This window comes from Mustela lutreola, chromosome 9 (genome assembly GCF_030435805.1).
Source record: "Mustela lutreola isolate mMusLut2 chromosome 9, mMusLut2.pri, whole genome shotgun sequence".
Lineage (NCBI taxonomy): Eukaryota > Metazoa > Chordata > Mammalia > Carnivora > Mustelidae > Mustela > Mustela lutreola.
In genome coordinates this window covers 93,064,819-93,189,217 of record NC_081298.1, presented here as the reverse complement: position 1 = coordinate 93,189,217, position 124,399 = coordinate 93,064,819, and the positions used below count along the sequence as shown (strand labels likewise).

Below are 124,399 nucleotides of genomic sequence, written 5' to 3'. Positions count from 1 at the left end.
CAGCCCCTGAAGAGTTATCCAGTACAGACATAAATTTACTTTTTTATGACCCTAATTAATTCATCAAAAGTTTTCTAGGGACATCTGGGTGGCTCAGTCGGTTAAGCCACTGCCTTCGGCTCAGGTCATAATCCCAGGGTCCTGGGTTCGAGTCCCATGTGGGGCTTCTTTCTCAGTGGGGAGCCTGCTTCTCTTTCTCTGCCTCTGCCTGCCTCTCTGCCTGCTTGTTCTCTCTCTCCCCCTTCTGACAAATAAATAAATAAAATCTTAAAGTTTTTCTAACTGAGGTCTCCCGAAAAAGAAGTGGCTTGCCATACATAAAGATCCATGGCGACCCCACATACCCATGTACATGTGGGCACATGCATGCACACGTATTTTTTGGTTAGCCTTGTGGGAAGGCAGCATTTTCTTTTTTTTTTAAATTTAAATTCAATTAATTAACATATAGTTTATTAGTTTCAGGGGTAGAGTTCAGCGATTCATCAGTTGCATACAACACTCAGTGTTCCTTCCATCCCATGCCCTCCTTCATGCCCATCATCCAGTTATCCCATGCCCCAACCCCCTCCCTTCCAGCAACCCTCAATTGTTTCCTGTAGGAAGGTGCATTTTCTAAGTACAAACAAGAGTTTATTATAATAGCTCTTGTTTCTTTGCCACACTAATAAAGCTGCTAGATACAAGGCTCAGCCTGCCTCTCCAAGTCCACAAAGTAGATGGTTGGCCCTTGCTGTGTCTCACTGTCACTCTGACGAGACCCCTTGGTCCATTCTCCAGCACATCTGCTATAGATAAAACGGCTTGTAGGAACTGGAGCCAAGCATACTGTGATAAGTAAGCTGCATAGTGCAATGTACAGGACAACGGGAGCTGTGGAGTCACAAGTGACGGTTGGTGGTAGGAGGCAGTTTAGAACAGCAGCCAAATGCAGGTTCTAGAGACCAAACATGGGGGTTCAAATGCTGGTTTTAAGCCTTGCTAGTTGTGCATCCTTGAGTGAGCTACTGCATCTCTAATCCTCAGCTTTTCCATCTGTGGAATAGAAATGATAATTGTACCTACCTTGTCCATCAGGAAATTGTGAGGCTTAAATGGAATCCTGTCAGTGAGGTGTCTAGTGCAGTGTTTGGCCTCTCAGTGTTCACTTGGACATATGTTATTCAATCTGCTTGGCTCATCATGGATAATCAATATTGATTGGTGAACAATCAACAATAAGCCACAGGCATCCTAGCTCTGTCTGTGCTCTGAGTTTATCCACTTGGCCCTTAATAATGCTCTATTCTGGTTTGAGGTCTTACAGGCTTCCTTGTGATTGGCTGGCCTTGACTGCCATTTCTTTTTCTTTCTTTCTTTCTTTTTTTTTTTTTTTTTGCATTATTTATAATTTTTAATTTATATCTCTTATTCAAAACATTTTTGTGGTAACAAAATAAAATTTGAAGATATCATTAAACTATAGTATTCAAACCAGAGTAAAAAACAAAACCAAGTTACTAAACAGGATTGTGATTCACATGAATTATACCATAATACCAGAAAAAAAAGGGCTGATTTATTACATAGACCTAAACCAAAATTACTTTTGTCTGATCTTAAGTCAAATATGCATACTATCAAATTTCATACTTCGTTTTAAAAATATTTTCACAATTTTAGGGTCTCACATATAAGGAATCCCTAAATTTACAAACCAAAAATAAATGAGTTTTAAAAATTAGACCGTTTTGGTTTAATAGTTATTTTTTTATTATGTTAGTCACCATACAGTACCTCATTAGTTTTTGATGAAGTGCTCCATGATTCATTGTGTGTGTATAATACCCAGTGCTCCATGCAATCCGTGTCCTTCTTAATAGCCATCACCCATGGCTTCACCCATGGTGAACCCAGGCTCACCCATCCCCACCCCACTCCCTTCTAAAACCCTCAGTTTGTTTCCCAGCGTCCATAGTCTTTCATGGTTTGTTTCCCACACTGATTTCTCCCCCTTCATTTTCCTCTTCTTTTAATTCCTCCATGCTATTCCTTATGTTCCACAAATAAGTGAAACCATATGATAATTGACTTTCTCTCTTTGACTTCTTTCTTTTTAAAAAAATATTTTATTTATTTATCTGACAGACAGAGATCACAAGTAGGCAGAGAAGCAGGCAGAGAGAGAGGGGGAAGCAGGCTCCCTGCTGAGCAGAGAGCCTGATGAGGGGCTCAATCCCAGGACCCTGGGATCATGACCTGAGCCAAAGGCAGAGGCTTTAACCCACTGAGCCAGGTGCCCCTCTTTGACTTATTTCACTCAGCATAATCTCCTCCAGTCCCATGCATGTTGATGCAAAATTTGGGTATTCATCCTTTCTGATGGCTGAGTAATATTCCATTTGGACCACATCTTCTTTATCCATTAATCTGTTGAAGGGCATCTTGGCTCCTTCCACAGTTTGGCTATTGTGGATATTGCTGCTATGAACATTGAGGGTGCATATGGCCCTTCTTTTAACTGCATCTGTATTTTGGGGGCAAATACCCAGTAATACAATTGCTGGGTCAGAGGGTAGCTCTATTTTTAATTTTTTTGAGGAATCTCCAAACTCTTTTCCAAAGTGGCTGCACCAACATGCATTCCCACCAACAGTGTAAGAGGGTTTCTCCTTTCTCCACAGTTTCTCCAATATTTGTTTCTTGTCTTGTTGATTTTTGCCATTCTAACTGGCATAAGGTGGTATCTCATTGTGATTTTGAAATGAAATTCCCTGATGGCTAATGATGATGAACACTTTTTCATGCGTCTGTTAGCCATTTGTGTGTCTTCTTTGGAGAAGTGTCTGCTCATGTCTTCTGCCTATTTTTTGACTTGATTATTTGTTTTTTGGGTGTCGAGTTTGAGAAGTTCTTTATAGATCTTGGATATCAGCCCTTTGTAGTGACATTTGCAAATATCTTTTTCCCATTCTGTGGGTTGCCTCTTTGTTTTGTTGATTTCTGACTTGATTACTCTTTTCTCAGGATTCTACTTCCGTACATGTTCAGTTTTAGATTTTCATATTTTGGCCACTTGACCTATAAGCCAAACTTTCCCTTGCCAGTCAACCCTTAGGCAACAAAATCCCCAAGGCTACTACATGAGCTGACAGGGAATGCCTGAGAACGAGGATGAACGATGAAGATATCACCTGAGCTGACCCTTGAAGGTGCTCTCTGTTAATAATAGTAATGTTAGTTTCAATATGTTCTATGTATTAAGGCAAGACTTTTACTTGCATTTAATTCTCACTGGTTTTTAGCAGGTAGGTATTACCATGTCATTCTCCTGGTGAGCTGCCTGGCTGCACCTTTCTGCCAGTCCTTTTGGGCTTGGTCTGGGACTAGAACCTGAATGGGAAGAGAGTAGGCTTATGCTTGAAATCACCAGCAGCAAGGATATACAGGATGTCCGTGTCTTCTAAGGATTATTGATTCTGGAAATAGGCCATTTATAGTAAGTAGATTTAAAGTTGGGGACTAACATTTTCTAGTAAGACACAAAAAAGTTCTAACTAGAACTTTCTTTTAAAAAAGGGAGGTACATACATTTCAGTCTTTTAGCTAATGCAGTTTAAATTGAAGACTGTGCTAATTCTTAGAATGAACAAAGAATCATGTTTCTGAGATTTTTTGGATATGTATGTACCCTCTGCCAAGTGTGATTTCCCAAGCCTGAAAGTAAAGAGTGCCATTTTTTTGCAGAAATGTTCTAGGATTTCACCAGTTTTGTGAAGAGTTTCTCATTCTTTGACATCTAAATCATTTATTGTTAACATAAAGGCATTTATTCTGAAACAACTTACAGAAGGGTTGCAGGTAGAGAACAAATAACTTTATTCCTGACCCATTTGAGAGTAAGTTGCCAGCTTGATACCCCATCACCCCCAATTAGTGTGCATTTTCTATAAATGGGGACATTCTCTTGTAGACCACAGTGTAGCTGTCAAAATCAGGAAGTCAATGTTGTGATATTACTGCCACAAAATCCTCAGGCTCAATTCATGTTTTCGCCAACAATCTGAAAGTCTTTTCTAGCAGAAGTACCAGCTGAGAATCATGAGTTGCATTTAGCTGTCATATGTTTTTAGCCTCTAGCTGTCTGCAACACTTTATTGGTCTTTCCATGACTTTTGTGACCTTGACACATTTGAAGATTATAGGCCAGTTGTTTTGTAGAATGTTGGATTTGGGTTTGTCTACTTCCTCCTGAGTTAAATTCAGACATGAATCTTTGGCAGAAATATCACAGAAGTGATGCTGTTTTCTACTCATTGCTTCCTATTGGATGGGGTACATTTTGATTTGTTCTATTACTAAGGATATTCACTTCAATCATTTGCTTAATGGGATGACTGCCAGGCCTCTCTACTTTAAAGTTTATCTTTTCTCCTTCGTAATCTGTGTTTTGTGTGAAGGTGTTTTGAAGCTATCTGTATATCCTATTCTTCATCAAACATTCTATATTTGTGAAAATTTTTATTTTGAAATAATTACAGATCTACAGGAAGTTACAAAGATAGTACAGAGAAGTCCCATGCATCCTTAACATGGTCTTCCTTAATATCTATGTCTTCTGTAACTATAGGACAGTATCAAAATAAGAAAATCGGTATTGGTACTATGTGTGTATACTTTCCTGTCATTTTATCACATGTGTAGATTTGCAGAATCACCACTCCTGGGAAGATCTAGTACTATTCCACCCCCGTAAAAGTCTCCTGCCTGCCACCCGCCCACTGCCCTCATATCTCCACTCTTCCTACCCTCCTGTCAACCACTAATCTATTCTCCATCTCTCTATCATTTGGGGAATGTTCTATACTATATGTAATCATGCAATATGTCTTTAGAATATGGCCTTTTTACTTAGCACAGTGCCCTTTAAATCATCCCAGTGGTTGTATTGAAAGTCTACTCTACTCTTCATTGCTGAGTATTAATCCATGGGATGGGTGTGCCACAGTTTAACCATTTATTTACTGTAGAACATTTTTTTTTTTTTAAAGAGAAGGAGAGAGAGGGAAAGAGGGAAAGAAGCAGAGGGAGAGAGAGAACCCCAAGCAGGAGCTAATGCAGGGCTTGACCTCATGGCCCTGAGATCATGATCTGAGACGAAATCAAGAGCTGGATGCTTAACTGGCTGAGCTACCCAGACACCCCCCTCCCTTTTTTTTTTTTTTTTAAATTGTAGAACATTTTGGCTGTTTCTGTATTCATTTATATTTTATGCAGTAGACACATAGTTTTCCATTTAATTCAGTAGATTACCATCATAATATCACAGTATTTCAAGATCTATTTTGTTAATCAAATTGTCCTCATTGTGGCCAGTGAAAGACCCTTCAAATGGGCTGGTTTTCTATTAGACCAGTCACTTTTTTGATCACTTCCTTTCTGGCAGAAGATGTTCTGAGCTTGGACAACATATACTTTCCCACCCTGAGCCTTGGAATGAATCTTTCAACAAGGATACCGCATGTGTAACTCACTTCTCCTCTCTGTGCTGGTCTCCCCTGTGATGACTCTTCTCTTCACCCCTTTTGGGCTTTATCACCTGTATTACCAGGGCTGCCATAACAAAAGACACAGATTAAGTGGTTTAAACAACAGAAATTTATTTCTCATGGTTCTGAGGGTTGGAAAACTAAGACCAGGACATTGGCAAATTTGGTTTCTCCTGAGACCCATCTCCTTGGCTTGCAAATGTCCTTTCCTCTGCATGTGTGTGGCCCCAATTTTATAAGGACACTGGTCATACTAGATTGGTGCCCACCCTTCATTATATATATATTTTTAAATTTAAATTTTAGTTTACATCTAGTGTGATTTCATTTCTGGAAGAGAATTCAGTGATTCTTCACGTTCATACAACACCCAGTACTCATCCCAAGTGGCCTCTTTAATACTCATCACCCATTTAGCCCATCTCCGTCCAACTCCCACACCCTTTGTTTTAACTTAATTACCCCTTTAAAGGCCCTATCTCTAAATACAGTTACATTCTAAGATATGGGGGTTAGGACCTCAACATATGAATTGTGAGGGGACATAATTCAGCCCATAACAGTACCCATGACAAGCTGCCTGGCCATAAGAACCCTCTCCCTGGCTCTGACATTCTACTCAGGCCATCCTTCACTGCATATGTGGACGTCACCTCATTCTGCTGGGACTTGCTCACCATGTGAGGTCACCTACACACATGCCTGACTGCTGGATTTGGCGCGGGTGTCTTCTCCCCATGCTACCCTGCCACTCTGCCTGAGCACCCTTCTTACTTGGCTTGGGTCTGACTCCATGCCAGGTCACCCCTCCAAAGCCCCTCTCCTGCTGGTTGGACTTTGCCACTTTGCACTGGGCCACCCCACTGTGTAGCCACTTCCCTTATCTGCTTGGTCTCTGACATCCTCTGACATGGTCATCTCCATGTGTGGATGCCATCCTCACCCTGCTCAGCCTCCAGAACTTCACTCAGGGCCACCGTGAATCCCCCTACCTCACTGTGAGCTGATAGCAAGTGCTACTGTGTGACTGTCTTTCTGGTTAGTTTTCTCCTTGTTAATAGATTTACTTCTGAGATCCTTATGGGCATGTGGCTTGAGAAAAATTTTTTTTTAAAGATTTTATTTATTTATTTGACAGAGATCACAAGCAGGCAGAGAGGCAGGCAGAGAGAGAGGAAAGGGAAGCAGGCCCCCGCAGAGCAGAGAGCCTGATGTGGGACTCGATCCCAGAACCCTGAGATCATGACCTGAGCCGAAGGCAGAGGCTTTAACCCACTGAGCCACCCAGGCGCCCCTGGCTTGAGCAATTATTCAAAATAACTTTTAATAACTTTATAAAAGCTTGCATTTTACAATCAAGAACCGGGATGGAGTGAGAGGGGCCAGGGAAACAAAGCTCAGCCCAGTCTTTGTTTGCCAAACAATTCTCATAATGGTGCAGTGCAGTTTACCTGAAGAGGTGACAATATAGGGTTTCAGGGTCCTGGCCAGATACCCTAACTGGAAACCTGGATATTGCTGATGTGACTTGTTGGACTGAATTGCTATATACAAAGGAGCTTAGGATCTGGGAGGCAAGCCCCCTCCAGATTCAGTTTTCAGGCATGGCACTCTTCTTCCTGCCCTTGGAGAGGAACTGAGGAGTGGAATCCTAGGGCTGGCAGAGATGGGCATTGTTGGGGATTTGAGGATGGAGTCAGAACAGGCTGTGCAAGATCAACAACATTCCTGAGAGGCAAAATTCCCAAATGAAGTACATAAGAATCTGCTGATGGCAGGCATGGAGATTAACTCTTGGGGCCAGAGCAGGTTCACTTGGGGACTGAATCAGCAAGTAATGTGTGCAAATGGAGAGGGTCATGAGCTGTGTGAAGCCATGGGCATCTGGCATTGGTAGGGATAGGGATCAATGTCCAGGTCCTGACAAGAATCATTCAGAATTGGACTTTTAAGGTGTAGGATTTTGTTGTTTTGGGATTTTGCTGGGTGACAGATGTTCACTATTGTTTATAACATTTGACACCTGTGTTTATGGCTTGGGCATTTCATATCCTACAAGGCTCTGAATTTTGTTCAGAGAAGGCTGTGATCCTATAGAGGTACGTCCCTGGACAAAGACCATCCTCAGTGTTGTGGAGTGAGATACTAATTGTGCTGGGGTCAGAGGGACTTTGGAAAAGAGTATGTGGACAAGCATAAGTGCCTGTTATAGGGCCTGGATGTGCTACCGTCTCATACTTCTAAATTTTGGCCTGTTCTGGAAATATGCCTTGGAAGGGTTTCTGAGAGAAGGAGGCCTCTAGGGGTGGTAGATTTCCACGACCCCATCTGCAGGTTGTGGTAATCTCTGTGTGAAATTAATCACTGGGGACACTTCTTCTACTAACATTTTAAGTTCTGAAGTGAGATGGTCTAGCCAGCTGGGATGAATTCATTAGCACCCTGGGAAGGCCCTGAAGCATCGATCTCCTGCCTTCCAGCTCACATTTCCCCAGATCCTGGCTGTATGCGATAGCAAAATATCCCACCTCAGTGTGGTGGTCTAGAGTTCTCCCTGGGAACAAATCTGTCCATCCCAGTGTTTGCTGATGGTCCGTGGGGCATATTCATGGGCTTAGTGAGCAGAGTATTTTAAAAACTCAGACTTCCCTTTGATGGGGTAGGTGTCCTCTGGTTGTCAGCCCCACCATTCCTTCTTGCATTACCAGTTTAGGCATTAAACTTTGCTGCCCTGCTCCAAGAGTTCTGGGACTCAGCATGAGTCTGCACTAGTGGTTGTGTTGGCTCAGGATGCTACTGTGTCCTCTAAACTTTGGGGGTTTAGGGAGTGGTGCCTTGATGATATGGATGCTGGTTGTCCTCCCTGGAATTTGGGAAAGGTGAGACCTGGAGCATACAAGACAGGATCCATCTAACCTTGGAGCAATGCCATCTCCAATGGAGGGTGCCATGGGCTGCAGCTATTCAGGAAGAGATCTAAGCAGCACCTGAGGCAGACTCTTGAGACCCCCATGTGATCAGCATGAAAAGAAAATATTAGAGGGAAAATGAGTTTCTTTGATGAAAATAAGTGGGGGATTTCCTTCGTTGTAACTCTCAATCTTCTGTCCCCACAGAAAAATTAAATCAATCACAAAAGTGGGTTTAGTGTACGTGTGTGAAGTTCAGTGTGTTTGACAAGATCTCTACCTGGTATGTGCTCCTAACTCTGGCAGTGAGCTGAACATAATTTGAGAAAGCTAATCATTTCTGTCTCTCTGACCTATGATGGGCCTGGTAGTTAAATTAATTGAAGTAAGTCTTAATCAATTCTAGTGGACTTCCAGGGGGAATATTTATATGACTTTTATAAAAGGCCTATCTTGTTGGTCCCACATAGATACAGAGGAGACGGCAAGAGTTGAGTGGAAGGGTCTCTCAAAGATAGAGGCAGGACTTCTCTGATGCCCTACTGACCTCCCTTGAGACAGACTGCTCTTTGGGTTAGCAGAGAGGCATCGAATACTGGGACCACATAAGCTAGCCCCTGAGGGAATTCACTGCGTCCTCCAACCCTCCACCTTCTCTGCTTGTTCTAATCTCCGGGTTATCCCATTGCACTGGATTAGCAATAAAATGGATTCCAAAGACACAGTGTTAAAAGTAGATCTTTCAATGGGAGCGTAGGGTCTATAAATACAACTTGATTATTTTGGGGACCTCTTCTCCTCTTTGGAAGACTTTGGTCCCCAAGAATATATTGTTCTAGCAACACCAGTGTGGAAGATTGGCCTGGGGCACCTGCCTCATTGAGGTGTTCTGAGGTGAGAAGAACCTAAGAGAGTTTTCCTGCATCATACAATTTGGAGCTGGTCCCCAAGGGAAGAGACAGACCATGTGGGACTTGGTGGCCAAAGCCCTGCTCATAATAAAGGAGCTTATTTGCTGGAAGATCATCTGTGCAGCTCTCCCTATAGATGTGAGATGGCAAGGCTATGGTCACAATGTTGGTTCTAATCTCATACTTCAAAACAGGATTGACAATTATGAGCACAATTTAGATGGGAAGAAATGTAACTTTCTCCATTGAATTCTACTTTTGAGAACCCAGTAAGACCCTCTGACACAGATGGTGGCAAGACTGGTTTACCCCATTAAGGGTAAGTACTTCTTTGAGTAAATACTGTATCTGTTTAATGTTCAGAATCCCCATGGGGCTTTTTTGCCTCTTATGCTAGCTCTCCTAGGAGATCCTCTCATCCTCCTTTAGGTACAGCAAAGAGAGTATGTACTATGGAGGCTGGAATGGGAATGCTCATGTGTATCTCCCCAACTAGTCCTTGGGCCCCCGGTCTTGTTGAGCTGATGTCTGCTGTGGATGTCCTTGATCCCATTGTGGCTTCTCTTCTCTTAGGCCAGGCTTGCTGGACTTTTGCCTTTTAGAACCCAGGCATCTTCTGGTCTACCTGACTTCTCCACTCCCAGATGGGCTATGCAGCTGCCCTCAGGTACATACTTGATGATGTCCCTCAGGCATGTGGTCTCTAAACTTCCATGAGAGGCTATACCCCACAAAGTGGGTATGAATCCTTGCTTTCCTCAGATTCTTCTTTACCTTTCTGTCCCCTTAGGTAATTCTTCCCCATCCCTGGGTCAAGGCCTGGGATGGCATGGTGTAGAACCCCTTCCCAAGGATCAAGCAGCTTCTACAAACTATTTCTATCCCCTCTGAGTAACTACTTCCTGCTGTTTCAACTTTCATCTCCATTTTTGGTTGTAGGAATTCTTCCTCACATCATATCTTGCCTCCTCCCTGCTTTGTGACCACCTGAGTTGCCATCTGAGGTCTGGCCCGCCAGAACCCATGTGTTTTTTCTCCCTTTCAACAAAGTCAGCTTCTCTCAAATGAGAGCCTTGCTTTTCAGACTACTATTGCTGGGAACTGAATTCTGAAGCTAAGTAAGTGAGGGCTTCTGGTTGGTATCTATCTACCTCTCTCCCTACCCCCACACCCAAGCCTTGGCTCAGTGGGTGGACAGTAAGGTACATTGGATGATATGTCAAGCCATGCAGCTATACAACCAACAACAGCAGCATGCCCACCTTATCAGAGTGGCTGAGTAGCAAGGTGAGTCTGTTTCTCAGACCACCCTCTTCCTGGACCCTCAACTATTCAGATGAGGCCAACAGGTTTTTTTTTTTTTTTTTTTTTTTAATGAACTGTGAGACTAAAGCAACATCAATAATCTCCAGCAAGTTTTCATTATCTGATTATTCAGTATTACATTTCTGGAATTTTCTGGCAAATACTTAAAACCAAACTAAGACAATAATCTGTAATACACTAGACTCTAGGCTATAGGATCAAATTAACCTTTACCTTCTCGGGTAAACCCAGCAATACCTGAATTTGTCTCTTAGGTTTAACATACTCTGGATATGTGAAAATTTTTTAAAAATGAAACTTTTTTTTTAAAGATTTTATTTATTTGCCAGAGAGAGAGAGAGAGAGAGAGCGAGCACAGGCAGGCAGAGTGGCAGCAGAGGCAGAGGGAGAAGAAGGCTCCCCGCCGAGCAAGGAGCCTGATGTGGGACTCTATCCCAGGATGCTGGGATCATGACCTGAGAGGAAGGCAGCCGCCCAACCAACTAAGCCACCCAGGCGTCCCTAAAAACGAAACTTTTAAAGCTAAACTGGAACTCAGTGTTAGCTTAATCATGTATATGGTGGAAGGACTTGATCAAGATCAGAAAAGTTGTTGATACTTATTTTATGCTGGGCATGTTTCCTGGTGGTGTATATATACTAACGTATTTAATTTGCATGACCATCCTGCGCTGTATAATTATATCCATTTTACCCATCAGGAAACTAGAAAACAGAAGTTAAGGAACTTGCCCAGTATCCACTGGGTCGGTAAAGGATGGAATCAGGGCATGTAGGTAATAGTGTTAAACTCTTTACTGCCTTTCATTCTAACAAAACTCACCCTTGAAATATAGAGGAGACTAGACTAGGAAATAGGTAAATGTGTTTTTATAAACTGAATTAAACACATGACTACAGTGCTTTATTATCCACAGTGATTGATTGGAGTGGCTTTGTTTTTCATCATGTTTTTTTTTTTTCTTCAAATTGAGATTTCAGAATACTAAGACCCAAAATGATCTTACCATCTTAGTAAAACCACTAATGGAAATATACTAAAAGGCTTCTAAATTTATTTCTTATACAACTGAATTAAGAAATTATCACATTTATATACCAGTGTGTGTTCTGTTTCTTCTTATTCTATCATTAACATGTAGTCTTTATTATAAGTTTTAATGGTCCATTAAATGGAATGGTTTTCTAATTTTTGGACACTTAAGTTGTGTTCAGTATTTTGTTTTCATAAACATGGCAAATAGCCTGATGTGTTTACCTATTTCTTCCTTTCCTTTTCCTTTTCTTTTCTCTTTTTTAGGATAGATTCATAGAAGTGGAAGTCCTGAGTCACAGGTAGGTACAATCTATGACTTGATGCATGAGGCCATTTATAATACCACCAGCTTTTAGGGCCAATTTCACTATATCCTTGCTAACAGTGGGATTTATTAATATGATAGAATTTTCATAGGTAAAAACCGATATCTTTCAATTTAAACAGTTTTGGTTACTAATGAAACATTTCTTACATAGTTCTTTTGGTACTGTCTGTTTTTATTGTTTAGCCATTTATAAGGGACTCTCTTCTTTGTTACAGGCTCCCCCAAATATGAAAAGTGAAAAGGCCAGCCCAGGGCTACCTTCTAGAGACAAATAAATGCAGTCTTGAAAGTTGAAGTCTCTTAAAAAAATTGTGATAATTCAAAGTTTAACAATTACCTTTTAAATGCCCTAACTTGTCACATACTTACTCAACTCTTTTTCCTTAATCTCATGCTTTAAAAAAATAGATCTCAGAGTGTTCAGCCTTCATGCTTATCCTTCAGCCCTATGCAGCTTCCATTCTCCTCTTTTTAGGACTTATATCTAATATCTTTCATTCTGTCTGTTTTCATCACTTAAGGAATAAGTGCCTATTACCCTTCCTGGGGAAATTAACCTTTAATAGGAATGTAAACTTAAGCTAGAAGAGTATGGAGTGGTAGGCTTTGGCCACTGGCAGTAACAGTTTTCAAGGCTGTCTAAAAACCCAGCTAAGGCCATAATCCTGAGTATAGAGACAGTCTTCATCTTTATAACATTGCTCACCTAGCACTTAACATATGCTGTATCTGTTCCCATACTTTACATATGTTACCTTGCTCTCATAACAGTCCTATGAGATAGACCTGCTGGTCCCTGTTGTACAGGTAGAGAAACCAAGACACAAAGTGTGTATCTCCTTGGGCTGACATAATATAAATCCTGTACTGGGTGGCTTTAAACAATGGTTTAGCAGTTCTGGAGGCTGAGAAGTCCAAGATCAAGATCAGATGGGTTTTGGTTTCTGGTGAGGTTGTTCTTCCTGGTTTACAGACTTCTCTCTGTGGCTTCACATGGTAGGGTGGGAGTGGGTGGAGAGACTGAGCACTGGTGTGCGTGAGTGAGCAAACTCTTGTCTCCCTTCCTCATAGAAGGACACCAATCCTATTGGATTAAGAACCCTAACCTGGGGCGCCTGGGTGGCTCAGTGGGTTAAGCCGCTGCCTTCGGCTCAGGTCATGATCTCAGGGTCCTGGGATCGAGTCCCACATCGGGCTCTCTGCTCAGCGGGGAGCCTGCTTCCTCCTCTCTCTCTGCCTGCCTCTCTGCCTACTTGTGATCTCTGTCTGTCAAATAAAATAAATAAAATCTTTAGAAGAAAACAAAAACAAAAACAAAAACAAACCCCTAACCTTATGACCTCATTTAACCTTAGCAACCACCCAAAACCCCGATCTCTAAGTACAGTCATATTGGGGGTTAGGCTTCAACATATGAATCTGGTGGGAGGGGAGGAGGGGGGACACAATTCAGTCCATGGCTTTTGGCCCCTGACTCTAAAAGTTCATGCTCTTAACACATGCAAAATACACTCAACAGCCCCAAAAGTCTTAACTGGTTCTAGCATGAGTTCTCAAGTCTGAAGTTCAAAGTCTCATCTAAATATCCTCTAAATCACGTATGGGTGAGAGTTGAGGTATGATTCATTCTGAGGTGAAATTCTCTTCCAGCCATAAGTCTGTGAAACCAGATAAGTATGTGCTTCCAAAATACAGTGGTGAACAGGCATAGGACAGACATTCCCATTCAAAGGGAAGAAATCAGAAAGAAGAAAGTGATGGGTTCCAGGCAATTCCCAAACCTGGCAAGGCAAATTCCATTATATCTTAAGCCTTATACCCTCTTTGGCTCAGTGTCCTACCTTCCAGGCCCACTGAGGTGGAAGCATCACCCTACACAGCTTTGCAGTGGCCCTGACCCCTGAAGCCTGGAGGAAGCCAACCTGACCCATGGGTTTGTGGTTGGAATGGCAGCCCTGGTGATCTCTGAATCATTTTTGGGGTCATTCTTCCCTTTCCTGGAAGAGCAGTGCACATTTGCAATTGAGTAGCTTTGTGGTCTCATCCTGTAAGATCCAAGGAATTCGACAGCCTTCTTTCATTATGTCCTGCTTTAGTTCAATCTAGCACTCTCTCTTTTGGAAAAACCCATCTCTATTCCTAGCCTCTGCTAAGATGACTGATAAAGTCCATGAATTACACTCCATGACCTCTTTATCAAATGGTTATTCAGCCATACCCTTAGTGCTGTCTTCAGAACAAGGTTTTTCACTTTTGGCAACATGGATGGGCTGAGAATTTTTCCAGTCTTCAAGCTCTGATTCCTTTGTGTTTAATGATTCTTCCTTTAATTCATCTCTCCTCTTGTATTTTACTATAAGCAGTAAGAAGGACCCTAGTTGCACTTACACTATTTTGCTTAGAAATCTCTCCTGTAAAATACCTGATTTTATCACTTGTAAGTTCTACCTTCTATAGAACACTAGGACACAATTTAGCCAAGCTCTCTGCCACTTTATAATAGGAATTACCTTTCCTCTGGAGTCTGGGACCTTTCTACCAGCTGTGGGTGCCGCTTTACCACCCTGCCCTATATGGTTCTTCCCTGGGGTTAGGGCTGCTGATTGTCTCATTCTGATCAGTAATAAGACTAAGTACTTACATTTGGTATCCTAATTTGTCTGCATGACAACCCTGGATGGTAGGAGATTTAGTTTTCTAGGGTTGTCCTAACAAATTACTGGGTGACTTGAACCAGAAGTTTACCGAGATCAAGAAGTCAGGGTATCAAGAGAGTTGGTTTTCCTCTCCTTGGCTGTGGGTGGTTGACATCTCCCTGTGCCTTCACATGGTCTTCTGTCTGTGCCAGTCATGTCCACATTTCCTCTTATAAATATACCCATCCTATTGGATTAGGACCTATCCACATCACCTAATTTTTTAATCTTTTAAACATCTCATTGATTTATCTCCGTTATCTCTTTGAAGACCCCATCTCCAATTATAGTCACATTTTGAGGTTCTGGAGGTTAGGTCTTCAACATAGCAATTGGCGACAGGGGTTTGGTAGGGGGAACACCATTCAACCCACAGCAGAGGGCAAGGGCTGTTACCCTTATTATACAGCTAGAAAGTGAAACCTGGGTCAGTTCTTCCTCAGTGCACACAGTCACTAGGAGTGAGGCTGGAGCCCCAGGTCCTGGACTCCCAGTTCATTTTCTTTCCACAGCAGGCCTCAGCCACAGGTTGGCTGTACTTTCGCCTGCTTGGAGAGGGGCATCTTCAGGAAACCTAGACTTGGAATTTATCATTGGTCTTGCTTTGAAAGCACTGTATTTCCTCCCTTCTTAAATTTGATTTCCCTCAAAGTAGGCTATGATTTATAGTTTATTTGGGAGACAAGCCCAGGAACTACCAGTAGGATAGTGGGGAAGTAATATAGGGGAGAAAAGCCAGACTATGAAAGATGCATGACTGGGCAGGTTGCTGCTGTGGGCCACTGGGTCTTAGTCCTGCTGAGGCACTCTGGAAGACTATGTACAACATGCTTCAGAGGTGTCCTTCCAACATTTAGGAATGAGGGAGCCAGGCTGTTCCTCAACTCTTGATGGTCATTGTTTGAGAGCTGATCCTCTGGGGTGTCAATCCCTCCAGCACCTTTGACATGCCCTAGAGAAGGCCATCTATAACTATGCTTGTACCTGGAGAGTGCTAAGGCACTGTATTAGTTATATATTGCTGTGTAACAAATTACTACAAACATAGTAACTTAACACATTCATTATCTCACCATTTCAGTGGATGAGGAGTCACACCTGGGCATGGCTTAGCTGGGTCTTCTGCTTTAAGCTCACTCTCAAGGCAGAAATCAAGATGTTAGTCTGGGCTGGGGTGTCAGCTGAAGGCTTGACTGGGGAAGGGTCTGCTTCCAAGTTCATTCCTCTAGGACTTATGGACTGATGTTTTAGCTGGTGGTTGACCAGGTATCACCTATAGTTCCTTGTTGTATAGCTCTTCTTAGCATTGCTACTTAATCAAAGCATACAAACCAAGAAGGCAATCAAGAAAGTCAGCAAGATGAAGAATCTTATGTAAGGCAATCACAGAAACGATATCCCATCCCCTTTGCTGTATTCTGTTGGTTAGGATCAAATCACAGGTCCTGTGACACCTAAGAGGGAGGGGATTACACAAGGACATGAATACCAGGAGGTGGAGGCACTATAGTCTATTTCATAGCCATCTGCTCACTTGATAAGTTATTGCTGACTGGAAACATTTTTTGTCAAGAGACCTCAGGATTAGAAATAATTTTACTGCAAATCAGTCAGAAAATCTAATTTTAAACTAAAATTTATTAAAATTTATTTGATGTGGTCATTGGGGGCTAGTCAGATGTGATTTTCTGGACTTGACATGGATTCTTCTGTGCTTTCCTGTCCCTAGTTAAGGGCTAGGCATCTTGGGTTTTCTGTGGTAGGGACTCTGAATTCTTATGATCTTCCCAGGATAGCCTGTGGGGTCAGCTGCAGTTCTTGTTCCTTTTGTAAGATTTCAAGGTGAATTTGGAATTGAGTGAGAACTTCGAGAACTTCAACTAAAATTCCATATAGGTTCTTAATATTATAATATAATATTATATTTATAAATATATAAATTTCCTTAATATGGAAATTTATATACTGAAGTCTTGCTTCCTATCTGATATTTGAAGAATTCCTATAGCCACAGGATGGCATTAATCTTTCCAGCACTTGTCACATGCAGACAGCATATAAGAGAAGATGGCGGATTTTTTTTTTTTTTTTTTTTTAACTGTGATGACCAGAAGAGCAGAATCACTTTTTGGGGAAAGGAATATATCAGCCTTATCAACTTTATCAGTGTCTTGTACTAGTTCTGCATTTTTAAAAAAGATTTTATTTGACAGAGAGAGACACAGCAAGAGAGGGAACACAAACGGGGGGAGCAGGAGAGGGAGAAGAAGGCTTCCCACTGAACAAGGAGCCCAATGCGGGGCTTGGTCCCTGGACCCTGGGATCCTGATCCGAACCGAAGGCAGACACCTAATGACTGAGCCACCCAGGAGCCCCCTTGTTCTGCATTTTAAAGTTAATTTTTTTTTTCATCTCCTTCCAGAAGCCATGTGCAGGGTAGTGGTTAGGGCTTATAAGCTGTGGAGCCGTATTGTGTGTGTTTGAATCTTTGCTCAACCACTCACTAGCTGTGTGACCTTTGGTCAGTTACCTCTCTGTGTGTCAATCTCTTCAACTGTAAAATGGGATAATGATAGTACTGTCTTTATGGAGTTCTTGTGAGGATTAAATGAATAAAAATGGATGTAAAGCCTTCAGAACACTGGCAGGAGCCACCAAGAGTTTGCAATTACTAGTTTGAGAAAGCTAAATAATACATCAGGAAGAGAAATTTTTGAGTGATGGAGATGACTAAGGGGATTTATGAAGCCTGCTATTTCTGGACTAAACAAAAATTCTCTATTCCCTTTATGGATTCTATTTCCGAAAAGGGCCCACCATAACTATAATTTCAGGGCTCTGGAGGAGATGTTCTTAACTCCCTAGATATCCTCCCTCAGCACCAATAATGCATAGCCACCTGAAGTGTCTCAATAAACACATGACTTCCTGGTGCTGGCCAGACGGAACTTGGATCTTCGTGACTCAGCTGCTTATAATTCTAGCAGGTTTTGACAGGAGAATGGGGAAAAAGCTTGTGGACTCAGCAATTCTGAAAGTGAAATGGGAGTGAGTGAGAAGCTCTGGGTAAGAAAGGAGGGGATAGAGACTGGGGGATGGAGGGGCTGGAAGAGCTAAAGCATCTGAGATGGAGTATTGGCCAGTTCTTGGGTGGTTGTGGTGGCCATCTTCTCTTTTTCCACACCAGGAGTAGCTCACATAGAGTGGCATTTCTTACATGTCAGAGTACAAAGGAATTACTAGGGATGCTTGTTAAATAAAAAGCTTCCTAGGCCCACCTCCAGAAATTGTTTCTGTGGCAGGCCTGTGATGGAGATTCGTGGGTTTTATGGGAGCATCTAACGGTGGTGGTGGCCTAGAGCTAGAATGAGCAGAGGAGCCATGATCGGGTTGGGGGAAATGACCAGGAGCTTTTCTGGAAGCCATACTTGCCCTGCAATCAACATTAAAACAAAAAAACAAAAACAAAACCATGTGGAGTGAATGCTGATTTGGGGAAGCTGGTGGGGCTGGGTGGGGGGAGTGGTTTCTAAAGTCCTAAGCTACCACATGATATTCCTAGTCTGAGGGCATATTGAGAGAAACTGTCAGAAAGTAGAAGTGGAAGATGCTTTAGGTATGCTGTCATTTTACAGACTGAGACAGTATTGCCCAGAAAGGTTAAGTGATTTCATCAAAGTCACACAGCTAGTTAATGGCAGGTCTGAGACTGTAATCAAGTATTCTGGTTCTCCACCCAGTTCCCTATTCACTAAACACCTGTTCCCTCTGGGATGAGGAGAGGGGTGAGAGGAGAAAAGTAATGAGAATTGGAGGGAGCTGGGCGCACAGTCCCAGACCGCAGGACAACAAAAAATTTTGCTATAGTAGAAGAATTAGAATAGGGATAATTTGGGCTCAGATTCAAATGGTCAACAATTGCTATTAAAACCCCTAATAGTTAATTTTCTAAAGGCAGATTTCCCAGGCAATAAATATTTCAGCTGTAGGACTTTTTTTTTTTTTTTTAAATCCTAGGGAGAATATATCGTTAAATGAAGGTCACGTTTCAGATTTCCTTCCTAGTAACAAAATCCTCATACTAGCTCTTGGCTAAGTTCGTAGTGCCCGAGTGGACGTGGGCAGAGGCCGGGCGGTGGGACTGCGGCAGCGCGGGCGGCGGGCATTGCGGGTGGGGGCACTGCAGCATCGCGGCCCTGGGGCAGCCGGGCAGCGGCCCGCTAGAGGGGGCGCTGTGGGCGCCGCCAGGCGTCCTTTTGTCAGCGCGCACGGCCAAGAGAGCTCTCATTTCCTCCCAGCCTTGTGCGGGAAATGGATTTAATTCTGACCGCAGGGCTGTAAGGGACGAGCGTGAACGACAGCCTTTTGTCAAGAAGTAGCGGCTTCTGTTGTCTGTAATCACCGCTGACGCGGGGAAGCTGTATTGCTGGTGGAATTCCAGGCAGCTCTGACAAGTGTGGGGCTGCAGGATGGGAAGAAAACGTTGCTCTGCAGATTAGCTGGGTGCGTTTATTAAGCAGACACCCACAGGAAAAGACAACAAAGCAAAACAGCAACCCACCGTGGAAGACCAGGGATGGATAAGATGCTGTGCAGGAGGTAAGTCCGGCTTGGGAATGGGCGTCGTGGCTTGCCTTGGTTTTGTTTCTTTTGATGGAATTTGAGACCCCTACGGCAACCGTCCGTCCACCGTGCGCGAGCTGGTTGGTCCCGATTGTCAAGGGTCTGCTAGTGTGTGTGTGTGTGTGTGTGTGTGTGTGTGTGTGTGTGAGTGATGCCGCCCTTCCCCACAGCTGTGCGTTTTGTGTCTAAAGGTTTCTGTGGATGATGTAAAATTGGAGGATCTTCGGAAAGATCCTCCGGGGCTGAGTAGGGCTGGCCTCTGCGTGGGGACGGTGGGACGCACTCGCTCCGAGCGCCACGCCTGACAGGTGGGGCATTCTTCTGGGTCAGGGCTGGCGGGCGGCAAGCGTCGCTTCACGGGGGCTGCCCCTCCCTAACCTTCCTGCTTGGCCGCCGCCCTCCCGGGAAGCGGTGAGGGGTGCTCGGCGGGCTGGGCGCGTCCCCCGGGCGTCGTCAAGGCTCGAGGCGGGGCGCTCTGCCGCAGCTGCGAGGCAGCAGGTGCGGCATCGGCGGCGGCCTGCATTTGGAGCAGGGGAGCTGGCACGTGAGCGGGCCCCAGTGGATCTGGATTTTTATGCCACTCCACCACTTTGGAGGGAAAAAGGGCCACTGTCCCCAAGAGGTCTTGCCAGTCTGCTCCTCCCTTAGCTTTCATCTTCCCTCCCCTCTATTTTCCTGCCTCCTCTCCCCTCCTCTGCCCCCGGTTGGAGACCACCCTTGGTCCGGGAGGCCGGGTGGTGGGGTGGGGGGCGGGCAGCTTCTTCCAATTTTGAAATCACAACCACTGAGCTACCAGGTGATAGGTTTGGGATGGAGTGGGGGCGGGGCAGACTGCTTTAGGATGCCGATCAGGCGCTCGGTCTAGCCTATTGTCTTGCTTTTTCTCCCCCTTCCCTTTCTTCTATAATCTCCACCCCTCGCCAAAGAGAGGGAGAAAGAAAGACCGAGAGAGAAAGCCCCAGGAGAGAGAGGGAGGGAGGGAGGGAGGGGGAGAGAGAGAGAAAAGGGAAGGGGGGAAAAAAAGCCCCAGCCCACACCCTATCAAATTCTTTTAAAAAATTGTCATTTATCTGTGACACATGATTATTACCCATCTGTTTCTTTACACCCACTCTTGCCTCTTGCAGTTTGTTGTCTGAGATTCAACTGACTCAAATGAGCCTTATTAATAATAGAAATCAAATCTCAGTTTGCTAAATGGACATTTTGTGCTTTCTGACTAAGCCCAAAGGAGAGGGTAATCTGACATCCTGGTGGGAGCGAGTGATTGGAGAGGGCAGACCCAACTCCTTTCACATCTAGTGTGTGGGTCTAGTTAAGGTACATGCATGAGATGCATGTTTAACGTGTAGGGGTGGCCTCGTTAAAGGGATTTAAACATTGGGTTTCATTTTAAGAGAGAATTGGTAAACATCTGAAATGAAAATGGTTTAAATGATTAAGAGCAGTTAGCTGAAGTTTCAGACTTGCAAGTCACTCTGGCCACTAGCATATGAATAGTCTATGTTAGATTTTACCGAGGGATTTAGATCATTTAATATTTTTGCTTTATAATGTTCTACCTTCATTCTGTGATCAGACTTTTGTCAGTGGGTAGGGACCAGGATCTTGCCCAGACCTGTCTCTTTCCCCACCCCTGTCCACTTTTCATCTCTCCACCCCTAATAGCAAACCTTTTATTTTTGTAATTTCAATATATTTTGGAGAACCACTAAAATCTTTGATCCCAAATCCATACAGTTTGTAGGAAGCCATATATTCTTTCTTGTCCAATTGCTTAACCTTATTAAAAATCTGTTTGTACATACAAAATACATAGCACTGCCTGAAATGACGCACCACATGTGGTTTCTGGGCTTGAGTTGAGTTGGCTTTAAATGTTAGGATGGCGCTAGAATTAGCACATCACAGCTATTCTCTAAGAGTTTACAGGTGATGACATATGTTTGTTGGGACAGAATTCAGTGTTAAGGTTTCAAAAGTATGTTGGAAAGACTTTGATAAATGTATTTATCTACCTTGTTCTACAAGAAATCTAAGACAGTTTATTGGTCTTCATAAACCATACCAAGGGAGACTAACTTAGAAGTAAATGACAAAGAAAAAAGAAGACTAAGGATAGAGATATAAAATGGTATTAAGAATGAAACTAATACAAAAATACAAGCATAAGACCCCCTGTACTTGTTATGAAAGTAAACAAATCCAACTCTAAACTTTCCAGCATGTCACCGAACAAGAACTGACCAACCCATGACTCATGTGTTTATTTATTTATTGACTCATCCACCCATTTCTTCATTTAACAAACACTCAGTGAGGCCCTACTATGTGCCAGGTTCTGTGAAGGGTGCAGGGCAGACATGGTCTCTGTCTTGACAGCACTTAGCGATGAAGGAGAGGAACTGACATTCATCTGGAAACTCTGTAAATGAATGTATAATCACAGATCATTCTGAGAGCTATGCAGAAAAAGTATGAAACACAGAATGTCACATGTCCAGAACATAAAACACAAAACAAAAATGTAACTGAAGCACAATAGTTCTTGATTCTAAGAGCAGAAAAGAACTCTTCGAAAATATAACAGTGTTTGGAATGGTGGCTTCAGTCATGTTCTTGTCAGATACAAGGAGGGATACATACTGCTGTTGTTTGTTTTTTTTTTAAGATTTTATATATTTATTTGACACAGAGAGAGAGAGATCACAAGTAGGCAGAGCAGCAGGCAGAGAGAGAGGGGGAAGCAGGCTCCCCATTGAGCAGAGAGCTCAAAGCTGGCCTTGATCCCCGGACCCTGAGATCATGACCTGAGCTGAAGACAGAGGCTTAACCCTCTGAGCCACACAGGTGCCCCAAACCATGTTTTTAAAGTGTTCCTCAGTGTGAGTTTATATCACTCATGGGTCTCTCAGACCACTGGGGTTCTGAGATATACACATTTTGAGGGATCTGTGTCTTCTCTAAAATTAGCAGTTTTACTTCAGTGATAATCTTAAATAATTAGTAATAAAATGTGTTCTGTATTATCTTGATGGCAACTCCAAAGCCAATGGTAGGGCCTGTATTTGCCTCTGTGTCTTTTCATGTGAGCCAGGAGCAGGCCTGGTGGCTCAGGTCATGAGGCAGAGAGGAGTTTAACTAGAGGTACATGGAGAGAACGGTGAGTCCCCACAGGGCACAGGCTCGTCAGACTCAGAAGAACAATTCCTGGGGGGCACCTGGGTGGCTCAGTGGATTAAAGCCTCTGCCTTCGGCTCAGGTCATGATCTCAGGGTCTTGGGATCAAGCCTTACATCCGACTCTGCTCAGTGGGGAGCCTGTCTCCCCCCACCTCTCTGCCTGCCTCTCTGCCTACTTGTGATCTCTGTCTGTCAAATAAATAAATAAAATTTAAAAAAAAAAAAAAGAACAATTCCTGGGATCAGCACTATATTGTCAAAGACTGTTGCTCTCATGCTAGTCATAGTCATAGTCATAGTCACTAAGTTGCAGGAACTTATTAGCAGCAGGTGTTGTAGTGAAAACACAATGACAGAGTTCCTGTTGCTAGTTTCAGCAATAATTGGATTAGATCTAAATTTGATGCAGATTTAGTAACCTCCAATAACTACCTTGTGTCCAAAACAATGAGACCGGTAATTTGGTGTAATGATTGAGTGGAGCCAGACTGTCTGACTTCAAATTCATTTTTCTACTTACTAGCTGTGAAACTTGGGCAAGTTACTCAACCTCTGTGATCCTCAGTTTCTTTTGAAACTATGGAGATAAATACATGGTATTGATTTCATAGTGACATTGCAAGGATTAGAGTCACTACATGTGAAAGACTTGGAGCATATAGTAAAGTTCAGTAGATGTTAGTGATGTTAGTTACTATTTTTATTAGTATAAAATGGCACCCATTTAGGTAAGCATCTCAGGATGGTTTTTAGAAGAATTTTAAATTATGATATCTGATTATCTTCAAGGTAGCAAACACATTTTTGAGGTTACTAATATTATTTTGCCTACATGCTTTATTAGTTGCCCCCGTTGGTATAATTGAAGCCAAAATTCAGAGAGTGATAACATGTAGTAACTAGACCCGAGACTATATCTTTCTGTTGATAAACCCAAAATGGAGTTTTAATTCCAACAAAACAATATCATCTGTTGCAAGAAGATAACTTTATGTATTTGACATTTTAAAGTTTTATAGTTGCATTTATTCATAAATTTATTTTGGCATTTTAGTTATATGAAAGCTGTAATGCCTGAGTGTTTTTAACTGGTCTTTATGAGTGTACTTATTTAAGTTACATTTTAATAAATGTGACGTAGGTCAACCTTGGGTCCATAAGAGATTTTTTCCTTCAAAAGAGATTTCTGTAGGGGTGCCTGGGTGGCTCAGTGGGTTAAGCCTCTGCCTGCAGCTCAGGTCATGATCTCAGGGTCCTGAGATCGAGCCCTGCATCAGGCTCTGCTCATCAGGAAGCCTGTTTCCCCCTTTCTATGCCTGCCTGCCTCTCTGCCTACTTGTGATCTCTGTCAAATAAATAAAATCTTAAAAAAAAAAGATTTCTGTATAGTGGAAGCATTTTGGACTGTAGACAAAGACACACCCAAGATGTTTGAAATAGAATTTTGAATCTCTAGAAGAGAGATTGCAGCCCTAATATTTTACTCTGTATACCTTGGCTACCATAGGTTTAACTTGAAAGAATTTTAAGACCATAATACCAAAAACTGCCTCTGCTTACAACAACAACATCAAAGTCCCCCATACTCGTAGAGCACCTATGGAATGGCAAGGTTCCAGCAAAGATTCATCCTGACCTAACTTCCATAGTAAACTACATCTGAGAGGTTTGCCAATGTTGCTAAATGAGGTGAAAAGAGTCTTTTCTCTGTGAACTACAGTGTTCAATTGTATAGTTTAAAATGAGTTTACTGATTATATTGTTCAAATCTGTTTGTAAGTTTTCCTTTTTTTTAAAGATTTTATTTATTTGACAGACAGAGATCACAAGTAGGCAGAGAGGCAGGCAGAGAGAGAGAGGGGGAAGCAGGCTCCCTGCTGAGCAGAGAGCCCGACATGGGGCTTGATCCCAGGACCCTGGGATCATGACCTGAGCCGAAGACAGAGGCTTTCACCCACTGAGCCACCCAGGAGCCCCTGTTCTTAAGTTTTCTTTGTACTTAAGTGATCTGTCAAAGATTACAAAATTATGACAGTCTCCCACTATAATTGTTTTTGATAGCTTTCCTTTTAATATATACCTATCATAAAACTATGCATTTATATTGTATTCTATTACACACAGGTTTTATTTGCTGCTGTGTTACTTAGGGCCCTGGTTGCCAGGGACTGATGGCTTTTTTGGGATGGGGGACATTTCATGCTAAAACCAGGACATGCCAGGCAAAGGAAGACAGATCTATTTTAGTTGCAGAGAAGAGAGAGATAACAAAGGGCCTAGATTCTTCAAGGACTCTCTAGAAGATATGGTAGAGATGGTGCCAACCAAGATCAACCAGCCCATGAGTCAACAGGGGCCCTCCCCAGAGGAAGCAGGGATATTCTTCCAGTTGAGTCCTAGAAAAATACTCAGGCTCAATGCACCAGACCTGGATGTGCTAGGGTGTGGTCAGGGGGAAGATGGGGGTAATAATCAGAGGGCTTTAGGAACTTTATCGGCACCTTCCACCTTGAGTAACTGGACCCCCAATCCTGATGTGTGCTGAGGGACCCCTGAATAATGTGGGGCTTTAAGATAGCAAGCTTCAAACCAGGTCAGTTCTGATCACCCCCAACAGTTAGAGCTGAAAATAAAGTACATAAATAAATGTCACTTGACCCAGCTGTAAATATCTCTAGTGTGCTTGGTCTGACAGAGGACCCCCTAAGCAACCCAGGCAGGACCTGGAGGCTAGGGAATTTAGGATGCGGTTGTCAGAAAGCAAATATCAGTGCTCCATATGATATCTGGAACGGTCTTCCTGGGCCCAGCCTTGAAAGTACTTACCAAGCCAAGGAGAAAATGCCTTTGACTACTGTGAGTGGCAGCTTTAAGGACCATTGACATCCTTCACCCATGCCTTCCCCCCCCTGCAGACAGCTGATTGAATAGGCATAGACCTGTGAGGACTTAGGATCTCAGGGCAGGGTGTCCATATGAGGCCAAACAGGGAGGGGGAGTCAGGGTGAGGAGGTAAAACACAAAAACCAGTTCCCGCCCCCCCCCCAACACCATCCAAAAGAAAATGAACAAACAGAAAAAACAGACATGAGGGCGTTAATAAGTCATTCCCCTGCTCCCCTAGCCAATTTAGAGAAGAAGCCACTTGGTTTTCTTGAGGTGGCCAAGTGATTCTTGTTCTGGTAGCTTCCATGAGGCCCAGCTAGACATTTGGTCTCTGTGTTGATGAGGTTGCCTTTCATCCTGCAGGGGCTAGTTTGCTTGGGCTTGGGTTTCATCAGTCCCTCTTGAATTCCTCTGGATCTTCCCACTTATCTTGCCTACCTTGAACTCAAACTCCTTCCATCAATCTACAGTGATCTTTCTGAAACAGAAATTGAATCTTGACAATCCTCTACTCTTGGAATAAAACCCAAATTCTTTACCTTTACATCTTCCTTCACACTCCACCCACCATCTTCCTGGACATGTCCCCTCTACAAACCTCCCTCACAGTCTCCACACCTTTCTCAAGCTCTTTCCTCCAACCTTACGTGCCCTCCCCCCACTTTTGTCTGGCAAGTTGATTCTTTTAGAAAGCCAACTGAACAGACAAGCTTCTAGCAAGCCTGATTATGATTAAAACAATACTAGAAATGAAAGGTGGGACAAAGCAGAGAAGAGATTTGAAATCATAACAATGCATTATTGTATGCTAACATATGTGAAAATCTTGATGAAATGGACATTTTCACAGGACATGTAAACTACAAGTATTTCAGAAATCCCGAATGTCCTGTTTCTGGATGGGAAGAGTTGATGTAGCAAAGATGTCGGTTCCTCACAGATTCTGCCACGTGGTTGGCAGCCTTCCTGGTAACCAGAAGTGATGCAGATTTGTTCCTATTTTTCTCTTTTTTTGGTCATTTTCTGTGGAATTTCGAAAGGGTTACTTAACTGCATATGCTCTTTTGCAAATCATTGTATCGAGGGAAAGCCAATACATGTGCATTTGCATGTCATTTCTAAATTGTTTTTCTTGAAGAGCGAATGAAGTCATTAAACTTGAAATGCTTGGGGACTTTATGAAGACAGTTTCTTCTAACAATGGACATGATTTTCAGCCCATGTTATTTTATTGAATATGAATTTTATTTTATTTACTTTCTTTACTCAGCAAGGAGCCCATATAAGAATCTCCCGACTTTTGCTTTTAAAAAAATTGATGGCGAAGCGGTGCCTGGGTAGCTCAGTCAGTAGAGCATCCAACTCTTGATTTCAGCTCAGGTCATGATCTCGGGGTCATGAGGTCGAGCCCCGTGTCAGGGCTCTGTGCTCAGCATGGAGTCCGCTTGAGATCTACCGCACCCCCCCCCACCCCCTCCTGCTGACCTTCCCCCCACTCATGCTTGCTCACTCTCTCTCTAACTAAAATCTTTAAAAGAATTGATGGTGAAAAAATAGTCAAAAAGTGAGGGTGTGTTCAGTTCTTTCCTCCTTTACTGTGTCAGATGGCAGAGCGTCCATACTGATTATCTCGACATTCCTTTATTTAGAATTGATTCTTCTTCCCTCTTAGCACCACATTTCTCTTAGATCCTTCCAACACCCTCATTTGTGTCCCAAATTAGCTACATCTGTTACCATAGTTATGCGGTATCCAGCTTAACCCGCTCCAGGCTTGTTCCTGCTGCAGGGTGTTTGAGATTTCCTTTCTTGCATATCCAGAAGAACTGTCACTATTTTTCTTTCTTTTTCTCCTCCCCTCCCCACCCCAGGTTTGTACTGTTTTAAAGGCAATGCGTGTGTATAGTTGATTAATCAAATAGGACTGAAGGGCTTCTAACAGAAAGCAGCAATCCCTGGCCAGTCCAAATCCTTATCCACAGACAGGCAAACTGCTTTTAGCTCTTTGCCGTTCTCCCATAGTTACTTCTGTTATCTCAAAATAATATGCATACACTGCTGCTTCGATCAACTTCATCCTTTGGTGACCTTCTGCCATGACAGTCAAGGATGTAGTTTATTTACATCATGCCTACTGCCTCTCCTTACTCTCTTTGTCTGGTCATCTCTGAGACTCCAGACAGGGCCTTCATAGGGGGTTTGGGAGAAGGGGGTGGGATTATGGACATTGGGGAGGGTTTGTGCTTTGGTGAGTGCTGTGAAGTGTGTAAACCTGGTGATTCACAGACCTGTACCCCTGGGGATAAAAATATATGTTTATAAAAAATAAAAAATTATATTAAAAAAATGAGCTTTCTCATTCTATGGACTGTTAATTGGGTCACTTGACTCTACTCTGTGTAAGGTAAGGCTATTACCACCACCTCTTCTTGCCCTGCTTCCTCCTTCCCTCTAGCTTTCCTTTACTTTTGCTTTATCAAAGTTGATAAAATATTCATTCTGTTCCATGGCCATAGTTAGTTTCTATGATTTGTCTATAATGATGGTAATTCTAAAAGTTGAACAATTTTAAACTGTTCATTATCTGTGTTGATATTGTTCACAAGTAATAATCTAGAATTTCATATCCTTCTCAGGGGCTCCATATCTCAACCCTTGGGCCCCTAGATAGGAAACGTTTCCCAAGATGACCCTGGGGTCAGGAACACCACTACAGCTGCCCTTGTTCACCCCTGCAGGGTGTGCAGTTTCCCTAAGAAGACCCCTCCGCTGATCAAACTGATGAACTGAGAACACCTGCCTACTATTTTGAGATACAGAGGTCACCACAGCTGAGTGCCTGGCTGGGGGGTGGGGTGGGGTCACTGTGTATGGGCACAGGAGAAAAGGTGAGTGAGCTCTGCTCTGCCATAGAGACCCACAATTTGTGCTGCGGTGTCCAGTCTCTTTTTTCTTCCTGCCCTTTATCTTGCCTGCCATATCACCAGCTGGGACACTTCAGGGCTGTGCCACAGATCGTCTGCTTCCTGGGCTCTAGCATCCTTTGCCTAAAATTTGGGCTGAGGCTTCTTTTGCTTCAAACATTAGTCACCAGTTCCCCATCTGCTTTTTGTCCTAAAGAAACTTGATGAAATCTCTCCTCTGATAACAACCTGCTTTTACTTTGTTATTATGGGATTATGCATTTTTATCTCCTTATGGTCAATTTAATGGAATCTAAGGAGAAAGAGAGAGAGAGAGAGAGAGAGAGAAGAACATAGGGCTATGTGGGATTAGGACCGCCATCTTGAATTAGAAGCCAAGGACATTAATTTTCAATCAAGCCATGCATAGTAGTGATAAAATAAGCTGCTGGCATGCCTATGGTTTAAATTAAAACCCAGTGAAGTTTGTTCTTCTTTGTTTTGAAAATGCCTTCAAATATGTATGGTACCTACCAACTCAATTCCAACAACTTCTCTGGTCTAGGATAGTGCAAAAACTCTGAATCATTCTTTCACCCCACTCTAAGATGAATGACTTTTAGCTTATATACAATTCTAACAGATTCAGTTGTTTCTCTTCAGAAAGGTGCAAGTTGCAAATTAGAAGAGTTTGGCTAACAGTCTGAAAAAGCCCAGGATAAGATGAGGGTTAAGAGAAGATAGAAACTTCTTAGGGGAACCTGGGCTGCAGTTATTGGCTAGTTGCTACGGAAAGTCATTTGTCAGAGTAGCCAGTACTCGATTTGGATGCAGAAAGTAAGGAACTAACAGAGAAAGTTAGTGAATAAACACTGTGTGTCCTCATAGAGGGAAGGGCTGCTGGCTTTTTTTTTTTTTTTAACCTTGATAAAAAGGAGGGATTTTGGGGTTCCAAAGGTGCTTTGTTCAGAAAGTAAATGTGGAATTATACATATTAAGAAGTTTCAGTTGCCTCTGTTTCCATTTAATTTGGAGATAATTGCTTCATTTTTCAGCTCTTGCAGTGATCACTGAGACCGAAGACAGTTTTGGGGATCTTGCTTTATAGATCTTAACTGTTGAAGTTACAAGCTATAAAAACTGTTACCAGTTTTGAAGCCTGTCCTTGTTATACTTGGTTCTGAACTGAAAATGTATCAGGTTTAAGGATGTCAAAGAATTAAAACCTGCTTTTCAAAATCTATTATATTTATAGATGAAATGATCAATGTCTATGATTTGTCTCAAAATCTTCTTTTATTGGGTTATAGGTGGGATTGAGGTGAATTGAGATGGACTACAAGTTGATAGTTTTGAGACTGGGCATAATATCTAAACTGACACTTTTCAAAGTAAAAGGAGATGCTATTAATAATTACACTGGGACAAGAGATGTGACCCAGACCCTCTCAGGAAAATTGCAATCTACTCTAAAGTTAGACAATGGGTACTTGGAGTTCATTATATAGTATGCTCTCCAATTTTGCATATTTGTGAATTTTTCCATAATTAAATATGTCTGCTGTTTTATAGTGTTTGCTCTTTTGTTATAATTGGAGACTTTCATCTTAATCATGATGTTAAACATTAGTCAACTTCAAACACAAAAGGAAAATAGCTAGAGAATATTGTTAAAGGACAAATCTATTAATTTATAATAATGGGACAAAAATCCATAGCTCCTACAACTGGGACACCCAGGAAGCAATACTTAATTAAGTCGACAATGTTTTAAAGCAGATCTCTAGCTTTAGTTATGCAAAAGGACCTCATTTTTATTGCTGTGGATTGGGTTCCTTGGGATTTTATGGATAGCTGGGTACATCCCCAGAAAGTTCAAGTCTGCTGGGAAATGAAGAGCCAAGCCAAGAAAGTGGGGCTTCGATTTGCAGAGCAAGTCTACAATGCTGATATGTAATTATCTTAGTGTCTCTCCTATTGAGGTTCTGCATTACTTTTCACCTGCTAAAAGAGTCTTTCAAAGTTAGTCAGAATTTGAGAAAGAAGGTCGCTATTCTTGCTCTATAATTGCCATGGTATGTCATCCCATGGTTACTGAAGTTTTTGCTTCTGCCAGTGTGAGGTGATATGGCTGACGTATGTGGATAAGGCAGCAAGGCTGAGCTCTGTGTTTTAGGATGTCAGTTATTCTGTTTCTACCCATCAGAGGACCAAGTGGTTGTGGATTTGGAGTGAGGTTCTTAGTGCCCGACAGAGGGGCTGAGATGAATGCCCAGCTGCTAGATGGTCCCTTGAAAGGAGCCTGGGAGTACCAGGAAAGGTACTCTGTCGTATGTGAGCTCTTTCCATTCTAATGTGCTGCTTCTGTGCGATCAGGAACCAGTTCTGCAAAAATGATTTTTTCTGATGCTACTTGTGTTACAGGTATAATTTACTATTGTGTCCCATGTGTTATGCAAAAGAACATCACTTTTTAATTTATTGGCTTGTGCTTTTTAAAGTCAAGCTTGCTGAGATATCATAGAGTACAGTTCACCTTTCTTAGGTTTATTGTTCTATGAATTTTGACAAATATGTACATTCATGTAACCAGCACCACAATTAAGGTTCCTTTGTGCCCCTTTGGAGTGAATCTCCCCCATCCACCCACAGCCCCTGACAACCACCCAACTGGTTTTGCCTTTTTCAGGATGTCCTATAAATGGGAGCATACAGTGTAGTCTTGTGTCCAACTTCTTTCACTTTGTATAATATTTTTGAGATTAAACCTTGTTGCTGCAAATATTAATGGTTCATTTCTTTTGATTGCTGAGTAATATTTATTTGGATGGCTGTACCAGTTTGTTTAGTTATCCACCCATTAAAGGACATTTGGGTTGTTTCCAGTTTTTGATGATTATAAATAAAGCCACTGTACATATTGATACACAAATTTTTGTGTATTTTGGTTCTCATAGGTAAATAATATCTAGGAGTGGGGTTGTGTTGTGGTATCCTAAGTGTATTCATAACTTTATAAGAAACTGCCAAATTGTTTCCAAAATGACTCTATCCCATTTTGCATCCCCACCAGCAATTATTAGAGTTCTAGATGCTCTACACTTGGTATTGCTAGTTTTTTTTTTTTTTTAATTTTAGCTCTTATGATAGAGGTGGGGTAGTATCTCATTGTGGTTTTAATTTGCATTTCCTTAATGTCAATGACTTTGAACATCTTTTCATGAGCTTGAATGACACAGTATCTCTTTTTTGGTTGTCTCTTGTCTTTTAAATGTCTGCACGTTTCGGCCATTCTAAGGCAAACAGGAGAAGGGATATTTCCTTAGTCTCAAAGGGGGAGCAGAAGCATAATGGGCCATAGTGAGAGTGTGGGGAGCACTGTAGAGGGATGTAAGGAGAGTTGCCCAAGAGGAAGGTAGTATGGGAGAGGTGGAGGGGGTGAAGTCAGGAGCTAAGCTATCTCATCCTTCCCTCCTACCCCGGCTGCTTCAGGATTTCTTCTCTGGAGGATATTATGGTTTGTATTATGAGGAGCTACTCCCTTAGGAAGTAAGGGAGGGATGGAAGAAGACAGCTGTAATACTGACTCCTTTCTTTTTCTTCTTAATGTGCTTACTTCAAGTTTGGTCTTTACTGGTTATAAAGACCAGTTAATATCTCTTTAAAATAGATGTTTAAAATAGAGAATTTTGAAATAAGTCCAGTTTGCACAGCTGTATGCAAGGGTCAACTACTCAGATGTACACTTGTAGTATTTAACTAAAGGTGGGGCTCTCTGAGGTGAGAATAGTAGAGGAGAGAGGAACAGAGGAGTTAGAGGTACTTTGCAAGGGGATTATTACCTGGCTGGACTAGTTAATATAAGCTAGATAAGAAAGGATGTGAAGAGTGAACTTTGGGGGTACATAGTGAAAAAATGTGTACAAGGTCTCAGAGACATTGGAGAATCAGAGTAGGTAGGCTGGAAGGGGATGGTCCAGGAGGAGGATGTGAAATCCATATGTTGGAGATGGTAATCTTATTGGTAATGGCAAGATCTAGGGTATATAACTATGGGAGTGGGTGGCTGAGGCTGGGGTGGAGAGAGAGATGATTGGCATGAGAGGAAAACGTGAAGGCTGGCTGTTGGTGGATCACCACATGGATGTGAATGTTGAAGTCATCAGGAATGAGAAAGGAGGGGAAGATGGTAAAGTCATCAGTGAGTAAGGGGAATGACCAGGAAATTGGAGGATAGCCACAAGGTGGCTGATGGCAAGTCTGTCTAAATGGGAGTCATGGACTTCCAAGGCAGTGGGTCTGGAAGCAGTGGAAGAAGTAGATGTAAGTGGCTATGGGGCACACAAATGCTATCTACATGGTGCCAAGGCCCCAAGTATATGGGATGTGGCTGTGAGATAACAGTGAGGAGAGTGTGGCTTTAGATTTTTTTATTTTTGGATCACAGAAATGGGCTTTATGTAGCAGATTTAGGGAATCCTGCAAAGAGTTACAGGATTGTTCATGAGATTGGCTTCCAAGCAGGAAGGAGGGTAACCAAGGAGGCGTTATTGACTTTGGGCTTGTTCAAAACTCAATTAAAGGCAATTAACAGTATCTGGTGTTGTTTATGAAAGTACTGGTCTCATGAGAGATCTCCTAGCAGTCCTCATGCATTGTGAGAAGAGAAGAAAAACTTCCTCTCTTGAGGCATCTTTTGTCTTCATGTCATTATTCATGCATTACCCCCAGCCATAAAGCTCATGGAGGAGACAGAAGGCTTCTGTCCTTCCATATCACCATCTTGCTGTGGCTCTGAGATGACTTTTTTGTCTAGACTTGCTCTATTGATGGTGACCTTTAACAAAATAAACTGCGACAAGAAAAATAAGGATTGATGAAGAAGATGAACTTTCTCAGAATTCATACTCATGCATTGGAACAGGACGTATTTTGAGGAATGAGGCATGTTAAAGGGAAGTGTGAGGTTTCTTAAATGCCTGACCAAAAATCTCAGAAAACCACCGTGCCCTATATGGCAATCCTGGGGCATTTACTTTCCCACTCTCCAAAATAAGTATTTCACTCCCTTTTTTTTTTTTTTTAAATCTCCTTTCTTTCTATTCTCACCCACCTTGCTGGGTGCCTCCAATTTCACTGAGAGACAGAAGCAATGAGGAGAGTGGCCCTGCTTTTATCAGGGGCCATTCTTTCTCTGGGATCTGGGCCCTGGTTCCTCTCACCTTCTAAAAACCACACTCCAGCAATTGGCCATTCTATTTTCTGCATCATTGGCTTCTCTCTTTCTCTCTACTGCAACGTTTCCATTGGCATTCAGGCATGTTCTAGTATCTCTTACCTAAGCATCTCAGGTGCTACCCCATTTCTCTCTTTATGTTCTCAGCAAAACTCCTTGCAAGAATTGCCTTGCTCGCTGTCTCACTTTCTCTTCCCCATTGTCTCTACATGGGCTTCTGTTCTCTCTGTGCTACTGAGACTACTCTTGTCAAGGTCATTAATGGCCTTGTTGCTAAATCTAATGGCCTCTTCTCTGTTCCTATCTTACTGATGCATCAGCAGCTTTCAACAACGTGAACCTCTTCTTGCAACATTCTATTCTTTGGCCTTCTGGGACCTTTCACTCTCCTGGTTTTCCTTTGCCTCTCTGGGTGTTCCTCTTCTTCCTCTGTGAGGTTCTATTCACCTCTACGAGACCTCTGAATGTGGGAGAGTCCCATGGCTCTACTCTGGGCCACAAGTCTCCCTTACACACTGCCCCCCCCACACACACACCTAGGAAGCTCATCCAGGCCTTAGCTTTAGACTCTGTGTATATGCTGATGAATCTAGTCTCTTTTTTCCCCACAACTCTATAGCTTAGTGCTACTCAAACTTCATTGTGCATATGGATCACCTGGGGATCTTGTTAAAATGCACGTTCTGATTCCATTGCTCAAAGGTGGTGCATTTCCAACAAGCTCCTTGGTGATGCTGAGTCTGCTGGCCTTGGGATCTTATTTTGAGTAGTGTTGATCAGTGAGGTTGCAGACTTGTATTCCCACCTGCCTCCTTGACACTTCTATGTGATGTCTAACAGATAACTCAGACCAAGCCTAACCTGGCCCTAGGGGAGTCTTGATTTCTTTCCTCAAACCTGCTTTTCTCTGTGTTAGATCATCCTCCCCATTGTTCATTACCAAAAGATCTTGGAATTGTCCATGGTTTCTCTCTTTTTGTCACTTTTCTAACCAATCTATCCAAATTCTATCGGCTTAGTCCTCTAAAACATATCCCAAATATTTCACTTGGCTCCATGAGAAAAGTAGTAGCTGACTTTTACTGAGCACTTTCTGCATATCAGGCTGTGTTAATGATTTGCTATAGACCAGATGTTTATTTCTCCCCAGAATTCATATATTGAAATCTAATCCCTAATTCTATGGTATTTGAAGGTGGGGGACTTTGGAGATGATTAGGTCGTGAGGCTCTGCAATAATGAGATTAATCACCTTATAAAAGAGACCTCAGAGAGTTCCTTTGTCTCTTCTACTATGTGAGGACAGTGAGAAAACAGCTGACTATGAACTAGAAAGCAGGCCCTCACCAGACACCAAATCTACTGGCACCTTGATCTTGGAATTCCCAGCCTCCAGAACTATGAGAAATCAATTTCTGTTCTTTATAATCTACCCAGTCTATAATATTCTGTTATGGCAGCTTGAGCTACGATAATATTGTATATTTGTTTTTATATATATAAAAAATCTGATGATCACAACCACCCTATAAGGAGGATGGTATTATTAATCTCATTATGTAGATGAGGAAAACTTATTTCTAGGTAACAGTATATAAATGAACAGTTTATGACTTAAAAAACCCTATTCATTCCTTTGGTTTGTTCGCCTCCTTTTTTGTACATATGGTAGTCAACAGGGCTATATACTTAGAGAATTAGGGAGGTACTATCTTAAGTTTCTGTGGCCTTGCTTAGTACAAATTACATTGCAAATATCCATAGGCAAATGTCCAAAGGGTGTGCATGCTACAGAATTTATAACCTCTTTAGCTTTCTCAAGCCATTTTTGGCAAGGGCTAAATGCACTTAAAACATTAAAAATATTTATGTCTGATAATTATAATATGATGCACCTTACAAAGACACTGTGTCTTGCAATGTCCTTGTGCAATGCAGGGATTCTTTTATTTTCACTCCTGCATTTCCCATAACCTATAGGATACACTGAGAACACAGCCTTTAAACTTTAAGATGGATTCCTTTGCTAAGCTTCATTTGCATTGATCGGTTTCAAGAGTGTGGTGCTCTGTGTTGGTTATCACACTTATAACCTACGATAGGAAGTGGCTGGGGTTCAGGAACAAACAACCTACATGATCTAGTAGAGGGGAAGAACTTCGTATGAAGAAAAATCTCAAGGATTCAAGGGTTGTTTAGAGAGAATAGGTTGAGCCACTAGTTTGTTATACTGTTCTTTTTAAAGGAAATCTTTAGTAAACTTGTTGGTAAAATAAAGACATAAAGATATCTCTTTTTAAAATAAGATTTATTGGGCGCCTGGGTGGCTCAGTGGGTTAAGCCGCTGCCTTCGGCTCAGGTCATGATCTCAGGGTCCTGGGATCGAGTCCCGCATCGGGCTCTCTGCTCAGCAGGGAGCCTGCTTCCCTTCCTCTCTCTCTACCTGCCTCTCCATCTACTTGTGATTTCTCTCTGTCAAATAAATAAATAAAATCTTTAAAAAAAAATAAAATAAGATTTATTTATCTTATGCAGAGGAGAGGGAGTGGGGAGATGGGCAGAGGGAGAGAATCTTCAAGCAGACTCTCATAGAGCCCGACACACCAGGCTCTATCCCACCATCCCGAGATCATGACCTGAGTCGAAACCAAGAGTCAGATGCTTAACCAACTGAGCCACCCAGGAGCCCTATAAAGACATCAATGTGAGTAATTGGCCTGACTTTAATATGAGTTTCTCTTGTGGGGGAGGGAGACACACATTCACCATTATCCTAGTGATTTTTATTACACCTTTCTCTAAAGAACCACTCCTCTCTTTTAGAACTTCCATATGCCAAGGCAGATATTACACCAAACAACCAAATATAACAGTGCAGTCCTTTCTCCAGCTCAGTTCGTATATCCTTGGAAGTAAGATTCTTACCTATAAATGAACTCAGGAATGCTCTAAAGAAGCCCTCACTATTAGCAAGGGCATTCCATTTTTATGTTTCTGGGGAACATGTGGCAGATCTCCTATATATGAAATGCTCCCTGGAATTCCAGTATGTCAAAGTGGAAGGGGCTATGCAGACCTTGCAGACCTTCCAGTTCACCCCTGGAGTTCTAGAGAGTGGACAGACAAAGCCAAGAGAAAACAAGACACTGACCCAAGGTAAGGCCATAATTACTGGCAAATCCAGAGTTCCTGAAAAGCTGTTCTTCAGGACATTTCTCTTTAAATGTCAATTTCTCCCTTTTTTAATGTCAGAGTTTTCAAGATACTATTTGGTATCTTGACAGGAAGAATCTAAGTTCCTTGTAAGAATCTTAAGTATGGTAGAGGAGACAAATGGGGCTGAGCCAGGCCTCCATCCATGAAGACCCTTAATCCTCATCCTGGACATGGGGAAACTTTACAGTGATTTAAACTTTATTACAGTGTCACAAAGTATATCAGTTTCCTATGGCTGGCTTAACAAAATACTATAAACTGGATAGCTCACGCAGCAGATTTATTTGTACATAGTTCTGGAGGTTGGACTTCTGGAATCAAGGTGTCAGCAGGGCCATGCTCCCCCTGGAAGATCTAAGGGAGGAATCCTTCCTTGCCTGTTCCTGCCTTCTGGTGGTTACCAGCAATGCTGGGTATCCTTGGCTTACAGCCTCATCACTCCAGTCTCTGCCTCCATCATCACACAGGCTTCTCCTCTGTGCTTGTGTATCCTCTGTGTCTCTTTATACCTGAATCACCCCCTCCTTATAAGGATCTCTATCAGTGGATTCAGGGCCCATCCTAATCCACTATGACTTCTTAATTTTCTACAAACACCCTATTTCTAAATAAGGTCACATTCACAGGTTCCAGTTAAACATGAATTTTGGGGACATGCCATTTAATCCAGTATGCAAAGCTGCAGTGATTTTATGTTTTAAATTTTACTAAGAATTTATGTTTGTATGCTCTAGAAAGGCATGGTTTTTTTGTTTTGTTTTGTTTTTCAGTCCAGAGAGAGAGACAGAGAGAGAGAGATGCACCTGAAAAACTGTTTTCCAAAGTGTATCTGGTAGAACACAATTCTCAAGAAATGTAACATGGAATAAAAGTTTCAATGGTCAAGAAACTTCCGGAGACACTGTATCCTGCTCTCCTCTTGAAGCATCATGATGTACCTACGATAAAAAATGTTGAGAAAGGTCCTGTAACCAGGACCTGTGTATACCTTACCAATTCCAAAGTTTATAGGACAGGGAGCACTTTTGTCTGTGTCTCTATATTGATTAAGGGCTGCCTCCACCTCATGAAAAAGAGCCAACCACAGTAGCTTAGTCTAGTAGGGATTTATTTGTCTCATCTAGAACGTTTGGAGATCAGAGTCTGGGATTGACACTGGCTCATTATGGTACCAATAAATCGGACTCCTTCTGTCTCTCTGCTGTGCCATGCTCAGCAAGTGGGTTCTTTCTCTTGAATGTTTGCAAACCAGGTACTCCATTTCTAATCTCCCAACTACCTCCCAGTCAGGAGTAGGAAGTGGTGAGGGAGAAGCAGTAGCATTTCTATCAGGAAACCCGGCTTTCCCAGAAATTCCCAGCAGATTTTTTGCTTGCACATTATTATGAGGACTGTATTATATCGTGCTTCCAGCTTCAGGGAAGGCTGAGAAGTGCAGGGGCTTTTGTTGGATACAGTGTACTTTGGATGAATTTGAGTTTTTGTTAGGAAGGAGGAAGGGACGTGATATTGCCTAGGCAGCTGGTTGGGACAGCCACACACGTAATTTTCCATGGCATTAGTGACCAAGAGATCACTCTTGTTAAAGGTGTGTCCACAGTGTCCCTCACTAGAGAGTGTTTCCTATAGAGTGCTAAGTGTTTCCCACCAGCCTCCAAGTTTAATACTACCAAACATTCTAGTTCAGCTCAACTCAGGAAGTTTGAAGTGCCCATACTTATATGGCTCCATGCTACCCTAAGTGCCTTTTAAATTATTAATGGCTTGATGTGTGCTTGCACTCCTAAGCTAATTTCATTTTCTTTAATGTGCTCTAATGGAATTTGGAGCTTCCCTCTCTATGACCCCAAATCCCTTAAATATATAGCTGCCCTGTTTAATACATTCAGAATGTATTGTAGAAGCATCACCATTTTTTCTGCCCAACATTTAAAGCAGTGAAAAGGGAAACTTCCACCTTCTCTGAGACAAGGATGCTGTCTTGTGACTTAAGAGGCTTTGTCATTGCCAGGGTTTTCAATGATCACTGTTGCCAGCACTCATTCTAAACACTAGGGGCTCCACAGCGCATGCCTCCATTCCCAGATAGGACCTGCAATTGGAAGCCTATTGCAGGAGGAGCCTGCAATAAAACTCTTTTTCATTCCCCCCTTTTACTTTGTGTGGTCAGGGAGAACACACAGGCCAGGAGAAAGAAGGCTAGCTAGTGTAGCATAACATAGCTTAGCCTGAATACAACAGGCTATAATGTCAAAGATACAGAAACATACAGCATATTCTAAAAAAGGTTTCCTTTTTAAAATTTTTTTAAAGATTTTATTTATTTATTTGACATACAGAGATCACAAGTAGGCAGAGAAGCAGGCAGATAGACAGGAGGAAGCAGGCTCCCTGCTGAACAGACCCCAGCACTCTGGGATCATGACCTGAGCCGAAAGCAGAGGCTTTAACTCACTGAGCCACCCAGGCACCCCAAAAGGTTTCCTTTTGATCTTGTTTGAATATGTGGTGTTTCTAATCTTACCTCTGGAGTTAGGTGAGGAGGAGGAAAGGACCCACAGGGTGAGGCAATCAGGTCATTAAACCTGAGAACAGCAATGTTCTTTGCAAGTGAGGGCCTTAGTGGCCTGGGGAAAACAATCATGGAGATGGGGCCGTTTTCCATTCTCTGCTATGTGTACAAGATCTTTCCTTCATTCTTGGTGCAGGTAACCAAACTGGAATGTCAAAACACCTGTTTTTCCTTTCAGCAAAAACACGTCAAGATTTCTTAAAAACCATTTAAGCTTTATGCCATCATACATTTCTAACAAAACACCGGTTATACTGACCTATCCAAAGGCAGCAGCTGAAAGGAACAAATGCCCTTGTACTCTTTTGGTAGTTGACATACTATTCAGAAAAAAAAAAAAATAGAATTTGTAATCCCCCTGAGAGCAAAGGAAATGATTTATTTATCACAGAGTAATGTCTCAGAAAGGTCGCTCTGAAAATTGTAAGTGGTTCCCATAGACACTGTCCCTGGAGTAGAAAATGTGTATAGAAGGTATAAGGAGAAGGGTGATGTAGCAGACGCCAGGGTGAGTTTCTCTTGCCTGAGTGACTGGGTTGGGGTATGGTGGAGGAGCTCGTGCCCTGAGGCTCGGGATTGTATCTCAAGACTTGGCTTCCTTGTCTGAATCCACTGTTGGAGTCTTAGTTCTGGATTTCAGGGATCATTTGCTAAACCTTTTTTTTTTTTTTTTTTGGTAGTTGTCTGGTTTTATTAACACAAATACGATGTGCACATAAGCTGTCTATTCATTTTCTTTCCTGCGCAGCCTGGCATTGGGATTGGCGACTTTGGGGGCCAGCGGGGCTGCTCTTTCTGCAGTAGTCTTATGGTTCTTGGTCAAGACATTGTCAGCAGACCCCGCATACTGAGATTTGTTGCACACCAGCAGTCCTTCAAGCTCCTTCATGCTATGGGCTGGGGACTTCTGGAAGCCATTGGGCAGCCTGTGCTCTGTTTTCTTGTCGCTCCCATAACCAGGGTTGTGCATCAAGATCTGGCTCTTAAATCTTTTGTGCACCCTTTTGTCAGTGCCTCGGGGTTTCTGCCAGTTGAGCTTAATTTTTACATATGGGTCTGACTGGTGCCAGAGGAACATCTTGGTCCTCTTTTTGATAGTCTTGGGCTTTGGCAGAGGTCTGAGGGTGACTGTGATGCCAAGCAGGAGAGGGCTGCCACCTCTGCAAGCAGAGCCTATTTGCTAAACCTTTGCTGTCTCCCAGCATGTCGCCCAAAAGCTGTGAGATGAGTAAGGGCACGGGAAAGAAAGGATGCCCTGGCAAATCCATCTAAAAACATTTGGTTCAGATGCTAACCCAGTAACCACAGGCTGTACTCAGTGGTGGGAGGCCGAGACCCTCAAGGGACAGTTGCTATCCTTGAGGTGAGGATGATGAGACCTGGAACTCTGGGCTTGCAGGGAAATCTCAAGGCCAGGGAGTCCAGTGAGTACCGTAGGATGACACGGCTAGTAAACTACCAGAATAAGACCTTGACCCCAGGTATTTGGATCCTCAGGCCAGCACTTTCCCATCTCCCCGCAGTGTGCAAGGTGGAAGAATGGGATTGCCTGACTTAGAAACCTGATGGTCCTCACTTACTAGCTGTGTGACTGAGGACACATCTTTTCACCTCTGTTGCTGGGTTTACTCCTCTTGGTGGGACCTACTTCACTGCAGTCATTGTGAGGATCAAAGGAATGATTGCACGGGGTTAGTGCCTGGCCCCATGAACTGTTCCCTCATGTTAGCATCTGCCAGCTCTACTGTTAGAGCTTTTCACATTTGCATCTTCTTTAAGGCCCCAGAGTAATAAGAAAGCTGAGTTGTATGCAGGTGCTGAAATAGTAGAGAACGACCAGAGAGACTCCCCATGATAATAATCCCACTACCCGCTGACAAGTGCCGTAAGGACTCGGATGAGAGGCCTGTTAATTCTGCTCAAGAGATCAGAGGAAGCGCCGCAAAAGCGCGGACATTTGAGCTGGGCCTTACAAAGCAAGTTGGAATACTCCAGCTTGATTTGATTCCTTCTTGAAAGACTCCTTTTAAGCACAAAAACTTTATTTATTGGATGCTGTTCTATAAGTGATCATTGCAGTTGCTGGCTCATTATTATTTGTGTTCTGTCAAGGGGATATTTATTACTTACGACTTCTCCCCACCATTTGCATAATCTAAATTCACAATGAATTTAGATTATTAGTCCTTGTTTTGGCCATAATCTGCATGGAGGGATATTTATGCAATAGATACAGTTAATTTGTTTCTCTCACTATTGGCTACAGATGCTAGACTCAATTTATCTCCTCTCTGCAGGGTCCTTTGTTGTCCTTGAATATCCATCTCACATATGTCCCTGAGTATGTGCAACTGATTAATCATAAAAATGATGACATTCTTTGGAATAATTGGACATTATATAAAAAGCATCTGCTGTGCTTTTCGAAGAGGGAGGGGCAGGCAATCTCCCAGTCGGCGGAGCAGCTGCTCTTCCTGGGGGGCAGTGTTCTGAGGCCATGGTCTGGCAGTGGATGGGGACTTGGCCCTCAGCACATGGTGCTTCCCTGCTTTGTGCTGGGATATTAGAAATGCCATGCTACGCTGAGGGCTGTGGCCTGTGCCTCAGGAGCAGACCAGCCCCTGTCATATCTAAAGGCCTCTTCCATACTCAGAAGAACTTCTCCCCACAGCTTGCATTTGCTGTCTCTGGTTCTGTACTTTGTGGCACTGTCTGGAAAAGAGGTATGGGAAGAAGAAGCAAAACAAAGCAAAGCAAAACCCAAACCTATAGCAAGGGTAAGGTGGGGCACTTTAATAGCTCCCCTCGAAAGCTTAGGTTCAGTTCCCTTAGCTGATCCGAAACTTAAGAGGACCAGAGGGCACAACCAGGTCACTACCAAGTCCTGTTTGATTTTTTTCATCCGTCTTCTGAACATTCCCAAATCCATGCACTTTTTCTCATCTCCCCTTTCCCTGAGTCCAAGCCTCATCATGGCCGTCACCCCACCTGGACAACTGCAGTGACCTCTGACTAGCTCCCCATTCCCACTTGTGCCCTGCCCCTGAGCTCTGTGGTTCACACTGTTCTTCTTGCTTCATTGTTTCTCTTACTCTTCTTCACAGTATCAGCTCCGAGGTAATTTCCCCTGGCAAGCTGTCTCAAGCCTGCTTTGCTGTAAGTATAGGTATTCCTGTCATGGTTGGGTCCCTCCTAAAAAGAAGTAATCACAGGTACACATACAATTGTTTCTGCATTACTGGCCAATGCCAATTTCTTATATCAAACTGTAATTTTCATATTTGCTAGGATGCTTCCTGGTTTTGCTTACCAGCGTACCTTCTATACAGCATGTGCCAAATCCTTTTTTCCCTCAACTGAATCACTGACAACATCTAACAACAGTGTTCATTTCTTTTCTCCGAGTGTTCAGTTTGGATGGAGTCAATTGAACAAGCCCCTCTGCCAATTTAAATCATTAGTGTTTAGGGGCGCCTGGGTGGCTCAGTGGTTTAAGCCTCTGCCTTTGATTCAGGTCATGATCTCAGGGTCCTGGGATCGAGCCCCGCATCGGGCTCTCTGCTCAGCAGGGAGCCTGCTTCCTCCTCTCTCTGCCTGCCTCTCTGCCTACTTGTGATCTCTGTCTGTCAAATAAATAAATTTTAAAAATCTTTAAAAAAAGTCATTAGTGTTTGGTAGATAATTCTTCTCAGTGGGCTTTTAATACTACAAATTGTCCAACAATGCTATTAAGTTTTTCTTTAGCTATTCTACCCAGATATTTACTCAGTTTAAAAATAGTCAAATACGGGACGCCTGGGTGGCTCAGTTGGTTAAGCAGCTGCCTTCGGCTCAGGTCATGATCCCAGCGTCCTGGGATCGAGTCCCACATCGGGCTCCTTGCTCAGCAGGGAGCCTGCTTCTCCCTCTGCCTCTGCCTGCCATTCTGTCTGCCTGTGCTCACTCTCTCCCCCTCTCTCTCTCTGATAAATAAATAAAATCTCTTTAAAAAATAAAAAAAAAATAAAAATAGTCAAATACGTGTTCTTTGGAATGTTCAGTTCAAGTGCTTTCATTTTTCAATACTGAATGATGTGTGAACAGATAATATTGTGACCCTAAATTGCCAAATTAGGTTCATTTGATTTATTAAAAATATCAACAGGATATGCAAACTAGGGTATTCTTGTTATGTTTTAGAGGTAGCTAGTAAGATTCTTGTCAGAGAAATAAACCCAGAATAATTTCTTGCATTTAAAAAATATATATAGGGGCACCTGGGTGGCTCAGTGGGTTGGGCCGCTGCCTTCGGCTGGGGTCATGATCCCAGGGTCCTGGGATCGAGCCCGGCATCGAGCTCTCTGCTCAGCAGGGAGCCTGCTTCCTCCTCTCTCTCTGCCTGCCTCTCTGCCTGTTTGTGATCTCTCTGGCAAATAAATCAATAAAATCTTTAAAATAAATAAATAAATAAATAAAATAAAATATATATATACCAGCACCTTGCCTTGAAATAAGCAATAAAAATTGTAATGAAAAGCTAATATTCTGGGATTTGGTCTCCAAAATATTACAAAGAATTCTCGATGAGAGTGTTTAAAGACAATGTCTTAATTTGCTTGTCACATTAAAAGCTTGACTTGAAAGCCGTTGCCTCCTTCTTAATAGCTTGTGCACAAGGATAGCTTTAAATAAGCTACAACCATGCTTTTGGGATATCTCTCCCCCTGGGTTTTTATTTTTATTTTTATTTTTTTTTTTTTAAGATTTTATTTATTTATTTGACAGAGAGAGATCACAAGTAGGCAGAGAGGCAGGCAGAGAGAGAGGAGGAAGCAGGCTCCCTGCTGAGCAGAGAGCCCGATGCGGGACTCGATCCCAGGACCCTGAGATCATGACCTGAGCCGAAGGCAGCGGCTTAACCCACTGAGCCACCCAGGCGCCCCTCCCCCTGGGTTTTTAAAACCAGGTTTAATTAAGGGGTGCCTGGGTAGTGCAGTCAGTTATGCATCAAGCTCTTGGTTTTGGCTCAGGTTGTGACCTCAGGGTTGGGAGATCGAATCCCGTGTAAGCCTCTGCACTGAGCATTGCGGAGTCTGCTTGAAATTGTCTCTTCCCCTCTCTCTGCCCTTCCCACTCATATTCTCTCTTGAGCTCTCTCTCTCTCAAATAAATAATTAAATCTTAAAACCGGGTTTTATGGGCACCTGGGTGGCTCGGTGGGTTAAGCCGCTGCCTTCAGCTCAGGTCATGATCTCAGGGTCCTGGGATCAAGTCCCGCATCGGGCTCTCTGCTCAGCAGGGAGCCTACTTCCTCCTCTCTCTCCGCCTGCCTCTCTGTCTACTTGTGATCTTTGTCTGTCAAATAAATAAATTAAATCTTTAAAAAAGGGGGGTTTTATTTTTATCTTATTTTTTAAAATTTAAATTCAGTTAATTAACATAGAGCATATTATTAGTTTCAGGGGTAGAGTTCAGTGACTCATCAGTTGTATGTAATACCCAGGGCTCACTGTATCACATGTCCTCCTTAATGCCCATCACCCAGTTATCCCATCCCCTCATTCCTGTCCCCTTCAGCAGCCCTCAGTTTGTTTCCTGTGGTTAAGAGTCTCTAACGGTTTGTTTCCCTCTCTGATTATGTCTTGTTTTATTTTTCCCTCTCTTCTTCAGTCCTCCTTTGTTTTGTTTCTTAAATTCCACACATGAGTGAAATCATGGGGTAGTTGTCTTTCTCTGATTGACTTATTTCACTTAGCATAATGCTCTCTAGTTCCATCCATGTCAATGCAAATGACAAGAGTTCAGAAACCAGGTTTATTTAAAAATAAACCTGACAAACCTTTCCAAATTTAACAAATGTATTTGAGATTTTATAAAATATTTTCTTCTCTTCTTGTATTAAGGTTAAGTGTGTCAAAGCATGTATTCTTCCTTAAATTACCTGAGTGATTGTAATATCCAAAAAGCAGCAGAAAGAGAACCACAAGTTCCGACATTTTTCTGTCAAAGAAACTGAACATTTCCTGTAGAGCAGAAGTTCCATATGCTCACATTTATCTCATAGTATTCCAACTCCCAGAAAAAACAGTAAAAAATATGACCAGATTTTATTTTGTATGTATTCTTTTGAGTCAGACGTTACAATGTACATATTACATGCACATTACTGTGTGGGACCATCCGTAGAAAACCATGCTCTATTACCATTGAGATGCTCAAGTATAATTTTGACTTTAACCAATTTTGTCCCTTTTAATGCACTTTGGAACCTAATTCATCACAGATGTGACTTTGTGGTGATAATTTTGACCCACTTAAATCATTAAATGCATAGTCTTGGATTCTTGGGGAGACTGTGCTGACAGCAGTGTTATATTTTTAAAGTAGGCTTTTCACTTAACACATATGTAACAAGGTCCATAGCATAAGATTTAATAAGCTTTTTTTTTTTAAAGATTTTATTTATTTATTTGAGAGAGAGTGAGAGAGAGCATGAGTGAGGAGAAGGTCAGAGAGCGAAGCAGACTCCCCATGGAGCTGGGAGCCTGATGCGGGACTCGATCCCAGGACTCCAGGATCATGACCTGAGCCAAAGGCAGTCGTCCAACCAACTGAGCCACCCAGGCGTCCCAAGATTTAATAAGCTTTTACAAGAGAGCCTGGGGTTTTCCCTCATGGACAATGTTAAACATGCATGGTCAAACTTAAATATTACATAACTTAAAAACACATTAAGATGTTTGTTTTATAGTAAGTGTAGCCAAGAACTTCATTTTTAGGCTCACTAGATATATGTTGTATGGCAGAGACCCTAAGGTTATTTTATCAGAGTTTGCTACAAAGCACAGCAAGAACTTGAATGGATCTTGTTGTCCTGAAAGGTGAGCTCCAAAGACAGATATTAGCTACTGCATTTTCTTATCTTTGAGTTTTTATGGTCTTCCTCCTATTTCATTCACTGCTGTTCTGTAGCCAAAAAGAGTTAAAGGGTCAGTAGGTACTAGTTGAGTCTGTCTTGATGTTTCACCTTGAACTTGATCACTTTGGAAATGGCACCATCGTATTTTCTTTTAAGATTCTCTCTCTAGGAAGCCTGGGTGCCTCAGTCGGTTAAGTATCTGCCTTCGGCTCAGGTCATGATCCCAAGGTCTTGGGATCAGGCCCCACATCAGGCTCTCTGCTCAGTGGGAGGGATGCTTCTCCCTTTCCCGCTCCCCTTGCTTGTGAGCTCTCTCTCTCTCTCTGTTGGTCAAATAAATAAATTAAATCTTTAAAAAATAAAATAAAATTCTCTCTTCAACCAGCAATCCATTTCTCCTTTTAACAGTTTAACTATTTCACTTTCCCTAAATGAAACAGTGTGTATAAATTAAAGATAGATAGGAACACCCAGAACTTAGTTTTGCCCTATCAGGAGCTGCCTCCAAGCACAAGTGGGGTTGAGCTGCTCATGGTGTCTTATTGGGCCCCGGGCACATATTGTGTGGTGATGTACTTGATGGTACATTTTTATATGCGCAGACACGAAAAGGCTTTGCTCACTCAAAAAAAAAAAAAAAAAATCACCAGCTCAGAAACGGAACTTTCCTGTCTTAGGATATGTTTAAGGCAGTTCTCCAATCTGCAGAAGGAAAACAAGTTATGGAAAAGAAGAATTAGCATAAAGTATTGGTACTCCCAGACATATTAGGGATATTAAAGGTATGGCATATTATAGTATTTTAAATAGAACAGATGGAATCAAATGCTTATAGAATGCCTATGCCTTTCTTTAGAAATTGAACATTCTCAGGATAGCTTGAAAATTTATAATACAGACCAGCATCCTCATTTTATTGCTGATTGGAGAGATGTCAAAATGGGATAATTGATTTGCCTACAAGTCCACAGCTGGGTTCGCAAGTGGTGAAGGAGCTGAGATTATGATCCTGGCATCCTGACTCTAGGGTGACCAGACTGGTCTGAAGTGAGAGAAGGGGAAGAGAAAAGGAAAAGAGAGAGAGAAAGCTAGTAAATGCCAAAGGAGGGCAATAAGGGGTGGTTGCCTAGTCAGAGCTGCAAATAATAGGTTTTTGTAATGGAGGTTTTTTTTTTTTTAGAACATTTTTAGGTTCACAACTAAACTGAGCTGAAGGTACAGAGGTTTTCTGCATACTCCCTGACCCCGCATGTGTTTAGCCTCCCCCATTATCAGCATTTCCTACGAGATTGGAACCGACAGGGACACATTATCCCCCAAAGTCCATAGTCTACATTAGGGCTCACCCTTACCAGTCAGGTTTTAAGAAAGGGCTCAAGCTGGAGGAGGGGCTTGACCTCACCCTGAAAGGAGAGGGAAGGCCTTGATCCTTACCATCTACAGAAGTTTAACACTGATCTCTTGTACCGCATCTTGGGGGCAAGTTGTTCCCCTGAAGGACTGTGGCTCCCTCCCCCCTCTCCAATAACTAGTGGTACTTTGTGAACCAGTATGAAGCTGAGGCAACCGTCTGGATCCGGGGAAGTATGGATTTCAATGATGCACCATGACCCAGTCATAAAGACGTTATCTGTTCCTTTCCTCCCAACAAAAGAACAGAATTGGGTTGTTCTCTGTGTTGAGAACTGTGCTTCTTATGGGCTCATTATGCATAGAGCTTGTTGAAAATATGGCTCTTCCTGGAAGTTGCCAAATTAAATGCTAACACTGAGCACAAACAGGCAGCCATTTTCCAAAACAAGTTCATTGCTGAGTAATATCACATATTCCTCCCTTTTCTCAGTATCTCCCCTAGCCCCATTGGCTGGGCTGGCTTTGCACCTGTCCTCATAGATTTTTTCTTTCCTCTCTGTAAACTGATATGTTCCCAATCGCATTCCCAATTTTGTGTATTAGCTATTTCTTTATTGAGTTGCTAAGAATATGTCTTATTTATTTATAACCAGGTCTTGGATTAGTTAATTGTTTCATTAACTTTTATTATCCTAATTTGCTTCTTCTTTCCTTAAACTTACTCTTTCTAACTTTTTTTAAAAAGATTTTATTTATTTGAGAAAGAGAAAGTGAGAGAGAGAGAATGAGTGCATGAGCAGAGGGAGGGGACAGAGGTCAGAAACAGACTCCTTGCTGAGCAGGGAGCCTAATACTAGGCTCGATCCCAGAACCCTGGGGTCATGACCTGAGTCAAAGACACCAGACAATTAACTGACTGAGCCACCCAGGAGCCCCAGTCTCTCTAACTTTTAAAATTGAATGCTTAGATATTTTATTTTCATTCTTGTTAATAAAAATATTAAAGGCTATAAGTTTCTTTCTAAATGCGGCTCTGGCTTCAGTCACCAGCTATTGATATATAGTGTTCTTTTTGTCATTTTCTTTTAATATGCAATTGCAGGTTGATTTCCTTTGTGAACAAATAAATGTTGTTTAGGGGAGAGTTTTAAGATCTTTAAGTGAATTTGTTTGTGGTTAAAAATGTATTACTGGGTACCTGGATGGCTTAGTGGTTTAAAGCCTCTGCCTTTGGCTCAGGTCATGATCCCAGAGTCCTGGGATCAAGCCCCACATTGGGCTCTCTGCTCCACAGGGAGCCTGTTTCCTCCTCTCTCTCTGCCTGCCTCTCCACCTACTTGTAATCTCTTCTGTCAAATAAATAAATAAAATCTTTAAAAAAGGTATTACCTAATTTTAATGTTTTGTGGTCAGAGAATATGTCTTTCTCAATTCTTAGGATTTCTTGGAGATGGTTTTGTATCCCAATTCATAATAAATTTTTTTAAAGATTTTATTTATTTATTTGACAGATAGAGATCACAAGTGTTGTAGGCAGAGAGGCAGGCAGAGAGAGAGGAAGGGAAGCAGGCACCCTGCTGAGTAGAGAGCCCAATGTGGGGCTTGATCCTAGGACCCTGGGATCATGACCTGAGCCGAAGGCAGCGGCTTTAAACCACTGAACCACCCAGGCGCCCCCATAATAAATTTTTATAAATGTTCCATCAATGTGTAATCCAAATGTCTCCAAGATCTCCAGCCCATTTTTTACATATAATTTACCTTTCTTTTAATATGTAATCAAAATGGCTCAAACCTCTATTCCACAAACTGTGGGAAGGTCCATGCTTTTCACAGATTCTGCAAGACATTTTGGGTGGAAGAACTTGCATTTCTTGGTCCACCTCATAGTCTATATTATTTGTGGTTCTGACCATGACCTTAGTCAGACTGTTTGTTATGACAGACCTGTTATGCTGTGGTATCAAGCCCTTCTGTGACCTCAGTGGCTGAACACAACAGAGATTTACTTTCTTGTTCTTGCTGCATGTCTACCTGGGATCATTGATCCCAAGAAGACATCGGCAGTGGTGAGCTAGAAGCGGGTGGGAAATTATCCTCTTCTATCTCTGGAAGTAGAGAGGAAACAGATACTGGTGAACAGGAGTGTCTGTCATACTTGACAGCTTGCCTCCCAGAAGAGCTGCCCTCTTTGTTAATACATTTGCCCCCATTAAACATTGTCCTTTCTCTGTTCTTCTCCCAGAGCACCACTAACACAAGGCTCTTCTGCAGATCAGACTTCTAACCAAAGGATTAGGCACACAGAAGTTTTTTATTTATAGTATAGGGCTGGAAACAACTTTTAAATTCAATTCAGCATCAGTGATTTTTAAAATTTATTGGCCATTCTCCATCAGAGGGGGTTTGTCATTGTCTGTTTCTTTCTGTAGGCCCCTGTTCTTTGCCATGTTCTTGTCCCAGTGCACCTGTTTTTGCATTTCCCATCTTTCCCCATATGGTACTGGTGCACCACTTTGATTTTTTTTTTTAAGACTTTATTCATTTAGTAGAGAGAGAGAGAAAGAGAGCATGCACAAGCAGGGGGAAGGGGCAGAGGGAGAAGCAGACTCCCTGCTGAGCTGGGAGCCCAACGTGGGGCTCAATCCCAGGACCCCCGTATCAGGACCTGAGCCGAAGGCAGACACTTAACCAACGGAGTCAGCAGGTGCCCCCCACCTTCTGATATATTTGTTACTCTTTCTACAAGACAATTTATCCCTTTGTTTTCCCATTTTCTTCCACAGCAAGGCTGATAAGTAAAAGGAAGTTGTTTCCTTTACCCTCATTTCTGACATGAAATGTGTAGTTTTTTTGTTTTGTTTTGTTTTGTTTTTTGTTTTTTTTTTTAAATACTGACCAATTCCATAATACAGAATAATTCAGTTCAATTCTGACAATACCTACCTGGAGTTAGCAACAGATACAACAGGTTAAGTGCTCAGTCCCACAAGACTACAGCCATTTCAGATGCTAATTGCAAGCCTAGGCCTCTGCACACTTCTTACTGATTGGCTATAAATCAGAAGATCCCCTACCCCTCTTCGGGTTTAATTATTTGCTAGAACAGCTCACAGAATTTAGGGAATTTCTTATATCCACTGGTTTATTATATAATGAAAGATATGATACAGGATACAGATGGTCAGATGAAGAGGTACGTAGAGTGAGGTCTGGAAGGGTCTCAAGCACAGGAGCTTCTGTCCTTGTGGAGTTGGGAGAGGCTACCCTCCTAGCATGGGGATTCATTCACCAACATTGAAGCTCTTCAAATCCTGTATTTTAGGGATTTTTATGTAGCTTGATCACATAGGCATGATCAATTATTAGCTCAGTTTCCAGCTCCTCTCCCTGTGCTGGAAGATGGGAGATAGGACTGAAAGTTCTAGGCTTCTGATCATACCTTGGTCTTTCTGGTGACTAACCCCCATCCTGAAGCCCACCAAGAGTCACTTCATTAGAACAAAGGATGCTCCTATAATCCAGAAAATTCCAAGGGATTTAAGAACTCTGTGTAAGGGGCACCTGGGTAGCTCAGTGGGTTAAGCCTCTGCCTTCGGCTCAGGTAATGATCTCAGGGTCCTGGGATCGAGTCCCACATCAGGCTCTCTGCTCAGCAGGGAGACTGCTTCCTCCTCTCCCTCTCTCTCTCTCTCTCTCTGCCTATTTGTGATCGCTCTCTGTCAAATAAATAAATAAAATCTTTAAAAAAAAAAACAAAACAAAACTCCGTGTAAGATGTGCCTATCATCCCTATCACTCAGAAAATTCCAAGGGTTTTAGGAGCTGTGTGTCAGAAACCTGGGTCAAAGACCAAATATTAGAACAGAAGATGCTCCTAGCACCCCTAATTCTCCAGAGATTAAGAGTTCTGTGTCAGGAACTGGGGGTAACATATTTCTTACTTCACCACAAGGGAGGAAGGAATTTAATTTTTTTTTAAAAGATTTTATTTATTTGTTAGAGAGGGGCGAGAGCACAAGCAGGGTAAGCTGCAGAGGGAAAGGTAGAAGACGACTCCCCACTGAGCAGGGAGCCTGATGATGAGGGGCTGGATCCCAGGACCCCGGAATCATGACATGAGCTGAAGGCAGATGCTTAAACGACTGAGCCAACCAGGCAGCCCTCACTTTTTGTTTTTTTAAGAGGCCCATCAAAAAAGTTCCCAGACCCAAAACACACACAAAACCCCCCGAAAGAAACCATAAAACCCCCACTATCTCACTCAGGCTTACTGATGCTTCTCCTAGAAGGAAGAAATGTTTTGCTGGACTGTTTTCTTTAACAGTCATTTTGCCCTGCACTTGATGCTTACAGTGAAATTGCTTTTACAGTATTAATGTTCAGTATACATCTTGTCACCCAAACCTATTGACTCCTGAGTTTGTATTGTGAGAATGTGAATATCGAGAGATACATTTAAGTCTAATCAACTTATTCAGGCTTTTGTACCCTCCGCCCCACTTTTCTAACCTCTTTAATTTGTTATGAACTGAGAAGTATATTAGTGTCATTCATTATCATTTGGATCCTGTTGTTTTCTCACCAATTCTCAGCTGTTGATATATACAGGTATATGTATATATAACATGTATATATGTATGTATAACTAATATGTATGTATATACATATGTATCAAAATACATACATATAGTCCATACTATGTTATTTGATGCATAACATCAATCATTCAATATGATATTTTCATTGTGGAAACTACTCTCTTCATATATAAAATGATCTTTGCTTTATCTTGAATTTTGTTATCTTTGATAAAAATGTTGTAATCCATTGTTTGTAACATTTATTTTTTTCCTGGATGGCTAATGATTATTAATCATGTTGAATGACATACATATATCTTTTTATAAGTAGCCTAGAGGTAGATTTTGTCTGACTCCCACACATATCCTATTACAGTCTCTTCTTTTTTTTTTTTTTTTTTTTTTTTTTTTTTAAAGATTTTATTTATTTATTTGACAGAGAGAAATCACAAGTACATTGAGAGGCAGGCAGAGAGAGAGAGAAGGAAGCAGGCTCCCTGCCGAGCAGAGAGCCCGATGCGGGACTCGATCCCAGGACCCTGAGATCATGACCTGAGCCGAAGGCAGCGGCTTAACCCACTGAGCCACCCAGGCGCCCCTACAGTCTCTTCTTATCTGTGTCTTCAAATCTCTGGTTTTAACTTAATATTGGAATCTGTGTCTGTCTCCAGCCATGTTGCTTGCCTAACACTGCAGTCCTGATACAGATGTAGCATAAGATGTGCTCACGGTGATGATATGTGTGAAATGGCCCTGACACTCAAGGGAAAGCTCCATATCAGAGTGGGAAGGTTGCTAAAGTTTCTGGAGAGTACAGAGCCAGTAGGCAGGCAGTGGGGGAAGAATAAGGTGTCACCTTCTATCTGATGAGCTTTCTCTCCTCCAAATGACAAAGACAGATGCCTGTGTCAGTCACTCTTTGTGCCTCTCCTTTCAATAACATAGGTCTTGTGATGAGTAAATATTCCTCTGTTGTTCTGGCTCAAGTCAAATTATCAGTCTTTGTTTCTGGAGTATTTATGAATTATGATCTGATTTAGTGTGTGAGTCAACATGGGGTTTTAGTGAAAAGTTGGGGGAGACTGAGTAATGGAGAACTAGGTAGACACCATCCTCAATTGGAATTTCTCATAGTATTTGTAATTATTTAAAACATTTCTGGTCATCTATCACCAGATTTTTGTTTTCATTTATAAATAGGTCTCTCAAGTAGTATTTGATTTTCTTTTTAAATAAACAAGCTATGGAAACAATTGCATGCCTCTTGGTACACTGGAGTTTGGAATCAGATGAACCCAGGGCTAGTGTTCATTCAGCTCAACCACTTATTAGCTGAATGATTCTGAGAAACTTAAATTGCTCTGGGTCTCAGTTTCCTTTTTTGTAAAATGAGGATAACAATTTCCACTCTAAAGAATGGTAGTGAAGATTGGAGGTTATCTATGGTATGTTTGCTAGAACTTGTTCTCTTTTGGCCTCACATGGATGTGAGAAGCTGAATTGCAGAAGAATTCTTAGGGAGATGGAAACAAAGCATAGCTCGGATGAATTAAAGTTTCAAAATAATATCAAGCCGGAAGTATCCTTTTTATAATAGGGATGGTCTTTCTCTCCTGAATTGTGCCGTTATTAGAAACTAGGTGGACTAAATGATTCTGCCTTCCTCCTGATATTATTTAAGTATTTTTTTTACATGTTTTATTTATTTATTTGAGAGAGAAAGAGAGCACAAGCAGGGGGAGGGGCAGAGGGAGAAGCAGACTCCTGCTGAGCATGGAACCTGGTCAGCAGGACCAGGCTGGGGCTTTGGTCCTAGGACACTGGGATCATGACCTGAGCCAAAGGCAGACATTTAGTGGACTGAGCCACACAGATGCCAGGTACTTATTTAAGTATTTCATTAAAAAAAACAATTTTTTTTTAAGCAAGAGTGGGGAGAAATAAGTATTTACAGGTCTAAAGTAAAGAGTCTTACTACGACTTTCTGAACAAGGCAGCTTGTAAGGCATTTGAAGAGTTCTAGACGTTATATAATCTAAATAACTTATCTCTGTATGTAGCACTCTGTCTTGTCTTATTTGTTTAGAAGTTTCAGCTGAGTGTTCTGACTGACCTCAGGGAACTGTTATGCATTATCAGGAAGCCTAGTGGGGGCATTTTGCAAAAATACTTGAAAATTGTAGGTCAGCACGATCAAGGAGCTGTCAGAAGTTTTCTGTCTAATCAGCGGGAGCAGAACCAGCTTCAATCTCACCATTAACGCGAGGAGTCTGGTAGAGAAACCTCAGCGAGTGAGAGCTGCTTCTGTGAACAAGCGGTTAACTGACACTCTATTTCTGCATAAACCAGTGTTAACTTGTGCAAGGATGTTTCCGTGCAGCTTGATGATTAGTGCTCTGAGCTCTTGCCCAGCTGGCCCACTGTTTAATCCAGTATCCCACTGCTGCTCTGTGACCCTCCTAATGCCTTCATGCCAGTCTGGGGCTCCTTCCTCTGGACACAGGCTTTCTTTAGGGGATGGCAGCTGAAGACATTGCCATCTATCTGATTGTTCTCAGTGTCTCTGCTTCCTTGACAGTTGAAGAAGACTCTGCTCTGTACACATAGCTTCTTCCCTTGCCCTGTTGGACCCTACTGAGGGGGAAAGCCATGACTGACTGCCTAATTAAGCCTGTTCTCCTAGCTTCTGGAGTGGAAGGTGGGGGAAGAGAGCCAGGGCTTGGAAAGAGAGGTGGGCAGGGTAGAAGAAAGGAAAGACAAACTGAATGATGTTTAATTTGCATGATAAAGTTGACGCTGTCCGTGGGCGCCTGGGTGGCTCAGTGGTTAAAGCCTCTGCCTTCGGCTCAGGTCATGATCCCAGAGTCCTGGGATCGAGCCTCGCATCGGGCTCTCTGCTCCGCAGGGAGCCTGCTTCCTCCTCTCTCTCTGCCTGCCTCTCTGCCTACTTGTGGTCTGTCTGTCAAATAAATAAAAATCTTTAAAAAATAAAAAATAAAAACTTTAAAAGTTGACGCTGTCCGGGAAAGAGTGAGGGGAAAGGAGGGGGGCCTGAGGTAGGACTAAGGCAGAGCTGGCTGGGGCAGAAGAGTTTTGGGCAGTGAAGAGATTGAGACTTGGGAGTAAAGGTCTGTGGTAACTGTGTATGTGAGTGTAGTGAATCGGAGAGGAAAAGGGAGATGAAAAAGTACAGCTGGAGTCAGTGCTGTGAATGTGTAAGACTGATGAGTCACAGTCTTGTACCTCTGAGACAAATAATACATTACATGTTAATTTAAAAAATTAATAAAAATTTTAAAAAGATTAAAAGTGCTGCTGGAGAGACTCTCTATTCTTCTTGGTGCTTGAGAAATCTAAGCAAAGGATTCAAGATATTTTAGAATTTTGTGTTGCGTGAATTGTGTCCTCAGGACTGTGCCATCCTTCCAGGACTGACATGGGTGTGCAGTGACACTATCAGATTAAACTCCAGTCCTACTGGACAAGGACTTAGTTCCTCTTTCAGTTAATCATTATGTCTGTCTGCCCCCAGCCCTGTGTACACTCTTAGGGTTTAACTCAGAGAGCGCGTTTAATTCTCCATTTCTCTGTTCAGGTGTCTCACTGTAGCTTCCCTGTGTGGACAGGGACCAACACCATCACCATCGGTGGTCTTACCGGTTATAGTAAGGCAGTTGCAGTAACTGGGAGAGTCAGATAAAGCACTGTGGGAAGTGAAAACCTAACTGATACTCTTGGAACTCGAGAGTTGAAAACCTTAAATTTCTTTCTCATAATCACTTCAAAATTGTGAGCACTTTCTGTAGGTGATTTCACAGTGTCTAGAATAAGCATTCATTCATCATGAAAGCTCTGCAGACCCACATCAGGCCTCATATGTGCAAGTGGTTCTTCCAGGGCTGTGAGGGTAGAGAGATGGGTCAGAAAAGGGTCTGTAGGACTCCTGGTTTAAAAGGACAGTTGAGGGGTGCCTGGGTGGCTCAGTGGGTTAAGCCTCTGCCTTTGGTTCAGGTCATGATCTCAGGGTCCTTGGGATCGAGCACGGAGCCTGCTTCTTGCCCCCTCCACCGCCACCTGCCTCTCTGCCTGCTTGTGATATCTCTCTCTCTGTCAAATAAATAAAATAAAATCTTAAAAAAGAAAAAAAAAGGACAGATGAAGCATGTATCCAGATGGGTATGATGCAAGGTAAAGTGTGCTCACTTCTGAAAAGGGAGCTGACAGTGTTGGCTCAGGGAATTCAGAGGATCAAGTGCATGGGTTGTTTTCCAGGCAAGATTGTCCTTAATGTGTACCCCTTTAGGGCCCCTTTAATTTATTCCCCATGCTTGGGGAATCCCTGAAGGTACCAGTCATCATATTCCCTCTCTTGCCAGCAGGCAGTTCACTCTGTCTTTCTCTGTTTCCGTTCTATCTCAGACTTCCACTTCCCTGGTGGTAATAATATTGGGGTTCTCCTCTCTCCTTATCCCCAGATCCCTGTCCTGTCCCCGACTCTCCAGTGCCCCCTCCCAAACAAGGGAACATTTACCCAGATCCTTCTCCTGCAAAAAACTTCCCTGGGCCCTATTTGCTGCCTTGGGTAGAAAATCAGGTTGGAACAATTGGTCGATCCCAGTGGGCTGACTCTTGTTTGGAGAAATGTGGGGTTGGATGTTTTGAAGGAATAAGTGCTGGGTGGCATTGGGTGGTCAATCCTCTTTCCCTATGCCATTTCCAGTAACATGGGTCAATCGCTTGTCCCTTGTCAATTGTCCTGTCCTTTTCGGTGTGGATGAACTCATTCCACCCCCCCCCATGGATTTGTTTGTGTGGGCTGGGCTGGTGTGGGCTGTGAAAGGAGCCCCTGCTCCACTAGCCAGGGCTAGTGATTTTGTGACATGGTCTTTAGTGTCCCCAGTGGGGAAGAGATGGCAGGCCCTGTCGAGAAGTGAGCAGAAGGCACGGCTGAGGCCAGGCCCAGGCTTTCTAATTCTAGAGCTAAGAACAGACTGGTTTCCTTGACAACAGAGGCAAAGTCTGCTCATCTGCTCCTGGGGGTGGGCTTTGTGTGTCTGTGGAAAGTACTGGGACTTGGGAACAAGAAAGGAGATCCTTTCTTTATCAGTGCAGCAACCCATTTCTGAAAACTCGCCAACTCTCACTGTATTTTAAAAATATTATACATTTCCCAGGTGGCACAATGACATCAGTTATGTAATCTACACATTGGCAATCCAAACATAGAATCTCCCCTTCCTTTCCACTGCATTGCTTCTGATTCTTGACATATTTTATCAGACCGGCAACACCTTTTTGATAACGTGTTTTAAGATGTCAGTCAAATATGTATCTAGCACTCTTGATGGCTACATGAAAAGCATTTTTCCCTTCTTCAGCTAGAAGAGATTTGTGTGGCCAGGCAGCTGGGAGGTAATGAAAATCAGCACTTGACAAACTGATATTGGCTCAAACATACACTTGTCATATGGCATCTTCAGAAAAAGCTTTGGGATCCAAACGCTTTCTTGATACAAACCAGAAGATTCAGGCGAAAAGCTGATCCCTTTGAATATTTACCCAGCCATCAACAAGGATGAAATCCTACCACTTACATCAACATGGATGGAACTGGGGAGTATTATGCTGAGTGAAATAAGTCAATCAAAGAAAGATGATTATCATGTGATTTCACTTATAAGTGGGATATGAGAAACAACAAAGAGACTCATAGGGGAAGGGAAGGAACACTGAATGGGAAGAACAAACCACAAGAGGCTTAACTATGGGAAACCAACTGAGGGTTGCTGGAGGGGAGGTGGGTGGGGGGTTGGAGTAACTGGGTGACTGGCATGAAGGACGGTACCAAGCACTGATGTGATGAACACTGGATGTTATATGCAACTGACGACTGACTGAACGCTACATCTGAAACTAATGATATACTGGATGTTGGCTAATTGAATTTAAATTAAAAAAAAAAATTACCCATTTGCTTTGCCCACCAGGCCTGATTTCAAGGCAGCATATCTTGGTAGCGGTTTGGTGTTGAATTCATGCACTACCCTTCCCTTCCTATGCATTATTAAAGCCTCCTTAAAAAGCAGCCTGCAGATCACAGGGGAGAAGACATGCCAGCAGTGACTTCACGTCTCCTGCAAGAAGCAACATCTGCTGCCAGAAAACTCAGGAAAAAGATCTGCAAAATTGCAGCCTGTGGTAGATTTGATAAAGATGGCTCTTGGACCCTGAGCTTATAAAAAGCAGCGAATTTGTCCAAATCTGTCTTACTTTTTGTGTGTCTGTGTCAGTGCACAGCATTCTTGAATGCTAGGTAATTTAGATGAGAAATTGTGAGGAGTACTTATGTGCCAGGAGTGACTGATGAGATGGGAATTAATTAGCAGAGGGAGGCCGATTCTGACAGATGCACGAACAGACAGGTAGGGGCCAGAACCATCTTTTCCATGAGATGTTTTGGTGACTCTCCTCTTGTGAAGTCCAAAGCACTAAGACTCAATCTTAGCTCTTCCATGCCCCCCTCCCAGTAACCAAGGGAGGAGCTGTGGCATTCAAAGCCCTGTATAAGTTCCTTTGTTCCTTTCATCTCCCCCAGGCAAAGGCTCCCCTGGCAGGAGAATTCCTAGGCTGAGTTCTTTGTTTAGAGGCAACCTCCTGGGACCTTGCTACTCTGTGGATGCCACCAGATTCTCTTCCCCACCCACATTTCCTACATCTTTGAGGGCCAGCTGAGGATGACCAGGGAAAGGGAAAGCCCACCTCAGCCCTTCCCTTACATGGACCAAGCAGAAACACCACTGGAGTCAGTCAAATCACAGACTCTCAGTAAAAGAGCATCTCTGTACTGGAAGGAACTTCAGAGGCTGTCTTATCCCACATTTTATTTTACAGATGCCCGGAAGCCCAGAGATGTTGAGGGACTTGCTTTGGTCACACAGCAAGTTAGTTAGAGAGTTAGGACCAGACCTCTGGCTCTTGAGACTGTCCAGGGCTCTTTCCCAGGACACAACTCCTAGAGTGCTCACTTAGGGCTGTGGTTTCTCAGTATGGTGTATAGATCAAGTGTGTATCCAAGGCTCAGGAAAGCTTTGTTTTATACATATGTTGGCCTCTGCTGGTCCTGACATACATTGCATTCAAATGTTTCTCTGTCAGATAGAATTTGAAGACTTACTGTGAATCTAGAATTGTGCAAGGAGGTTCCATGTGAAGCTGGATTTTTGATGTGTTTTGGTAGGAGTGTCACTGGCTAACCCCAGTGCTGGTTTTGATTTGTTGACCAATGATTTTGCAAATTATAAAGATCTGTAAGTCTCATACTGTATATTTTTGTACCATTTCGTTATTTGGTTAGAAATGACTGTCGGGGTGCCTGGGTGGGTCAGTGGGTTAAAGCCTCTGCCTTTGGCTCAGGTCATGATCCCAGGGTCCTGGGATGGAACCCCGCATCAGGCTCTCTGCTCTGCAGGGAGCCTGCTTCCTCCCCTCTCTCTCTCTGCCTGCCTCTCTGCCCACTTGTGATTTCTCTCTCTCTGTCAAATAAGTAAAATCTTTAAAAAAAAAAAAAAAAAAAAGAAAGGAAGAAAGAAAGAAATGACTTTGTCCTACCTTCCTACAGAATCATGGCAAGATTCTTACCTGTTATGTATAGCACTTAATCCTCTGAACCTCATGGCGGGGAGGGGGAGGGGAGACTGAAAAGAGGCCCGTAAACATCACCTTGGGACAACAGAATATCAGCAGTTTCATTTTGCCATTGTTGCCTCCAAAATTAAGGGCAGAATGTACCCCAAAGAGTTTCCCTTCGGTCTCTTCGGGTGCAGAGCTTGCCTCCTGTTGAAGGGCAGAAAGGTTTGGTTGAGGGAAGTTTAAGGTTGGTTGGGGCAGCACCTACCTCCTGTCGTGGGCATCAGCAGGGAAGATGCCCCAGTTGCTTGATGCGACATGTGGGCTGACCATTCAGCAGATGCTGCCTAATGAAAGCAGTGACCCGGGGAACAGCAGAAAGCCTGCCCAGCTCAGCATACATAGCTGTAGGGGAGTGCCAAGGGATTTCCCTTTCCCCCAGAGCCCCACCCACAACTCCAGCAAGAGACTGTGCTGCCACAATGGTCAGTGGGCCATCAGAAAGGCCACTGGAAGGACCTGGGGGTGCCTCCTTGCATGCTGGTCTGTACCACCTCATTCATTCAGCCAGTTCCTGTGGGGCCTCTCCCATCTCTCAGGCACTATTCTAGATGCTGGGGATACAGCACTGAACAAAATCAGACAAGGCCCTTCCCTCTTAGAACATCCAGTTTAGTGACAAGTGAAAGCCTATTCTAGTCCTTTGTTATTTTTAGAATTTCCAGAAAATAAGTTCCACACAATGAGCTTTTCCCCAGTCACACTCAGTCTCTTCTCCCTAATTATCAACCTTTTGTTCATGTCTCCTTCTTCCCCCAAAGAAGAAGCAATACCAAGGTCGTAGTGGGTGTGGAGAGTGGGAGCAGGTGCAGATAGGGTCATCCTAGGCAGAACTCTGGGCAAGTAGATGCTCCCACCTCCCTCGTTGGGGCCCCATCAACCTCTAAAAATGCCTTTCCTTGACTCCTCAGGTGCCCAGGGTCCCTGGTACAATAAAGTAAGGCAGCCTATATCTTCCCAGTGCATCCCCCTAAGTGTTGCATGTTCCCTACAGGTTCCCTGACCCATCAGCCCTTGAGGTCTGCAAAGCTCCAGGAAGACAGCTGTCTCATGAGGTCACACCAATGTAGGAAGAGACTAACAAGTATTTGGTCAACTCCTCCAGGAGTCCTGGCCTTTAAAGGGAAGAGACATTAGTCTAAGAAACCTCTGAATGATTGAACTTCTGGCACAGAAGGATGTTTAGGCAGCCTGATGAGATCTGGGGGCCGAGTGCCACAAGCACTCACTCTGCACCTGTGGCTTCATTTGCCTTGCCTGTCAGATTCATGCAGACTGGGTCATCTTGCCCTGGCAACTGGCTTTTCCTTACAGGTGCTCTGTGTTTGTGTGTGTGTGCGTGCGTGCATGCGTGCATATGTCCAGGTCTTACTAGGTCGCTGTTGAGCTTATGTGTGTCTATGTAATCAACCTGGGCTCAATGGCCCTTTGCAGAGCATCGGTGTTTAAAGCGTCCGAGGTGATGCTCTGCTCACATGTCCCTGTCACTCAGCCCCGGGGGAGTTGCCCTCGTCATCTCCTACCACTTTGTTTCCATGAGGTGGAAGAGACAATATCCTCCACATACACTATCCCAGGACTGCAATTCAAGAAGGGAATAGGACTCATTTTCTTGATACATCTTTCACCAGTTACAAATAGTAGCAACTGCCTATGGGACTCCTGAGAAATTATGAAGTGTTAATTAGCAGAAGCACTGTGTGTTTAAAATATGTAGTGCATTTAAATAACTATTAAATTAAACCTACTTTGCAGAATTGAGAATCCATCTGGTCCAAAATCTAAGGAGTTGAATTTTGCTGCAAATATTAAGAGGACTGTTTAAATGCTTCTGGAAAGGATAATTTTGTGGTACTTTTGTTTCCTGAGATGTAGAAACCGAGGCACAGAAGCCCAGGGTGACTGGCGATGGTCACAGCCTGGCTACTCTAATTGATGTGACTCCATCCCTCACAGGAAAGGTTTGAATCACTCCTCACGTCCAGAGGGCCTGTGAAAGGACTGTGGTTATGCCTTAGAATTCACATCTTGGAAACTTGTTGATCTCAATGATTTGCAACTCTTTTGACTTAAAGGTGAAAATAAAGCATTCCCTGACATTTTCTGCAGAGATGAGGAGAGCAGAGCCAGGAAGGCCAGGCCAGACACTGACCACAAAGTATCCCTGAGTCTTTCTTTGGATGAATCACACTTTCTTGGCCTCAGTTTTCTCACAGGTTTGATGAAGGGAGGTAGGGAGTTGGGCCGTGTATCAGTCAGGCTCTAACAGGGAAAATAGAAACTTCTCTAAGGATCTAAGCAGAGGGCATGTAATGGAGGACATTTACACAGGTAATGGAGAAGGTGAAGCAGATCACGGGGAGGTAGCCCAGAGATTAGCCCCCATTGGTCACTTCTGCCAGGAAGGAGGCTGGACGGAAAATGTGGGAAAGTGGTACTATCCCAGCCCTGGGGCCAGGGCCACTCACCTGTGGAACATGGTGGCCTCTCAGGTGGGAACAGGGGCCATGGAGGAGATGCCATGTGAAGCAGAGAGGAAGGGAAGAAATGCTCTGGCATCTTCCTGCCATCTTGGGTTGGTGCTTCCTATTGCCCCCAACCCAGCAGGAAGCCAGCTGACATGGAGCCTGCCATGGTCAACAGGGAGGGCTGAGGAATTATTCGCTGGGAGCAACCCAGGCCAGGTGGCTTCCAAAGTCTCCTTAACACTGACATTCAGTGAGAGCCAATGGGCACGTCAGGCCAATAAGGTCAGAATGGTCTTTAATGAGACCCCCTGCTCCCATCATCAGAAACAAACATTCCCAAGGTGCACCTAGCATGTTCTGCATTGGACTTGCCTCTATGCAGGGAAGATGATGCAAGCCTTCAGGGATGGTGTTTGTGGATGAGGGGAGCAGGGAAAGTACAAGGGTAGGAAAAGATGAGAAATTGGAAATAGGAGATGGGTCATACCTGTGACTGGAGAGCTGAACCCAAAGGCAAAGGGATCAGTGTCTCACCCATGATCTGGGATGATTACTATCTGTGCAAAATTATGATTCCCATCATAAAATAATTCACAGCAGGTCAGTGTCCATAGCATGCTTCTCTGGAATGTTTAATGTATTTTCATACAAGGCACACTTTCCTAGCATGTCTTCAATCAGTACCCATCAAACCGGATTGGTTTGCAATCCCCTTACTAGGCTACCTCTGCTTGAAGGAGGAAGGAAGGGAAGGGGGACTGGCAGTCACGCTGTGCTGTCAGCTTGGGACAGGCCACCCACACAGGCATTTTATCTGCAGTGGAATTTGAGGGGTTACCGACCCCCCTTTCTTTGGGCTTCAGACTCTGAATCTGTGGAGTGAATATGTTGGGGAGCATTCAGGGCCACCCTGACTCTGCCACTCTGGAGTCTGCCTCAAACCCCGGAAGACAGGCTCAGGAATGGCCCCTCAAGCCATATGGGAAAAGAGCAGGGGAGGCATAAAGGGGATACTTACGCAGCCATGTCCCATGAGGGTCAGCATGAGTGCGTGACTGTGACCTCAAGGACAGATATAAATAATCAGAAGCCTTTTATGATAACTCATGGTTTTGCATTTCTTGACTGTGACATGGGGCATCTGTAGACCACAGAAACTCCTGTAAATCCACCTTTCTCTGTGGCCCATGGCCCCCACACCTCATATTGCTGCTCCTTTCTCAACACAAGACTTTAAAAACCCACCAGCTTTTTTGAAGGTCCCGCCTCTCTTTCTCTCCCAGCTCCCTTCCCTGTTGATTCTACCTCACGAAGCCCCAAAGAGCCAATGAGGCCAGGCGAGCCCTTCTTGGGAGTTTAGGGAGAAGAGGCTGTGGGGAGGGGAGAAGCTGGGAACACTCATGCATTAATCATTTTTGTCCTGACTCATATACAGGGATGAGTGGTAGCAGGAAAAGATGGCAGTTTGGTGGCAAATGAGAGGTGCCAGAGCCAAGAAGAGGAGAAGAATCAGGCACTGGAGCATGGAGAGACCTTGACCAAGGGAAGAGGAGAGCTGGGGGCTGATGTGAGGTAGAGGGTGGTCCTGTCTGTCTGGGGTGGGCATTTCATGCAGAGGAAGACTGGGGGAACTGTTGGCTTGAGTAGCTTGAGAGCCAGGATGACTTCATCCTGTTGTTCCGGAAGAAATGGCGTTGTGCCCCTCCCGGTGCCCTGAGCCCATGGCTGACCCAGAAAATCAATCTCCTCCTTTCAGATTGAATGCAGAGGAGGACTCAAGCTCTCTTAAGTCAGTGCCACAAATCCACTGGAATTGGTACGTGATCTAAAGCCTTGTGGCTATCTTAGCTACAGACAGTGGGGAGTCTTGGGTGGTCTTGTGAAGCATTTTAGATAAAACTGTGTGTATAGATTGGATTGCAGGAGGGGTGCTAGCGAAAGAGATCAGTGGGAAATGAAAGTAGTGAGAATTCAGGCTGTTAGAAACAAAATTCATCTGAGTAAATATAAAGATCAACTTGGCTTTATTCAGTGATTCATGAATCGGGCAACATCCCATTTAGCAAACAGAAAGGAGTTTGGAGGAGCTGTACAACATGGAAGGGTGTTACAGGCAAAACAGGGGCAGAGACAACTAGCAAAAGACTAGAAAAGATTGTTTTGGGAAGGTCACATTGCCTTAGGGGACAGAACAGGGGGTCTTATTAGGTGGATGACTTCATCTTCCTTCCTGACCGATGAGGGTCGTGTGACAGATTACATCACTGGCGCTGACCAGAAAATTCCTGACTGGCCAGTTAAGATAACATTTCCTGGGGGAGGTTGAAACTGCAGTTAGGTTAGGTAGTGAGCCCTGCTTTGGTGGATTGGCCTAGCATAAGTAACTCTCTTGGGCTAGTGCTTTTCTTTGTAACAAGGCTTCTTGTTTTTCTTTGTAACAAGGAGCCTTGTTACAAAGAAAAACATGGGCCCAGGGAACATCTGTACCTTCTGCCCATTCCTACGTTGGACTTGGCGGAACAGCTTTTTTTTTTTCCTTGAACCCCGGCTTAAATTTTAGTGGGTAAGCTGCTCCACACCCAGCCTCATCCTGGGACCTACCAGTCGCCTCTCCTCTCTTGTTGACCCTCCTGAGCTTCTCAGTATCAACACACATAGGAGCCCAGGCTACATTACTGGCAAGTTCTCATCCCCTTTTCGGACCAAGCATTTTTCACTCCATGAAAACAATAAGGCAGAGGTGCCTGGGTGGCTCAGTTAGTTAAGTGCCTGACTGTTGATTTCAGCTCAGGTCATTATCTCGGGGTCATGGATGAAGCCCCATGTTGGGCTCTGTGCTCAGTATGCAGTCTGCTTGTCCCTCTCCCTCTGTTCCCCCAACTCTCTTTCTCTCAATCTCAAATGAATACATAAACAAAATCTTTAAAAAATATAGGGCAAAGTGCTGACATGTAAGTCTCCACCAAGTTCATTAAAATTAGGAAACTGGGATTCTATCACCAAAGTTTCCATTCTACTAGGAATTATTCTGGGCCTTCCATAAGCCAGGGATGAGGAAATCATATTTTGTTTTTGTCTTTTATTTCTCTTCATCCAAAAGGATGAGACCACTTCTTGGTTGACCCTGTTAGAGACTGATGAACGGGAGCAGTCAGAACCCATTAGTGCTGCCCCACTGAGCTGCTGTTCAATTCAGAAGCATTGACCGAGTCTAGGGAGACATGCCAGCAGAGCTCAGTGACTTGCTTCTGCCCTTTATCCTCCAGCTGAAAGGGGGGGCTCATCTACTGTCACAGTGGCTGATTGGATCTATAACTTCTGTCCCTTTGTTCCAGGCATCCCCTTTGTCATCACGCTGCTGTTGGTGACAATATGCTCTTAAACCCTTGCTACTCAAAGCATGGTCTGTGGACCATCAGCAACCACATCACTTAGGAGCTTCTGAGAAATGCAGAATCTCAGGCCTCACTCCACCCCTGCTGAATCAGAACCTGTAAATTAGCAAGATCCTCGGGCAGTTAGTACGCATATTAAGGTTGGAGTAGCCCTGAGACACGTCTAGAGGCCAGAGGTGCAAAAAATGTGTCAGCAGGGCTGTGCTCCCTCCAAAGGCTGTAAGGGAGAATCCTTCCTTGCTTCTTCCAGCTTTTTGGGTCTTCCTTGATTTGTGGCTGCATCACTCCCATATCTGCCTGTCTTCATGTGGCCATCTCATCTGTGTGTCTCATAAGGGATAAGTGAATTATCCAGGGGCCCCCCTGGATAATTGAGGATGACTTCATCCTGAGATTCTTAATTTCATTGTTCAAGATCCTTTTTCCAAATAAGGTCGCATTCTCAGGTTCTGGGAGTTAAGCCATGGACATATTTTTTGAGGTGTCTCTGTTCAACCCACTACAGACCCCACTGGAATGTTCCCGTGCTTCTAAGCTGCATGCTCAGCTGGTCCAGCTTGGTGTTTGGATTCACTCATGCTGCTGACAGCCACCAGGTAATAGCAGCATTATTGAATGTATCTCCTGTGACAGATACTGTCCTGTGTGTTTTCATGGACAGATCCATTTGACGGCAACAACCTTTTGGGGTTGCTACCATAATTACCGTCCCCACTTTATGGATGAGGAGGCATGGGGTGGTTCAGTAACTTGCCTAAAATCTCACAACTAGTAGAGGTGAACCTAGGATACAAATCAGGCAGTCTTCACCAGAATCTGCGTGCTTTGCCATATCATAACACTTCTGAAATTATGTAATACGTTTCTGAAATTATAGAGGGTTCACAGGGGTAGGAGAGAGATGGCATCAGGCCTTTGTCCCACTTCCCAGAGAAGTTGGGCACAAAGGAGGCAAAGATGGAGGGTGTGAAGCTGTCCTGCCTCTGCCCTATAGTGTCGGGAGGTTGGGGGACCCCCAGCTATTATTTATTCTGCCCCGAAGTCTTTTTCACTTAACACTATATAGGTGTACTTTTCCATGAGACAGCTTGCCCAGGCTAAATGCCTATGGGTGTTTCTTATCAAAGACGTTTTCAGGTGAATGTTTAGTGTGGCTTCCTACACTCTCAGTATGGATCATGTCTTGGGCTCATACATTCCATTTATTTACTAACCATATGTGAAACTTTGCTTAATTTGCTTTAAATGCCTTTGTTTTGAGTGACGAGGAGTGGGCTCTCCCCCTATATTTGTTCTCTTTATACCCTCCATGATTTTCTGCCTCGGCTTCCAATCCTTTGCCACTTTTATTTTTCCCAGATTGAAAACCTCACCCCTTTCTTTGGATTCTAAGCTCGACTGCCAGCAAGGGCCCGAAGTCCTCCCTTCCCAAGGCACAAGCATATCAGATCGGTGGGCACAGCTTTCTGTGCCTGTAATAAATAGCCACGTCAGGGAGGTCAGGGAATTAGCTGGAAAAACCTGTAACCAGTCCAAGCAGTCTTGTCTGTGATGCAAGGAGCATCGTAACATCACTGGAATCTCTAGATTTACCTGCTCGATGGAGAAGTGGAACCCACCATTTAGAACTGCCTATTGACCCAAAATCTACCTGTGTCTTTAGTACAGAAATTCAGTAGCAAATATAACCTGCCTAATTTTATTAAGCTGAGTTTCACAGATGCATTGACATTCCCTTGAGAACATTTGATGGGGCAGTGAGCCATCAAATATATGCTTGCTGGCAAGATGGAATCCAGACGGCAATTTTAAAAATTCAGTTGTTATAATGTCAATAGACCACAGGAAGAATGATTTAATAGTAGCACCTAACATTTACTGAGCTCACATTATTTACTAGGCCCTGTGCTTTCATATCTTATTTTATATAATCCTCTGAGGAGATTCTATTCCTCTCGCCATTGTACAGACCAAGAAACTGAGGTTTAGAGAAATTAACTAATTTGCCAAGTACACACAGTTAGACAGATGCAGAGCTGGGATTTGATCCACGGCCCTTAATGCTTTCCAGAACCTGGATTCTTAGCCACAAGGCTGTATGGTGGAGCCAGCTCCGTGGGTATAGGGAGACAGCTTTGGGCTTCTACTGAGTTATTTACCACTCCGCCCACCCCTTCAATAATTGTTAATTTTCCCTCTTTGCCTCAAATCTGTCTACTCTCAGTTGAGAAAATGCAGATCTCCATGGCAAATCTGGGAGGTTTCTTAAAGAGAGGATATAGGAGATGGGAACTAGCGTTTGTTGAGCACCTACTGTGTGCTAGGCCCTCTGGAGAACGCTTCCAGCCACAGTGGTTTTCATCCACTCAGTGAATCAGAAATCCAGGGGCTGGGTTCATCTCCATGTTTGTCTCATCTTGTCTCTTAAGCTTTGGCCTTCTCATCCTAGTCTGGTCTAGCCTTAGGACATGATCCTTCTGTTTCACGAAGGAGGAAGATGCTTCCTCAGAAGGACATGGGTGTGTGCGAAGTGAAATATGTTTGGCAGTTGGGCACATCAGTCTGTCTTGTGGCCGCCAATATAGGATCACTGCCTGGCGGAAGCAGGACTGGCAGCCAACAAACCTCGTCTGCCCAAAAACCCTGGGTCAGGGTTCACGGGCCTCTTCTAAAGCCTCATGGCCTCTTTCTCCTGTCCCATAACTTGGCTTCCTGACCCAGTAGATGACCTGCCACCCATATGTGAAGAGCAGTCCCAAAGTTGGTGACCTAGCTTCTAAGTTGGGTTTCCATACTTCCTCAATTCTTTTTTTTTTTTTAAGATTTTATTTTTTTGACAGAAAGAGACACAGCGAGAGAGGGAACACAAGCAGTGGGAGAGGGAGAGGGAGAAGCAGGCTTCCTGATGAGCAGGGAGCCCGATGCAGGGCTCAATCCCAGGACCCTGGGGTCATGACCCGAGCAAGACAAACGCTTAACCGACTGACGCAACCAGGCACCCCATACTTCCTTAATTCTAAGGTACACATTTTCCCTACATGTCAGCATCTCTGAAATTGGGATGTGTCTTCCAATTAATGATGACATACAATTACAACTGGCAGTGGTTTTCCTCTTCTAGTAATACCTAAAATAACAGCATATCAACCAGTGGTGTCTTAGATTTGAAGAAATACAGTGATGCCAATGTTTATTTTCACCTCTCACTGTCAAATCAATACCTGGGCTTGTATCTTTCTGCCTTCACTTGAGGCCTGACTCAAAAGTCTTCCTTGTGTTCATCTGTATGACTAGCTTCCCATGTCATTTCTTCAAGTAGGAGGTATCCTGGGAGTGAAGCTGACTGAGTGTCCAGGATCTGATATTGCCATGATGCTTATCTTTCATTCCCTTCTTCCTAAATCTTATCAGTAGTTTTATGGGATCTCAGGAAATTATGAAGCAGGAGGTCCTATTTTAAGATTTGTGGATTCACCTATTTATGTCCTCAAGTCTGATGTTAAGAGACCCATTGCCTAGAAATGAATTTGATTGAAGGAGTACCCATTTTATAACCTAGATGCAGGATTGGGTTGTTTTCCTTGATAATTGTCCTTTTATATCTTTGATCTTATGTGAACTGATTATTAAAGTAATTGCTGTGGTCCGCTAGTACAGAAATTGCCACATGGTATTAAAAGTCACTATTCATTGTATGTACACCACATCTATTTCCAGCAAACCTGTGATTTCCTCATCACCTTTTACTAGAAACTATTTTCCCTATGTATTGTATCTTAGGGGACTCGATTTCATCTTATTTGAGAATAAAGGGAAGGGAAAAGCAATTAGAAGTGTCTTGAGAAACAGCACTTCAGAGGAATACAGATGATCTGGGACACTTGAAAGAAGCACGTGCTTCTTGTAATAATCTGCTATAAGAATCACAAGGAAAGAGTTGGAACGTGACTTGATTTCCTCTGTACAGTACAAAAAGACACAGCTTCTAAGAAATAGGAGAGGACAGCCTAGCCTGAAGGGGCTGAGGGGAAACTGGACATAAAGGAAAGGGTGCCACAGATAATATGTCCCATGCTATCATGAGACACACACTCGTTCACAGAATTAACGTTGGTAAAGGGGGAAGTAATGACAGACTGTCAGAATGCAAGGAAAGTGTCAATAATAAGACTAATGAGAGGAAAAATGAAAAATTTAGAGAATAGAGATTCGGCATCCTGATAACTGGTAACTGGTGATCCTGAAGGAGACATCAGAATTAAGTTAATGGGAGACCATCTTGAAGTTAAAAAGGAAAAAAAAAAAAAAAAAGATGACTATGTTGTTCAGGGTAGGCTGTCTGCTGTAAGAGCAAGCTCAGCATCTCCAATCAGATGCTCAGTGGGCTGCCTTCAGGGACACCATGGCTCCTTCCATTTGGTGGCTGCACTATCCCCAAGGGCCCCAGAATTTCTACAGGACCCTCTGCATCCAGGAGAGAGGCAAGAAGGCATTTCTGCTCTTAATGGCCTGGGTTACAGGTGATGCACATCACTTCTGCTTATAACCCATTGACTTACATTCCACATGGCCCTTGCAAGAAGAAAGAGGGGGCACTGGGAAATTGGGTACTCAGGAGGAAGAGCAGTGGGTTTGGTGAGCACATGGCATTGTCCTTGATGCAAACACACACACACACACACACACACACACACACACAGATATGAAGAGAAGTTGAAATTGTTCCTCCTTAACAGCTTCACAATAAAATCCAAGCCGTATAGAATCACAGGGAAGATCACAGAGCGGAGAAGGTCAAACAGCATGCCTCCTGTTTTTTTTTTTCTATCTTAGTGCTGACACTCTGTGATAGTCTGAACCCCTATTCTCAGGCTTTGGGGATATCTCTGCATGGATATCCAGAGGCCAGTAGAGTTTCCCGTGTGAGCCTTTAGACCCTCTCACCCTTTAACACATTTCCTTACCATCCCTTCTTCCTGGACCTGTGAATCTTCTTTCCCACACCCCAACTCAGCAAGGCCTGAGTGTCACTGTGGTTGTAAATTTTTATAGCTTCTTTCGTCTGGAGAGGGGTGAGATGGTGTCAGATTCCTTTCTAGTTCTAGATGCAAGGTGTTCTTATAATTTTCTCTTTTGCCCAGTTAGGGAAATGCTGCTGACAAAACAGTTCTGACCTGAATGTGCTAAAAAAGCATTTGTTTTCACCTCTGTGGTCTAGGATGAACTTTATTCTACTAGACATAGAAGAACATGTCATCCCATAGCTGTTTCCTAGATTTCTTGGCTGGAAATGGGACTGGTGGGTAAGGGTCATCCTGCCACATGGTTCAGTGGGTTATGTTTCACCTTCCTACTGAAGAACAAAATATTCTCAGATTAGGTCAAAAAGCAGAACCCACTGTTTTATGTTTAAACTTGACCGAGGTGATGCTTTTCAAAATACAGCATCTTTTGGTCTTCGGTGCAGTCTTGCCAGAAGTGAAGGGTAAAGCTGACTGCTTAGAAGTATCTGTGACTGGATTCTAGGACAGCCTGAGGTGTGGAACATTGAATCCAGGGAATGTCTGTTCAATTAGACAGTCTTTTTGACGACCTTTTTATCCACAAGTTTGGCTGACCTTTTCACTGAAGGGACTGAGTGAAAGCCTGAACCCGGCCTTCCTGCTACCTCAGCATTGCCTCTGCATCACCAAGGTTTCCTGAACCCCCTTTCTTTCCCCTTCATTGAAGCTGTGGTTTTATGATTGGGCAGAGATATCCAACAAGTGGATTAAAGCTTAACGCTGGAGACTCAAGGTTGGGGCCTCCCTGGAACCCCATGGTTTATGAGTCTCTACCAGAGCTCTGTGCCCCCAATACTGTAGTGATCTCTCTATGGTCCACACCTTGCCCCAGCTCCATCATGGGCCTTTTGAGAGCAGGGATTGTGAATTAGACTCTTTGGTGTCCCCATGCCAGAAATCAGAATGAGAATTATCCTTTAAGTGGCTGGCTTCATCCTTGAGGCTTCTTCAAAGAATATGAAGCCTGGACCTCGGGCTTTAGCTATTTGCTGATTTCCATTCCCCACCTTCCTACCAGGTCTCTTGCATGTGATGGAGGGGAGGAATGCTTGGTGAAGTGGCAAGCGAGACCAGGGTCTGGAACCAAATAGGTTCAAACTAGGCTCTGCCCTTGAATAGCTCTATAGCCCCAACCAGGTCATTCCATCTCCTGGAGCCTCCAGCTCCACATGGGAAAGCCAGTGCAGTGAGCCCTGCACTACAGTGCTGAGAAGGGCCCAGCACACCCCTACCCATCTGGGTTTAACAGCCTGAATTTTGTTGATTGAATAATGGCTTCCTTCAAGATCTAACCCAGAACTTTGGTCCTCATAAATGTGGATCCTGGTGTAGGGGATATGGGGTAACCGGGTGACAGGCGTGAAGGAGGGCACGTGATGTGATGAGCACTGAGTGTTCTATGCAACTGATGATTAGCTGAACTCTACCTCTGAAACTAATGATGTGCTCTTTGTTGGCTAATTGAATTTAAATAAAAAAATAAATGTAGACTCAGGGTTTCCAGTCTCCTGTTCTGAAAACATTGAATACATACATTTATTTTCAGTTTCCTTGTGTGTGTATGATTATACAGGAATACTTATATACATATATGTGTATATATAGGATATACATATCTATAGACAGGAAACTGAAAACAAATGTATATATTTGATATATCTATAAATATATATATAGGAAACTGGAAAAAATATATATTGAGAGACAGAGAGAGAGAAATAAACAGATATACACCATCATTTCAGAGATGGTCTGAAATGAATGTGTTCAATGCTTGTTATACACACACACAGTTTTATTTGTATTCATATTTTTCACCTTAATGACTCTGGGCCTCTCTACCAGGCGGGAGCCAAATCTCACTTCTTTTGGAAATCTTTCCACTCATGCCCAATTCCAGTACTTGCTTTACTCTTGGGTATGAGTAGATACTCCACAAATAATTGTGCTTGTCCAGTGAGAAGGAACGGGACTGATTTTAAGTGGTGAGAGAAAAGCCTGGGTCCATTCATTCCATAGCAGTGCAATTTCTGGATAATACAAGAATGAGAAAAAAGTACCTACCAACCATTAGGTCTGGGGTCTTTTAGGAGAAGGCTTTAAAAATTCCCTGGACTTTTCTGGGAAAGGATGCGTCAGGGATGCTCAGAAATGGGCACTTCTTAGACCTGCAGCAGTCTGGGGGTTAAGGGATTCCTCCTGCCCAGGGGTTCCAGAGATGGACGGAGGGAGACTGTACCATTTCTCTCCTTCCTCCTTCTCCCTTTCTTCTTCTTCTTCTTCTTTTTTTTTTTTAAAGATTTTATTTATTTATTTGACAGAGATCATAAGTAGGCAGAGAGAGAGGAGGAAGCAGGCTCTCTGCAGAGCAGAGAGCTCGATGCGGGGCTCGATCCCAGGGCCCTGGGATCATGACCTGAGCTGAAGGCAGAGGCTTTAACCCACTGAGCCACCCAGGTGCCCCCTCCCTTTCTTCTTTTAAACTATTTTTGTCCTAGATGGTCACAGCCATTGATACCTAAAGCAGGACTTGGGAAATTTGGAAACGCGTGAAGAAGCTTATGATAGGCTTCCCCCAGAATCCCGCCCTGCAGAGGCGTGAGCTTTCTCTTTATCTGAATATGCCAGGCAGGGTGTGGTCCAACCTCTTTTTTGGCAGGTTCCCTTTACTCTGGAAAGTAACAGCAAGGCCTCAACTGTCTCCTCTCTCCCTTCTGGAAGTCTCAAGGATCGGTGAGCGTGGGTTCTGACTCCAAGTCTAAGGCTTGGAACAGACGCTGTGCTGAGAGGCCGGGGGCTGGGGGCCAGGGGCTTTCCAAGGCTGGCACCACTCGGGTGGGAGGCCATGCCCATGGCAGTGGTGGGGGTAGCTAAGAGCAATCGCTGGCAGCATCTTTCCATTTTGGGCTCAGTGTGCTCAGACTGTCCGTTCCTGTAGGGACACCTCCCACGGGCGGGGCAGGAGATATGCACCTGACTCTCTTAGGTGCACATGGAGCTTCCACAGCTTCTAATAAAGAGTCTCACAATGTGGGCATCTGTTACTCTCCTTCTAGACCTTCTGTTCCTTTTATAGCTGCTAGGAATGATCCATAGAAATATAATTTTATACTCCAGTGATTACATATACCTGGTCTTCAGTGGGACAGGGGGGAAAATGACTTGTGACTGAGTGATGATTTGCGTTCCCCAGCTGCTCTCTGAGGAGGGTGCATCCCGGCTGGAGTATTTCTTGAGTAGGGGTCAAGGGTGTGAGGATGCAAACTGGCGATCCTGAGAGGGAGCCACAGGGCTCCCCTGAGCAAAGAGTTGAGGGTCTTGGGGCAGGGGCAGAGGTGGGGTTGCTGGAGGGAAGAGGTGAAATAGACAGATAAGGGGGCACAGCTGAATTTTGGAGGACCAAAGGGGTTGCAGCTGATGGCATGTGGAATCTATTGTTTTCTCCTCTGTCTCCCCATAATCAGTGTTATATTGTGAAGTTGGATTTGTTAGTTTAAGAGTTGTATTCGATTGCTGGAATTCTGCTTCCAAATAGGCAAGAAGAATATAGCTGTCAGAGAGGGTCCAGCCATTTGGGGGTCATACAACAAAAGGATATTTTGTTTTAAAGGAGGAGATTTGGGCACTAAGGAACCTACCATGCGTACCTCTACCAACATTTGGCACCTTACTAGGAACTCTCTCCCCACATAGTTTCATGAGCTCCCCTAGAGCCTCTCTCCCCTCGGGGGCCCCAGTGCTGCTTTGCAGAACCCGCCCAACTTGCAATGCACTGTTACTAGAGATCCATTCAGCATCTACCTGACACCAGGTCTTATGGCAGAGCATGAAGAACAGAGGAGTGCCACAGACACAGGCCCTGCCTGCTAGGAGCTCATGGTAATAGTCTATTGCTGTCAGATAGTACGTGAAACAAAGGAGGTGAGTGAAGGTGATGTGAGATCCAAAGGGACAGGGGGAGGTGGGAGGCTTCCAGGAGGAGAGGACAGCCTGAACGAAGGAGGTGAGTGAAGGTGATGTGAGATCCAAAGGGACAGGGGGAGGTGGGAGGCTTCCAGGAGGAGAGGACAGCCTGAACGGGAGGCAGAAGGAAAAGGGGAAAGTGTTCTCTGGGCAGAGATCAGCATGGACAAAGGCACAGAGGTAGGAACCAGCCTGGTCCCTTCCAGGTCCTGTAAATAGCCCCAGAATACCCAAGAGAGGCAGGTGGGGTGGGGGCGGGCACCGAGATACTCGTGGGACTTTGTGTGCCAGGTAAGAGTCAGGATAGCATTCAACAGGGTGGCAATCCTCAAGAGGAAGGAGGTGGGCAAAGAGAAAAGGGAGGGCCCCCTCCCTGCCCCCCCATTCTCCGATTAGGGATGGATGGGTTTGAATTTCCAGCATGGAGCTTGTGTTTGGTTTGAAAAATCAAATTGAGAATTAAAACTATATCTGATAAATGTAAAAAGGATACCTGTTGCAATCTAAATTTGACTGAGTTTTGGCTAGAGGAGCAGGAATTGGGGAAAAAGAAAGAGAAGGAATACTCCCCAGGTGGTGGGAGCCTCAGGTGGGATTTTAGCAGGGTGGTGACAGGCATGGGCCAGTTTTGCACCTTTAGAACAATAACTCTGGCCACTGATTGGATGGTGGATATGAGAGAGGAAAGACTGCACAGACCATGAAAGGGATGGAGAGATGGCAGGCATGATTCAGCGCCTTGTGTTCTGGGTAGGGAGGTATTTAGTGGACAGAAAACCAGAGAACTTGGTGACAGAGAACGTGCATAGGGCAAGAAAGGGAGGAGTTAGGCTGCATTCTACAACCCTTGGTGGGACGGGTTCCACCAACCCTTGTTGGGTTGGGGGGGAGTAGCTAGGGGAGGGAGGCTCTGGTGGCTCTGGGTAGCCTGGTTCTGAGAAGTCAGTTTTAAAGTGGCTGTGGAACATCTGACTGAGCAGAGGTCCTCGAGCATCTGTGAGGTGTCCATGTTCACACTCTAGTGGGCGACCATCTAGGGCTGGGATCCTATGTCCAACTCTTCCCACCTTGCAGCCCAGCTTGACTGGACATGGAGAAAAAGGAACAGGTAGGCCTCTCGGGAGGTGTCAAGCACCATGGGGGTGGGTGCTGCTCTTCTCATGATATAGAGTTGCTTGCTTCTTAGCTCTGTCCCAGGGGTGTGAATGGTTGGAAGGTAGGTTCTCGAAACACATGCTGGGGAAACCAAAGGTTGAATGGCTGGTGATGCCAGCCTCGACACTGCAGCAAGTACAGGCTCAAAGGGTTATCATACCGGGGTCCCCTGAGGTCCACCCAGGGTGACAGCTCAACCCCAGTTGCTAGACCCTTTGGAGTGGCCCTGGCATCATGTCTCTTTCTCATTAAGAATTGGTGCCTGTCCTGGCCCTGCTTAGCCTGACTGTGCAATCAGAGATCTGATAGTTTTGGTACCACAGGGGAATGTTTTACAACATTTGCCTATGATACCTCTTAGACGTGTTTTCATTTTAATCAGGGGATAATACTGTAACCTAAGGAATGAAACTCTAATAGTGGAATTTCAACACCAGTAGAAATTGGGATGGGAATTATTGTGTTCACTGTATACTTCTACTGTATACTGGGGGACAGTTGCCTGTCTTCTTACAAAATGGCACAGGACACTTCTGGGGGCAAAATATTAGTTCTTTCCGTGGACACAAGAAATAGCTCAGACTCTGAAAATCCAAATCTTAGCAAGCTATGGCCATGAGACAACCTCATATTTCTGTGGCACAGGCTGCTGGGGAAGGGGAATAAACTGGTGCTTCAGGTAAGACAACTTACAAGGCTGCAGAATTAGTCCTTAGGGAACAGCCTTGGTCACCCCTCAGAAGAACAGCATCCAAGGGTATGTCAGTAAACCTTGCATAGAGCCAGCCGGGCTCCCTGGGAAGGAGGGGTCCTTTTCCTGTTGGTGGGCATTGGAAAGAAGCAGCATGAGGTTGTGCCTGTGACCCTGTTCTAGCTAAAAATAAGACTAATGGGAGGAGAACCCCAGCTGACAGCTGGATGTGCAGAGCATAGAGAAGAGGTCATGGAAGCAGCTTCCAGGTCCCTGACTAGAGTCTTGAGCATCAGGACTGGGCTCAGGCTGTCCTGGCTGGGCTGAGAAGGAAGCTGTGCCTCAGTGGGCATGCAGTATCCTGGCCTTCCTCAGCCACACCGTACCGACCATAATGGATTCTCTCTGCCCCTCAGTGGGAAGTCCAGTCTTTCCAGATGCTCCGCTGTAGGCAGTGCTGGATCAGGGATGGAGCTGAACTGGCCAGTGTGGAAGGATGGGCGGGGCCTGGCCCCAGAGCCATGTAGCAATAAGAGTTGGTGTCCAGGATGCTGCCAGCCCTGGGGGAGACAGGCCTCCTTACTCTGAGCAACAGAGTGCCCCAAATGGAAAACTATCTCTTGTGGTTTTGTTTGTTTAAATATTTTAACAATTAACCCTTTGAAGACCTTGATCTCCAGTATTTTTAGAGTAGTAACTCATCCCTGTTTGTAAGATACTAATGCTTGGTGAAGTTGTCTTGAATCCAACTGATGGCCTGTGCACCTCTAAAACCCTTCCGCTGTCCTGGGGTATGATATCCTTCAGGCAGCTTCTGCTTCTGCTTCTTCAGCTCCCCAAAACACTCTCATACCGGTGTCTGTGAGTTGTGTAGCAACTAGTGAAGTACTGGGGGGGTGGTATCAGGAAGGGGTCATCATGCCTTCCAGTCTGGCAGGTGGGAGCCCTCTGGGCTCACGCAGGAGTTCCACATCCTACTTGCTCCTCTGTGGAGAGCAGCTTCTCTCCTCACGTCTTCAAAGCCAGGACTCTGAAGAGATATTCCAGTTCCTCTCTTTGAAAAGAATTTTGGTCCGACTCGTAAAGATAATGAAGATTTCTGTATCTTTCACAGACATAATTTGCTTTTAAAATAAAATTTCATTTCTAGTTTATTTTTAAGAATTTCTCAGCAGTCCTGAAAATAAATCAGCACATAATGGTACTGCAAAACCAGGGTGAGGAGCCCTGGTGGTGCACACAAGACCCTCATGTTCGTTGTTTGTGTCTCTCAGCTTCCATCCAGATGTTTGAAATCCAGTAGATGTGGTCGGCGTCCCTGAGAACGAAGAGAGGTGTACGGGCCGAGCACTGAGAAGCAGCAGCCTGGGACAAGGCTGGTCCAGCCTCCCGGTAATTTGTTGGCAGTTTTTGGTGATGGTGGGGGGTGAGGCACACTTGTTGTTTGGGTCCGTCTCACGAGGATGAGCTTCCAGTCACCAACAGGATTAGGGGAGTCACTGCCATGGGTTCCCCCAATCCTGCTGACTTGTGAGCTACCATGGGATCTGAAGGACTTTAGAAGGTGGTAGTACAACCCCCTGTGGGGGCAGAAGCCCTTCTACAGCATCCTGGAGTTACCTGATTCTGAGGAGAGAGTGCACTGCCTGCCTTGGCTGCCTGACCCATCTTCCTGTTCCCGAGCAGCTCCTGCTGGTGCAAAGCTGTCCGTTGCACCCTCCACTAAATCCTTTCTACCTCCTGTGGGCCCTGGAGGCTCTAAGGAATAAGCTCAGTTTCTCTTCCACATGGCAGCCCAGCAGACATTTGGGGACAAGTGGAGTGCAGGAGTGCAGGAGGGTCTGGAGCCAGAGACAATCCTGGTTGAGACCATGACTCCATCATTATCTGTGTGATCTTGGGCAAGTTAGCTAACCTCTCTGCAGTGCAGTTTATCTTTAAAACAGCAACAATGACATCTGCCCTATGAAGTAGTCCTAGGAATGAAAATAAATCATGAATAGAAGTTGCCTAGTATTGCTCTACCACCAATTCTCTGATGCAAATGCATGTCCTACGGTTCAGCTCAATTCTGACACTGCCGAGTTAGGGGCCACACAGGTTACTACCACAAGTTAAAGGGCGAGGTCACCAATCAATCTGCCCCCACTTCAGAAGCTACAAGTAGGGTGCTCAGGCCAACTGCACTCATGACTCACTAGGCTATAAATTTGAGGGTCCCCATGCTGCCCTTTAGTCGCTCACTCCCTATACCAACTCACAAAACTCACTGAAGGCACTGGAATTGTGATTACAGTTTTAGTAGAAAGGATTCAACTCAGGAACAGCTAAACGGAAGCAATGCACAGGGCAGGGCCTGGGGAAAGTGGGGGATTAGAGCAGAGCTTCTGTGCCCCCTCCTTGTAGAATCTGGGTGCATCACCACCCCAGCATACCAATCAGGAAGCTCCTCCAAGCCTTGATATTTTTAATGGTGGGCTTTATTACTACTAGGCATAATGGTTTAAAGCAACTGCAACTTGTTTGAACTCAATCTCCAGCCCCTCCCCGACCTGTCCTCCATGGTTTGTGGGGACAGGGTGCTGAAGTTCCAAACCTGTAACCATGTGCTTAGTCTTTCTTGGTGGTCAGTCCCTCCCTTGAAACATCGAAGGGCCCACCATAAGTCAACTTGTTAGCATGGATTCAGGTTCCATGAAATGAGCTCATCATGAATAACAAAAGACCTTCCTAATGTTTTTTTGGATACTTTAGAAATACCAAGGTTTTTTGAAGTTCTGTGCCAGAAACTGGGGAGAACGACCAGATATATATATACATATGTTTTTTAAAGATTTTTATTTATTTATTTGACAGACAGAGATCACAAGTAGGCAGAGAGGCAGACACAGAGAGAGGAGGAAGCAGACTCTCTGCTGAGCAGAGAGCCTGATGTGGGGCTCCATCCCAGGACCCTGGGATCATGACCTGAGCTGAAGGCAGAGGCTTTAACCCACTGAGCCACCCAGGTGCCCCCAGATATATTCTTTAAGATATCAGACCTGGCCCGTCAAGCAGTGGCCTCTGATGCTCACCACTCTGCTTATCCTCTTTGTTGTGATCTCCAACTTGACATGTTCCCAGTATTTGGTCAGAGAACTAGTCATTCTCATCAGTCTTTTTCTGGATTTTTTTTTTGTTGTTGTTAATATAGCTCAAGATTGAATTAGTTCTTTGGACTACAACATGTAATTACAGTCATTGAGTATGCACCTGTTTACAGTTGAATCATGAGCCTCTCATTACTCGAGTTCCTAATGCTATGATAATTCCAGCCCCTAAATGACACATAATAAGAGCAAATGCTTAATAGCACTTGATACACACCAGGCACTGTTTTAAGTACTTCACATACATTAACTCATCTACATCCTCACAACAGCCTAAAAAGGTAGCTAAATAGTTCAATCCCATTTTATACAGAGGGAAACTGAGGCACAAGAGGTTAGTAACTCACCCAGCAAGACAACACAGTGGCATAGTTAAGATTGGAACTCATCGTCTTCTTGTTCCAGAGTCCATGCTTTTAACCATTAAGCCACACTGCACATAACGTTGGTCACCTATGCAACACTTTGGAAGGGAAGGAAGGAGCACGAAAGGATGCCCCTGGTTCACAGAGTCAAAGAGTGGGCCCCAGTGTCATGGTGAGGGTGTCAAGGCTTCCAATTTCTACCCCATTCCCATTGGAGCATCTGGAGTAACCATCTGGGGATAGGCTCTGAGAAGTGCAGGCAGGCCTAGGGTACATGTTGGTGTGGGCTCCCTGCCCAGCAGGACCTGGGCTTCTTTGTTCCTTGTGTTTCAGGGAGGGAAGTGCTACTTCAGGCCTTCACAGACCCATTCCTGGGAATGCAGCCATTCCCAGAGGAAGGAAAGAAGATTTAGGCTAGAAATAGAAAAGATTTAAGCTAGAAACATTCAGTACTGGGCTGTACTGGCCAAAATGACCCAAATCCCAGAGAAGCTGAGAGTTCAGGGGGCTCTGGAGCTGGTGGGACCTGGAGCTATGAGAACACAGGGCATTCATCCCCATGTGCATATCCATGGTACCCATTGGGAGAATGCTTGTTTTGTTTTTTTTTAAATAACATCAAAGATCAGGACTACAGAAGCGCTAAAGAGAATTTAAACAGGAAGGGCAGTGCCTCTGGAAAAATGTCTGCAGCGCTGTCTGCCCAGGAGAGTCTGGCTGGTGACTGCATGTCTGCCTAGCTCTGATGCATTGTCTTTGCCCTTGCTATCCCTCACCGCTGCTTATTATTGCAGGGATGAGGCTGGCCGAGAGCATGGTGGAGGTGAAATATTCTGAACTCGCTCCATACACAGGGGCTTGGCTTGAACCTACAAGGCAAATGTCAGTAGGTCATGTGTGTTCTTTGAAGCTGCCCATTTTGGCATTTGGACTGAGGGGTGGGGAGACAAGGATGTAGGAGGAAGGCCTCTTGCTCCAGGAAACCCAGATCCTCCATCCTTCTGCATTCTCTACACGAATCTCTCTCTCTCTCCATATAGTGTAGAGCTGGAAGGGGCTCCAGAGTCTGTTCTGTTCACTCCCTCATTTAGAGATGGACAAAAGGAAACCCAAAGAGGAAAATTACCCACTGCCCAAGCCCATGAAGCTAGAGAATGACAGAGTGAGGGTGATACTGTAGACTCTGACCCTAGCCCAGAGCTAATTCCACTGGAAATATCCCTGATGGATTCAATCACTCTTTCTCCGCTTAGATGAAGAATCTGGCTTGAGTGTTGCTAGGTACAACTTCAACCATTCTAGCAACCTCTAAATCTGTTTCAAATCTTTCTTTAGAGATTTTTTTTTTTTTTTAAGCTGCCACTTCCAGAAGATGCCTCCTCCATACTCTGTCACTCACAGGCAAATATTTCATCTACAGGACCGGTAGGCATGGTGCTGGTTGGGAGACATTGGTGAGGGCATTCATAAGGAAATGATTAATTAGTGAAAGAATGAAGATGAGATGTCACAGTTTGGCAGACTTGCAAAAGCAGGTTGTGGTGTCATTTGGAGCACTCCTGCTGTCTCAGGTCAAGTGGCTGGTGGCAGGTGGTGACTGGCATTGGAGGATGGGGCCTAGACAGCCATGGGAAGTAGCAGTAGTGTTGGAAGATGAGGTTTGTGCCATCTTTGGCTGGCTTGCTAAATGGCCGACATCTGGAATGGATACCATCCAATACACGGTACAACTATTAACATCTAGCCAGTGCTATTTCAACTCTGGCTGCCTGTTGGAATCACTCAGGGAGCTTTTAAAAATCATGATGTCTAGGTCACACCCTGGACTAATAACACTAAACTCCTTGGTATCAGTATTTTTTAAAGTTCCCCAATGGATTGCAACATGCACCCAGGTTTAAGAACCACTGTTCTAGGCCACGGGTTCAGGCTATTAGTTGAGGGACTCCGTACATGTGCCCTCCCTTGAGTGTGCTATTTGCTGTTCCCCAAAAGGGGAAAGATAGGAAGGAAGGAAGGAAAGAAGAAAGGAGGAAAGGAAAGGGAGAGAGGGGGAAGAGAGAGAGGAAGGCAAGGGAAGGGAAAGGAAGGAAAGGAGGAAGATATGGAGGGAGGAGGGAAAAATGAAAGAAGAGGGAAAGGAAGAAAGATCACCTGAGCGTTCGGGGCTGATGGGGTAGATTCCCACGTCTCCCACAACCTAGTGGTTCACCCACCTGCCTCACTCAGAGGCACTGTAAGTTGGAGGGTAGAATCCCTCCATGGAAGGAGGTCACAGCTCCATGACAACAAGACTATGCTTTACTGGCTGCCAGCAAGGCCTCTTGTATAATGAACTGCTGGCTATAAGGAAGGTCAAGGTTTGGGCTAACCAAATGGGCCAAGGGGGAAGAACAGATGAGGACAAGGAGGCAGGAGTGCTCTAAGAGAACAAGAGAGTATTCCACATCCCCGTGGAATGCAAATGTGAGCTCACAGAGGTAAAGTGTGGGAGGGCAGGTTAAAGATGAAAGCCATGTGTCCCGAACCCCTGTAATGCTCTTTTGTTGGCATCTCTCTACTCGTGTTCAAAAGCTAATTCTTGTTCAGTCAAGGCACTTGCCTTTCTTTGCTGAGAAGGGGATCACACAGCAGGGAAAAGGCTAGGGCTTTGTCAGGCTGCCCTGGGTGTTGAAGGCTCATAACTCAGATTGGAGGGCCTAGTGGCCCTGACACACAAAAGGAGACTGGTGTGCCCAAAGCCCCACAGCTGGGAGGTAGAGGCTGGAGCAGCAGCCTGCTTCTTCAGGAGGGCTCCGTAGTAAGAGAAGACATTCCTTCATTCACATTAGGCCTTGGGGGAAAAAGCATGCTTGAGTAGAAAAAATAGGGGTCGCACCCCAACTCTCCAGAGGCTGCCCTCGTCCTTATTCCAGGGATCAGGTCTAGATCTAGTACATTAGTAAGTACTGATGCCCAATACATAGCTTTACACTACGTGGGTATGCAGCACAGAAATGATCCAAAAGGTATGCGGGTCCTGCTTGCGGAGTGGCAGACCCAGCAAGGGTAGTGGGCCGGCGTGCCTGTGCCCATTTTCACTAGGTCGGATGGTGTGTTGGCGCCCCCTATCGACCAGCAGCCGTCGGCGCCCTGCCCTCCACACCGCCGCTCCGCTCACACCCTCCAGGGAAGAGCCGCTGGCCGCGCGAATCCCTCAAATCCAGCCCCTCCGCCGGAGGAAACTGTACAGGGACCGGCGCTCCCTCTTGCCTTCTCCGTAGGCTTCCAGGAGCGGATTGCAAGCCCACCAGGACAATGAGTGAAGAGACTGTCCCCGAGGCTGCCTCCCCGCCGCCCCCGCAGGGGCAGCAGTATGTGGACCGCTTTTCCGAGGACGACCCTGAGTACCTGCGCCTCCGCAGCCGCGCGGCGGACCTGCGGCAGGACTTCAACCTGATGGAGCAGAAGAAGCGCGTCACCATGATCCTGGAGAGCCCCGTGAGTGGGGTCCGCCCCAGGCGGGCGGGGGAGGAGGAGGGAGGGAGGCAGGGGAGCAGGCGGCGCCGCCCATTGGTCTGGCTGAACCTGAAAGATAAACAACCCCTCTTCCACTTGCTCAGTGTTGCCGCAATTTTAAGCCGGCTGAGCAAGACGGGCCCTGCGCTGTAGGGGTTTCCTTCTCTCCTTGGGCACTCGTAGATGGCAAAAACCTGGTTTATGTGCAGGCGGTTTGGCTTGGTACTGGGAGGGGGTGGGTCCGAAAGACAGGAGTCCTGCCTCAGTTTCCAGGCTTCCCCAAATTTGTAACAATGAACTAACGGATATTCCTGTAAACCGGAGGGCAGCAAGGAGTGCCACGTGGAAGGCTTGGGGCCCCCGTTTTTGAACACCACAAAGAACTCACTTTGGGGGCTGTAAGGTTGACACGCATGGGGCAGAGGTGAAGAGGGTCTGGAAGCCCCAGGAGGTGATGCGAGTGAAGGATTCAGGGTGCTATGGGCCAGGGAAGGGAGGGCAAGGCATGGCCCCAGACTTGAGGTCAGTTGGTACCTGCATGGCATGGAGACAGACCTCATCCTTGAGGCTAGTGGTGCTTTGAGAAGAACAAAGCATGGGCCCAATGGACCGCTGAAGTGGGAGGGTGATGTAGGCCTTGGGTGAGGAGAGGAAGAGCAGCGTGGAAGGAGGCAATGGGAGTGTGAGGCCAGTAGAGTTGGGGGTCCCTCAGGAAACAGTGATGATACTAGGGGCTGGGAAGCTCAGGATGGAGCTGGCATCTCCAGGTGCCTGCCAAGATGGATTCTGCCTCGGTCCCCACTGGGCTTTGGAGAGACAGGACACGTAGGTGGGCCATGTGTGACTCTGTTTGAGAGCACACAGTGAATGCTCAGGCTTCACAGAGGACCACTGAGGTAATGCGCCTGAAGTCTCCGTGACAGGTGACGCTGTGTGAGGAGCCTGGAGGAATATAGCAGGGACTAAAATTTTTGGGATGATGGAGAAACTCCAGGGTGGGAGTAGGAGAGATGACAGGTGTGACGGAAGTGGCAGAGTTAGTACCAACCCAAGTTTCGGGCCTGAATGGGTAGGACTCTATTCTCAGGTAAGAAGTAGGACAAAAGGAGTTCATATTTATTCTGTCCTTTTATAGACTGACCAACACCTGGAACACCCCCCCCCCCTTTCCTTCTCAGTGTTCCCTGCTGCCACCTGGTGGACAGGCATGCCTTATTTATGGTCTGAAAAGCCAGGCTTAGAGCAGGAGGACATAGAAGTGGAACTGACAGGGAGGACAGGACATCCTTCAGTATCTGAGGAAATTGAGGTCCAGAAGGACCATAGGCATGGCTGATGGACAGGAAAGATAGAACACCTTTTCATCCAGTTCTGCTTTTTAAAGTGTCTCTTAATGACTAAAGTGAAGCCCTGCCATGTCTGATGGCCGGGGTTGGGGGGTTAGAAGTAGGAGGGACTTCTTGAGTATCACTTAGACCCAGGGAGGACCTGGAGTCTGGATTACTGCCCACAGGACATTTTTTTGCTTCCCAAACAGCAGTTTGCGGAGACTCCTGAGGTCCCAGTGGAATTCCCAATGTCCTCTGAGGCCTAAGGATCCCATGTGTGGCCCTAGCCTCACTGACCCAGGGGATGGGGTGGGCTCCTTCAAGAGGGGTCCTAAGTCTCTCCCATGAGACGCACTGGGGGTACCAGCACCGTGGGGCCTGCTTCAGTCTTTCAGAGAGGAGCTGGAAGGCCTGATCCAGGAACAGATGAAGAAGGGGAACAACTCCTCCAACATCTGGGCCCTGCGGCAGATCGCGGACTTCATGGCCAGCACCTCCCACGCAGTCTTCCCAACATCTTCCATGAGTACGTGGGGAGCTGGGGAGCTGCCAGGAGCAGAGGTGGAGGAAGTGAGGTGGGGAAGAGAGGGTTGGTTGCCAGGCTACGGAGTGAGTGGTGCAGCTGAGTTAGTCGACCTGGAGGAGCAGCCAAAGAGGCACCTGGCTCTGCTTCTGATGCTGCTAGCTTTAAAGACCCACAGGGGAATTATTCCTGGTGCCCAGAAGTAGAAGGGGGATGCCGTCTTACGGGAAAACCTCTTTCTGCTTCTGTTGGGGGAGGGGACAGGATGACATGGTGTCACCATTCTGAGAGGCAGGGCAGCCTCTCTATGTGACTCTTCCTTCTCCCTTCACAAGTGGGTTAAAAAGAAGGGAGGAGCTTTGTAACTCCAAGTTTCTCACATGGCCTCTGCTTGAGGACCCAGGAGTGGAGAGTGCAAATTCTACTCCCTGTTATTCTAGCTGTGGATACAGAACTGAAGGACAATCTCGTGTGCTAGCAGCAGCCCCTGATGCAAGCTGCTCTTTCCTCAACCTCTTGGAGCCACTCCCTTGCAGATGGAGTGGTAGGGGTGGGAGGAGGCTGTTGAAGCCAGTATCTTGGTGCCCACAGGACAGGCCAACCTGACTCCATAGACAAGGACGCAGGCAGCCAGGGCTGGACATGAAACCCTCTTCCTGGGTTCTCAAGTTCTGCCTACAACCTTGAAGAAACAAACATCAAAAAACACTTTCCTGGGGCGCCTGGGTGGCTCAGTGGGTTAAGCCTCTGCCTTCGGGTCAGGTCATGATCTCAAGGTCCTGGGATCAAGCCCCATGTCCGGCTCTCTGCTCCCCAGCAAGGAGCCTGCTTCCCCCTTTTTCTCTGCCTGCCTCTCTGCCTATTGTGAACTTTCTCTCTCTCTCTCTCTTTCTCTCTGTGTGTGAAATAAATAAATAAAATCTTTAAAAAAAACCCCACTTTCCCTCAACAACATAAATACAGGATTATGATGAAAAATTCGGAAAATAATCAAGAAGGGGAAATTAAAATCAATGGCCTGTGTTCTTATAACTACAAACTGACTATTTTCAGTATTTTGGTGTATATCCTTCCAGCCTTTCTCTCTTAACATATATAAATTAGGAAAACAAAAATGGAATAGTATTATACATGCAAATTTGATAGCTTTAACATATCTTGACTAATTTTTCATGTAATAAAACTTGAGTCTGTAATATTACATTTGGTGAGAGTACGCTATTCTGTGGTATGACTGAATATGCCATAGATTATTTTTACACTATTTCCCATTTTTAGACTTTTAAGTTGTTTACAACTTTTTGCTCTTATGAACAACAGTGCCAAAAACAAAAAAAAAACAAAAAAACACAAAAAAATGCCATAAATCCTTTCCTTTATTCTATGACCATTTTCTAAAGACAAATGACTGGAAGTAGAATGGCTGTATTAAAGTATTTGCGTGTTTTAAAGACGTTAACGCATAATGCCACATTACCCTGGAGAAAGATGGAACCAATTTACATTCCCACCAGCAATGCAGTGTAACGCCCGTTTCCCCCCCTTGATCTGTAGTATGTTTTATACCATCCGTTTCGTCCTTCTGATTTGATAGGTGATAAATAGTCCTTTATCTGTGTTTAATGTGCATTTATTTGATCACTAGGATGTTGGATATATTTTCATATACATGCTGGGATGATTTTCTTTTTGTAGTAAATTGCCTGTCACAACAAATCCTTGCCAATTTTCCTACCCGCGTATTCTTTTCTTACGAATTTCCAAATCTTTATAAATGGGGACTATTTCCCTATTATCTGCTAGATATATTGCAGTTTTTTCCCAGTTTCTCCTTTGCCTGTTTTGTTCGTGATGTTTTTGTCTTATAGAACTCTTTAATTTCCATGCAGCCGAATCCATTGTTACTTTCCTTTGTGTGTTCTTATTTTGATAGCACACTCAGAAACACCTTCCCCATGTTTTATCATCCCATGGGACAAATACCCTTAATTATTTTTAAAAATAACTTAAAAATTATTCTATCAAGTCTCCCCTGCCCCTACCCCATACTCAAAAATTCCCTATGGGATTATATTAAATAAATAGATTAGTTTGGTGGAGAATTTATAAATTTACAATTTCATATATTTGAATATAAGCTTCATGGGGGAAAAGATATTTGTATGTTTTGTTCACTGCTGTATCCTAGAATAGCATCTTGGACTTAGAAAAGTAGCTGGCACAGAGTAGGTATTTTTAAAACATTTGCACAAATGAATTTTAAGTCTGTTCAGAAACGATGTATGTCTTCTCTTTATTTGCTTTTTTTTAGTGTCTATTAAAGAAGGTAGTAGTTCTTTTCTTATAGTCCCTACTAATTTCTTGTGAAGTTTGTTCTGGAAATTTTATGTAACTTTGTTATTTTAAATGATTTTTTTCTCCATTCAGTTTTCTTTCTGGTTATAGCTGTCATCCAGGGAAAGTAGCTTCTTATAGAACTCTTAAATTCTAATAACTTCTCAGTTAATTCTCTTGGGTTTTGTATATATGAAAATCACATAACCTGCAAATAGTGATAATTTTGAATCCTTCATTCCAACATTTACCCTTCGGTTTCGTTTTCCAGTTTTCTCACTGCATCCATTAGAACCCTCAGAACAATGCTTAGTAATAGATTAGAGAGTAATCATCCTTGTCTTGCTTCTGACTTTATTTTTTTTTTTTTAAAGATTTATTTATTTATTTATTTGACAGAGAGAGAAATCACAAGTAGGTGGAGAGTCAGGCAGAGAGAGAGAGAGAAGCAGGCTCCCGCTGAGCAAAGAGCCCGATGCGGGGCTCGATCCCTGGACACTGAGATCATGACCTGAGCTGAAGGCAGCGGCTTAATCCACTGAGCCACCCAGGCGCCCTTGCTTCTGACTTTAATAGAAATCCTTTATCACAAGAGTTTGAGTTCATTATTGTGTTGAGGAAGTATCTTTTTATTCTAGTTCAATATGGGTTCTCAGAAACGGATGTTGAATTCTTATAAAATGCATTTGGGCATTTATTGATTTCTCTTTCTTTGAACTATTGATGTGATGAATTATGTTAATAGATTTCTGAACATTGAACTCTTTTTTCTTTCCTGAAATCAGTTATTCCTGCTCTTGATGCACTCTTTTGAAAATACGCTTCTAGATTTGATTTACTAGACTTTTATTCAGGATTTGCATATTCATACATGAGATTGGTCAGAAATTTACTTTTTGGGCAGTCTTCATTTAATATTGGTTTTAAGGCTAAAATTTCATAAGATAAATCAAAGTGATCCCCATCCTTCTCTTTGTCCTGATGGAATTGAAATAAGATAGGAAGTCTCTCTTCCTAGGAAGTTTATTACTCACTTATAAAGCCATCCATATCTGGAACATTTTTTATAACATTATTTTTCACAGTTTCATCAGGTTTCTAAAAAATTCATTTTGCTCTATCTTGAGTAAATTTTGATCATATGTTTTAAATAAAAATTCCATTTCATGGAGATTTTCAGAATTATTAAAGTGACTTACGATATTATTTCTATCATTTAAACTTTCTGCTGTGAATGAGATGACATCCCATTTTTATTCCTGGTGTTGTGTATTCCCACTTTCTTTTATGGCCAATCCAGATGTTGGTTTATTCATAGATCTTCTCACATAAGCCAATTCTTGGATTTCTGTAATAGCTCTACTAATTTTCTAGTTTCCCAATTCATTGATCTTATTTTTCTATTCATGAATTCTTTTCCATAACTTTTCTTTGGTTTATTTTGTTATTTTTATGTTTTCTAAAGCATAATAAATGGATGCTTTATTTTCATATTTAATTCAATAACAAAGACATTTCAGGCTATGAATTTTTTTCCTCTGAGTCCCATGCATTTTGATATAGTATTTCCTTTATTGTTAATTTCTAGATAGTTTTCAGTTGCTGTTTTGATTTTATTTTTAATCTTAAAATTCTAAGATTTTATTTTTATTCTATTTTTATCTGGAAGTGTGTTTTCTCATTTCCAAGTGGTTGAATTTGCATTGTTTTAAGGGTTTGTTGATAATGTGTAGTTTGATTGCATTGTGTTTAGAAAATGGGGCCTATGTCTATGTTGGAGATTTATTGAGATTTTCTCTGTGGCCTAATAATATCATTTTTTAATGATATGTAGGTATAGACTCTATCTCCACGGCATAGTACTTAATCTGTATCTTCATTTTTTTATTTTGTAAAAAAAGAGTGTCATGTTGTCTTTCGCTGTATATTTAATTAATGTTCATTTCTCTTCATATTACTGGTAGCTTTTGCTTTATATCTTGACGAAATGTTATTCAAAGTGTAAATGTTCTTTATAGCTATAGCTTCATGATGGGTTATATGTTTAATTCATGTAAAATGACCTCCACAGTGACCCTCCCAATCATGGCCCCTGCTGCCTGGCTTTGTCTAGGGAGCGTGTGCTTTTGCTCTGCCCCCTTTTTTGCTGCCAAGGATGAATATTTCAAAAGAATATGGCTTTCCCTGATTTCTACTTTGATAATATTATGACCTCTGTTTTATTATTATTTTTTCTTTATATGCAACCTCTATTTATTTTCTTCTTTTTTCTCTGCTACAACAGAGAAATCTGAAACAGCAGGGGTTTTTTGTTCCTTTGTAGGCAACCAACATTTTTTGGGGTAGATGTTTGTGCATTTTCCTCCCTTATCCTTGTATTTCAGAAAAGTGCCAGGAAGCATATAACTGTAGGCTTTTTCTCTTTATGGACTTTCCCCTGTGGAATGTAGTGAATCCTTATAATTTATTTACACAGGTCTGTTTTTGAGTTCAGAAATTTTTTCTATTATGTGAATGCTGATTATTTGTATGCTGGCTCTCTGGTCTTGGTCTCCCAGAGGTATTCTGTTCTTTCTCATCGTTTTCATGTCTCTGTCTTTTACTTTTTCTTTTGAAAGAGAAATAGAGCTGACTGGCATTCCCTCTGCCTCGCCGACCAGCACCCATCAGGAAGAAAGCCGAATACCTAGAAATCTGATTAGGGCATTTCCAGCATATCCAAGTCAGGGAACATGGAGAGGGGAAGTTCCAAGAGTCACGAGTTCAAGCGCAGATAGGCTATTTTTTGTCCAGCTCCATTTGCTTTAGAATTTTGTGGTTGTTTTGTGTTTTTATTTTGGTTTCTTTTTTTACAATCACATATCCTTCAGTCTTAGCTTCCCTGGGGTCAGTTAGGGACTTTTCATCTCTTTCTGTGTTTCCTTGGGTCCCCTGAGTAAATTGACATGGTTAGATCTGAGTCATAAACCTGGCATTCAGTCATCTTAACTTTTGTGAGGCTGGTGAGAATAAGCATTCTTTTTCTTGAAACCCTGAGAGCAGAGGCTCTGAGACACTTGTGGAGCCTTCTGGTCTCTTCCGCTCTGGGTCTGTGGGTGGGGTAATCCTTACAGCAAAGCTCCACAGTGTTGGGGAGGGGGACACTGATACAGGACGCAAAGGATGGAATGGCGTGTTTTTAGACCTAGTCTGGCCTCCTGGCCATCTCTGGGATTCCATAGTTAATTTGTAAGAGAAGGACTTACAGAAGTCTGGGTCTGAAGACCCTGCCAACAATAGCTCCCTCTGCCTGGCTTTGTCTGAGGGGCTTATACTATGGACATGCCTTCCTTCTTGCTGTTAGGGATGAGGTAAAGAGGTAATTGCTTGTCTCGGGAATGTGCAGAGCACAGAAAGGGATCCCAGACTGGTCAAATCCAATGAGAAATTATTGAATTTGGAATTTTGCCATTCTTTTTGCCAGTTCAGCTGAGCCTTTGGACCTCTTCTTCCTCTGTCAGCTTTGGTTCCTGGACACATGCCCTGGAGGTATCCCTCCTCTGGTGGGCACAGGCTTTTGGGTGCATATTCCTGACATGGGTGTTTTGAGGTCTGCTCTGCTTGCCTTACATAGCCCCAACAGTACCTGGTCACCCTTCACCTTTGCAGACCATCTTATCATTTTGACTAATGGCAAACCTGATGCAGGACAGAGATCACAGTGTGTAGTAACGAGTTTATTGAGGTGACGGAAGCTTCTAAAGGGCCTTTAATCCATTAAAGTTTTTAGTGGGATGCTGGGAGAGGCAGTGTGAGGAGACATCATTTTAAGCCAAAACCTTTTCCTATTGATTCTTTTATTGGTTTCTAGACACCGACTAATTGGAAGTCTTGGGGCTCAGCCAGATGCCCTCTTATGCCTTCCAGAGGCACACAGGGTATGGTCATCATTTTTAATGGGACGGACTGGGCACCACTTCTTAGACTCCTTACAGACCCTGTAGATAAGACCATCCAGCCCTCTAGGCCCATTTCCAACTCCCTTCCATATCTCCCATTCCCACAAAGAACCATAAATAACCAAGGGACTGCACATCCAGAGGGGAGCAGATATGGCCCACATGAAGCCTGAAACCCTTCAGCTAGCCACAGTGACTTTTGGAAGTTTATGACTTGTCAGAAGAAGTTGACGAATTTACTTCCTGGCTGACTCAGCTTTATGATTTGCCCTGTTTCCAAAGCAGAAGAAAAGTTATATTACATGGTATAGTTTAAAGCAATAGCACGTCTGATGATTAGCATCTCCTTCATCAAAACTAGCGATGAAATATACCTATATTTCCACTCAGAAACTTATTCTTGCTTTTGTTCAATGTCCATCTTTAGGATTTATTGTGAGCTTGGCATCCCGAGACATCTTCATTCTGTGGTTTGAATCTTGCCATGATTTTTGACCAAAAGCAATGCCATGAATAAGCAGAAGTCTTCCTTGGGCACAACTATCCATTCTGTGGATTTTCTCCCCCTGGATGAGGGTCAAAGAGTATTTAATTCCCTGCCAATGGAAGTCTCTTGTGCAGGTGTAGTGCCAGTGAGAATGTAGAGGGGACTAGGGCGAAGAAGGAAGGGGGGCAGACAGCAGCCCTGACCCTGAAAGCTGTGCTGTCCCCACCCTGTTTCTCTGCAGACTTTTCCATGATGACACCCATCAATGACCTCCACACAGCTGACTACTTGAACCTGGCTAAGCGTGAGCGGAGCATGCGGTGCAAGATCAGCAGCGTTTATCGTCTCCTAGACCTCTACGGCTGGGCCCAGCTGAGCGACACCTACGTCACGGTGAGCAGAGTGTCTTGGGGTGGGGTGGGTGCTGTGTGTGGCCCTGACAAAATCCCAAGGGGGAGCTCCTGCCTGTAGGCACGGCCATGCACTGAGCCCTTCCAACGCTTCTAACCACTGTGGTCACCTGAAATAGACAAGCTTCCCATGGCCACTTCCCTGGAGCAGGAGCTAGGAAATCCTGGATCCTATTTCCAGGGCTACCCTTGATCATTGGAGATTCCTCTTATAGGTCCATTGCTCCAGTTCTAAATAAAGGCCAGATCCTTTTCATCTCTCAGGTGCTGGGGAGAGATAAGGGTTCTTGGGAGTTTTAGGTGCAGTGGATTCAGGGGAAGAAGGAATTCATGCAGAGGGTCCTTAGAAATGACCCCACTGTCTCCTTGCCACTGAGAACATGTCTTCCTTTCAGCTGAGAGTCAACAAGGAGCAGGATCACTTCCTGATTAGCCCCAAGGGAGTTTCTTGCAGTGAAGTCACTGCATCCAGTCTGGTAAGTATAGTCTAGCCTCTCGCTGCCCATTGCTTCTTGAAATGACAATAACCTACAGTGACAGGTCATCTACAGACTAGCCATTGCTGTCCTGTCCCTCATGGAGCTTGTGGTCTGGTCAGGGTAGAGAAGACACACAGCCCCAAAGCAGGATTCCCAGAGCACAATGCAACCATGAGACCAGATATGGACGCGGGCAGCCAGTGCAATAGGAGGGAGGAGGGGGAGGAGATGGGCCTGCGGTCCTCTGTGCCTGAGATTGGCCCCCAAAGCCTGGGAATGGGGAGGCCTTCCTAGTTTGGGGAATATATTAAAACAACAGCTACCACTTTGTCTCAAAGCAGTGCAAGACTGGCTTAGTGCTGTACCATTAGCAATAGCTTCCAGGACCCCTTTTGGTTCTCTTGCTCCTTTTAGGTATAGTAGGAATAAACTTCTTAGAAGTTGGTCTTAATCAGCAAAGATTCCTGGGTGGGAAGAGGAAGACAGTAGAAAGGACTGTCTTACAAGCAGAAGAGGCCCAAGGGATCTTACATGTGTGGGCTGCAGCTGCTGTGCTGTTCGCCTGAGGGCAGAGGGTGCCACCTCAGGGCCTCTGCCAGGCTTGAGACAGTGGAGTCCAGGTATGCAATTAAAAGAGTCATCTGACAAAGTGACAGAATATCTAGGCAGGGTAGGACCTTGAGGGCTGCCAAAACCCCTTTACAGGCAGGAGAGGACGCTGGTGCCCAGGGAGGTAAGTGACTTGCACAGGGCCACCTAAGGAGGTCATGGCCAAGCCAAATTAGGGTCAAGGAAGTATAGGCTCTGCCTTAAAGGCATTTGTGACTAATTGGAGAGGCAGGCAAGACAATGATTAAACTCAGTGAAGAAGGCTCCCATACAGCAGGAAAGATGGAGAGCCCAGAAAAGGTGCAAGGGGCAAGGGAGAAACATCTGGGTTGACCCGATGGTGAAGGAGCTAAGTCCCCAGGAGCCTACAGGAGAAGCAGATTTAGACCAGGGCTGTAGGGAGAGACTGGGCAGAGAGAACCGTGTCCTCAGCAGGAGGAGGACGGTGTGCACAAAGCCAGGCACATGCCACATCCTGGTGCACTTGGGAGGACAGTGAGAGGCTGCGTCTGGCTCACGTATTCAGAGTCTGGAAGTGAGGCTGAGAGGGGCATGGGGACCAGATGATACGTAGCCCTAAGAGCATTGTTACGGTGCTTTGGCTTTGCTCTGCTGGACATGCAGAGCCACTGAAGCACTGTAAGCAGGTGAGTCACACACACACACACACACACACACACACACACACACAAATGTGTGACTGCTAGCCATGACACATACTAGCTCCTTGGCTTCAAGAGCAGGTTATAAGACCAGTGACTAGTTTCTACCTGTCCTTTAAGATCTAGCTTTTGGGTGATTGGTAAATGGGTGTTTATCATACTATTATCTTTACTTTTGTGTATGATGCTTAAAAATTCAAAATAAAGAACAAAAAATCCCCAAAAGTTTCAGTTTAGGTGTTACTCTCTGGGAATGTTTCTTCTTCTGCTCCTAGAGAAGTCTGTGATTCACTCTTTTCTAGCATCTCTACCCAAAGTGTGTTCTGTGGACCAGCAGCATGGGTATCACTTAGGAACTTGTCAGAATTGCAGACTCCGGGGTCGCATTCTTGGCCTGTTGAATCAGAATGTGAAAGTTTTTTTTTTTTTAATTTAAATTTTAGTTAGTTAAAATACAGTGCAATATTGGTTTCAGGAGGAGAATTCAGTGATCCATCACTTACATACAACACCCAGTGCTTGTCACAACAAGTGCCTTTCTAATTCCCATCACCCATCTAGCCCTTCCCACACCCACATCCTTCCATTAACCCGCAGTTTATACTCTATTGTTAAGAATCCCTCACTCCTTTTTTCCCCTTCCCATATTTCATCTGTTTTCTTTCTTAAATTCCACATGTGAGTGAGATCCTATGGTATTTGTCTTTCTCTGACTGTCTTGTTTCATTTAGCATAATACACTCTAGCTCCATCCATGTCATTGCAACTGGCAAGATTCATTCTTTTTGATGGCTGAGTAATATTCCACTGTGTGTGTGTGTGTGTGTGTGTGTGTATGTGTGTGTGTGTGTGTGTGTACACATCTGGTGGTGGTTCTGGCTGGCCCCCGACATAGTAAGGCAGTGGTGTTCACACACACACACACACAGACACGTGCGTGCACACACACACACACACACACTCTCTCTCTCCTCGCATCTTTATCTATTCATCAGTCAATGGACATTTGCGCTGTCTCCATAGTTTGGCTATCATGCCCCTTCAAATCTGTATTTTTGTATCCTTTGGGTAAATGTCTAGTAGTGCAATTGCTAGATCGTAGGTTAGTTCTAGTTTTAACTTTCGGAGGAAACTCCGTACTGTTCTCCAGGGTGACCACCCCAGTTTGCAGAGAATCTGCATTTTGACTGGATCTCCAGGTGATTATTACACCCAGTCAAGTTTGAGAAACTCCACTCTAGCGTTTTCCCTGCTGAATTATACTCAGCCAACTCTCCTGTTAGCCTGCTCCTCAGTCCTGGAGGCAGTGGGTATGGCCTACCTCCTGGGAGAGTCCTGAGTGCACCCGCCCTGTCTGCCCCCTGCCCTGTCCCCACCCTGTGCCTCTGAGTTTCTCTTCCCTGTCCAGATCAAGGTGAACATCCTGGGAGAGGTGGTGGAGAAGGGCAGCAGCTGCTTCCCCGTGGATACCACGGGCTTCTGTCTGCACTCGGCGATCTACGCAGCCAGACCGGATGTGCGCTGTGTCATCCATCTGCACACACCAGCCACTGCCGCCGTGAGTGTCCGCTCCCAGGCCAGCATTTCTGTCCCCAAGGCTGGCAGCAGGCCCATGCTGCCCGCTTCTCTGAGGGGCTCCCTGACGAAAGACTTAAGCCTCCCCAAGCTAGTGTCAATCTCCTTATTTAAAACAGTTCTGGAAAGTTTTCCTGGAACTCAGGACAAGGTAAGGATGGGAAACATCCAGTGTGGTCACCCTAATCCTCCCCACTTTTCTAAGCACGGAAGTCTTCATCTGGGGACATGAGGCAAAGATATGCAGTGTTTGTTCTACTGTGCCCCCCTCCCCCCACTACATACACTCACAAATCCCACTTACCCAAGTGACAGAACCTCTTATGTTTCCACTCAGTCCAGTCCCTCCAGACTGAGGGCTGGCACTGCCCCAACCCCCACCCCCAGCCCAGGCTCTGGTGAGGAGAGAGCTTGATAAAACATAAGATGGTGGGAACCTGAACTTGTCCACTTTTCATAGCCCAGGTTAGGCTGCAAGCTGAGGACAGGAGCAAGGAAAACTCAGAGAGAATAGAAGGAATACCTTCAAGGATCAGGTTGTCCCCTCAGAGGCTCTGGTAATTTTTCCATGTGTACCTAAAGCACTGTAATGTCACTTAGAAAGGCAAGAACCAAGCAGGTCTGGGTGTCCTCTCAACCTTCAATCCCTCTTACTGACTTCCAGGCCTTACTCCTGCACAAGCAGAGTGGACTCCTCATTGGCCCAGGGTTCTTCTGCGAAGCACACCAGTTACGGGCACTCAGATTTTCCAGAATTTGGGCCAAGACTGAGTGACATGTTTGTGCTGAGTATCCATTTCTGCAGAGCCCTGGCTTACTCATGGGGCAGAATAAGGGCACAAAAGCCAGAGGCTCTCCTAAACCTCTCCATGTTCCTTGCTTTTAATAAAAGGCAGGGTATGGAGCATGGATTTTAACCCGATTCCCTGGCACTCTTGTTGCCCTGTCACTAGTCAAAGGGGGCCTCTCAATGGGCCTCCCTCTTTCCGCACTGACCTCAAGGCTGAGGATTTCCACCAGCTCACCCCAGAGGCCCCTAGACCCTGCTTCACTCCAGCCTGGTGCTAGGTAGCCCCACTATCCCCAACCTCTTCCCAGAGTCCTAAGACAAGAGAAAAGCAGGAGGGTAGCTTTCTCAAAGGCATTTTTGGTAGCAATTTTAGAGAGAGAGATATTGATGTAGCTTTCCATCAAAATGGTGATGGAAAGATATCAGAGGAAGCAGACAGAAAGCCAGAGTCCAGCCAGGTGCAGCAGAGTCAAAGGGCAGTGCCTTTCTTGAGGGCTGGCTCCCAAGCCCACTAGTCCCCAGAGGAGAGCCTGGCTGTGCCCCTCTGAGGAAAGGGCGGAGATGGGATGGGGGAGCTGCAGGTGCTGACACTTCCATTGTCTCACTAAAGGTGTCGGCTATGAAGTGCGGCCTCCTGCCTGTCTCCCACAACGCCCTGCTAGTGGGGGACATGGCCTATTATGACTTCAATGGTGGGATGGAGCAGGAAGCGGATCGAATCAGCCTGCAGAAGTGCCTTGGACCCACCTGCAAGGTTTGCTCAGCTGTTGCGGGAAGACACTCGGGTGGGCTTGCCCAAAGCCTACATCATGACTGACACGTGTTCAGCGGACGATGTGTAGAAGTTGCATGTAAACAAAAAAGTGAAATGAAATTCTTTATCCAATTATCCCGAGATTTTGGCACGCATTCCACAAGCATTCACGTATCTTTAGCAAACTAAGAACATAAAATGATTTTCCTTTTTTCCCTTAGTAATATCAAGTAAACACCTTTGCATATTATTAAATATTTTCTAAATCATTGTTTTAAGATTTTATATATTTATTTGACAGACAGAGATCACAAGCAGGCAGAGGGAGAGGAGGAAGCAGGCTCGCTGCTGAGCAGAGACCCCAATGCAGGGCTCAATCCCAGCACCCTGGGATCATGACCTGAGCCGAAGGCAGAGGCTTTAACCCACTGAGCCACCCAGGTGCCCCTAAATCACTATTTAAAATCATTAGATTATATCTCATCATATAAATGGCTGTGTCACCATTTACCTTAACAGTCCTCTGTGATTGGACATTGGAAGGTTCCTTGATATAAACAACACAGGATGAAAACCCTCTTAGCTGAATCTCTGTAAGTGCTTGAGATCATTTCCTTGGGATACATTCCTAGGGATACACATTTTAGAACTCTTACTTCCTATAGGCACATTGCCCTCTCCTCCCCCAGAGTCTAGTTATAAGAGGGCTGTTATAAGAATGCTGCTTCCCTGCAGTCTCCCCAAACTTGAGTATTACCACTCTTTTTTTCTTTTTAAAAGATTTTATTTATTTATTTGACAGACAGAGATCACATGAAGACAGAGAGGCAGGCAGGTGGGGGGGGGGGTGAGGAGCAGGCTCCCTGCTGAGCATAGAGCCCGATGTGGGACTCGATCCCAGGACCCTGAGATCATGACCTGAGCCGAAGGCAGAAGCTTAACCCACTGAGCCACCCAGGCACCCCACCACTTTTTTTTTCTTTTGCTAACTTGATAGAGAAAAACAGAATCTCGTATTGTTTGGCTTAAATCTAAAGACTTATTTCTTCACAGCACATCATTAGGGGTAGGCAGCTTCGTATGGGAATTTCCTAAGCTGAGCTTAGGTTGAAGGACACTTGACTCTGTCCTCGAAAGGCACTCACTGCCTGAGTCATTTCCAGTATGGGAGCCTCCGCCTTCCCATCTCTGACACAGAGGAGAAACCCCGCCACTCTCTCCCACATTCCCTAAAGCCTCATTAGTAGTGCCCGGAGAGGGAGGAGATGTTCACATCTGCGAAATGCTATAAGAATTTCAGAGATGGGGCATTTGCTATCTGCAAAATCTTTTTAGGCCAGAGTCCTCATCTCTTTCCATGTCTCTGGCACTTGAGAGGAAAAACCTCCAGCTATTTCAGCACGAAATGATGAGATGATTAGGCCAGCAGGCCTCAGCCAGGTCTGCAAGGACACCTCCCGCATGTGGATCTGTGTCCCTGCTGCTGGAAAGGCATCATCTGGATCATCTGGTTTCAGGGAGTTCATGAGGATAAGACCAATCAAGAAAACAGTTTCTGATCTGAATTTTGGGGAGTCCAGCTCTTGGTATAAATTCATTTCTGCTTCTTTCCCTTTTGTCTGCCTGTTCCTGGCAGAGTCACAAACATTGCACCAACAGTGAGAACACCTGGGTTCTAGTTCTGATTCTGCCCCTGATTAGCTGGGAGCCTTTTGATTTCTTTAGGCTTCTGTTTCCTCTTCTGAAAAACCAGAGAGTTGGAGTAGAAGGTCACTATTACCTCCTTCACAGAGATGTAGGATTTTAGAGCTACTGGGGCCTCACTGAGCTCATGGAGAGAAGACTTGAGGTCCAGAGAGCTGACATGACTCACCTGTCTCTGCAGGGCCACCCCGCAGAGAGCCATCCTCTGGGGTTTGATTTCCAAGCCAACTAAGTCACAGGAGCAAGAGCTTGCTTTTGAGGTTAGATCCTTCTATTGGACATGAAGTAATTTCATTCACTTTAACACAGACACCAGTTTTTCAGACTTCGAAGTTCTCCAAGGCCTAAAAATTCAGGTATAGCCCAAAGAAATCCACCAAGCTCTCTAGTCTCTGTTTTAAAAAGCATCTTCTAGGGGCACGTGGGTGGCTCAGTCATTAAGTGGCTGATTTCTGCTCAGTTCATGATCCTGAACTGATCCTGGGATGGAGTCCTCCATTGGGCTCCCTGCTCTGCGGGAAGCCTGCTTCTCCCTCTCCCATTCCCCTTGCTTGTGTTCCCTCTCTCACTGTGTCCCTCTCTGTCAAATAAAAAAAATCTTTAAAAAATAAATTAATAAAATTAAAAGCATCTTCTATTTGTTAGGGACGTTGCTTAGGGTTAGCATCACATGTGGAGTAGCACTGGGGTGTTTGTATGGAAAGAATGAACAAGGAGTTGAGGGCATGCTTTGGGAGTGGATATGGAAACTGACTGGAGTAAATGAAAGATCTCTCCTTCTTCACTAGTTTAAACAGCTTGGAGTTTTAATTGGCCATTTGCTCCTCTGCAGATCCTGGTGCTAAGAAACCATGGAGTGGTTGCTCTAGGTGACACCGTGGAGGAGGCGTTTTATAAGATCTTCCACCTGCAGGCTGCATGTGAGATACAGGTGAGCAAGCTCCCCTGGGGAGGGGGCCCTAGTGTGGCTCTGGCGGAGGCCCCACCGGCCATGATTCAAGGAGTCCTGGGAGCCAGCCATCTAAAAGCCTTGCCCTATTTCTCTGCCTTGGCACCACCTTATCCTTCTAAAGATTCACACTTATAATCAGTTTTGTAACTTTAAAATAGTCATCACTGTTGCCTAACAACCAGTACCCTCCTCTTGGGGGGCAGTGTCTGGAACAGGGAGCTCCCCAGGTTCATCAGTCGGAGCGTAGGAGAAATTGTAATAGGGCATATAACAGTTCTTACCATTAAGTATTACCTGGGGTATAACTGTTACATCTAGCTATGCCAGATAGATACCACGTCATAGGTTGGTCTTTTCTTTCTTTTTGTCTGGAGGGTGTAGTTTGCAAAGACCATGAACATGGTCTGGCCCAGACTGGGGTGAAGTTACACATGGCAACCCTGAACACCAGGGAACCCCCAAGCATAACATCCAGGGAGCCTGTCAGGAGGTTCTCCTAACTAGTCGGGGATGGGGTGGTGGATGGGTGGGGATTGTCAGCAGCCATGGGACCCCTAAAGAAAAGCAATAGGAAAACACAAATCCTATAGTTTTGCCAGATAACAAGGGGGTATTATATAAGCCAAACGCATGCCCCCTTCAGTGTGGCAAGCTGGCAGGGGTGAGTAAGGGGGTCTTGCCAGCTGAAGGCACTCACCATCCTTCCCAACTCTGGAATGTGTCCTCGGGTCAGGGAATTGCTTTCTACAGTCTGTGTTTCCTCAGCTGGATATCGGGGGCCTATGGGGTCCTTGTGAGGTTGGGGCCTTTCAAATAAAGAGAGGTGATGCTGATGGAATTTTTAGGACTCAGTTGACAGAAGGGAAAGCTGAGTGCTCCAGGATGAGTCAGTCCTTTGCAAGGTCCTTGGGTGTCCTGTCTGCCCTCTCCTGGCTGGTCTGGGCAGAGCAGTGCCCCAGGCCGAAGGCCTGCCTTTGTCTTAGGAATTGTAGGACAGGGGAAAGAGTGGGATAATCCCAGAGGCATTGCTAGTAGAGGTTCTGCAATTCCCAAGGAATGAGAATTCTGCAAGTGGCACCTTTCTCAATAGTTTTTAAATGAGTATGTTGAGAGGACAGTTGTTAAGACAATGATGAAGAGGTGTTAGAAGTGAGATGAAACTGCCCCGTCCCCCCAGACAGCAGTGGTCAGAACAGAAGGGAAAACCAGGATCAAAGCAGTTCCTTTCTGAGGCAGCAGCCTCCCTGCCCCAACCGAAGGTGGGCCCTGAACTCTTAACCCTGACTGATGTTAGAACCTGGCAGACTCTTTCTTTCCCCCATATCTGCGCTCTAATGAGTCCCCCCATCTTCCTTCTAAAGAAGAGGTTTCCATGAGAAAATAGTTCTTATAGCTTTGCAAAGACAGCATGGCCTGAAAATGAATGGTGAGAGATGGCCCTGCCTCCCCCCCGCCCCGCCCCCGTGTGTGGTGGGGGGGACACTCTACACTGAGAAATGGCCTCTGTACTGTTTAACCAAAGGCAGGATGGCTGTCTAGCAGCTGCGGAGATGAAAGCACAGAGCTGCCAGGCACTGACCCCGACAGCCCCAGCAGCTTCTCTTGGCCTTGCCTGCTGTCACTTTGTTTTCAGTCAGAACTCATTCCATGGGACCTTGTTAAAGTGCATCAGGCGATGGAAGCAAATAACCCCCAGAAAAGCACCCATGGCTCTTTTCAGCTTCAGGGAGGCTTCTAGAGAGAGAAAGGAAACTGGAGGGTGTAGGAGCAGAACAGGCTAGATTAGACCAGAGGTGTAAGTGGTTTAGGGCATGGGTGACCCCAGGGGCTAGCAGTCTGCAGATGCTGTTGGGATGGCAGCCCCTGGCCAGCTCATTTCTGCTTGAACAGCCCCCACGGACGTTCTGTTTCCGTCGTGGGCCTCCTTTTCTCCCTCAGTGACCTTGACCAACAAGCAAACGTGGCTGTGGTCATTTTAGTCGTTCAAGGCTAAGAGCCTAGTCCGTTCTCCTGGGGACAGTGTTCTCATCTCTCTCCAGCAGTCTGGGGTTCTAGGAAACTGGGTCACCCCAGCTGAGAGAGGCAGCTCCCTGCTCTGCTTATAGAGCAGACTTGCTCAGGCAATTCTTCTCCATCTGCTCCCCATCGCCATGGAAACTGATGGGGGAAGAGGGAGGTGGGAGGAGGCCCAGCTCTTGTAAGGATGTGGGCAGTTCTCTCCTCCGTGAATAACTAGTCCCCTGGGCACATCGTTTCTTTCATAGTAAAACCTCGGCATATATTGATCATAAACACTGACGTGGCACTCTCAGCACCAGGTGTTTTATAATTATCACCCTCCATAATGCTCATAATTTTTTTCATTTTACTATTTTTTTTCATTTTACAGATGAGAAAACAGGCACAGAGAGGGTAAATAGCTGCCCCAGGCCACACAGCAAGTGTCCGTGCCAGGATTCAAACCCAGGCAGCCTGTGTCCAAGTCCATGTTCTTAAACACTACACTGCATTGCCTGGTGGGAGGTGGAGGGGAGATGAGGGTCTGCGGGAAAGATCAGCTGACAGTCAGCACTCCAAGTCAGGATTCCAGGGTCCCAAGCCCTGCCTTGGCCAGATGAGGGTCTGGGATGAACAAGGTAATGGATCTTCCAGCTGGGATTCGCTGCCATTGAGAGTGCATTCCCTCGCACTCAGCCTTTGGAGTACGTGGGACTTCGGCATGAGAAAACATGGCAATGGAGGCCCAAACCGGAATTAGTGAACGAACATAGCAAAAAGGTGGATTTGCACTCTGTAATCTGTATCAACTCACCATAACCCTTCTAACCTTTGGACACAGTGTAGTAGACTGCCTCACTAAGCGTGCAGCTGGCTATCTTCCAGGGATACTGGACAAGGACCCTTAGCTTTGGTAGGAGGATGACATCAGTGACTATTCAAGTCTCCACCTTTGCCAGATAAAAATGCAGCCCAAATGAGTGTTCTTGCTTCCACCTCTTCACAATGTGACAGGGGTCACCTTGCAAAGGTGGCCTGGCTGACCTCTAGGAAGTCTTATAGGAGCCGTTTGTTACACTGGTGGATCTAACACGCTCTGGGGATGTGTGACGGGTCCTCACGGGCTCATAGATGCATGTTGGCCAGCAAGCTCAATTGCACCCTTTCCTTTTCAATAAAAACAGGAACACTGGAAGTTTATATAATCAAATCCTTCTCCTGCAATAAGTAGGCTTACAGGAGATATCAAATATTAATCTGATTGCAGCACAGGACACCTGGCTCCCTGCCGAGAAGACTCGGAAACCACATTCTCTCCCTCTTTCTGGTCTCACCCTGGATGCCAAATCATAACCGATTATATCTGAGTAGACAGAAGGTACCATTAGATGGGTATGGAATTAGAAAATAAGGAGATTAATTAGATTAATAAATATTTTCTAGGATCATTCTAAAATCACCTGCTGTACACACACACAACTCTTGTCCTAATACTCAGCTCATCGCCAGTAGCCACTTGTTATGTCCCCTTGCTGTGGAGCCCAGACAGTGGGGCAAACGCTCCAAGAGCACCAGTGAAGCCTCTTGACCCTCCACAGGGCCTGGCTGTGTATTCCCACCCCTTCAGGTGTCTCCTTCCTCTGGGTTTCCTCAACTGAGCGTACCACTGTGGAAGATGAGCTCTGCCTTTAGCCCAGCTCATTCGAGCCATCAGGCTACTGTCTTGTTTTATTGGCCAAGGAGCCAGCCTATTTCTTTCAAGTGACTTTTTGCTTTAAAAAAAAAAAAAAGCAAAGGGAGATATTTCAAACTCACAGAAATATGCAGAAGAATAATAATACCCACTACCCACCACTCAGATTCAAAAAGTAAAAGCCTTTTTACTTATTACTGACAAGAATTGAAAATTAAAGTCCCCTTTGGAGTTCTTTCTGACCGTACTCCCCACCCTCCCCAGAAATAATCACAAACTGAGGTTGGTCAGTATCCCAGGTAATTTTTCAGCCCTCTGTATTGCTTTATTCCTAAGGTTTAACACTTGTTCTTCCTCATCTTCTATAGTTTCTACAAACTAACATGAGGAAAAAATGGCAAAGACCTCTTTCCCTGAAAGTGGGTTCATGTCCAGTAACTTTGGTGTAGCTTTTCCCCTGGGCAGGAAAAAGCCAAATACAGCTCACATTTCTGGATATATGTCCATGCACACACATACTGAGGTCCTTCTGCTCTTCACTGTAGGTCTCTGCCCTGTCCGGCGCTGGGGGAGTGGACAACCTCATCCTCCTGGAAGAGAAGCACCGACCCCATCAAGTGGGCTCCGTGCAGTGGGCAGGGAGCACCTTCGGGCCCATGCAGAAGAACCGGCTGGGGGAGCACGAGTTTGAGGCCCTCATGAGGATGCTGGACAACCTGGTGGGTCTCCTGCCATTGCCCTTCCCAGCTAGTTGGTTGAGACTCAGTGCCCTGGAACCAGTCAGGGGGGACACAGTACGTGGGCATGAGAACAGCATCAGGGTGAAGTTGTTAAAGCCTCATTGATTGGCAAGTGTCTCAGAATTTGTGGTCATTCTACAAGTAGTTGAGTTTTCTTAAATGATGGCCTTCACTGCCCCTGTTCTGAAGGCTGTCGATGACATCTTATATTGTGGCTCAGTTCACTCTTTAATAGTTAGTTCTGCCTTTGTTATCTCGTGACTTTAATGTAGAAATCACATAATACTCTAATTTCCTTATTCTGATGAGCAGCATTCGAACAACACCCTGTCGTAATGACTGAATGAATCAATCATGTAAGGAGTTAACTGGTATGTGTCTAGGTGGGCTTTAAATGATACAAAATCTTGGGGCACCTGGGTAGCTCACTGGGTTAAAGCCTCTGCCTTCAGCTAGGATCATGGTCCCAGGGTCCTGGAATCCAGCCCCGCATCAGACTCTCTGCTCAGCAGGGAGCCTGCTTCCTCCCTCTCTCTCTCTGTCTGCCTCTCTGCCTACTTGTGATCTGTCTGTCAAATAAATAAATAAAATCTTAAAAAAAAAATAAAGGATACAAAATCTAACATTTTAGTTGATAATATGACATATAGACAGTTGGAGAACAAAAAGAAAGCATGCACGATGAGAAGCTAGTTGCAGGAAGAGATCATAACTTCTTTGATTGCTCAGAGAAGTGAAGATGAAACCTATCCTTGGACCATTTCTATATCTGATTTATGTTCCCTTACTCACTGCTACTACCTTGGACCCTCTTATTGTGTCCAGGTTATTGCAATAGTTAATCTTTTTCTCCTTACCTCCAGTCCCTCCAAACCATCCCTATCTTATTACTAGGCTGACTGTGAGGGTCATAGATTATTTTTCAAATAATGAAAAACACAACCCACCTTGAAGATACAGTTCCCCTTAAGACTCATGTGCCAAGTAACCCATGCCTAAAAGCACCAGTGCCAGACAGTTTCATATGGGAATTCTTTCAAATCTTTAAGAAGACAGACAAACAAAAAGACCCCTTTTTTAAAAGATTGTATTTATTTATTTGAGAGAGAGAGAGAGTGCACAAGCAGGGGGAGCAGCAGGCAGAGGAAGAAGGAGAATCAGGCTCCCCACTGAATAGGAGCCTGAGGTAGGGCTTGATCCCAGGACTCCAGGATCATGACCTGAGCCAAAGGCAGGTATTTAACCAACTGAGGCACCCAGGCACCCAAGATACAGACAATTCTTATGCCATTTAAATTGTTTCAGAGAGTGAAAGTGGGACATGAAACCGTAATAATTATAATACATTCAGACCAATCTTGCTTTGAGTTGATAAAAAGTGCTACATGAAAGCTAGCAGGTAGTATCCTGTATAACATTAGAGTAATAATACATAAAAACCAAGTGAAGGCTCATTCCTAGTATTCAAGGATGGTTTAATATTATAAATCTTTCAAATATATTTCATGATATTAGTGCATCAAATGACCTTTTGGCCATTAATAAATATCAAAAATCATTTGATAAAAAGGTAGTATCACTTTATACAAATAATAGCTGTTAAGAGAGGAGAAGACTTATTTGACATGATTAAAATGATATTTTTCTCAAAACAAGAGTCAATATCCTGGTAAAACACTAGAAGAATTTCCATTAAATTTTTAAATAAAACAAGTGATTCTTGCTGTCCAAACTTTTATTACTGTTCTGGAGTAACACTGGAACTCAATCTAAAGTGGTGAGGTATAAAAACAAAACAGATGCTGAAAAGGAAACAAAATCACTATTCAGTTTAGATAGTATGGTTACATGTCTATAAAATGTCAAAGAGTCAACGAAGAAAAAATATTAGAAATAATGAGTACCTTTTAAAGTAGTCAGTTATGGGGACGCCTGGGTGGCTCAGTTGGTTAAGCGGCTGCCTTCGGCTCGGATTGTGATCCCAGCATCCTGGGATAGAGTCCCACATTGGGCTCCTTGCTCGGCAGGGAGCCTGCTTCTCACTCTGCCTCTACTGCCACTCTGCCTGCCTGTGCTCTCTCTCTCTCTCTCTGGCAAATAAATAAAATCTTTAAAAAAAAATTTAAAAAAATGTTTTAAGTAGTCAGTTATGAAGATATATTTAGAAGTTAGTAGCTTTTTTTGCATCTCAACATATAATATATTTGAAAATATAGTAATGGGAGAAAATAGCCCATTTGCAAATGTAAAAAGAACATAAAACATGAAGCAGAACTGATTTAAAGAAAACCGTAATTCTTTACCAATAGGCATCAAGAGAACACCTGAATTTAATAAAGAGCCACAATTTCCTGTTGGTTAGAAAATTCCATAGGGTTAAAGGTTGCCTTTCCAAACTCCATGTAATTCCTTTAGTGAGAGGGGAGCACAGAGGACTTAGAAAAAATGTTTTTCTAAGTTTACTTCAGAATGGGAAGGAAATCCTATAGAAAGAAAAGCAATTAGGGAAACTTGTCCCATCACAAGGTAAATCATGAAAAACTTCAACAACTAAACAGAAGAGCAGAGGGGCACCAGGGCAGAATGAACAGGAGAATCAGTGGGACAGCTTAGAGAGAATCCAGAAATAGTTCCAAAATGGATGAGAATTTAACACGGGCAAGAAGGCATCTTATAAAGCAGTGGGAGAAAGATTGCTGGCCCTTTGGGAAATAAATAAGGTGGATCATTCCTTTCAACAAGATGAATTCCTGATTTATCAAAAATTTGAGCATAAAAAGTAAATTCATATAGGTATTAAAAAGAAGATTTATATTTTTGATGCTCTTGTGTTGGGAAAGAACTTGTCAGGTATGGTGAGAAAGTGTGAAATCATGATGGCAAATATTAACAGATATGATTATATTTAAATGGAAAATGTACATTTTTATAAATTATCCCTCCCATCATAAACAAAGCTAAAAGACAAACTATGGAGGAAAATACTGCAACATCTGTGACAGTCAAAAAATTAATACCCTTAATGTAGGAGGAGGTATTATGAATCAATGTGAAAACAATAAATATCTCAACAGAAAAACGAACCAAGAACACAAGCAATTTACAAAGGAAGACATTCAAGTGGCCATTGAAAATATCTAGTTTTACTATTAATCAAAAAAGAATTTAAAAAATTGGAGGATTTTACTTTTAACACTTCTGATTGCCAAAGATTTTTTTTTAGATTTTTTAAAATATTTATTTATTTGACACAGAGAGAGATCACAAGTAGGTAGAGAGGCAGGCAGAGAGACAGGAAGGGAAGCAGGCTCCCTGCTGAACAGAGAGCCAATGTGGGGCTCCATCCCAGGACCCTGGGACCACAACCCGAGCTGAAGGCAGAGGCCTTAACCCACTGAGCCACCCAGGCGCCCCCAAAGATTTTTTTTTTTAACCTCAGCAATATTCAGCAGGTGGGAGGGAGATGAGAGCTGGGAACTCCAGCCCAACTGGTAGAAGTATAAATTGGCTCAACATGTTGGGAAGATGTTAAATACATTAAAACTTTTAATATATATCCCTTGGCCCGATAATTTTTATTCTAGGAATTCAAGAAGAGAATAATTTAAAGAACGAAAGAAAATACATTTGCCTAAAGAAAAATGTATAAAGATATTTTTATGATATTTATATTATATGATAAATTTATAATATTATTTATGATATTTTAAAAATGACAAAGTGTCAGTGCTATCAATTACTTTTTACTAAATCATAAAAAAATAAAGGTTTCTATGTATTATAGGTTCAATAATGTGGAAAATATGTCAGTCATATCAATAAACTAAAAAAGCAGCTTGTAAAGTTGCTTATGCAGTATGGTCCCATTTTTATACAGTTATATATATATTCTGTAGTTATATATATGCTAACACACATGCATATATATATATATTACAGAGATGACCAGAAAGATTTTTAGTGGTTATCTCTGGGGATGAGATTTTTTTTTTAATAGAACCCACTTTTTTCTTGTGTTTTTCCACATTGCCTGATTTTTCTAGATAGATCTGTATTTATAATTGGAAAAATATTTTAATATCTCTTTAATATATTAAAAAAAGAAGAAGAAGATAGCCAAGAAAGAATCATATGAGGAGGTGTCAAGGTGGCTGAATGTTCCCACCGAGCAGGAATCATTTCTATCTCTGTGGGACATGGTCTTGCTTAGGAGACAGGGATGTTCCTGAGTCAGGCTCAGGGTTCCAAGAAGGAAATGGTTTAGAAGGCTTGGAGTCAAGAAAATGAGGTTGACTGTTAGAAAGAGCTGGCAGGCTTTTAAAAATGCTGCAGCCCAGATCGCACCCCTCTCCACCGGAAGTCAGCCACTCTGAGGAGGGCCCAGGATCCCAGTGTGTAGCCAGGGCCCAGGACACCTGGAGTAGATGGAAAATTGGAGCACCGTTAGGGTAAGGAGCCTTGTCTGTCTGGTCTGCAAGTTTCTAGGGATTTCCTCAGCTCTGATCAGAGGGCTTGTTGGGGCGAAGGAAGAGGCTGGGGGGCCAGGAGAAGGGAACAATTCTGAAACACATCAAAGGAGCAGCAAGGCCGACATTGTGTTATGGAGTTTTTGGGTTAAACTGAGTCCTTCAGAAAGAAGGGGGGCGAAATGTGTGTGCGATATGTGCGTGGGGGCCATGTTCCCCACAGTAAGTGGTTCTGTTTCTGTCCTTTTTAGGGTTACAGAACAGGCTACCCATACCGATACCCCATTGTTCAAGAGAAAACCAAACACAAAAGTGAGGTGGAGATCCCAGCCACTGTCACAGCCTTCGTGTTTGAGGAGGACGGCGCCCCGGTGCCCGCCCTGCTGCAGCATGCCCAGAAGCAGCAGAAGGAGAAGACCCGTTGGCTCAACACACCCAACACCTACTTGCGGGTCAATGTGGCCGATGAGGTCCAGAGGAGCATGGGCACCCCCCGGCCCAAGACCACAGTAAGGAGGAGATCAGGGTGGCGGGAGGGCATGTGGCTCCCTCTGTGGGCCAAGCAGCTTTAAAAGGAGAACAGAACAAATATCCCCTGGGCTGGGTTATTCCCTTTAGGGCTTCCTCTTGGGCATCTAGGAGCAGCTGTTCATGCCCATAGAGCCTCTGATCACCAGTTTCTTGCAACTCTGCAGTGAGTTTTGGGGCCGAGGAGCAAATTTCTCCAAGGGGGGATATTTCTCTAGGGGGCTGGACCTCACTCCCAACAGCACAAAACCCAGGAGCAATTGGCTTTTGCTTCTTGCTCCCCCTTTTACAGAGTCCTTCTGGGAAGTTCATGGGCATCCAACATTTGGACTGTCCATCTGGTGCAAACCCAGAAGGTGGGTGGGATATTAATTTCTATTGTCTCCCCCCTCCCCCACCTTCTCTGTCTCTCTGTCTCTTTCTCTCTCTCTGTCTCCCTAACACACACACCAGTACACACACACGTCAACTCTAATTTGCTGTTTCATTAACAGTTAAGTATCTGGAAGCCAAGTAGAATAGCTCTTCATTAGAAAAAAAAAAAATGAAGCCCTACAAATTAAAATCAGTAAGTCAGGGCACCTAGGTGACTCAGTTGGCACTGGACTCTTCAGCTCGAGTCATGATCTCAGTCAGGGTTGTGAGATCGAGCTTTACGTGCTCCGTGTGGAGTCTGTTTGAGATTCTCTCTCTCCCTGTCCCCCTGGTCTCTCTCTCTCTCTCTCCCCCATCTCTCTCTCCCTCTACATAAGTAAATAAAATTGAAAATCAATAAGTCATATGATACTAAAGTTCAAGTGGCTGCCTGTTTGTCACATTGGTTGTCAAGGTTCTGAGCCCCACTCTCCAGCGCTCTTGATGGCTGACTGTTGATCCGGGGGCCTTCTTTGGCAACCAGGTCATTTGTTCCCCATCTCTGTTTTGGGAGACAGACAGACCTGAAGGAGGCCCAAGAAGGGAGAACATCTTTGCATAGGCTTGCTGACCTTCCATGGAGGGCCGGTTGGCCCAGATCTCAGGGGTGGGCCATAGGGGAGGACATGGTGATTTATTCCTTTGCCTTACCCTGGCCTTGTGTGTTCAGTGGATGAAGGCTGATGAGGTGGAGAAATCCAGCAGTGGCATGCCAATACGGATCGAAAACCCAAACCAATTTGTGCCTCTCTATACCGACCCCCAAGAAGTACTGGACATGCGGAACAAGGTAAGACGGGAGCTGCGTCTCTTACCATCTCTTCTCCCTCAAGCAGGGAGCCATCTCAGGTCCCACAAATATGAGCTGATTTTTGGGGATGTACCTTTCTTATCAAAACCCCAGATTCTGCTTAGGGGAAAGAAACAACCATTTATGGGCCCAATTCTAGCACTGTGCTAATTCTATACTTAATGTGGTCCTAAATAACCCTCATGCATAAAGAGGGCTTGTGTGAGACATTAGATACACCTAAAAAACCGGCCCACAAATTGAGTTTTTGTGAATCTTATGCTGTTCTCCTTTTGGCTCATTTTCAAAATTTCAAAATCCTTTATATTTATCTCTCAACCTTTGCTTTACAGTTCACTCACTCACATTTCTCATGTTACTTTAAAAACTTAGGTTGTACTAGAACCCCTCCAAAAGGTCGGGTGCACTCCCAGAGCAGTGATTTACTGTATGGTTCAAGGACCCTCTGCAAGGTTGGTTTAAAATGCACATGTTCGGGTCCATCCTCTTGTTCCTCCCCAAGGAGGGACTCCAATTCAGTAGTTATAGGGTGGCACCAGGACTTTGTGATGGTCACGAAATTTCTCAGGGGCTTCAGTGAAGCGTGAGGATCCCCATCAGGGATCTCCTGTGCCTTGTCTCAGTCTTCATCTCTTACAGTTACCTCCTCAGAGTTCATGAGAATCTGGTATTTTACATAAACTGACCATTTGTCTCTTAGAGGACACACTGTGTTAAGCAATAGGGGAAAGAGACCCCTCACCCCCACCGGAGGACCTTTGTAGACCCTGTCACAGGGCACACGAGACACCAGGATGCCCTCTGAATCCTCCCCTCCCAAACTCCACACGCTGATGCTCAACAGCGAGCTCACTCTCCCCTTCCCTTGCCTCACAGATTCGAGAACAAAACCGACAAGACGTGAAGTCGGCCGGGCCTCAGTCCCAGCTCCTGGCCAGTGTCATCGCTGAGAAGAGTCGAAGCCCGGTACAGCAGAAGCTGCCCCTGTCTGCAGGGGAAATGTGTTTGCCTTCTGGGTCTTCAGTGCTTGGGGCTGGGCAGCAGGACCCCTGAGTCCTCATGCCCATCTTCCCCTGATCTTGGGCGCTGGTGCTCTTGCTACAGGACAGATGCTGTGAGGACCAGGGACAGTGTGTCATTGCCCCCTGTGGGTCCCGGGCAGGGGGACAGCAGCCCAGCCTGCCCCCAGAGTGATGCTGACTTCCATGCTTTACCCATGGAACTCCACTCTGCCCTTTACTGGTATCCTGCAAAGTGGGCATCACGCGAGTATGGCCGGCAGCTCCCGGCTGCTCCAGGCCTGCCTGCCCTGAGCGTTTCTGGCCTCTGTGTGTGGATATGGCATCATGAGGCCATAGCCCTGGGAAGATGCTCACGGGGTCGCAGAGAGGAGGCATGTACATAAGGACTGGTGCTCCATTTGGGACGATTAGTTGCCCACACAAACCCCCACAGAGTTAGAAAGTATAAAGTTGTTTCCATGCCTGAGATAGGACAGTGTCTGTCTAGTGCTTAGCAAAAAGGATAAAGATCAGAATTCTGGCTTGTGTTGAAGACCACAGCTACTTATGGCAAGGTAGCCACGTGGATAGCACTTTCCTTAGTGGTGGGAAGGGGAGGGTTACAGGAACTGTTCCTCTCCGGAGAGTAAAGTGAGATTGTTGAGGGTAGGCTGCAGCCCACAAGGTGGGTGCCCATGTAGGGGAGTGTGAAGGTTATGTCATTGTACCACCATTGTCACCCACTGCCACTAGCCAGGATGAGGAATGCCAAAAGTGCCATGGGACCACAGATAGAGAAACCCCATGGTACTGGGGTGGGAGCTCAGTAGAGTGAGCAAAATTGATAAAAACTCTGCCATTTGTGCCAAGTATTCTCCTTGGAGTCCCTTTTCTTGGGACCCTGGGCTTGGATTCTGCTTTGAACTCTGTGATTCCTTAACATAGGCCCGTGCTACTTCTGTTTCTGAAGATGCCACGGGCCGCCCTCAGAGGACCTGGCAGGCCAGGGAAGGCGGCCCCAAGTGCGTGGTGTGGGCCCGCTGCCCTTTGCTCGCCTCCCCTGCGTTTCGTGCTCTTTGGCCGCTCCTCAGCTTCAGGGCGGCGCATTTTCAAGGACCAAGCTGAGGATGCCAAATTAGGAGAGAGGGCTACGGGGTCTGAATTTTAGACCCTGTCATGGGCTAGAGGGGACAAAGGATTCCTGAAGCTCACGCAAGGCCCCACTGGTGAGCTTCCAGAGGCAGCGGCTCCACAAAGTCCCGCAAGGGTTTTGGCCAGTGTCTCCCCCCAATCCCCCCCACCAGGGACCTGCAGTCCAGGCAGGTTGAAGATCCAAGATTCAGGACCTTGGCCCCCTGTAATTTATGACTGTGTGCAAAACAGGACTAACAGTTTGGACTGAGAACGCTGAAGCCATTGTGTGTTTTGCATTTGACTTCCTGCTGTGTGCTATGGCTTGTGCTGCTGTTGGGGGGTGGGAGGAGGGCATGGTGGGGAATGGCTGGCATGAAGCGGGCTTGAGCCAACGCTTTGCTTGCTGGCTTTTGGCTAACTGACTCCGGGCTGTGGACTGTATTTGCGTAGTGATGGCTTGCAAGCATCCGCAGGAGGGACTGCAATAAACGTGTGTCTTCCTTCCACTTGGGAGCATCCTTCGATTTTATTTCCCGGGCAGAGGGTGGACTCCCTGCATTCATCCAGGCAGTTGCAAAGAACCCAGGTCTGGGGGTGAGGTAGCCGTGGGAAGGAATGAACAATCCCTGCCCCAAGGCCCTGAGCTGTTTCCGAGGAGCCACATGCCACACTGCCCCTGGCAGGACCGCTGGCAGCCACAAGAGTCTGAGAGGACACTCGGACCTGGGCCCTGACTGCGGCATTCAGAGAGCAACACACACTCTGTGGTTAACTTTCAGTCTACAGAGAGCCAGCTGATGTCCAAGGGCGACGCAGACACCAAAGACGACTCAGAGGAGACCGTGCCCAACCCCTTCAGCCAACTCACTGACCAGGAGCTGGAGGAATACAAGAAGGAGGTGGAGAGGAAGAAGCTAGAGCTTGACGGTAAATACGCTGGGCTCGCCCGGAGTGGAGGCAGAGTTGGCGGCACCCAGAGGGGCAGCAGAGCAACCAGCAAGGCTCGCTCCCACCAGGGTGACCCTGGGACCCATGCCTCCCACCTGACAGGCCCCGGGGCTCCGACTAGCCTTGCCTCGCCTTCACATTCAGCCTTTACCTCTCCCTCTTCTCCATCACATTCCCAGTTTGCCCTTCCTGCCCCGTCAGCCAAGTCATATTCTTACCAGCGTGATGCTGTGACTTACGTAATGGTCCTCATGGCCCAGCACCTCACAGTGACATCGTGCTGCCATGACCTTAGTCGGACCCTCTCACCTGGGCTTAAAGGAGGTAATTAATCCTCGTAAGTGCTTAGAACAGAGCCTGGAAGTACGGCGGAGGTCCGATAAACATTAGCTATGATAAGATCATTATAATAGTGATAATTACTAGGAATCTATCAGATCCAGTATAAACCGTTTAGCCTGGCAATGAAAACTCCCACCAGCTACCTCTGGTCTTTTCCTCATTCCTTCTTTATTTCAGAATCTCCAGTCAAGTCCATCTCTCTGTGTTGAGTGCCAGATATGCCTTCACGATCACCTGTATGCTCACATTCATGCCTTTGTCCCTTCCGGGCATGGTTTCCCTTTTTGGCTATCCTGACCCCAGAACTTCCATCTCAAGCCCCTCTTCCAGCTAAAAAGCCCTCTCTGTCCCTCTCTACCCCACCCCGTCTTTGAGCTGTCCCTTCTCTTTGTTTCAAGAGCACTTAGGGTCTGAGACACAGAGGAATTCAGCTCCTGGTTTTGCCCACCAGGCTGGGCTGTCATTCCCTCAGGAGGACCCTCTTCCATGACCTCCCACCCCACCCAGGGTCAGCCATCTTCCTGGGCACAAGCAGGCCCTAGAAAAACCCTTGCTAGCTTGCTTGAAGTTCTAATGGAACAGTTGAAAAAATAGAAAATGTGGTGTTTTCTATCCCTAGGGATTATTTGGGCTGAACATGAAAATTAGATAAATAATAAATATAATAATAATAATAATAAATAAGCCATACGCAGGCTTGGGGTTCACATTGGGGCTGACATCCCACTGGCAGATGTGTTTGGGTGGAGGAAACAGAATACGACTCTGACTCCTCCCATTTGCCTCCCTGCTCCCCAAGATGTAGTGGCAATTTTTAAAAGTTTGGGGGAAGCAGGTGCACCTGGGTGGCCCAGTGGGTTAAGCCTCTGCCTTCCGCTCAGGTCATGGTCTCAGGGTCCTGGGATCGAGTCCCGCATTGGCTCTCTGCTCAGCAGGCAGCCTGCTTCCCCCTCTCTCTCTGACTGCCTCTCTGCCTGCTTGTGATCTCTCTCGTGCAAATAAATAGAAATAAAATCTTTTTAAAAAATAAGAATAAAAAGATAAAAGTTTGGGGGAAGCAGCTAACTTCAGTTAGGAGAAATGGGGGCCAGCTGGAAGAAGGCTTTTTTTTTTTTTTTTTAATAAATATTCTCCTTTCATCTATTTGACCCCTATCCTGGGGTGGTTTTCTGTATTTTCAGGAGAGAAAGAAACCACTGCCGAGGAGCGTGGCTCACCTGTAAGGTCTGCACCAGCTTCTCCAGCACAGAGCCCAGCGAAGTCAGAGACTAAGAGCCCTGTGGTCTCTCCCTCCAAGTCTTTAGACGGTGAGTGGAGCTGAGCAGCTGGATGGGAGGAGGCATCTCCACAGCTCCGATAGGGGTCTACACGGAAGGCAGGGCAGACATGCTCACTCCAGGGACCCTGCCTCTCAACAGGACTTGCCTGCTACCCAGAAAGCTTTCTGTTCTGCCGTTTCTAGGGAGTTTGAAATAGAGGTTTCCAAATTTAAGCTTGCTTCATTCACAGGCTGTGACAACACAGCTTATGGTTAAGTCCCTGTCTAAGCAATAATGATTGACTCACAGCCTTCCCACCTCTCACTCAGACTAGGTTGGCTGATGGGTCTTTCTAGATGCACCAGCCTAGTGCTCAGACTTTAATGTGCTTAGGGATCACCAGGATCTTGTTGCAATGTAGTTTCTGATGCAATAGGTGTCGGGTGGAACCCGAGACTGTATATTCCTAACAAGCTCCCAGGTAAGACTCATGATGTCATTCTCAGCCTTTGGAATCTCAACACACTGGAATTACCTGGCGAGGTTTAAAAATCCTGGCACTGGCCTGGGTCCCACCACAGCATCCCCCGTGGTTCTCAGTTAAATGGTCTGGGGATGGGGTACAGAAGAGTACATTGGAGTTTTAAGATCTCTCCAGCTACATTAAATTTGTAGCCCAGGCTGAGAACCAGTTCATTAGATATGAGTTTACAGAAGTAAGGTCTAGGCCCTACTCAACTGCTAATTTTAGAAAATCAGATAATCTTTGTGCTTCAGTTTCCTTGTCTGTGAAAGGGACTACCAGTATTTTCCCTTCTTAAGGTTCTTATACATATAAGAAAGTTGTAGATTAGAACATGAAGCATGAAATGGAAAATATAAAAATTTCATTCATAAAGAATGAAATGAAAAGTATAAAAGAAAAAATTAAATGTAAGATCTGATTGTGATTATGATTAATAATATACATACAGTGGATAATAATACTATTATATTATATTATATTATATTATATTAGTCTATACTACCTAGATCATAAAACTGTCTTTATTGAGGTCCTGGAGTCCCTCTAGGCAGGAACACTGCTCCCTAGGTCCCCTGTGATTTTCCCTGTTCTGGATAGAATGACCACACATGTGGATGCTGCTAGAACCCCCCAACCTCTGAGCTCCCTCCACAGGCCGATTGCTGCCTTGAGTGTAGTCCCAGTGTTGCCAGAGGAAACCCATCTGCTTGTGGCCAGAGCTCCAAGTGGATGTCTCCTGACTGTTTGTGTTCATTTTGTCTCATCATGGTGTTATCAACCTGTCTCCACAATGTCTTCCTTTCTCTTCCCATTTGTGCCTTCATCAAAGGAGTTTCCTCCGATTCTGAATACTTGTCTCTGTAGTAAGTATAGAGAGGCTATTTACTAACTCACCCCAACACTTGTAATGGGGGAGGGAGGTCTCTTTAAAAAAAAAAATGTGTTTCTCCTCAGCTTTTTCTTCGGCAACCCTGACTTTGGGAGGTTTCCTGGCCAATTCCACATGTGCTCTGCATGGGCAGGCTTCCCTCCGGGATATGCACACATAGGATGGACTCGTGCACATACACACACTCTCATCCTCACATGGGGCATGCCACCCAGAGGCAACAAGCCTGCACAGTGAAAGGGCAGGGGGGCCAGCTCCTGGGTCCTCCCTGTAGAGGAGTCCTTATGGCCCTCATGGGCACATTGACATCCCTTTTCCTAATGGCCCCTCCAAGGAGCCCATGAACTCTTCTAGGGCTGTGGCGCAGAGCCTGAATGGCCCAAGAACCAACTGCCTTCTGGAGATGCTTAGAGCACCTGGCCTGGACCATGTCTTCAGCATCCCCCAGGGGTGCGCACCAGCTGCAGGAGGGAAATCCAAGCGGGAGAGGCAGCTTATGGCAGCAGTGGGACAAGGGATAGTAATCGCATTTCAGCTCCTGGGAACCTCTGGGAGCAACCTCTGCTGTTCAGAGGGACAGAGTGTGGAAGGAGGGGTGTAGGATAACTGCTTACCCACCCCTGACATTATTCCCATGGGTAGCACTATTCTTGCTCTCTCTGGTGCAAATCTGTGCCTTCATGGAGGGGCACACCCTGGTAGAGTTGTTAGAAAAATCAAGTTCTTCTTCCCTGAAGATTCTGTCCATAGTACAGACAGAGCTGAGCCCGCACGATGAGGCCAGTTGTTGCTGCTTTGGGTAACCAGGGTAGAGCATAGAGGATCATGGCCATGCCGCCCGGTGGCTGGCCCCAGCTCCTCAGGGCTGACAAAGCTGAGCCTCCCACTCCCATCAAGGTGAGCGCTTTCACATTAGCTCCGTTGAATCAGGGCTGGCTTTTCACTGCGTGCCACCATGCTCTGGTGCTGCATCACCTTGGTGTCCCTCCTCCTCTCTCTCCTACCTCAACAGCCTCCCTGAAGGAGACTCTTTCAAACCTTCTTCCTCCACATCTGGTCATCTCTGTCATCGCCTTCTCTTTGACCGGCTTCTGATCCCTGTGCCTGCTGACTCCATCTCCCAATAACCTCTCCGGAGCCCTGGCTGTGCCTGCCGGAAAGAGCCCTGCATTCAGCATCAGATGATCAGCACTGTCACTCACCGACTTTGCCATCTCAAATAAGTCACTTAAAAACCCTGCAGAATGGAGGGCTGCCTAACAAGAATATTTGTCCTATCCTAAGCTGTAGCACTGTTCCTGGGATAAAATGAGCAAACGGATACAAAAGGGCCTTGTAACTTGCTTCCATCAATCAGTTCTCATTACATACCCTGTTCTTGGGATTGTGAGAGAGAATACAGGCTTGCTGTTTCAAGCCACTAAACTTGGGGGTGGAGGTTGTTACGTAGCAATAGATAATTACTGAATCACAGTGCATAAGAAGAGCTGGTTTTATGGAAGTCCGTTTTTCTGTGGGTTGACCAGGCTCACCTGGATGGTTCTGTTCCATTCAGGTGAGCTGTGGCTGCGTTGGTCCGGGAGCATGACTGAACCGGGACTTCCAAGATGGCGTACTCACGTCAGGCGCCTTGGCCGGGACAGCTGGAAGGCTGGGCTCAGCTGGGACACGGGGATGACTGCGTCTCTGTCTCTCTTCATGTGGTTGTAGGGCCTCTCCATGTGTGTTTCCATCAAGGCAGTCAGACTTCATTACACAGTGGCTCAAGGCTCCCTAAACTCTGAAAGCAGGAACTTCTAGGCCTTCTTAAGTCTTCAGCCTAAGGCTGACTCCTTGGCACTTCCTCAGCATTCTGCTGGTGGCTGTGAACCACAGGGCCAGCTCAGATTCACTGTGGCAGGGGACCACACCTAACTGTGTCCTCTTAAAAAAAAAAAAAGAAGAAGAAGATAAATGACACATGAAACTATAAAATGGATATATCAACAATAGATTTAGAGAATTCGGGGCAAGATCATTGTCAAATTTCAGGGGAGGCTTGAGCCAGATCAGAGGGTTTAAGAGGCCAACTAGCAGGTAAAGGAGGAGAACAGACAGAAGGTTGAATTTAGACAAGTGTATTGATTTCAAGACTATTTCCAGGTGATGACCATGGGGACACATGGTGGGAGGGTAAGCGTGCAGGCCATCGGAGTACAAGCTGGATGTATTAGGGAACTTAATAACTGGATGATGAGAGGACATGGGCAAGACAGTAGAAGGATGGAAGGTGTTGGATGCTAAGAGAGAGATAGTCCTCAAGAGCCATCTGGAAGAGGACGTTGACTTGCGTAGAGAAGTTCAGAAGTTAGAAAAGACCTAACAAATAAGAATTTGTCCATAGTCAAACTAGCCCATTCTGTCCCCAGATTTACACCCCTCTGTCCTGTGTCCCATGTAATCATACATTTCTCTGGTCTTTACCCCATCAGGTACCCTAGTTTTTTCCTAAAACTTCCTTCCCTACCCCTTCCTTTTGTAAGTCATACCAGTCCTACGTCCCCCATTGCTCACATTCCTAGAGAGTGGAGCATGCTCAGTACCTTCCTGTGATATGAGATCTCATACAGCTCACTCACACACACCAGCATTCACACACCACACCCACATACCCATTCACAAACTCACATGCCCACACACACAAACTCAGCACAACTCATACACTTAATCCACACACTCACGCACCACACCCCCGTACGTACACAGCTCACTCCACATTCACACACTTACAAATTCACACATGCACACACATCCTCACACACTTACAAACACATGCACACACACGTTCTCATACACTCACACACTCCTTTCAGTTTCACATAGTGAAAAGAGCACAAAACTGGATGTCAGGAGCTTGAGATCTGCTCGCTTTTACTACTTGACTCAGTTTTCATTTCTGTAAAACGGGAGGAGCTGAGCTAGATGATCTTTAAATTCCTTTCTACTTTTCAGAGTCTGTGGTTTTAGAATCCCCCCTCTTCCCTCCCCATCCAGGCATTTCAAAGCTTGAGTGGAAGCAAGGTGGGGGAGAGAGTGGGAAGGTGGAGAAAGGGCAGTAGTGGGGTTCAGTTTCTGGGGCCTGAGCAGCTCTGGCTTTGAACATGGCAGCCATCCAAATAGGTTCCCTCCAGGTGACTGCTAGAGTGGGCCAATCAGGCAACTTCCCCTTTCGTTAATCCTTTTATCTTGGAAATATGCGGTCCATATCACTCAGGGAGTTCCATTCTCCCTCTGCCTTCCCCTTTCTGCCTATTGGAAAGATACTCTCCATTTTTCCAAAAGTTCCTCTTTGGTTATCAAAAATGAGATTGGTATTAAAAACATGTAATTTCCATGTTAACTAACTAGAATTTAAATAAAAGCTTTAAAAAATGTTTAATTTCGGGGGTGCCTGGATGGCTCAGTCGTTAAGCATCTGCCTTTGGCTCAGGTCATGATCCCAGGGTCCTGGGAGCGAGCCCCGCACTGGGCTCCCTGCTCTGCGGGAAGCCTGCTTCTCCCTCTCCCACTCCCCCTGCTTGTATTCCCTCTCTCGCTGTCTCTCTCTCTCTCTCTGTCAAATAAATAAAATGAAATCTTAAAAAAAAAAAAAAAAAACCACCCTTTAATTTCCATATTTTTACTGGTGAAACTGAACCGGTTACCACAGTTCTTAGATTCTTCCACTGAGTTGTATGTGTTAGTGGTCTCCTCCTTCCTATAACCTCTCTCCTCACCTGGGTCTGTCCCCACATTTCGTCCTACAGAAGCTCTCAACTGGGTCGTATTGCCACATTTGGAACAACATTACCTGTTTACATTTGCAGACAAGGACCCAAAATAAAGGACTTGCCAAGGGCCTGTTCCCAAGGCAGGGTTTCATGAAAGGGGGTACAGGTTTTGGGTGAGAACCCTGCCTAACCCTTTCCCCCTACAATGTCAGCCTGTCCCTCCTTTTGCCCTAGACTTATTTTATAGAACTGCCTAGAAATGGTTCTGTTAGCCGCACATGGAAATTCTCACCTGGTCGAAATCTTACGGGTCGTATCTTTTCATCTTTTCCTAGAAGGTGCTAAGAAGACAGAAACAAGCAAAGCCGCCACAGAGCCTGAAACCACGCAGCCAGAAGGAGTGGTGGTCAACGGGAGGGAGGAAGAACAGACCGCAGAGGAAATTCTCAGCAAAGGCTTGAGCCAGATGACCACCAATGCCGACACAGATGTTGATACCTCTAAGGACAAAACCGAGTCAGTCACCAGCGGCCCCATGTCCCCAGAGGGCTCACCTTCCAAGTCTCCCTCCAAAAAGAAGAAGAAATTCCGAACCCCGTCCTTCCTGAAAAAGAGCAAAAAGAAGGAGAAAGTGGAGTCCTGATGGGTAGTGCCCTTGGGCTCCCATCCACACCCTCTCCCTCCACCCCTTCCCTTCTCCCATCTCTGTCCCTGGAAGCACAGGGCCAAGGAGGGATAGAATAGGACCCTGGATCACACTCTGAGGGGGAACTTAGAGATTACCCAACCAACCCCTCATTTTCCATTTGCCCCAGAGAAATCAGGTGACTTTCCCGAGGTCACACAGCTAGTTAGTGGTAGAGCTTCCACTAGCATTGGGGTCTCCTGGCCCCCGGTCCAGTGCTCTTTCCACTACACAACACTGCCTAGTTGTGGGCTACCTTTGTGAGGATGCGGTCCACCAGTCTGAGCCCAGGGCAGAAGGTCAGAGTGGGCTGCAGAGGCCTCACAAGTCTCAGACCAAATCAGATAGGCCGAGACTTCCCCTGAGCAACGTCCTCTCCCTCACAGGAATCCAATCTCCTGCTAATGGAGCTGTCACAGTTTAGAAATCTCTCTTTTCCATAGGGTCCCTGCCCTGCTGCTCTCAGTAACCAAACTGACCCGTCCCCTACACCAGGAGTTAATCTTTGTTCCCAAGGGCTGATGGCTTAGCTTGTGCTTCCCCAACCACTAACCCTGAGCTTTCTTCATGGAACCTCCTGAATAAAAGATGGATGAAGAATTGTAAGAGCAGGCAGACATAAGGGCAAGCCAAGTCAGCCACAGGATCGGGAATCGTTTAATCAATGTAAGAAGCCAGGAACTTGGCCCATTTGAATCGTGCATCTCAGGCGCTTCAAAACTAAAACCAAATTTAGCTTAGAGAAAAGTTGTCTCATGCTCAGGGCGGAAATTTGGGGTAATTCAGATCCTCTGTTGGCTTTGGGTTGTACAAGGAGGATCAAAACAACACAGGAAATGCTATGCCTTTCTAGCTTTGCATGATACATGGAGCAATGTGGCTGTACCTGTTTCACTCCTGTCTGGCAGTCAGGTGTCCCCTGACCTTCCTTCTAACCTGGAAGCACTGGCTCACAGACTGGAACTGGCATCTTACCCTTGGCACCTTGACCTTGGCTCCTTTGGGTTCTGACTCAGTCACTCTGGGTCCAACAGAGGAGAATGAGATGAGCCCTTGAGAATTAATTCTCGTGGATCAGCTATCAGAGCAATCAGCTTGGGTGTCCTTGCCCTGTCACTACCTGTCCATCCCGGGGCCTAGCAAGAGCCACGGCTGCTGCTGTTATCGCCAACACTATACTTTCATACTCTTCTACGGGACACCGATTAATGAGCATTGTTGGCTCCTAAAAAAAATAGACAATCCATTCTCTTTATAGCACAGTGTCTTCAAAGAGTATTTTTCCTTTTTGTTCTGATTAGGGTGAAAGTACTTTTGAAGTTCTTAATCATAGTTTTTCACTTTTGAGCACTTACTTTCTATATACAGACACTGTGCAGGCTTTCCATACGTTATACCCTTGGACGGTCACGATAGTCCTGTGACATGGGTAAGACAGTCCCATGTTACCAGTAAGAAAACTGAGCCCCCAAAAGGACAATTGACTTGCCCCGGGTAACTTGGCTAGAAAGATCCAGAGCCTGGATTTGACCCCTGGACTCAGTCTGAGTCCAGAGCCTCTGTTCTTAACAATTACGATGATTCGAAAACTTGAAATCCCCAAGCGGGGGGTTTAATTTAGTCTAGGACCCATTTCTGTGACTGGTCTCCACTGTGTAATGTCAGCATTTGAAATGAAGGCAGGAAACTATCTGTGTTCTCCCTCATCAGTGCACGTTAGGCTCCTGACAAACGTGGACTGTGGCGAGGCCAGTGCGGACCTCTGACGGAGGAGAGGCAGGAGCCTTCTGGTTGGGCCAGAGTATGGGGGGTGCTATTTCTTGAGAAGAAAGGAAGCATGACTAAGGAGAACGCAGAACTGTGTCTCTCTCGTGCAGATCCCTAACTACTATCCCAGCTCCCACTCCGCTCTACTTTCTGATGGGCCTTGTGATGGGCAACCCCGTGGTCAGGGGCATCTGATGTCTCAGAAAAGTCCATGGGAAATGCCTTTAAAAGCCAGTCCTTCGATGCCTTCTTTGAAAAACTAGATTTCACATTCATCCTTTCATCCCTCGCAATATTTGTGAAGCACCCATGAAGCACCAGGCATGATGCCATCATGAAAAGAAACCCCTCGTTGTGGCTAGAATCAGCAGCAGCAAACAGTGTTACGGGACAAATGGAGAGGATGACCACTGATGCAGCTTTTTGTGTGATTGTAGCTCAGAGATTATGTTGATTGACTCTCCGCATTCAACAAATTCTCTTTATTCCCTTGACCACAACGAGGCCTCATTTAGGTGAAAACGGCCCAGCCTTGCTGGAGGATCGTCCTTGGAATTTATGCCATGGGTCCACCTTTTATTTATGCATTTGTTCCTCCTCATGCCTTCGAACACAACAACCAACAACAGCAAAACCCCATGAGCTTGGGTCATGGGTCGAGTCAGAAGGCAGAACGTAGTCCCTGCCCACAGAGGTTTTTAAGTATCGGAGGCTTGTAGGCAAGTTACGAAAAGGGCAAGGCGGCAGAGATGACATAAGGAAGTAACGATTTATTGTCTTCTGGACCAGAGAAACTTTCCTGAAAGATGTGATGATTGAGTTAGGTTTTCCGACAAGGAGGAATGCTCCAGGAAGACGAAAGGGTTGGTGGGATATTCGTGCGGAGGGGAGAGCATGGGCAAAAGCACAGAAGCACAAAACTCCACGACGGGCCCACGGAGTCACGCAGGAACGCCAGAGCATAAGATGTAATGGGCGGGGGCTTTGTTTCATAGGTGGGCAGGGCTGGCTCAGAGAGAAATCTGCCGAAGTGTGCAACTAGATTTTATACTGAAGGGGGTTTGGAGCTGCTGATGGCTTCCAATCAGGGTGTCATGATCAGCTTGACTTTTACAAAAGTCCACTAGGCGGCTGGGATGGAGAATGGCTGGAGAGGAAGGCGGTGAAGGCCCAGACCTCCTAATGAGGCCTATCAGCTCAGAAATGTGCCTGGTGGCCTGCCTTACACTCCGTTTTCCCTTTAGAGCGCATAGCTTGTTTCCCGCACAGAATTTCACTTCCCCAA

At 44.8% G+C, this 124,399-nt stretch overlaps 2 protein-coding genes across 3 annotated transcripts; one reads left to right on the top strand and one right to left on the bottom strand.

Moving 5' to 3' along the window:
* The first annotated feature begins 18,906 nt into the window (after positions 1–18,906).
* On the top strand, positions 18,907–122,604 carry ADD2 (adducin 2). Of its 2 annotated transcripts, none has more exons than XM_059187989.1 (16): positions 18,907–19,333; positions 77,882–77,999; positions 83,385–83,601; positions 85,335–85,473; positions 92,471–92,622; positions 93,035–93,115; positions 95,798–95,947; positions 97,365–97,508; positions 100,045–100,143; positions 104,401–104,574; positions 109,313–109,570; positions 110,674–110,793; positions 111,691–111,780; positions 113,729–113,876; positions 115,421–115,546; positions 120,998–122,604. In XM_059187989.1, the coding sequence occupies exons 3-16, from the start codon at positions 83,419–83,421 to the stop codon at positions 121,303–121,305; spliced, it is 2,172 nt and encodes a 723-aa protein (XP_059043972.1). In that variant the 5' UTR covers positions 18,907–19,333; positions 77,882–77,999; positions 83,385–83,418; the 3' UTR covers positions 121,306–122,604. The 2 variants fall into 2 exon arrangements, with proteins under 2 accessions (XP_059043972.1, XP_059043973.1); XM_059187990.1 differs by lacking the exon at positions 18,907–19,333 and adding an exon at positions 73,487–73,531.
* LOC131808398 (large ribosomal subunit protein eL32-like) lies at positions 40,077–40,557 on the bottom strand. The gene is made up of 2 exons (XM_059134359.1): positions 40,539–40,557; positions 40,077–40,480 (listed from the first exon to the last, which is right to left on the bottom strand). The coding sequence occupies exons 1-2, from the start codon at positions 40,555–40,557 to the stop codon at positions 40,077–40,079; spliced, it is 423 nt and encodes a 140-aa protein (XP_058990342.1).
* Positions 122,605–124,399: the final 1,795 nt, after the last annotated feature.

Bases quoted from the DNA above. Each gene is read 5' to 3' on its own strand.
- ADD2 (XM_059187989.1), top strand. From the start codon at position 83,419: ATGAGTGAAGAGACTGTCCCCGAGGCTGCCTCCCCGCCGCCCCCGCAG. The intron at 85,474-92,470 runs GTACGTGGGGAG...GTTTCTCTGCAG, and splicing joins CTTCCCAACATCTTCCATGA to ACTTTTCCATGATGACACCC. The intron at 115,547-120,997 runs GTGAGTGGAGCT...ATCTTTTCCTAG, and splicing joins TCCCTCCAAGTCTTTAGACG to AAGGTGCTAAGAAGACAGAA.